This window comes from Petaurus breviceps, unplaced genomic scaffold (assembly GCF_028583685.1).
Source record: "Petaurus breviceps papuanus isolate PSGF00001 unplaced genomic scaffold, PetGlider_PUasm1.0 90625, whole genome shotgun sequence".
NCBI classification, from domain to species: domain Eukaryota; kingdom Metazoa; phylum Chordata; class Mammalia; order Diprotodontia; family Petauridae; genus Petaurus; species Petaurus breviceps.
In genome coordinates, this window is record NW_027187289.1 from 7,097,391 (window position 1) to 7,224,158 (window position 126,768).

General features: G+C 35.5%; 1 protein-coding gene across 5 annotated transcripts; it reads left to right on the forward strand.

The window, feature by feature from the left end:
• The first annotated feature begins 12,606 nt into the window (after positions 1 to 12,606).
• On the forward strand, positions 12,607 to 108,918 carry TPP2 (tripeptidyl peptidase 2). 5 transcript variants are annotated; one of them, XM_069064209.1, is made up of 30 exons: positions 12,621 to 12,905; positions 23,466 to 23,594; positions 25,449 to 25,544; positions 27,143 to 27,247; positions 28,747 to 28,871; positions 32,364 to 32,527; positions 42,583 to 42,737; positions 47,639 to 47,715; positions 49,341 to 49,468; positions 54,733 to 54,832; positions 55,869 to 56,017; positions 57,300 to 57,415; positions 58,652 to 58,820; positions 60,900 to 61,057; positions 62,344 to 62,420; positions 63,582 to 63,688; positions 70,351 to 70,505; positions 74,975 to 75,091; positions 75,815 to 75,915; positions 77,366 to 77,462; positions 80,295 to 80,432; positions 82,046 to 82,290; positions 82,500 to 82,578; positions 84,565 to 84,603; positions 93,699 to 93,850; positions 94,180 to 94,276; positions 95,458 to 95,588; positions 98,115 to 98,325; positions 103,639 to 103,758; positions 108,006 to 108,918. In XM_069064209.1, exons 1-30 carry the CDS (start codon positions 12,741 to 12,743, stop codon positions 108,093 to 108,095), a joined length of 3,792 nt encoding a protein of 1,263 aa, XP_068920310.1. In that variant the 5' UTR covers positions 12,621 to 12,740; the 3' UTR covers positions 108,096 to 108,918. The 5 variants fall into 5 exon arrangements, with proteins under 5 accessions (XP_068920313.1, XP_068920310.1, XP_068920311.1 ...); XM_069064213.1 differs by lacking the exon at positions 12,621 to 12,905 and adding an exon at positions 15,125 to 15,606; XM_069064211.1 differs by lacking the exon at positions 12,621 to 12,905 and adding an exon at positions 15,926 to 15,955.
• Positions 108,919 to 126,768: the final 17,850 nt, after the last annotated feature.

Sequence of the window (126,768 nt, forward strand, 5' to 3'; positions counted from 1 at the left end):
CAAGTCCAACGGGGCATGGAAGATCTTTAAATCCCATAACCCTTACACCTGGGGATCAAATCCGGGCTCCAATACTTAGCACCCACCCAGAAACACCTGGCTGTGTAACCTTGAGCAAGTTACTTAACCCCGATTGCTTTTAAAATAAAAGTTTTCTTTTTTTTTCTAGTTGCTAATTTCTTTCTAGTTGCTAATATTTTCTCCTTGATAGGGGAGCTTTGAAATTTAGTTATAATGTTCCTATGAGTTTTCATTTGAGGATCTCTTTTCAGGTGGTGATTGGTGGATTTTTTTTTTCAATTTTTATTTCACCCAGTAATTCCAGAACTTTAGAGCAATTTTCCTTAATAACTTCTTCAAGTATAGTGTCTAGATTATTTTATTGATCATAACTTTCAGTTAGTCCGATAATTCTTATCTCTCCTTGATCTGTTTTCCAGGTCAGTTGTTTTTCTAATAACATTTCGCATTCTCGTCTACTTTTTCATTCTTTTGCTTTTGCCTTACTAATTCTTGATGTCTCATGAAGTCATTATCTTTCCCTTGCCTGATTCTAATATTTAAAGTGTGTTGCTTAATATCTCAGGCTTCAGGTTTTGGACACTTTTTTTCGGAGCTGTACCTGGGGGTTTTTCACCTCTTGGTTCTCTCAGTGTTTCATAACCCAAGGCCAGGTGTAGCCACTGCTCCTCCAGCTCAGACCTCATCTATAAATGACCTCAGGTACTTCTTTCTACCCCTGAACTATGACCAGGGCCCCAGCACAGCTGCCACTGGAAACACACTTGTTCCCTGTGGAACCTCAGGCTGAAAGCTCAGCTCACCCCTCTTCCATCAAACTAGAAGCAAGGACTCAGCTCTTTTGTGAATGACCACAACCACCAGGGCCCCACCCCTCTGCCACTACATTCACCAACAGCTGTGTGCTCACTCCTACTCACCTACAGTCACAGCCTGAGAGTCCATCTGGTTGGGGAGCCTGGGCCCCCACATCCAGCACCAGTGGAGAGCCCCCACAATCTTCCCTTGATAAGTCATCCAACTGCCACACTGTGCGGCAAAAAGTCCTGAAGCTAAGGCTGCCCCGGATACAACTGCTCCCAGGGCTTGTTGTTGGTTGGCTCAGTGGTCTATGCCCAGAGCCATGTGCATTTCAGTCAGGTTTCTGACCACTACCCCAGGAGATCTTTTTAAAGTCCTCCCAAAATTGTCTTAGGCTGGACCACCACTTTATTCCAACTTTTAATTATTTTTACTGCTCTAAAATTTACTTTGAGACATAATTTTAAGTTATTTGTGGGGAGGGCAGGGCAATTGGGGTTAAGCGACTTACCCAAGGTCACAAGATTGCATTAAGGTTTTTTTTCGTTCATTTATTTTGACTGTTACATCATGTTGCTGACTCATACTGAGTTTGCAAAACACTCAGACCTCTAGATTTTCTTCAGAACAACTAATATCTAACCATACCTCCCCCATCTTGCACTTGGATAGCTGATTTCTTTTGTACCCAAATGTAAGACTTTAGATTTATCCCTATTGAATTTAATTTTACTAGTTTCAGCCCAATATTCTCACTAGCCTCTAAATCTAATTTTGGATCGCAGTGGTCATTCAAAGTGTTAGCTATCCCTCCCAACTTTGTGCCTTCTGCAACATATGATAAGCTTTTATCCAAGTCATTCAGAACTTCCTCTATGAAGACTTCCAAACCAGTACTACCATTTCCAATCATCACATTTACTATAACAGTCCCTTTAACATGTATATATGTGAATATATGTCTATATATCATCTATTGTTAGAAATCTAATTAGCATTTGAAAGTCTCCATGGCAAGAAGCTGTCTTTATTAACACCTTAATGCTAACTTACCACAATGTGCTATTATTCACTGTGTATTTAATAAGTATTTAACTAACAAAAGTCATTAGCAACACAAACATGGAGGTCTTTGGGATGAAGCTCCTTATTGCAACATGAGTTGTCTGAATCACCATCAGGTGAAGGGAAATTACCTCAAACAACTCATTACACTTCAAAGTAGCAAAGCTGAATAGTTGACTATATAGAAAGAATTTAAGTGGTGAGTGGGTCTTTCTGCTTTTTATTTTGTTCTTTTTTGAAAAATAAATTTTCAGGGACGGCTAGGTGGCACAGTGAATGGAGCACTGGCCCTGGAGTCAGGAGGACCTGAGTTCAAATTTGCCCTCAGACACTTAACACTTACTAGCCATGTGACCTTGGAAAAGATAAATGTGTGTGTGTGTGTGTATGTATGTATGTATATAGTTTTATGCTTCACCTCATGTTTTTGATCAGTTAATGAACAAAGTAATTTCTATTCTTATATATTTCAAAGAATCTTGAGCAGTTTTAATGTATGGATGGGAGAAACCTTGTTGGATGAAAGTCATGAAGACAGCATATGCTTTTTCAAAATCAGAAACAATATGGGGCAGCTAAGTGGCTCAGTGAATAGAGCACCGGCCCTGTAGGCAGGAGGATCTGAGTTCAAATTCAGCCTCAGACACTTAACACACACCAAAAAAACTAGCCATGTGACCTTGGGCAAGTCACTTAACCTCAATTGCCCTGCTTTCCCCCCTCCAAAAAGCAAAAAAAAAAATCAGAAATAATAAGCACAGTGGGATTTAATATTTTCTACATGGGTTGGATAGTTGGGAAATAGGACTGCTGACGACAGCAAATTCTTGTGGTATAAACAAGCCTTGGCCTGAACCTACAGAAATTTCCTCTTGTTGGACTAGGCTTAGACACAAGGAATTATTACAGAGTCTCTCTTTGATGTTTCTGAGAGCTGGGAAATTGAGGGCACGGCACATAGTTATTTGCTTGATCTTCTGTACAATGCAAAGGTAGGCATTTAATTAGTGCTGGTGATGAGTGTTTGTTAACACCATATTATGCTGATCAACAAGTACTTGGGATAGGATGGCATACAGTAATCATAAGGTGTCAGATATGTGTGTCATATTGGCAAAATGTACTTTGATAGCAATGAATCTATCAATAATGCCAAGAGTTTGACAGGATTTTTGAACCATTCTGGAGTTGTTCTTTTTCCATGCCTTCTAGCAAGTCCATAGGAGTCTTTCTTAGAGCTTTACTGTGGCTCATTTTCCTTCATATTTTATTTAAATAAGTTTTTAATTCTCTTCAAAGTTTTACTCATTTTTGTGTTTAAGGTTCATTCTGGTGTTTTATCTACTTTTTTCTCTTATCTTTGGTATCTTACTTTTTTTTCTTGAGTCCTGTCAAATCTCTAGTCTTTCCTGCACCTCTTTTATGGAGACCATCAATTTTGTATTGCAGGGCTGCTTCAGCTTCTTTGCCTTAACCTCTGGGGAATTGGACTAGCCCCAACTGATTTTCCAGTTCCCTTTTCCTCAGGCTTGATGTCTGGGCATGGGCATTTTGAATTTGCTGACTGATTCTTCCTTCTGCTCTCTATATTTCCTTCACTGTGCTGATGTGTAATTATCATTTACTACTTTCTTCTGGTGATAAGGCGGGGTATTGCTTAAGCACATCAACTGAGTTATCCCCTCCGAATTAAATGTTAAGATGCTCTAAAACCTAAAGGTGTTGAGGCTGTCTTAAGCAATCTTAACCATAAGCTTTAATTAGGTTCTAGATGAAGTGAAAAAAGGTTTTGGAGCTAAAGTGACATTACATAGGAATCAATTCAGATGGGCTAAGGAAACTTGGTCATATTCAAGGAAGGGTTCATCCATGAAATATCAAGCTAATTTAGAAATAGGATTATTACAGAGATTTGAGTATGGCATTTCAGTAAAACCATTGAAGTATTGTTTTGAGAGTGAAGGAGAGGCCTTGGCCTAAGTTTCTGTCGTCTCCCTTCTTTCCTTTGGCAGGAAGACCTTGCAAGCTTTAAAGGTTCATAGGATTTTGGACTTACTATCTTCCCACAGGTGTCCTAGCAGCATCTCCACATCAGCTGATAGCAGTGTCTTCATTGGGAGTCAAGCCTGGACATATTAGATTCATGACCCCCAAGGCACCCAGCAAAGAAACTATACTGTATCTAAGGGGAATTTATTGAGCACCCCCCCAAAGAGGAAAAAGGAGTTCTGGCAACTAGGAGCTTTGAATTACACCTTTGCCACATATGCTCAGCTTGTTCCCACATTCCCTGAACTCTGTACTTACTGGTAGGACAGTGTATAATAGACTTTTGGGGTAGGGAATCTTTTGTACCAACTATTTTTGCTATGCCACCTTAGTAAAGTTCTTTCTTCTGAAAAAGCCACTGAAATCTGGCTGACAAAATTGATTCTCAACTGATAATAGTAGGAGCTTTTGGGATATAGCACCAGGGCTGGAAAAATTCCTCAAGGATACCCTAGTCCACTTAGAGGATGTAGCCAAGCTCTAAGGACATGACTAATGAGAGGGAGAAGCTGGGCTAGTAGCCTCTGAGCATACACTAGCATACACCATACACCAGGATGCATTATGGGAAGTGTTCAGGAAGTCACTTAGCTACAAAAAAGCCTACCCTAGAGTCTGGCACTGGGCACAATGACTGTCATCAGCCTTTAGAAGTGGGGGCAGGGGAAGAGGGGAGAGGAATGCCAAGTGATTTCTACAGCTACACACACACACACACACACACACACACACACACTCTACTGGGGGAAAGAAGAAGTTCTATTTTCTTAAGGATTGAGTTTTAATTACTCTACTTTGGGTACTTAGTTTGGAACATGATTTTTGGCACTGAAGAGATATAGAGAAAGTGATTAATCTGCCATCTTGCTCGTCAAATGGCCCCTAACATTTTAAAGCTGTACTTTTTAAGAAACAATAAAGTATTTTCAGCTCTACAAACAAGTTGGGAGTAGGGTTTTTTTGTTGTTTTCTAGTTGGTTGTTGGGTTGGTTTTTTTTTTGTGGCATTCCTGTCTTTCTGTGCAGCTAAGAGGGTGACTGCTAACCTTTTATGCTATCATTTCTGTGAAAGCTGAAGAAAGAAGAAAGTATATGAGAGTGCCTGCACAATAAGTAATCCCAATTGATAGGGATTTTAGTCCAATAAATATTTATTGAAAACTAGCTATGTGTTAGAAGGGGTTTCCTTGAAAGGATATAAATAAGTACTGTATAAAACTTTTTAAGTGGTATTAAGTATATAAGACTGTATAAGTGGTTTCAAAATCAAATCGAAATGGCAGCCACTAAACCATATATAAGGATCCTTATGGGCTGCACATTAAATAGAAAGCCACATTGTCTCTATTTTATTTTGTTAAATATTTCCTACTTACATTTTAATCTGGCATGAGTACAGTGGATCACATGGCTGCATGCTCAATAGTCTATGGGGGGAGAAAAAAATTTACACACAAAAATGACTAGTTCAAGGCAGTGTAAATACCAAATGAGTAGTGCAATTAATGTCATGCTAGTTCAGACAAGAGAGAAATAGGATACTCAGGGAGCATTTAAAGAAGGCAGTAGAACTTGAAGGACAGATACAATCTGAATAGGCAAAGCAGCACTAGGAGGAAATAGGGTGAGGGAGTAATATATTAAAGGAATGTGCAAGGTATGTTATGATGCAAGATGATACGATAGTCAAAGCAGAAGAAATAGGATGAGATAATTTTAGATCCTGGAGGTGGGGGACAGATTACAGAGGTCCCTGAATATCAGTCTAAGGTGTCTGAACTTTATCATGCCAGAAAAGAGGAACCATTAAAAATTCTTATAATGGGAGAAACATAGGTATAACGGAAAGAACCCTGGACTTTTTGACTAGAATCCTGGTTTTGGCTCTGCCACCAATTAGCTGTATACCTTTGGACAAATAACTTCACTTTTCTAAAATAAGGGCAGGGGTTGGATTAGATTATCATTGGGTTACCTTCCATCTCTATCAAGACAACAGAAACTTGGACTGAAAACTGAAGAAATCAAGTCATTTAGGAAGCTACTGCACCAGTCTAGGCATGAAGTATAAAGATTTGACCTTAATTAATGGCAGTGGAAACACAATGGAGAATGATATCAAATTGGCAAAGAGAGTTACAAATGAAAGATATATTTGTGTATACACACATGCATGCATTCATTAATTTAATGCTCAGGAAAGCATACTATTTATACAAGGGGTAAAATTATAAAGTGAATTAATCTTTTTTTGTGAAGCAATCTGAAAATAAATGTTAGAAAACTGATGATGATCTTTGACCTAGTGATCCTAGTAATCAGATTATAGCTAAAGATGTTAACAAGAGTTAAAAAAGACCTTCCTATGCAAAAAAAAGTTTATAGAGGTTTTATATTCTAATGAAAAACTAGAACAACTCATATGCTCCAATGACTGGAAATGGATAAATAAATAGGGGAATACTGATAAGAAATCTTATGGTAGCATAAGAAATGTCAAATATGAAAAATATAAGGAAATATGGAACTACTTTTATTAAGTGGTACAGAAGCAGAAGTAGAGGCAATGCATAAAACTATGTAAAAAATGGGAAAATATATGAAAATAGTAACAAAATCTAATAAAAATATACATGCAAATAAGACATTAGCATTACAGATTTAGTGCTGGAAGAACCTGAGGTCAACTTAGTCTTAATTGTCTCATTTTATAGATGAAGAAATGGAGACCCAGAAAGAAGTAACTTTCCCAAGACCACACAGGTAAAAGAGAGTAGACTTTTGAAGACCTCTGACTTCAGATCCTGTACTCTAGAAATCATTACAAGTATGTAAGAAGATTTCTTATACTTTATAGAAGTCCTGAAGTTCAGGGGAAAAAAGGTACATACATAAGTAAGTTAGTATTACAGAGAGGCAAATATGACATTGTTATTTTTTTTTTGTTAAAGATATACTTTTTTTGTTAAACTGTAAGTTTGAAGTTTAAGGTTTCATGTATTGTTTTATTTGAATGTTTGGGTTTAGTGATATTTATTAAGCTTAAATATACTTATACATTTTTGAGGATGAGGCTTTTCTTGGTCTTTTTTTTTTTTGGAGGGGACAAGGCAGGGTAATTGGGGTTAAGTGACTTGTCCAAGGTCACACAGCCAGTGTTAAGTGTCTGAGTCCATATTTGAACTCGGGTCTTCCTGTTACCAGGGCTGGTACTCTATTTACTGCACCACCTAGCTGCCCCGGATGAGGCATTTTGAAAGAAGAATCCACATGATGTGGTGACTGGTAAATTGGAGGGATAGGGAAGAGGCAAAGAAGACTGGAGGTTTCAATACTGGGTGAATGGGAAAATAAAAGAACCACAACATTAAACAGAGATGTCAGAAAAAGGAATTGACTTGGAAGGGAAGAGGATGAATATCATTTTTTGATGTATTAGATTAGAAGTGATGGTACAAAATACAAATTGAAATATCAAGAAGGCATTTGGCAATGTGACACTACAAGGGACCTTAGGAATCTACTATATAGTCTAATGCTCTCCTTCTGTAGATGAGAAAACTGAAAGGAAAGGAGTTTAACTAGGTTCATATAAGCAGCAGCAAAGCTGGGACTCTCAAATCTAGGTTATACACAATGGTGAAAAGGGAGCAAGTGTTTATTAAGTGTCTACTGTATGCCTAGTACTGTGCTGAATGCTTTACAAATATGATCTCAGTGATGATCCTCACAACCCTGGTTGATACGTGCTATTATTTGTATGTTGATTGTATATATGTTTACTATCATCAGGCACATCATCATCTTTATCATCATCAAGATAATGAAAGTGTGACAAATGCTGTCAAATATTAGTATAGTTTTTACCCAACCTTAAAATGAGAGGACTGGATTAGATTGTAAGATCATTGTAGGATCAGATTAGAGGAACTCCTGTTTCTCCTCCTACCCAGGAAGGAACCTCAAGGGCCATCTAGTCCAAATCCCTCATTTTAAAGATGAAAGGCCCAGGACAGAGGTGTGGGGAACTTTTGGCCTCGAGGCCAAGTTTTACAGAACAAATCCTTTTATTAAGGGTATTTGTTCTGTGAAGTTTGGATTCAGTTCAAAGGGCTACACTTCAGGACCTAGAGGGCAGAAGGTTCCCTACTCCAGGTCCAGGAGGTTAAATAAAGAATGCAAAGTCACACATGTAGTTAGCATCAAAGGTAGAATTTGAACCCAGGTCCTCTGACTCCAGAAACTTCAGAGTCCTTTCTAACTCATATATCCTATGGTACTGTATAAGAACCCTTCATAACTGATTTTGAATCTAAGACTGATGTAAATATGTATGTAAATGTACAGGACAGAATATACCAACAAAGCATAGAATATGGATTTTGAAATATTAAAAACTAGTAAATTAGTTTTTCTCTGCAATAGTTTTAGGCTATTTTTCACCCTTCTTGTTAATCATGTGTTCAAACATATTTGTTCTGCTAATAATGACTTTAAAAAACAAAAGCAGAAAAATACTGAAAAAAAAATGATAATTTATTGTGCAAACTCAAGCCTAATAAACAAAAGATATCAAATCAAAGCCCACATGATGGATGTCAGTTTTAAACTGAGTCGCAGAACTGTTAAGATTTGGCCTTAAAATAGAAGCTAATTCATTATTCCTTTTTTTTTTCTAATCCTCTAATATCAGTAGTAGAATTTCAAAGGACCCTTAACCACTCCACAACAAACTTAAGTGTTTAGAAACAATCTATATATATATATAAATTATTCATAGCACACAAATTCATATTTACTGAAGAAATGTTTCATAAAATATTGGAGAAATATATGTAAAAGCTTTGAAAATTTGTCAACTGTATTGGTTTTTGAGGTGAGCTAGCAGCCTTGATAGAATTAGAAGTACTAGAAGACCAGGAAGTCTGACTCAGTGCTTCCTGCTCTGAACATCAGTGTGGTAACAACCTATATGTGGAGGTTCTTTCCCTCTATCACATCTCTGAACCTTACTCCCTTTAGAATGATAGCTATGGTAACTATCCCTACCCTCTTCTGTCCTTCCCTTCCTCTGGGTCTGCTGTAGTTTCTAAGTTTCCTGTGAATTTCTGCATTCCCTTTCTTGAGGTACTTCTTTGCTGCACTATAATGTCACACATCTTCTTCACCTTTCCTATAATCTTCAATTATTTGAGTTAGTTTTTTCTTTTTTTGAGGCAAGCCGCATTAAGTGACTTGCTAGTAGGTGTCTGAGGCCAGGTTTATACTCAGGTCTTGACTGTAGGGCCCTAGCTACTCCTCCTCCATTGCTTTTTAAAATTTTCAGTCATTATTAAACTTCTTTAATAGTAGGCCTATAACATAAAACAATATAGATTACCATTCAACATAAACTTGGCTAAATATTTATAGGTTCTCCTTAGGTTGTCCCAAATATATATATACATATATATGTGTGTGTGTGTGTGTGTGTGTGTGTGTGTGTGTGTGTGTGTAGTTTATATGTGTACACACACACAATACCACCACTTCCTTTCCTTTCACTCTTAACTCCGTCCAATCTAGCAGCTCTGTCCTCATCATGCAATCTAAGTGCTCTCTCCAAAACTATTAACAATTTCTTAACTGCTAATTCTAATACCCTTTTCTTAATCCATATCCTTCTTGACTCTGACACTGTAAACCACCCTTTTCAGCTACCTTGGGATTTGGGGGTGGGGAATATCTGGGTGCTCTTCTTTTCTCCCTCTACACTATTTCACTTGGTGATCATATCAGCTCCTATGGATTCAATTATTAACCCTATGCTAATAAGTCTCAAATCTACTTAGCCCTTAATCTCTCTGCCAGCATCCAGTCTCTAATCTCCATTGTCTAATAGGCATCTCAACTAGATGTGTTGTAGACATCTTAAACACATGTCTAAAAATGAATTTATCCTTTCACCTTAAACTCTCACCTCTTCCTAACTTATCTATTAATGTCAAAGGTAACACCATCCAGTCACACAAGCTCACAACCTAGGAGTAATCCTTGATTCCTTAATCTCTTAACTCTCCATCCTCATATTTTACCAAGACCTGTAGATTTTACCTTTGTAAAATCTCTCATATACATCCCCTTCTTTTTCTTTGACACTACCACCAACCAGGTCCTCATCATATCACACCTGATCTATTGCAAAACCTGTTGGTTGATCTGCCCATCACAATTTTCAATTCTAGTCCATCTTCCATTCAGTTGTCAGCACAAGCCTGACCATGCTGCCCCTCTGACTCCCTATCCCTATCTCCTCCAGGAGCAAATATAAAATCCTCTGGTTCGCATTCAAATCCCTCCATAACTTCTTTCCATCCCCATTATTCTTATACCTTAGCCCCACTATCACTGCCCAATTTACTCTGATACAGCAACACTGATCTCCTTCATAAGACATTCTATCTCCTAACTGGGCATTTTCACTGGCTGTTCTCCATGCTTTGTAATTCTCTTTCTTATTTCTAACTTCTGACTTCAAAACCTGGTTAAAATCTCACCTTCTACAGGAAGAATTTCCCCATCCCCCTTAATTCTAGTTCCTCTCTTCTGTTGATTATCTCCAATTTATCTTGTATTTATCTTGTTTTAGATGTTTACATGTCCCCTGCCCCTGAACCTGTGAGCTGCTTGAGAGCAGGGACTAGCATTCTTTGACTTTCTTTGAATCCCCAGTGCTTAGCACTATGCTTGGCACATGGCAGTCATTCAATGTACATTACTGACTTGACTGGACTTGTAGTTAGGAAGATCTATGTTAAAATTCTGCTAGATATGTGATCTTTGGAAAATCACTTAAAACTTTGGTGGTTCTTACCAACTCACAGTTGTGAGGACAAAATGAGATGATATATGTAAAGTACTTTGAAAACCTTAAAGTACTATATAGCTGCTAAGACCTCTAAAGTTTTTCCAGCTCTAAAGTTCAAGGATTCTCTCTATCTTACAGATGAGAAAACCAAGGATTCCAGAAGTTAAGTAGGTTTCCCCAAGGTCTCTCATTTAGTCATGACAGAGCCAAGACAAAGCCTTTTTTCCCCCATCATACCACACTACCTCTCTATTAACTTGTGTTCTCTTCATGCTTTAATGATTCGTAAAGTCTCTTGTCAATTGCTTTCCAACTCAATTCAAAAAATGAAGTGTCTATTAAAAACTAGATGTTAAGAGAATATAAACAAAATTAGAACACACACACAGTCTCTGACCAAAAGGAATTCACATTCTGATCATGTCACTCCCCCTCTACTCAATAAACTCCATTGGCTTCCTATTGCCTTCAGGAGCAGACAAAATGTTCTGTTTGGCATTCAAAGTATAATCTAGTCCCCTCCTCATACCTTACTTCCCAACACATACTTTTGGATCCAGAACTAAACCTTCTCTCTCTCAGCTCTGGAGAATTTTCTCTGGGTAGAATTTCTCCATACCTACAACACTCTCCCTTCTCCTCCTCACAGACAACTAACTTTCCTTTAAGTCTCAACTAAAAATCTACCTTTTACAAGACGCCTTCCCTAAACGCTCTTAATTCCAGTGCTTTCCTTTTAAAAAAAAATTATTTCCCATTTTTCCTGCATATAGTTTGCTTTGTATGTATGTGTTTGCATGCTGTCTCCACCATTAGTTTGCCAACTCCTTGAAGTCAGGGACTGTCTTTTGCCTCTTCTTGTATCCTCAGCGCTTGGCACAATGCCTGGCACAGGGCAGGTACTTAATAAGGTTGAGGGAATGAATGAATGACTTGCAGAAGCAAGCTTTGAACCCAAATCTTCTGATACTAGAGCCAGTGTTCTTACCATACACACACCTTACAAAAGAGGGCTTGCCTTGGTTCTCTGACACCAAAAGTTCGTGTTCTTCACACACACACACACACACACACACACACACACCTTCATTTTACAAATGACAAGGCGGTGCTATTTGCACACGTGCCTTCACACGTACACCACCTTAATTTTACAACGGCGATAACTGAGGCTCAGAGACTCTCTCCCTGCTTTAGGAACACGAGGTTTTAAGGCTAGTGGATTTGAAGACTGTCCTAGGAGTGCAGGGCCTCCTCGAGAGAAGCTCGGTTGTGGCATAATTGTGGGGTGGCAGGAAGACACGGACAGACAGGGACGCACAGACTCGCGCTCACGCGCACCTAGGCTGGGGGCCTGTTCTATTCTCTCCGGACTCCAGCGGCTGAGGACGGAGGTTTTGGCCCCGAAAGCCACCCTCACCGTCCCCGGGATGGTGAAACCCAATTCTAGCCTTTAGAGAGTGGACAGTACGCCCCACCGGAAATTAGCTCCCAGCCAATCCGTTAGCTCACGCCGAAGCCATCCGCCTCGGAACTTCAAAGGCTCTCCTTGGCCTGCACTTTCCCAGGTGACCAAGTCCCCAGACAGGCCCTTGAACTTCAATCTGGCCCCCGGGGTGGAAGGTTCGGAGACTCTTCTCCTCTTCCTACTCTGCCGTAGGCATGGAAACGCTCCAGCTGACGTCACACGCCAACTCGCGGCGCTCCTTGCTTGCGTTGCTGCCGATGATTGGCTGGCTCGGAGGCGCGGTCCCTCCTTTTGGCGGCGCGGCAGTCTCGCGCTCCGCCGCGCGCGCCCCTGCATGGAAGGGACTGGCTGGCCAGCTGGGGGCCTCGGACTCCCCGCCTCCTCTCTCCGCCTCCTCTCTCCGCCTCCATCCCCAGTCGCAGGGTGTCCTCGAGCTCCTCCGCGCGCTGCCTGGCAGTTTGCCTTGTCCTCGTCCTCGCGCCTCCTATCCATGGCCACCGCAGCGACCGAGGAACCGTTTCCCTTTCATGGGCTGCTCCCGAAAAAGGAGACTGGGGCCGCCTCGTTTCTCGCCCGCTACCCGGACTACGATGGGCGAGGGGTGCTCATCGCTGTGTTGGACACCGGGGTAGACCCGGGGGCACAGGGCATGCAGGTGAGGGAGTCCTGGAGGCCGCAGCTCCGGGGGTGGAGATCCGTTGCTCTGGAGGCCCGGCGCAACGAGGGAGGGGCTGTCGGGGAAGGGGAGACGGGGACTCGGCCTCTCGGGCGCCGCCGAGGCTGCTGGGGTCGCGGTCGCTGTATGCGGAAGGAGGGGAAGACTATCGCGCGCAGGGCCGTGCATGGGGACTGGTACTCGCGCGCCCACCGTGGTCTCGGGGGATGTCCGGGGCTCCCAGGTGGTGAGGACTGGAGGGTGCACTTGAAACAGACAATAGCGGCGTGGAGGGCCGTGCAGGTTGTCGGGAGGGAACTTGTGCCCAAGGGCCACCATCCCTCGTTGCCTGGTGAGCCTGCCTCGCCTGAAGCCCCTGGACACCACAAATAGTCGGGGTTTCCATTTTTTTCAGGGTCTTACTGGTGGGGGTGGGGAGGAGTGTGTTTAATAGGTAATCCAAATAAAGAAGTTTTTCTTTGAAGATACCGGTTTTTATTTGTGTGGCTTTGTTGGGGTGAGGGGGTGCGTTATTGGGGAAGGTTTTGCATTTAATGTGAAAATGAGGTTTTCTTTAGAGGAAGCTGTCAGCTTCCGGGAACCCTTCCAGTAGTTTTGTCCATTCTGGCTTTTTTGTTTGTTTCGTTTTGTTTTGTTTTAAATTATAAGCTAGTGCTTTCCTTTTTCTATGGTCTGTTTTGGGTCTGTGTTGCATAAGATAAAATGGCGAAATAAAATACATGTTAATATGTACGTGGAAAATAAAATATTTAACATGTACAGAGTAATTAATGTGGTGGGCTTTCAGGCTATTTATTAAAAATAAATTTTACTTATTATAGTTACATACATCCTGACTAAAAAAAGCATTTAAAGTTTACAGATAGCTATGGAATTTGCTGCTCAGTAACAATATTCAGAGAACTCAGGCTTTGGGATAGCTAGCTTTTTTCTTTCAGTACACTAGGAAAATAAGCCTCCCTAAAAGAAAACATCTCTGACAAAACCCACTGCATTTGATCATTCTGTTACTTGACATTCCCTCCAGACTTTGTGTTCTTCTTGCTACTTTCTATCGTTTACTTACTTTTCTTCCAGTTGTTATGTGTACTTCTTGTTTCCCCAACCAGTTCTTAAGGACTCAACACTAATACTTGTTTTGTATGGGCTGCTAAACACACTGTCAGGTTGGGTGATTTGCAGTAGAAGAGTCTCTTTAAAAGTTCAGTCCAGAATTTTTGTTTTTGTTTTTTAGAAGGGAGGGAAGTGACTTTGTAGCTAAATATTGTTCCTCCAGAAGTTTTCTAGCATTTTGACAATGGTATCCTTAGTGAGAGTAGAGTGAAGATTTAGGTAAGCAGCAGCATTGCTGTTAGTGAGCTTCCTCACTAGGATGCAATGAGATTCACTGGACTACATATCCCATCCAAAAAAAGAAACACCTGAGTTCAAATCCATCCTGAGACATTTACTAACAGTGTGACCTTGGGCAATTTACTTAACCTCAGTTTCCTCACCTGTAAAAATGAGGTTAATATTGCCTACCTCTCACAGTTGTGGTTAGGATAAATGAAGCAATATTTGTAAAATGCTTTGCAATCCTTAAAGCTCTGGATTTAGAAACAAAGAATTCTAAAACCTTGCTATCTGTGTGATTTCTCCTATTTCTAGGTTCTCAGGTGCCTCAATTATATAATGCAAGATTTTAAACTAGATTTTACCTCGGTTTCCTTTCAGATGTAAATCTTTACAATACGGTGATCCTTATGACTCTCATAGTATAATGATAGGAATAAACTGTTAATATCTATGAGTCCTCCAGATTATTTGCAGGGTCTGTTAAAGTATTTAACATTTCACAGTTGCCTTAACACTAATTTAAAAAAAAATATTTTTTTCAGAAATCACCTCTGTAGTATTCTCATTGAGAATGCCAGTCTTCCCATTAGCTTTTGTGAATTTTATTAAGGGCTAAGTAGTTCACCCCTTTCAGTTATAAGTGGATCAAAAAAGTTTAAGAAATGAAGACCTTTAGAAGCCATTGTATTTTTTTTTTCTAATCCCTTAGAATGTAAGATCCTTAAGGGCAAAGAATTGAATTTTTTTCCTTGCTTTTTGGAGGGAGAAAGGTAGGGCAGTTGGGGTTAAGTGACTTGCCCAAGGTCACACTGCTAGTATATATTAAGTTTCTGAGGCAGGATTTGAACTCAAGTCCTCCTGACTCCAGGGCCCATGCTCTATTCACTGTGCCACCTAGCCACCCCGGAATTGAATGTTTTTTTATCCCCAAACAATGCTTTGCACTTTGTCAGTGCTTAATAAATGTTTGTTGACTTGAATGAATACAGAAATGAATCTGTCCATCAAATTGTTTCCTTGTTCTTTTTCCCTTCCCATAAAGCAACAGCGTTTGCTTTGCTAGGTTTGCTTTGAAAATTAATTATAGGTGAAGATTAATTATCTATGAGCCTTTAAAGTGCTCATGAAAAGTAGTGTTACATAATCACTAATTTTAAAAGTAGTAGTATTTATTGGCAGGCACTTGCTGTGGGTCTTAAACATCCTCAGTGTTAGTCCTTATTGGATTATACCCTGGGTGTATTAATATAGTAGATAAATAAAATATGATAGATAAAATGATGAAATCAAATGAAAATCTAGACTTCATCTTCTAGGAACATTCATTCTGTGGTATTTAAAGGTACGTAAAAGGGACAATTCAGTCAGTTCAAAAGACATTTACTAAATGCCTATGTGCTCTACTCTGATAAAAAGACAAATATGAAACAGTTCTTGTTTTAAAGGTGATTTCTGTGGTTAATATGTACATGGAAAATAAAATATAAAACATGTACTGAGTAATTTCTGGGGTGGGCTTTCAGGCTAGGCATTCTATAGGAGATGAACATTGAAGGAAGGTAGGAATTCTTTTATGTGTTGGGGAGTGAATTCCAGTCATGGGTGGCAGCTTGTATAAAAGGACTGAGAAAGAATATCACCTGTGAGGAAAAAAAGTAGACTAATTTGGTTGGAACATGGAGTGTTTAAAGGTGAGTTAAATGTGATGAGCCCAAGAAAGTAGACTTAGAGCTGCAAGACTGTGAAGGACTTTAAAATTGAAACTGGAATTTACATTCTGTCTTTGAATCATGAGGAAATCACTGGAGCTTCTTGAGCAGCATGTGATATGGTCAGAATTGTGCAGTTTGGCAGCTCTGTGGTATGTGGATTGGAGAGGGCAATGGGGAAGCAAGAGTTCAAGGTGATGAGGTCCTGACTAGATCAGTAGCTTATGAGTAGAAAGAAGAAAGAGAGGTGAGAAAAGGTTGTGGAGTTTGAGATGCCTTAAGACATGCAGTTTGAAATGTCAAATAGGGAGTTCACAATATATTCTTGACCTAGATTTCAGGAGAGATTATGCAGATTATAGTTCAGTTCATGAAACCTGGTACAGTCATCATCAAAAGAAGTAATGTGCAACAAGTTAACTTCCAAATATGAAAGTTTTGCTTTTTAGACATTTTAAAAGCTTTTTCTTTGTTTGGCTTTTTTGGACACTAAATTAAAAGTATAAGGAAATGTATTGCAATTGGGAACAAGAAAATAGGCAAGGAAGTGGTATATTCAGGGAGGACCAAAAAGGACAAATTGGGGGACAAAGAATCTTTTAAAAAGCATAAGTAATACCATTTGATGGAAATGAAAACCTAGTGTTAACATTTTGTTGCTTCTCTGGGGCACAGTTTTCCTACTTTGGTGTCTCTTCTGACATTTTCAGGGGGAAAGGGAAGAGTAGAATGACTAAAGAGAGGAAAAAAAATATAGTTTTTTAAATATATCATCAAATATTTGAACATTCCCAGTTTCTATTATGTAGTCTTGTCAATAAACATTTATTAAACACATCCTATGTGCCAGCCTCTGTTAGATACTGTGTATATGAAGATAAAAGCAAAACACTTCTGTCTCAAGAAGCTTGCATTTTATATTTTATATTTGATACAGGATTAAATTGTTTGGTTTTTAAACTACTTCATAATCTGATTCCTTCCTGCCATTCCAGTCTTCTTGCACCTTAGTCCCCTCTTCTTTCAATCCAGTGATACAGGCCTTCTTGCTGTTCCTCATAAAGTACATTCCATCTCTTGACTGGGCATTTTCATAGATCTCTGTCTCTGATTTCCCTGACTTTTATTAGTCCCAACTAAAATTCTTCCTTCTACAAAAAGCCATTAGAAATCACCCCAAATGCTTTTCCTCTATGATTTTCTCTTTCACTAGCCTATGAGCAACTCCTTGACAGCTCCTTTGTTTTCCCGGTGCTCACTGTGTCTGGCATATAGTAGATGCTCAAAAAATGTTTGCTGACTAGATTTGATGATCCTTTGGAGGAGACATTTGCATAAATAGATAAATTCAAAACCACACACAAAACAGATTGTATCTACTGTAAATGTAGACTTTCAGAGTCTGTGAAGACTAATAAGTTATTAGAGACTTCCAGAAGGAAGTGTGACCTGAGTTAGGATTTGGATAGAGGAACAGAGATTATATTCCAGGATAGAGGAACATCACTGTTCTAAAGTAAGGAAGCAAAAGTGGTACGTAATTGGAACTGGGAGACCAGCCTGATTAAAGTGCAGGGTATATAGAGAAGTAGTGGTTAGATAGGTTAGGGTGGAGATCCACTGTGACAGGCATTTATTATTTCCTTTTAAATGTTTCTTTGGATTTGTAAACCTGGATATCAGTATTAGTTGACTAGTATTAAAATTGATCAGAAAAGTCTAGATGACAATCTTAGGGAAGAAAAAAAGTTCTGCTTTTTGGGTGGTCAAGAATCACTAATAACTGCTTGTCATTAATGGAGGTAATTTAATGATCATTGTGACAAATGTATTGTTTTCAAGATTTGCCAGAATTTCTGAGATTTGGTATTTAGTGTGATGCTATTTTTTTAAGTTGAAAGTAAAACTTACTAAGTACAGCATGTTATTAAACTTAAGAGAAATATTTCTTAAAGCACTTTAAAATATTTGCCAGTGGCGAAGTAGAAAGAGAACTGGCGTTGGAGTCAGAACACTCAGTTTTATATTTTACCTGTATCACTTGTTATATGTTTTTGCCTAAGTCACCTAGACAAAATGATTAACTTCTTTGGTCTTTCAATTCTAAATCTAGAAATTTTTGTGGAGCCTAGGTAGCAAGTGAATGTTTGATCTTTTTCTTTCACAGGTATTGAAAACTTGTGAAAGAATTCAGCAATGACTTAGGAGGAAAAAAAACAATATAGTATCACCTCACTTATGTGGGGTCACTAATCCAGTTTACCTTGACAAAAACTTGAAGGCAAGTTTATAAAAGGGCCTGAGAAATGAAAATAGATAACCTCAAAATATAGGTACTAAAGCTTAGGTGCTTGATTCAAAAGAGAATCTCTCAAGACTTATCAGTGAGAGCTAATTTATTTGTATTTTTTTAGACATAATTCTGAATAAAGTTGTTAGAATTATATTAGAATTCAGACAGTTCATTAAATCTTTAAATCTTTTTTTTTTTTTTTTTTTGCGTTATGGAGGGGGAAAGGCAGGGCAATTGGGGTTAAGTAACTTGCCCAAGGTTACATGGCTAGTAAGTATTAAGTGTCTGTGGCCAGTCTTGAACTCGGGTCCTCCTGGCTCCAGGGCCAGTGCTCTATTCACTGTGCCACCTAGCCGCCCCCTGTTCATTAAATTTTTCAACTGGCTTCTCAGGTAATGAATTCGAAAGTGCTAAAAAACTATTTTCAACTTCTCAAAATAAACATAAGTAAACTCAAAACTAAATTACCTAGGGAAATGAATCCATTTATAGGAAGTTAGATTACCCACAACTTTTCAGGAATTCCTTTATTTGCATCGTAATAGTTATATGATTTTTAAGATTTGCATAGCACTTAATTTTGTTTATCCTTAAAACAATATTGTAAAATAGATACTAACAGTATTATACCCATTTGACAGTTGAGGAAACAAGCTCAGAAAGATTGTGCCATGCCTGTGGTCAAAAAAATGTAGACTTGGGACCTAGGATTCTTCTGACTTCAAGTCTGATGCCCATTCCACATACTGGTGCTGCCTCTCATAATTAAGATATACCCATGAGGATTTACAGTGACATTATTTTATAAATAAAATGAATTGAAATAAGAGTATGTAGAAAAGCAATCACTAAATTAAAGTAAGCTTCATTCATATCACTGCTTATAAGCTTATCTTATTGGAAATATCTGCTTTGTCAGTGAAGCATTTTCTGATTTCTAGCTCAGCTAGGGCACTGGAAGGGACTTTGTGTGACTCATAAGCATTTTTTAATAGTTGTAATGCCTCCTTTTTCCATATTACATTTAAAACAAGCATATAGTTTTTACCATGTTTATTTAGTATGTGCTGTAATTGGACTTTGTGAATTTGCTGGAAACTGTCAAATATTGTTTTCATTTCCCATCTCTCCTTGCTGCCTTTCCCCACCCATTTCTAATCTCTTCAAAACATACAAATATAAGATATTCCATAATGGTAGCATGCTGTGTATGGATTGGATACTATTTCCTCTATGATTTATTAATTTTTTCCAGCTGGTTCTGGTTTTCACCATATTGGCTGATTGTTTTTATTTGTGGATTATTATTGTTTTGGTCCACTAAGGATAGTGTACAACCTCTGCACCATTAAATTATTGCTAGCAAAGGCAGTCTAAGAAACTAAAATATATCTTAAATATAAACAGATGTCAGGGCAGGATTGTCTTCCTACTGAAGCTCAGCATCACCTTCTAGACGCTTGATTGCCATAGCTCCTCTGCCACAGTAAGAAACTTGCCTATCAACAATGGCTGGGATTGAGGTCTGGATGATACCTTCCTTCCCGCCAGCTACTAAGGGAGGAGGAATTCTTGAGGAAGAAGAGAATTCCCTTCATCCAGTCATTGGTTGGGATTGTCCCCTAATATCTCAAGTTCCCAGATTGAAACTCAGATCAGGTTTTCTCCTAGAACCAATGGATAAATATATTTAGCTATCTTCTATTGCATTGTTTCTGTTGGGGAAAATACATTCTTAGCTTCAAACAGGAATTGAGGAGTAAACTTTTAGAAAACAATCTTTTTTGTAGGTCGAGGATCATATAATGGGGATTCTTCATTCATAGCCCTAGATAGTTAAAGATGTTTCTGGACTAATCCATTGTGTTCTTAATAAATTGCCTATTCTCTTTGATCCTGTCTTCCTTTTTTTGAAACTAATATTTTGTATTTTCTAATTACATGTAAAGACAATGTTTAACATTCATTTTTTTTATAAAATTTTGAGTTCCAAATTTTCTCCCTTTCTCTTCCCTCCTCTCTCCCTAAGACAGTAAGCAATTTAATATAAGTTATATACGTGCAATCATGTAAAACCTGTTTCTATGTTAGTCATGTAAAAGAAGAAACAGTTTGCAAAAAAATTACAGTGTCCTGTCTTTCACGTTGTACTAACCCAAAGTCTTAACACTGCTATGCAGTGAATCTATTCAGTAATGTTTTTATGATTGAATAGTCGTTGGGATTTGTCAATCTTTTTATTTATAGCATTTTTAAAAATTTTGATTACAAGAATCCTGGTTATTTGGGGTTTCTGTACAGCAATTTCTCAACTAAAAGTTTGAACTCGTAGAAGCAGGACTGCCCCTGGGCTCTGGCTTCCACCTTCCCCAATCCGTGTTAAAAGGGGACTCTAAACAAACTTTGGAGCTGCAGAACCCACAAAATGACACAGAGAAGCTAACCTACCACTGAGGACGGCCTGCCCGGCCGACAGGAATAGGCCATCCCAGTGCTCTGGGAGCAGAGTCCAGCCACTTTCTAGCCAAGGTTTTAGCCCCAGGGCGGGCCTCACCAGCCGCTGGCTGGAGGGACTCCAGATCACCAGCAACTGTGGCTGTTTTCAGATTTATCAACACATAGATGCAAAGGACAAAGTGAGAGGTCAGTTCAGTGTGGACTTTGGGACCAGTAGTGGGGATTGGATAGGCTTTTGCCCCCAGGGAGAGAAGCCGTTGAGACACCCGGCACAGCCAGCACCATGTGGCAACTTCAGCTCCTGGCATGCAGAGTGTAGGAGGACCAAGCGACCAGTCTGTAGGGTAATCGCTCTTGCTTTAACCTGCTTGGAACCAGATTGCGGTCTAGGGTGGAGATCCTGGGGTGCATGACCAGCTTGCAAGAGCGTGTGGAAGCCTCAGGGCACCCAACTAATACCTTGGGCAGTTGAGAAAACCCCAGCTTTTGGAAGGAAAGCTTCCCTGTCTGGTGGCAGAGTCCTACTGTGGCAAAAAGCCCAGGGGTTAAGTGACTGAGCAGCGACATGACCATACAAAGGAAGCAAAACAAACAGAAGACTCCAACGTTAGACTCCTATTTTGGGGACAAAAAGGAGCAAAGCGTGGAATAGGAGGAAGACAGTGAAGTCAGAATTCCTGCACCAAAAGCTTGGAAGGAAAATACGAGCTGACTACAGGCCATAGAAGACCTTAAGAAGCAGATAAGAGAAGTGGAGGAAAAATTGAGAAGAGAAATGAGAACGATGCAAGAAAATTACTAAATGAGAGTCAACAGTCTGAATGAGGAAAATCACACCTTAAAAAACAGATTGACTCAATTGGCAAAAGAGGTTCAAAAAGGCAATGAGGAGAAGAATGACTTGAAAAGCCAAATTTGCCAGATGGAAAAATAATCTCAAAAGCTCAATGAGGAGAATCGTTCTCTCGTATTTAGATTAGAGCAAAGGGAAGCTAGTGACTTTAAGAGAAATCAAGATGATGTTAAACAGATCCAAACAAATGAAAGAATAGAAGGCAATGTGAAATATCTCATGGGAAAAACCACTGACCTGGAAAATAGATCCAGGAGAGATAATTTAAAAATTATTGGACTACCTGAAAGCCATGATCAGGGAAAGAACCTAGAAATCATCCTCCAAGAAATTCTCAAGGAAAATTGCCCTGATGTTTTAGAACTAGAAGGCAAAATACAGATTGAAAGAATCCACCGATCACCTCCTGAAAAAAGATCCCAAAAAGAAAACTCCTAGGAATATTATAGCCAGGTTCCGGAATTCCCAGATCAAGGAGAGAATATTACAAGCAGCCAGGAAGAAACAATTTGAATATTTTGGAAACACAATCAGGAGAACACAGGATCTGGCAGCTTCTACACTGAGTGATCGAAGGGCCTGGAATAGGATATTCCAGAGGGCAGAGGAGCTGGGATTAAAACCAAGAATCACCTACCCAGCAAAACTGAGTCTCATCTTTCAGGGGAAAATATGGTCATTCAGTGAAATAGAGGACTTTCAAAAGCATTCTTAATGAAAAACCAGAGTTGAATAGAAAATTTGACATCCAGATACAGGAAGCAAGAGAAGCTTGAGAAGGTAAACAGGGAAAAGAAATCATAAGCCACTGATCAAAGTTGAACTATTAACATTCCTACATGGAAAAACGATAATTGTAACTGATAAAAGTTTTCTCAGTATAAAAATAGTTGAAGGGAAAATATATATATATATATATATATATATATATATATATATATATATATATATATATATATATATATCTGAGGGTATATGGGCATATGAATACATGTGTGATTATGTGTAAATTTGCTTACAGGTATACATAGATAGAGGGCACAGGACCAATTTAATAGGAAGGGATGATACTTAAAAGGTGAAATTAAGAGGTGAGAGAGGAATATAATGAGAGGAGATGGAGAGAGACAGAATGGGATAAACTATCTCATAAAGAAGAGGCAAGGGAAAATGCTTACAATGGAGGGGAAGAATAGGAAGGCAAAAGGGAATGGGTCAACCTTATTCTCACTGAATTTGTCTTGGGGAGGGAATGAAATACACACTAAATAGGGTATCACCCTACAGGAGAGTAGGGAGAAGGGGATAAGAAGGCGAGATGATGGAAGGGAGGGCAGGCTGTGGGGGAGGGATGTTGGAAGCACTCACTTTTGAAAAGGGATGGGATCAAAGTAGAGAATAGAACAAGTGGGTGGTGGGATAGGAGGGAGGGAAATAATAGTCAGTCTTTTACAATATATCTACTATGTTAATGTTTTGCATTAGCTACACATGTACAACCTATTCTGAACTGCTTATCTTCCCAGTAAGGGTGGGTGACAAGGGAGGAAGGGAATGAATCTGGAATTCAAAGTTTTAAAATCAAATGTTTAAAATTATATATACATGCATACTATTATTAATACTATCTTACATGTAATTGGGAAATAAGATATACAGGCACTGGGGCATAGAGATCCACCATGCCCTACTGAAAAGTCTAAGGGGGTATGGGAGAGAGCAGATTGGAGGAGGAGATATCCTGTGGAACTGCTATTCGGGGGTGGTGGGTAGGGGAAGAACAGGGAGAAAATTTGTAACTCAAAATCTGGCAGAAATTAATGATGTAAATCAGAAATTAATAAAGCATTTGAAAAATATAAATTAAAAAATCATTTCTTGTTTTTCAGTTTACTACTGATGGGAAACCTAAAATCGTTGATATCATAGATACAACAGGAAGTGGTGATGTGAATACTTCTACAATAGTAGAATCAAAAGATGGGGAAATTGTTGGACTTTCAGGAAGAACTCTTAAGGTAATAACTTATTTGTTGTTACTATTACTTTTCCATGTTATATTCTTAGTTCATTTATAATATCACTTCAGGCTATCTAATAATAGTTAGCATTTTTATAGCACTTTAAAGTTTGTAAAGTGCTTTGCAAATATCATCTCATTTTATCCTCACAACAACTCTGGAAAGATAGGTTCTATTATCATCTCTATTTTATAGATAAGGAAGCTAAAGCTGAGGTTAAGTAACTTGCCCAGTTTAGGATAGGCATCATGTAAAAAGATGGTGCTTGAGCTAGGTATTAAAGCAAGTTAGGGATTCTCTTAGATGACGTGGGAGGGAGTTAACATGGAGGTAGCCAGTGCAGAGGTAGAGAGAGTATATACATGTTGTGTTATATGTGAGGAATATAAGTCTAGTTTTGTTAAACCAGGGTAGGAAGGGAAGTAATAAAAAGTTAGGTTGGAAAGATAAGTTGGGGCCAAGTTGTGAAGGGCTTCGAAAGCACAACGGAGAGGTTTACATATTTTTTCCTTAGAGACAGTTGGGAACCACTGAAGTTTGAGTAGGGGAGAGAAATGGTTATTTTGGCGTCTATGTGGAGAATGACTTGGAGTAGGGAAGGCAGAGCATTGGCAGTAATCCAGGTGAGAGGTGAGGAGGGCCTGAACTGTGAAGTGGTAGCTGTGTGAATAAGGAGGAGGAGTTGGATATAACATAACATTTGTATGTAGAAAGAGCAAGATGGCATGAATAGTCAGAGCCATAGAGAAAGAATGAAGAGTCTAAGATATCACAAATTTAAGAGATGAATATACTAACGTAGAGACAGAATAATTTAAAAGAGAAAGAAAAATGTCAAGCAAAACTAGCACTAGAAAATTCTGACATTTTCTACAGTGTTTTGCATTTATAGACCCTCTATGAAGGCAGAAAATGATTTCTTTTTTCAAACAGTGCTCCACATTTCTAAATTTACTCCAGTCAGCCATATTATTCACTTAGGATTTTTATAACTTATGTTACTCATACGTTAATGTTCTTAATTGCTTGAGACTAGAGAGTAGTCTTTAAATGAGTTTTTTTTTAACAAAATTAGTTATTACTTGATATTTGATCATAGACTCTCCAAAGCCCCTTTTAACTCTAGCTATTTCTCTCTTAAATGATATGTTCATTGATTAGTTTTCTTGCATATAGTAGTTTAGAAGTAGCAAGCAGAGAGTAAGAAGGTTATAGCTAAGCTAAGACAGAAACTACAGGTAAACTAAAACTAAGGGGAAGAAGAGATATCAGGAAAAGACTAAACCATGTTCATTGTTTAAGAAGTAAGGAAAATTTAGGGCATGGCTTTTATAAAGTAATAAGATTGATTCTACAAATAACATTGATTTAACTTTATACCCAAAGAGTACTAGACATCTATCTACCTTATCACCATTCGTGGCCTAGTTTTGTTTGCTCAGGTTCTGAGAAATTGTACATAGGCATCTTGCTCTCTCTAGACTGGTTCCAGATAGCATGAAGGTCTTGGGATTTTTGGAACTTTAGATGAGATAGGAAAAAAGACCTGTAGCACCATAAAATGGTAAGCGAACCATACATACCTTTGAATGTACCCATTGTGAGTAGATCAGGTAAGATTGAAGAATCTTTTGGTGTCAGTATCTGAACTCGTATGTTAATCATTTACACCACTTGTCTTTATGTCTCCCCTTTTCCCTGTAAAGGAAGAGGCCTAATCTAACCAGCTTGTTGTCACATTAAGATCAGATTTGTCATTACAATAACGTTCTTCCTAATCTCAATTTCATAATAAGGTGTGTAACAGATAACATTTAATGAAAGGACAAATTATTTTTCCCCCCTTCATAGATTCCAACAAATTGGACAAATCCCTCAGGCAGATACCATATTGGTATAAAAAATGGTTATGACTTCTATCCTAAGGCTCTTAAAGAGAGGATGCAGGTAATGTATTATACTTGTCACATACATATTAAAAGTTAATGCTAATGAATAAGAATTAGTGCCAATGAATACCATATTTACTCTTCTTTCTTAACCTGATGAATCCTCACTTCCCTTGAAAATATTTTCCCTGTATAATTTCCTCCTCAGCATTAGTGTTTTTGCTTTCTTTAGAGTACTAATCACTGTTGCTGTTAGACTTCTCTAAGAGTTAAAGGTCTTTGCCAGAAGAGATGAAGGCTTAATCTTTTTAGGAACTGTTCTCTTTTTCTACTTGCATTTTGACTTACTCCCCCACATTGCCACTTCTTACCATGTTCTTCCTTGTTGACTTTTTTCACTAGTTCTAACCTTCATGAACTTTGTCTTATTAGTGTTGGAAAAACAAAAAAATGTTAATATAAGGAGTATGTTATTAGTAGAAGTAGTATACAGGTCAGGAAATGGAACTTAGTATTTGCATATATGAGTCTGAGTTGTTTAATTACCTTTTAATTGGGAGCTCATTTACTAGATACAAATTATATACTATATGCAAGCTACAGACAGTTTCCTCATTGTCTTTGTAACCTTTGTTTAAAAATTGCATTTAAAAAATTAATGAGGGGACGGCTAGGTGGCACAGTGAATAGAGAACCAGCCCTGGCGTCAGGAGGACCTGAGTTCAAATTTGGCCTCAGACTCTTAACAATTACTAGCTATGTGACCTTGGGCAAGTCACTTAACCTCAACTGCCCTACCTTCTCCCTTCCAAAAAGCAAAAAAAACAATATTAATGAACCCAGTTTTCCTTTCAGGGGCATATTGAATTGTACAATAATACTAAGATTTATCTTGATGTAGTGATTACAGAGACCTCAATTTAGTCAGATAGAGATAGATTATTGTTTGGAGTATGCTTTTCTTAACTAGTAAAATTTTGTTTACATTTGAAATTTTATTTGATATTTAAAAGTATAATTTATATATGTTTTTTAAAACTGCATAAATTCATGTGTTGCTAGATTTTTTCTTTTGTTTTGTTAAGATAAGACATGCCATTTATTATCAGAATTGGATCTTAGCTAATACTAACTAAATCTTAGTGAGGAAAAAATTGATGGTAATGGAGGTATTAAGGGTATTTCCATCTGCATTCAACTCTATTATTCTGTAAAGTCAAAGTATTTTTTTAAGTATGTAAAAATTTAAAGTTATTGAAAAGTTCAATGCTAAATGCTATTAATTGCTTATTACATTCTTTGTGGTTCATTAGTTGGCAGTCACTATATAAGGTCTTACTTTACATTTTAAGTTAAAACTGTAGTTTCCTATTTCAATTTGAAATAGCAGCATTTTGTTTTGGAAAGCAGCAGATTCTGATTTTGGAATAGTTGGAGTTGTGGTAATTGAATAAAAATGGAAGACTCATTTTCTTAAAATAAAATGCCATAAATCTTTTATCTTTTTATTACTTGATGCATAGCCTTGCTAACTTTACTAACATTATATTTGTCTATGTTAATTATATAAGCATCCAAATGTAATTAGCAATGGAGTTCACAAGTAAAATTGTCTAAACTACAGTATAATTTTTAGGAAATTTATTTGTTTTTCAGAAAGAACGTAAGGAGAAAATTTGGGACCCTGTTCATAGAGTCGCACTTGCAGAAGCTTGTAGGAAACAGGAAGAGTTTGATGCTGTTAACAGCTCTTCTTCTCAAGTTGGTGCTAATAGTTTAAATAAAAATATTGGTAAAGAATATGCTTCCTTAGGGAATGAAAATTCTGTTTTTGAAGTATTTCTTAAACAGTTTGCTTATTTTTGTGATTTGTAACACCATTCCTCCTCTTAAAGTTGTTATGGACTCTGTACCTTAAACTATTTTGTTAAATATGATCTTTGACTAAGTATTGTACAAAAGTTTAGTTTAAAAGTGGGGTCTTGGTTTCATTTCATTTGTATCCTAAAAACAAAAAATTCTTGTCCTGCCATTTCATTGGTAGTTTACTATTCATTGGCAGTTTAATAATTTTTAAATAATGGAAAATTAAACTTTATTAAAGGTCAAGACTAAAACAATTACTTTGACACATTTGAGAATCATCACTTCACTAATCATTAGGATAAATATTTTTTAAACACTTCAGACAATACTAAGTATATGTGACAACTCTATCTTTTTGGAAAAAATTAAGACCCACACCATATGAAAAGTAATTGTGTAGCAGGGTTTTTCCAGTGAACTCAGATTTCTTTATCATTTTATTTTCACAGTAATTCTTTGAATTAAATGTAGAAAAGCAAGTTCATGCTAATTTTTTTTTGTCTCCTATGGATATGGCTATAATATGTAGCAAGGTTGAAAGCTTTTTGCACATGTGCATTTTCACATTTTCTATCTCTGAAGAATCCTTAATCTTTTGCCAGCTCACTGGTCTCAATTTAACCTCTTACTTAGATTTTATTTTGAAATCTCATTTTCTGACTCTGTAATAGACTTGATTTATCATTGGATGTCTTGATAAATCATAGGAATATTATGTGTGCATTGCTGAATGCTTTAGATTTTAAAAAGTTTTTGTAATAAAGATGGTGACTTCCATTAACCATTTGTTAAATATCTGTTGTTTCAGATGTTTTTTAAAACATCCTGGATTTATGCATGAATTTCATAACTCTAAACTAGAGATCGACTTGATTCAATAAATATTGTTGTTGTTTTTTTCTTTAGCCTATTAAATTGAAAGGAATTGAAGACCAATGATTTCTTTAACTACTATGGATACCTAAGGAGTTGATTTTTTTTCCCCTAGATCTTTAATGACAAATGTAACATGAGCTGGTATATTGAATAACATGAGTTCGTTTATAACCAGTTCTTAAAATAGCTTGAAAACTGATTAGAGAACATTAGTAGCTATGTATTTTATTAACTGCTATAGGAATAAGGGAAGACAGATGTTCTTATCATAAGGATTGAGAACTTAATTTACAGCCATCTCATTAGATGGAGCCACAATTTAGGGTAAGAAAACAAAATGACCTTTTGTTTTTCTGGAATAAAGTTCATACAATAGAGTATAAAATCAAGAAAAAAACAATAGAGTGTAAAATCTTATATCTATGCAGATTGTATTGATAAGTGGAGTAGTGGTATATATTTATTCTTTAGAAGCAAAAATGTACCAATAATTTGCATGTTTGTGTTATCTTTTTTAGTTAAGCAAATTAATCAGGGAGGAGCTTCAAAGTCAAGTAGAACTGTTAAATTCCTTTGAGAAAAAATATAGTGACCCTGGCCCTGTCTATGACTGCTTAGTTTGGCATGATGGCGAAACCTGGAGGTAAACCAATTCTGTGTGTCTTTTCATATTTTAATTATTTTCAAAAGTGTTTAAATAGAACAAAATTAAATCTTATAAGGTATTCTGATGATTGTATTATATAACAGCAATTCTGCCGACCAAACTACATAAAAACCAAGTTAATACTTATTTTTGTGTGAAGCATTGGGGAAAATTGCACACTTTGGATGTACAAGTATTCCAAAAATCTTAGTTAAGTTTTAGGCTAGTAAACCTTAAAAGTGCACTAAGATATTTGTTTTAATCCTTTGAGAACTACATTTTTAAAGTATGCTTCACCTTTTGTCATGGGTATGTTAAGTTATGTTATAAGTGATGATTTTGTAAATTTAATTGTTTTAAATGTATTTGCTTTTTAAAGGATTTCTGTGAATATTTAACTGAAATTAGTTGATTCCACAAAACCATGTTTGGCAGTTGACATAGGATGCACTAACTGTTGCAAATAAGAGTGGCATTAGTGATTGGCAAAAATAAAATTTAACTATAAAACCTTAAGTTAGATCTTTATAGAGATTTGGGACTATGCAGTGATTTAATGGTGATATGTACTGTTTCTGCCATACCCTCCTTCCTTGGCCCCTAGGTATCTGAGGAGTCTTATATGGTGGGGAGGGGCATAAAGGATTCTATTGATGTGATACCATTCCCCTGTACAACAACCTCTTGCTTTTCTCTTTGTCTTGAGTCCGGTAAGGGGGACCTTAGTCCAGTAAAGGGGAGATACTAAGGTGATCCTATGGTGCCTACCAAAGATTTATTTTCTCATTAGTCTGAATATTGAAAATTATAAAGGAAGAAGGAATTTTTCTCTTGAGGCATTAGCCAGGGTAATAGTAAAGTTTTGCTATTTTGTGTTAAGGCTTGGTTAGAGTTTATACTTTAAGACAGTATTATGCTTGATGTGTTTGCTAGGAAATAATTAAGTCAAATCAATGATCCATCTATCCCAAGTGTTCTTAGTCTGGCTCTATGATTGTAAGAGATGTTTAATGGGAGAGCAAAGTTGTGGTCCCTTGTATGATTTAGATCTCACAAAGTTAATAGGCCTAACTTTAAAAAAGTATAGATATATTTAAGTGTTTATATTATGCAGTCCTTGAAACTGGTTTTTATTTTTTGCCTTTAACACTTCAGTTTACTATTTATTGTGCATTATAATGTGTCAAGATATTAGGAGACACCCTGTTTTCCAGAACTAAGGCTAACTTAATGCCAGTGAATACCAGCTCCTATCTGGTCGACAGCTTCAAACTTTTGCGTATTAGCTTATTTTATCCTATTATAGACTTTGACATTTTTTTTGGTCTCTCCAGGACTTACCTTTTAATAAATGTATAGCAAAGAATCCTTTTTGCAGTATGAATGATCATCCTCTGATTTTGTGTTTTATCAGTTCTATAATTTATGCATTCATCTTACTTGCCAGCTTCTAGATGAACCTTTTCAGAATTCCCTCAACTTCTAGTACCCTTCCCTGAATTACCTTGTATTTATTTTGAGTATACCTATTTATCTGTATGTTCTTTCCCTTGATAGAATAGAAGCTCCTTGAGGGAAGGGACTGTTTCATTTTTTGCATTTTTATGCATAGTGCCTAGCACATAATAGGAGTTTAATAAATGCTTGCTGATTGCAAGATATACAGATTAGGAGATTCAGAAGTGATTAGATTGTGATCCTAGTTATCAAGGAGCTTGCTGTTATAATATCCAGTTAAATATAACATCTTAGCCCATTAACATAGCCTTGTTGATGTAGCTACCATAATTTCTTTCAAGTGAAATATTCTAAGTAAATATCCCTGCCTGTTTAGTAATAAAAAAGTCATCCTTTGATGCAGTATTTATGGAGAATTCCTCTATTTCAGTACCTACCTAATTGTTTGCCAGTTAATTCAGACATTTATTAAGTACCTTCCACATGTAAGGAACTGTGCTAAGTTGCTAGGCATAACTGATAATCTTATAATCTTATGGGGAGAACAAGGATGTGAGTCACCTTTTAATCATATATACATATCTAATAAAAGGTAGATGTGGTAAGGACAAAGGAAAGATCTGTACAAGATGCTGAAAGAATATTTTAGTAAAAAGATCACTTCCATTGGGGGGTAAGCGAAGGCTTCAGAGAAGTGTTGGTATGTGAATTATATTGGAAAGAAAGAGCAGCTTTCCAATTGGTGAAAACGTGGAGGGAAGGTCTCTGGATACATGGATCAGGGGAATGAGATAGGAACCAACAATTAGTTGTGCACTTTCAGTGACACAGAATATATGATGGAAAGTAATGGAAAAAAGTTGAAAGGTAGGGTTGGAACCATCATTTGGAAGGCCTTTCATCCCAAGCAAAAGAGACCTTTTCCCCCCTTATAGGCAGGTAACCTTTGAAGCCTTTTGTAAGCAGGGGAATGACATGGTTAGACCTATACATTAGAAAAGATTATTTTAGCAGTTATGTGAAGGGTGGACTAATTATGTGAGCAGGAGACCAATTAGTAAGTAACATTCCAGGAACTTTTAATCAGGCTGTGGCAAGGAATGTAAAAAAGGATCTTTTGGGAGAGATGGTATAGGTAGAATCAATAGGACTTGAGAAATAATTAGATACAGGAAATGAGGAAGATAGAAGACTTAGATAACTTTAAGGACCTCTGTGTCTGGGAAGATGGTGGCAGTATCAACAGATACTGCTAAGATAGGAGGAGGGACAGGTTTTGAGGGAAAGAGAGTTTGGTTTTGTATGTATTGGTTTTGAGGTGCTAGGAGGACATGCAGGTAGATATTTGAACTGGAGTTCAGGGGACAGCCCAGAGCTAGATACAAAGTGGTCATCACTAACATTTAAATAGTTCTTTAAAGTTTGCAGAGTGCTTTGTATATATCATTTCATTTGAGGTTCACATTAATCTTGTTTGGTAGATACTATCCCACCTGTGCAAATGAGAAGGCTGAGATGGAGGCTAAATAATTTACCTGTGGTCATACAGCTAGCAAAGTATCAGAGACAGGACTTGAACCCAGTTTGGGCTGGATTTTTTCTCTACTGTGCCTTTTTGTGGGTGGTTCAGTTATAGATTTATAGACCTCTAGAGAGGGGGATCAGCTACCCCTTTCACTTTAAATAGCTCTAAAGCCTATTTCACATTGTCCCAGCCATGTTTAGTTGCAGTTCTTTGCATAGTGTGTAGTGATTTCTTTTGTGCAGGTTAGCTATTATTTAGTTATCTAAGTACTCTCTTTTTAAACTCCTTGAATGAAAAGGTCAAAACTTTGTCTTTGTTTGGTATGTGTTAGAGTAAGTATGGTAGATCCTTATCCTTAAGAAATAGTGATTATGAGATTTTTAGAAATATAAACAAATTACATGAAGGAATAGGGTGGAGGTGAGGAGAAATTATACAGTTGGTGACACATAGTTGTTAATAAAATAGAAATTTGGATATTAACTATTTCTATTTTCAATTCACAGAGCCTGCATTGATTCAAATGAAGATGGGGACTTAAGTAACAGCACTGTATTGAGGAACTACAAGGAAGCTCAGGAATATGGTTCTTTTGGCACAGCTGAGATGTTGAATTATTCTGTTAATATATATGATGATGGAAACCTACTTTCTATTGTGACCAGCGGAGGTATTTCTTTTCTAATCTATGTAGCTACTAAATGATGAAGTGTTTTAAAGCTAAGGATTAAAATAGCTGGATCTTAGCTCTGTAAAGGATTTAGAGGTCTCCTTGTTTCAGCTAGAGGGACTAAACTTCAGGTCTCTTGATTCCCAGCCCACCATAAAACAATGTCACTATTTTAGTATGTTTAGAAAGAAAAACATACTGAAAATTGTGAAGCTTTATGTGCTTTAGTAGTTTAATGAATACCAGATTTTAAATACATTTCTACTTTGGGGTATACTTTACTTTTTCTCAGCTTATTTCATTGGCACAAGGAGTCTGAGATATCTACATACTCATTATCAGGTACCTACAGTTAAGTTTGTTATGGTCCAGATTTGTGATTTCCCTGTTAGGAAAACTGCCAGTGCAAATTATCAAATGCTCTGCAATTTGGAGTCTAAAAAATTGCCTGGATCATTGAGAGGGTAAGTGTTTGAGCCTTGTTTAGATGGTCACATAGCCAGTATGTGCCAGAGGAAGATTTCAACTTAGATCTTCCTGACTCTAGGTTCACTTTCTGTACTATCATGCTCTTTCCCTGTGAGGTTGCTTAGGGTAGGAAAAATCATCACAACACCTAGTCACTAATGATAGCCGTTTGTAAAATTAGTTCTGATTCAAGCATTCCTTCCTGGACTAGTTTTTCTCTTCATCCCCTGCCCTGCCCATCACTTGAAATTTTTGTTGGTCAGGCACTTCAAAAGAATAGTTTTCATATCAAAGGGTTAGGAAAATTGATGAAGCTTTCCAAATGGGTCACATTATGTTCATGCTTTAAAAGTCAAAAGAAAAATGAAGTGTTGGGGAAGCTAGGTTGCGCAGTGAGTAGAGCACCAGTCCTGGAGTCAGGAGGACCTGAGTTCAAATTCAGACTCAGACACTTAACCCTTACTACTGTGTAACCTTGGGCAAGTCACTTAACCCTAATTGCCCTGCCTCCCCCCACCCCTCCAAAAAAAATGAAGGGCATTATGTCTGCCATCATATAATTTTGTTGGAAAAATTACACCAAAAACTTCTATACTGATTCATCTCTCGTTTTAAAAATTAGCACAAAGTTGCTCTTATAACCTAAATATTGTTTTAGATAAAAGAAATGTTCATAATTTCTCCTTTCATTTTCAGGATGAAGTTCCAATTATACTTCCTTTTTTACTATTTACTATGAAATATTGAGCCCCATTTTAAGTAGATTTACTTTAAGTGAACTTTTTCTGGTACCACTTTACCATTGAATAAGGAAGAACTCCTTTATTCAGATTAGGATTTTATATGTTTGCCATATATGTAGTAACTTTAGATTGATTTATCCCAGGGGCTTTGGAGCTGTTCACTGTGCAAAACACAATAAAATTTCTTCCATTGACAAATGGTTCTTTCACATTATATCAAAGAACCTTTTCTTTTCATAATCAGATTCCTCAAAGAAGGGATCTACACTTGCTATTTCCATTTCTCTACTTTCTGCTTTGTTATCTCCTAGTATTCTGGTTTCCATTGCCACTAACTTCACAGAAACTCTGTGTAACTGAATCCTTTTTCCTTGTCATTTTCCACCTGGCTCTGCTGAATTTGGCATTATTGATCACCCCCATCCTTCTTTTTACTAACTTCCCTGTTTTCATTACTGGCACAGATCTCCAATTTCTCTGGGGTCAACCTTGAAGTCATATGATTTTTCTCTCTTTAGTTCTTATATTCAAGTACTTTCATTTTCCTTTGAAATGTCTCTGATTTCTCCATTACACCATTACTAATGTAGATTAGTCTTTTGCTACAATAACTTGATTAACCCCCTGCTTTTTTGTTTCTCTCCCCATTCATTTCATGTCATCACTTTAGATTGATATTTCTGTAATACCACTTTTATCTTGTTACTTCTATGCTTACAGAACTATAATGCCTTATTATTATACATTGAAGCAAATCTAGAGTTCTCACTCTGACATTCATAACTCTTCCTCTATTTTCTTATTCAAACTTGTTATGAAATTACTAAAATATATCTGTATTTGAAAGTCTTTGCTCTAATGGTTTTATTCTGGTGAGTATACAATCTCTTTTATTAAGTGATTCAAAGGAGCTAATTGTGTCTGATCCTATCTGACCATTGCTAGCTTTAAGTAGTGCCTTTTAAATTTCAGCTAATTTATTTGTAAGAGGGACTTGGAATTAGCCATTTCCAAAAAGGAATAGACCTGAGGTTCCAAAATTTATTTGACCTACCACCCTCTTTTCAAAAAAAGAATGATTCAGCACCCCCTGAGAAATCCACTTTGTTTAACCCTTCAGAAAAATTGCATCATTTCAAAAAAGATTAAACATTTAAAAAAAAAAGATGCATCTTAAAATTAATAATTTATTGTAAATATGTGAATTTTTTTCCTACATTGATATTTTGTTGATACAGTATTGCATCATGTAACTGTATAGTGCGGTATTGTAAACAAGTCATTACTTGCACATATTCCTGCTAGTGCATACTGGACTTCCCGGGTACACTCAACTGTCAACACTAGCTTGTTAAGACCTGTTGGTAGACTTGATTACTGATCAGTGATAATTTGTATTTCGTATGTTTATTTGGAAATAATGTGGTCACTGCACCTTTAACTGTTACATAACAGATGAAACATGTATGAACAGTTTTTCAGAATTTTCTTATCTTCTTTTTCCTTATGCTTCTACCACCTCCAAAAATTGATTATTTTTATTTAATGCCCCACAGTTGTACCTGAGTCTACCACCTCCTACTCCCACATCCCCCAATTTTTCCAGTGGCCCCCCCCCCCCCCCAAGGGACCAATATCATCCACATTGGAAACCTCAAGAGTAAACAGACTGCCAACAGGGAAACCTTTTATTTAAAGACATTTACATGAGAGTTAGAAGCTTGGAGTGCTTATTCTTCTTACATGGCTCTTATTTCATTTCTCAGAGTATGTGAGTGGGATGATACAGAAGAGTCAGGAAGAATGTCACAGACTATACTCTGCCGGGCAGATGGAGGCCGTATTAAATCTACTCTGACAGCCCAAATGAATTCCATAGACTAGAACTATAAAGGAAGAAAACAGCGTTGTCTAAGATAGGTAGTCTGAAAGGGCTTTCATGCCAAAATGATCCCAAATCTTTGAGCCTTATACTAGCTCTTGGAGTATAGGATATGGCATAAATTAGAAGTATAGCAATATCCACAGGTACCATCCCCCACCAATGTTATTTGGCACTAACTTTATTGATGTATTATAACCAAACTTGATACTGTCAATAATACTGGTCTTAGGGAACCATTTAAAGCTGTAGAAAAAAAAAAGGGGTAGTGAAAGAGCCCTGGATTTCCTCCTCCCAGAGGAGTGGGTTTATGTTCAAGTTTTTTTTTTTTTCTTTTTAAAAATATAATTAATTTGTTTATTTTTAGTTTTCAACATTCATTTCTATAAAATTTTGAGTTTGAAATTTTCTTCCCCTCCCCAAGACAGCATGCAATCTGATATAGGCTCTACTTAGACATTCATATTGAACATACTTTCACATTAGTCATTATGTAAAGAAGAATTAGAACTAATGGGAGGAACCACGAGAAAGAAGAAACAGAACAACAGAAGAAAAGGAGAGCAAATAGTATGCTTCCATCTGCAGTCAGACTCCAAAGTTCTTTCTCTGGCTGGACAGCATTTTCCATTGTGAGTCTTTTAGAGCTGTCTTAGATCTTTGCATTGCTGAGAAGAGCTAAGTCTGTCAAAGTCAGTCATTGCATAGGGTGACTGTTACTGTGTACAGTGTTCTGATTCTGCTCATTGAGCTAAGCATCAGTTCATTTAAGTCTGTCCAGGTTTTTCTGAAGTATATCTGCTCCCAGTTGATGAATATACCCTCAACTTCCAAATCTTTGCCAGCACAAAAAGAACTGCTATAAATATTTTTGTACATGTGTGTCCTTTTCCCATTCTTATGATCTCTTTGGGATACAGACCTAGAAGTAGTATTGCTGGGTCAAAGGGTATGCACAGTTTTATAGTACTTTGGGCATCATTCCAAATTGCTCTCCAGAGCAGATGGACTTCACATTTACCTAGAGAGGCTTATATGAACTGATGCTGAGTGAGAAGAGCAGAACCAGGAGAAATTTGTACACAATTTGTATACAAAGTATGTGTGACGACCAACTTTGATAGACTGGACTCTTCTCAGAAATGCAGGACTCTAAGTCAACTCCAAAAGACTCATGGTGGAGAGAGATGTCTATAGTTAGAGAAAAAACTAGAAAGAACAAAGTCTGAATGCAGATTGAAGCATACTACCTGCTCTCTTTCTTTTCTTGTTTGATTTTGTTTCCTTTTTCCCATTGCTCATTCCATCTGATACAACCCTTCTTTATAACCTGACCAATGTCTAATGTGAAAGTATCTGCAGATCCTATACCTGATTGTATGCCGCCATGGGGGCAGGGGGGAGAAAGGGGGAGAAAATTTGAAATTCAAAAGAACTGTGGAACTGAATCTTTTAAACTAAAAGTAAATGAACAAATTAATAAAGACAAATTTTTTTTTTTAAAACAACAAATTGCTCTCCAGAATGGTTGGATCAGTTCACAACTCCACCAACAATAGTGTTCCAGTTTTTCCACATCTTCTCCAACATTATCATTTTCCTGTTTTGTCATGTTAGTCTGATAGGTGTGAAGGGGGAACTTCAGAGTCATTTTGATTTGCATTTCTCTAATCAATACATGTTCATATATTAATAGTGTATATATGCCTGTTCATATTCTTTGACCATTTATCAATTGGGGAATGACTTGCATTCTTGTAAATTCAACTCGGTTCTCTATATATTTTAGAAATTAGACCTTTATCCGAGACACTAACTGTAAAAATTGTTTCCCAGCTTTCTGCTTTCCTTCTAATCTTGGTTGCATTGGCTTTGTTTGTGCAAAACCTTTTTAATTTAATGTAATCAAAATCACCCATTTTACATTTAATAATGTTCTCTATCTCTTGTTTGGTCATAAATTCTCCTGTACTCCATAGATTTGACAGGTAAACTATTCCTTGCTCTCCTAGTTTGCTTGTAGTATCAGTCTTTATATCTAAATCATGTATCCATTTTGACTTTATCTTGGTATAGGGTGTAAGATGTTGGTCTATGCCTAATTTCTGCCATTCTATTTTCCAGTATTCCCAGCATTTTTCATTTCATATTGAGTTCTATCCTAGAAGCTAGAGTCTTGGGATTTATCAAATATCATCTTCTGCTGCTTCTTATCATCTCAATGACTGGCCAGGGAATGTTACCACTCTGAGTTTCATTTGCTTCATCTCTGAAATGAGAGGTGCTAAGTGCTCTTTAACCCTTAAATCTATGGTTCCTATGGTCCATAGTAATATTTCATCTAATAACCTTTAAGTTAAATCCACTTAGCAATATGAATTGAAGTATACCTGTAATCTAATGAAGATTTGAGGAAAGACCTTTAAGGATTAGTGAAAAAGATACACAGTTGTCTACCTTAGATTTCTCTTCTTTAAAAGTTTGCCTTATATATTCTTTTTCATTATGTTTAAGAATATTGTTTAAATCCATTTTTAAATTTTTAAAATATTTTATTGATTGTTTTTACTTTTTTTCACCTGTTTCCTAAAATGCTCCCTTTCCCCAAAATGATCCAGTTTCTTTTAACAAAGGAAAAAAGCTAAGCAAAAACATTCTATAGTAATCTTATCTGATAGTGTATGTAACATTCTGCTTTACTGTTCCCCCATTCACACAGTCTTTAGGGAAAAGGTCATATATTTCATTTTCTGTTTTCTTGGACTGTTACTGATTTTTCAGTTACTAAGAGTGATTTTTTCACTTATACTGCTGTGGTAATTTTGTGTATTATTCTGATTTTACACAATTCACTTTTTTTCTTAATAGTCAAAGCCTTTATTTTTATCATTGGATGGAACTCTAGATAATTCACCTAGATTGTCCAGGATAAACTTTATTTTTCTACATTTTTCAAATGATTTATTAACTTCTGATTTACATCATTCATTTCTGCCAGATTTTGAGTTACAGATTTTCTCCCCGTTTTTCCCCTACCTGCCACCCCAAAATAGCAGTCCCACAACAGGATATCCCCTCCTTCAATCTGTTCTCTCCCATATTTTCTCCCATACCCCTTTCAACTTTTCCAGCAGGGCATGGTGGATCTCTATGCCCCAGTGCCTGTATATCTTATTTCCCAATTACATGTAAAATAGTATTAATAATAGTGTATATATATATATTTAAACATTTGATTTTAAAACTTTGAATTAAAAATTCATTCCCTTCCTCCCTTGTCACCCACCCTTACTGGGAAGATAAGCAGTTCAGTATAGGTTGTACATGTGTAGCTAATGCAAAACAATAACATAGTAGATATATTGTAAAAGACTGACTATATTTCCCTCCCTCCTATCCCACCTCCCACTTGTTCTGTTCTGTATTTTGATCCCATCCCTTTTCAAAAGTGGATGCTTCTAACTTCCCTGCCCCCCAGCCTGCCCTCCCTTCCATCCTTCCCTCTCTGATCCCCTTCCCCCCTACTCTCCTGTAGGGTTAGATACCCTATTTAGTGTGTATTTCATTCCCTCCCCAAGCCAAATTCAATGAGAATAAGGTTGACCCATTTTCTTTTGCCTTCCTATTCTTCCCCTCCATTGTAACCATTTTCCCCTGCCTCCTCTTTATGAGATAGTTTACCCCATTCTGTGTCTTCCCATCTCTTCTCATTATATTCCTCTCTCACCTCTTAATTTCATCTTTTAAGTATCATCCCTTCCTGTTAAATTGGTCCTGTGCCCTCTATGTATACCTGCAAACATATATACACATGTTCACATATGTATTCATATGCCCATATACCCTCATATATAGACATATATATATGTTTCTATTCCCTTCAACTATTTTCATACTGACAAAAGTTTCATCAGTTACAATTATTGTTTCTCCATATAGGAATGTTATTAGTTCAACTGTGATAAGTTCCTTATGATTTCTTTTCCCTGTTTACCTTCTCATGCTTCTCTTGCTTCTTGTATCTGAATGTCAGATTTTCTATTCAACTTTGGTTTTTTCATCAAGAATGCTTGAAAGTCCTCTATTCCAAGGAATGACCATATTTTCCCCTGAAACATGATACTCAGTTTTGCCGGGTAGGTGATTCTTGATTTTAATCCCAGCTCCTTTGACCTCCAGAATATCATATTCCAAGCCCTTCGATCCCTCAGTGTAGAAACTGCCAGATCCTAGGTTATCCTGATTGTGTTTCTACAATATTCAAATTGTTCCTTCCTGGCTGCTTGTAATATTCTCTCCTTGATCTGGGAATTCCGGAACCTGGCTATAATATTCCTAGGAGTTTTCTTTTTGGGATCTTTTTCAGGAGGTAATGGGTGGATTCTTTCAACCTCTGTTTTGCCCTCTGGTTCTAAAACATCAGGGCAGTTTTCTTTGAGAACTTCCTGGAGGATGATTCCTAGGTTCTTACTTTGATCTTGGCTTTCAGGTAGTCCAGTAATTTTTAAATGATCTCTCCTGGATCTATTTTCCAGGTCAGTGGTTTTTCCCATGAGATATTTCACATTGCCTTCTATTCTTTCATTTGTTTGGATCTGTTTAACATCATCTTGATTTCTCAAAGTCATTAGCTTCCATTTTCTCCAATCTAATTCTGAAGCAATGATTCTCCTCATTGAGCTTTTGAGATTCTTTTTCCATTTGGCAAATTTGGCTTTTCAAGGCATTCTTCTTTGAGCCTCTTTTGCCAATTGAATTTTTAAGGTGTGATTTTCCCCAGTCAGGCTGTTGACTCTCATTCCGTAATTTTCTTGCATCGTTCTCATTTCTCTTCCCAATTTTTCCTCCGCTTCTCTTATCTGCTTCTTAAGGTCCTCTGTGGCCTGTAACCAGCTTGTATTTTCCTTTGAAGCTTTTGGTGCAGGAGTTCTGACTTCACTGTCTTCCTCCTGTTCCGTGCTTTGCTCCTTTTTGTCTCCAAAATAGGACTTTAATGTTGGAATCGTCTGTCTGCTTTGTTTCCTTTTCCTGGTCATGTCACCCCTCAGTCCCTTGACCCCTGGGCTTTTTGCCACAATAGGACTCTGCCACCAGACAGGGGAGCTTTCGTCCCAAATGCTGGGGTTTTCTCAGATGCCGGAGGTATTAGATTGGTGCCCTCTCTGAGGACTCCACAGGCTCTGGTAAGCTGGACACAGGCCCCGGGACCTCCACCCTAGACTGCAATCCAGATCCAAGCAGGTTAAAGCAAGAGCGATTACCCCTCAGACTGGTTGCTTGGTACCCCTACACTCTGCAGGCCAGGAGCTGAAGCTGCCATATGGTGCTGGCTGGCTGTGCTGGTGTCTCAGAGGCTTCTCGCCCCGGGGGCAAAAGCCACATACTCCCACTTACTGGGTCCCAAAGTCCAGACTGTACTGACCTCTCACTTTGTCCTTTGCATCTATGTGTTGATAATTCTGGAAATGGCCACAGCTGCTGCTGATCTGGAGTCCCTCTTGCCAGCTGCAGCGTGGTTGGTCGGGCCAGCCCTAGGGCTAAAAGGGCCTGGGCTTGACTCTCAGAGCTCTTCCCTGGCCTATTCCTGCCAGCCTGTAGGGCTGTCCTCAGCAGGAGGTTAGCTTCTCTGTGTCATTTTGTGGGTTCTGCAGCTCCAAAGTTTGTTCAGAGTCCCCTTTTTACATTGATTGGGGAAGGTGGAAGCCGGAGCCTGGTGGAGGTTGTGCTTGTGCTCTGCCATCTTGACTCCACCCCTCCCCCCCCCCAATTTACTTTTAATCAGTTCATAGGCATTTCCATTTTTCTCTGTATTCCTTATAATCATTTCTTTTTACACAATAATGTTCCATTACATTTATGCACCACAGTTTACTCAACTCTTCCCTAGACAGTCGTTCATCTGTTTTAGTCGAGTTTTTTTTTTTCCTTTCTAAGGAAAAGCATGCTTATGTTAATCTTAAAATCTTGCCTGCTTATGCTTGTTGTGCCATAAGCTTTATAATCTTATTCATGTGGTCATGACTGAAGCGGTGCCACCTGATGTCAGTGCTTCTAATTGCAACAAAAGTATTTAAAAGGAGGGGAAATTAGCCTATTGAATGTTGCACTTCCCAACCCATTGAGTTAAATAGAGTGAAATAGTGGAGAGAGTTTAGTTTGGACTCAGAGAATTTGCTATCTAATATGTGTGTGAGTTTGGGTAAAGCACTTAACTTTAGCTCTCTCGTTCCCAAATGCAAAATAAGGTACTTGAATTATATCTCTAATGTCCTAGATCTAAATCCTGTCATTCTGTAAATGACAATAAAATTTTATGCTTTACCACTGCTCATACAGATGACAGATCCTTGCCTTTGTAGGAAGTTTGAAGAAGTGCATTGATAAATATTTCTCCCTCTCTTTCTTTTCCAGTTCATACCATACATTTCTTCTAAAGCCAATCTTTTATGAAGCCTTTTCTGATTGATCTTTGCCTACAGTTATATCCATTATCTAAATTCATATAACATTTGATCTGTTGCAGAAGTTAACTTATTATTTAGATATTGCTGGGATTATTTTGAACCTGAAATTCGTATGCTACCAGCACAGTATTAAACATAAAGGCTTTTAATCTTAATTGCAAATCATTTGAGAATTCTGTAATACAGTGCAAGGAAGTGGTGCAATTATAGGCTCAAAGTAACTATATGATGAATTAAATTGTTGGTGAACTTAAAGTTTAATGCTCATGAATTAGTGACATGAATAGGGTCCTAGAATAGTTTTATTAATATAAATAACATTAGAAGGAAGTTACAACATTGTAAAAGTAATTTCTTTTTAAAGACATCTGAAGATTATCCTTATTCAGTACCTTAAAGCCAAGTAAAAAAATTTTTCCTATTAATAACTATAAATTAAGCTAGTAAAACCATCATTATAGAATTTTAAGTTTTCTCATATGCACATTTGTTTTTTAGGAGCTCATGGAACACATGTAGCTAGTATAGCTGCTGGATACTTTCCACAAGACCCTGAACGAAATGGTATAGCTCCGGGTGCTCAGATTCTTGCTATCAAGATTGGAGATACAAGATTAAGCACTATGGAAACTGGCACAGGTCTTATAAGAGCTGTGAGTATTCAATATATTAATTTAGACCTTGGAGATAGAAGATTCTTTTTGTGCTTAGCCTTCTACTTGCTTGCTTACCTGTTGGCTTGCTTACCTTTTGGCATGCTTACCTGTGTGTCTAATTACGGAATAGAAGATAAAATAAAATTCAAACCCCATAATTTGAGCTATCTGATTCTCAGTTTTACATTTTTCATATTACTACATTGAACTATTTAGATAATTTAAGGTTTTTTATAATAGAAACATCACTTTTATGTATTAGACTAATATTTAGAAATGTCTTTTAAAAATTATTAGGTTTGGGGGGTGGCTAGGTGGCGCAGTGAGTAAAGCGCTGGCCCCGGAGTTGGGAGGACCTGAGTTCGGTTCCAGCCTCAGACACTTAACACAAAAAAACTAGCCGTGTAACCTTGGGCAAGTTACTTAACCCCAATTGCCCTCCAAAAGGCGAAAAAAAAATTATTAGCTTTATTCTGAGTTCAGTACTCCTAAGTTATTTTTTAGTCACATAATCTTAGAGCTGTAACACTCCTTGTACCTATAGTGTAAATCTCCTCCAGTATCACCCTACAATACTCATCTAGCCTTTTCTTGTACAGTCTGAATAGCTATGAGCTCATTTGGTCTTAAAGTAATCTGTTCCATTCATTCTAACTAATCTGGAGGCCACAAAGACAATCATGAAGTATTATATATAGCTACAAGGACTTCAGAGTCAAGTTCATACAACTTCCTTGTCTCTCCTTTTCTAGCTTTTCAAGGATAGACCTTTTTCAAGATATGAATACTTCATTTGTTATTTTTTTGTTTGCAGATAAGTAGATATGTCTAGCACTTAAGAATATGCATATATAACATGGTTGATGATAGAAAGGTAAATGACCCAGAAGATGATTTGGTTTGAATGGGGAAGAAATTTTGTAGGCATACCATAATTTTATTATATGTCTTTTGTTAAATGATTCTTTTTTCTTTGCCAGTTTTCTGTATTCCTAAAGTGATTTTTAAAATGTTCTCTTTTCCATCTTAGAGCTTGTAGAACTATTGAGTCGTCATGAGAGTATTAAAATATCTAATTTATATATGGTTGTGCTAACCACTAAACAGACAAACCAAAAGAACTACATGTCTAGAAATTAACTTTTAGCCGCTTCAGTTGAGTAAGTGAAAAAGGCCTTGTCAAAAAAAATATAACAAGCTGATGCACTTGATTATTTAAGAGACATACATATACTAATAGCAATAGGAAATGAAACTATTATACAATAGTTTGCGCCCATTAATTTTAGTGATAAAGTGCCCCAAATTTTTCAGAAGTTTATAAGGGTTACATATATTATAGGGAAAAAATCATTCATGTTTTTATAATAATGATAATGCTGAGATGTCACAAAAAAGCTAAGTTGTATTCAGCATTCTCTGTTTAGGTGACAAGGAAGTAAATATTGCATTTTATAATTCCAAGTAAAATGGTTTAAAATGTTTTGGTTTTTAAAGGAGCAAGCTTAAGGCATTTTGACAGTTAACTGATATAGGATAATAATCCCCCAGCAGTGCTAGATACAAGAGATTTTTATTAAAATAAACTGGTTTTGAGCTCCTTTAATGGACTTTTGTCAGTTTCTTTAAAGGTTTGTTTGACTAGTATTAATTACTAATAGTTTCACCCTTTATAAAAATTCTTGGTAAGCCAAGGAAACATTTAAAAGTATTTAGTGTAATATTCCATGTTCACAGTTGAGATGTCTATGGTAATGCTATAACTCTGACAAGAGGAAATTAACAAAATTTTATTTTTTGTATTCTCTTTCCCTACTCATATCCCCAACCTAGGACTAGTGAAAAAATTTGAATGATATTTATTGAGGCTTTTATGTCTTTTTAATTTTTTTCTGAACTCATTAAAATACAAAATGGAAAAACACTGGTGTGTATTATAGAACTCGATTATTCAAACCTTTTTTTCTTCAGTATTTCAAAATGTCAGAGAAGTCATTGATGTGGGATGTTCCATTTATATTTTAGTTAACAGTCTTCATGGGTGGTTGTAGCCTGCTAAAATTTATATTTTACTGACCAGCTTCTTGTGTTACCCTTTACTTGTGTTTTCTTAGGCCATAAAAATGTATAGAATGTTGTTGGGCCCATATATGTTACCTTTCCAACTTGGATATAATCTACTACAGCTCCTATTTGTTGGTTTACCTTTCAATAACCAAGATGGTTCTCTTTTGTTCTTTAAAACTTTCTTAGTATTCAGGGACCTTTTCTAAGTACTCTTCCTCCTCGATTTTCCTGCAGCCTTTGAAATTGTCACTTCCTTTATTCTAGATCCTTTCTTCCCTTGGCTGTCATGACACTAGCATAATAGAATAGGATCATAAGGTGAGAGATTTAGCTCTGGAAGGATCCTCAGAGGTTAATCCCCCCCTCATTTTGCCCATTAGGAAAATGGAGACTTAGAGAGGTTTAAAAAGACTTACCCTAGGGCCCTGCTTATCGTAAGTAGCATAACTGGGATTTGAACCTGAGTCTGCTGGGCATCTGCTCCTCCTTTAATTTTTGAGTTCAGCTCAGTTTATCCCAAACTGAACTACTCATGTTTCCTCTCAAAACCTCTTCTTTAAACCTCCTTGTTTCTGTAGGAGATACCAACTTTCTTGACACAATTTTATAATTTCATCATCCTCAATCCTTCCCTGTCTCTTAACTGTCTAATCCAACCATTTCCTGAATCCTGTTCTACCTCCACAGTATCTCTTGCATTCCTCTATTTTTTTTTCCTACTCACCTGGCCACCAAATTTAGTTCCCCATCAGTTCTTGACTAGACTTTCTGTAAGACTATTATTAACCTTTTAACCGGTTACCTCTTTCCACAGTCCTTTCTCTACACAATTGCCAAAACAGTTTTCCTGAAGGATACAAAATAAAATGTCCTTCTGTCCCATACCTATGCCTTCCTATTTCCTTCTTATTGGATAAAAGGCAAACTCCTCAGCCTGACATTTAAGGCCTTCCATGTTTTGACTCCAAATTAGTTCAGCCATGATAGATTTCCTGAATTTTCAATTCCTACTACTTCCTCAGATTCCCCATAGCCATCCCTTGTGCTGTTGGATTGTGAGCTCCTTGAGGGCAGGGATATCTTTTACCTCTCTTTGCATTCCTACTTAGCGCTGTGTCTGGCACGGTAGGAGGTACTTAATAAACGTTTATTGACTGACTGCCTGAAATATATTTCTTTCTCATCTGTATCATTCTGAGTCCTTATTTTCTTTAAAGATTCTCTTCTGGTGCTACCTTTTCTTTGAAGATTTTCCCGATTTTCTTTCCTCCCCTTAGTAACCAGTGCCCTTCTTTCCTCAGATTGACTTCTGTTCTCTTAGCTATTTATGCTGTAAAATGTTTTCTGCCTGCCCAACTGCCTTGCCACTATGCCTACAGGTCTTTGGAGATAAAACTTTTTATGAGGCATGGGAGAAGGACTTTAGTGGAGGTTTTCATTTTGTAATTTGTTTTGCTGAATGATCTTTTTTTTTTTTTTTAACATACAGTAACCTTGACTCTAGATTCATTTTGTTAAATTGAGTTTTACCCTAAGCATTGCCTACAGTAGTATTTGCACCATTTGAGTAAATTTTTAGAGCTGCAAAATGGAATTTTACAGAGAATCATCTGTTTCTGTGCCTTTGTGTGAGAGAAGAGAACTCCTTGGCCTCAAGAGCTCCATGCAGTAGCTTGCCCAAGGGTTAATTAATGGTAGAACTGAGATTAGAACACATTTCTCCTGATTTCTAGGCCAGGACCCTTTCCACTGTATCTCATTCCCTTCATTAATATTTCTTTTTTTTTTTTTTAAAGTAATTGGGGTTAAGTAACTTGCTCAAGGTTACACGGCCAGTTATTTTGTGTGGGTGCTAAGTATTTAAAACTTTTTTTTTGGAGGGCAGTTGGGGTTAAGTAACTTGCCCAAGGTTACAGTACAGCTAGTTTTTTTGTGTTAAGTGTCTGAGGCGGGAACGGAACTCAGGTCCTCCAGACTCCAGGGCCGGCACTTTACTCACTGCGCCACCTAGCTGCCCCTATTAATATTTCAAATTATTTAAACATTTATCCTTATCTTGTAGATTCTATATAAATTAAATTTGAAATACTCCTGTAATTTTCATGCTTTCTCCTCTATCACATAGTATTTGTGTATGTCTAGTATTTAATCAGTAAAAATAAAAACTTTTTCTGAGACAGTTGGAAAAATACAAATTGTACTTGTTAATATAAATGATTAAGTAGTTAGAGAAATTTTTATTGAAAAGTAAGATTTTTTTTAATGTAATGATTTTTTTCTTCATAGGTTTTTAATAGCATGTATGAAATGCTCCTAGAAGTAAAATTCTTGAAGTTTCTTGATTTAAAAGATTTTTTTCATGTAGTTTTTGAATGCAGTATAATATGCTTTTTAGAGAATTGTTTCTAAAACCAATAATTGAAGTTTCCTGAAATACTGGTGGGTGAATTCTGAAGAGATCATTGAAACTTGAGCTATAGAAATGTGTGGTGATGGTAGACAAACTGGCAGATCTATAGCACAGAGAGTAGGAATAGGGTGAACTGAAATTTTCTAGTTTTTATACTTTTCTTGCTGAAATTCCTTCTGCTTCTTTAAACTCTATCACAAGAGAAATACTGGGGTTACAAAGCTCAAATACTTGTTTGGGGACAATAGCAGCTAAAAAGTTACTATAGTTTGTAAACAGATTGTGATTCTTTATTATGAGCTATTTAGGCTTGCATGTTTTATCTGAAGCCTTGAATTTTTAAAAATAGTATGAGCTTGGTCTACAAAAAGTGCTCTATTCCTAAAATGTAATGTAACTCTGAAACTTTTTTTTTAAACAGATGATAGAAGCCATAAATCATAAATGTGATCTTGTCAATTATAGCTATGGAGAAGCAACCCACTGGCCGAATTCTGGGTGAGTATAAATAAAACTTGACTAATGATTTGTGATCACATCTATAAAAACTTCCACGTAATCTGTTGAATCCCTAACCCTATTTTCTTCTTTAGCTTGCTGGTTTTTATTACTTGATTTTGGGGCAAGGAAAGTTAGATGGTAGAGTTGGTAGAGTGCTGGGCCTGAAGTCAGGAAGTTTCATCTCCCTGCATTCAAATCTGGTCTCAGACACTAGCTGTGTGACCCTGGGCAATTTACTTAACCCTCTTTGCCTCAGTGCCTCATCTATAAAATGAGCTGGAGAAGAAAATGGCAAACCATTCCAGTATCTTTGCCACCCAAATGTGGTCACTAAGAATCAGACATGACTGAAACACAACTAAACAACAGCAAAATATTATAGTATTTTCATATGCAAAATCAAGCAATAAAAAACATCAGGCTTATAAGAAGTATGGGGTTAGGGCACAGCACTCAAAAACTTAATCAGTGACAAATTAAAAAAAAATAGGAACTAATAAATATATGTCAAATAGTTTGGAAACACATAAGTATTATAATAGTGAATACATCCACAGCTTTAGGCTGTTGATTGACTTTATTGAGACAAATTCACATTTTTCAAACACATATTATAGCAGAACTTCTTGAACTTGTTAATAATATTGAATGTCATCATCAATAGTATGATGAGCAATAAACAAAAGAAAAGTATTAGATATAGCTAGATTGTGACTTAACTATATTTTCTAAAACCATGAAGATAAGCTATTAATCTCATCTTTCTTTAGTTTAAATAAAATACAATAGGTAAGGCATCAACCAAACTTAAATATAACCCTTGCTGAGAAATCAACTTGCCCTGATGTTGTTCAACTCTCATAACATTTTGTATCATTTCATTTTCTATCTGATCTTACTCCTGCTGCTGACACCTGTTATCTGACTAATTCAGCCTTGTGCGCTTTATTTTCAAGATAAATTTATTTACTCGTGTTGTGCCAGCATTCTTTGAAAGCTCATTTACATCAACTCCTTCTTCTTCTTCATCTCCTTAATTTTTAAAATTCATCAATTTCCCCTTTGTTTTGCTCTTGCTTAGCCCTTTAGAAGGCTTAGTAAATACTAAGTAACATGCTCAACCTCTTCCTCTGGCTTATTAACCCTTTTCATGATGAATTCAGTTCCTTGCTTCCCATCATAGCTTTAGCTGCTAGAAGGCAGGGTCCTCGTCTCATTTTATCTTTGTATCCCAGCCTTCCGCATGCTATGCTCCACATAGTCAGTACTTAATAGATATTGAATTGAGTTTGCTCTTTCTTCTCTCTAATCTGCGTTCTTCCATCTTTTCTACCAGCATATTTCTCTCAGTTTCCCTCCAGCCCAGCCAAGTTCTGCTGTAATTAAAACTTTCTAGAGATGATATGTATGTCCTTTTTCCCACTTTTTTTTCTTTACCATTTTAGGTCATCCCTATAATTCTTTTAGTTGTATGATGGGCCGTTCCTGATATGACTGACTAATCTGTTTTTTTTTTCACATTCAAGTAATTTGTACTTTCTACAAAACAGCTTAGTATTTGAGTTCCATAGAAAATGTTGGAAAATGTTTTGTGCATTCAAGGGCTTCTGTCTCTCTTTCAGGAGGATTTGTGAAGTTATTAATGAAGCTGTGTGGAAGCATAATATAATCTATGTTTCAAGTGCTGGGAATAATGGTCCTTGTCTCTCCACAGTAGGTTGTCCAGGTGGAACTACTTCAAGTGTAATAGGTTAGTTCTTTACTTAAAAAGCCATTTGTGCATATTTTGTTCTAAAAATTTTTTATTGGTACCTATGATAAGATTCAGTTTGGTGTGTTGGAACAGTAGAGCCAGAGTACCTTAAAAGGAAAAAAAAAGATATATTGTAAAATACCCTCTGCCTAGTTCACTCTCTCCCCACCCTCAAGAAGAATTGAGTTCTCTAGGGGCAGAGGCTATTTTTTTTTTATTTTTGTAGTTCCTGCCCCCACCATATTACCCAGAATAATAGACCTACACACACACACACATTTTTTTTTTTAAGTGAGAAGAAATTCTTATTTCTATTGTAAAAGACAGGTGGAAATCTTTAGTTGACATACAGTTTTTCTGAATGGTAAAAGAGATCTGTATTATAGTAGAACTCCAGTTTTTTCTTATCACTTGGCATTTGTAAAACAAGAGTGACTGGAAGATTTGAATGTTACCTCAGCCTTTAATATTATTTTAAATTTGTTCTATGTGCATGATAATAATAAATAAAAATAAACAAAAAAGAGTATTGCATTAGGTGCAGTGTACTCCAAGACCCCATTTACTTCTACCAAAAGGCTTTAGAACTCTGAACTCTGATTCCTCCTGATACCTCACTACCACCTCTCTATAAGCTAAAGTCCCCTATCATTCAAACATTTCCTTTTCCTTTTGCTCTACTCTTTAACAACCACACATAACTTTTTCTTTAAATATGTTTGGGGTTTTTATTACTAAGTACTATAGGAAAGCTTAGTTGGGAAGTCATAAAATAAAACCATTGGAAAAGCTTATAGAATTATAAAAATGTTATTAACAGTTAATTCTGCTCCTACATGTATTAGGTCTTAGTTTATTTTTTTTTTAGTTCTTCCTCTTGTTCCTAACACATCTCTTATTCCCATTTTTGTCTTCAAGCATAATCTACCCACTTTCATTTGGGCTCAGTATTAGATAAATCAGACTGTATATTTCTGAGTGATATAGATTCAGTTTGGAAAGCTTATTTAGTATCAAGACATCTGGAATCTTCCCATCTAGGTCTTAGCATTTGATACAGGAGCTCAGGCTTATGGCAAGACCCCTTTTATGTACTGTATCTACCCCTTTGGAACAGTTATGTGACATAGAGGATAGAGTGGCAGGCATGGAGTCAGGAAGACTCATCTTGCTTGTGTGGCCTCAGGCAAGTCACTTAACCCTGTTATTTTTCTGAGTTCCTTATCTTTAAAATGATCTGGAGAAGGAAATGGCTAACTACTCCAGTATCTTTGCCAGGAAAATACCAAATGGGGTCACCAAAAGTCAGACATGACTGAAAAACAACTGAATAACAAAAATCTACCCCTGCCTCCTTTGTATCCCACCAACCTCAGATGAGTAGTTTATGTTGGTATTCATTTCAGGGATATATCCAATTGGCCTTCTTCACACTAGTCATTGACCTATAGATTATCTTTTCCTTCAATTAGATCTCCAGGTAAGAAGGAATTTTTCTTTTTTTAGTCCCCAAATAATTTCATCCACAGGGTTTTGCCAGCTGTTGGAAGCTATCTTGCTTTCACCCACCCATTCTCAAGTAGCCTAAAACAAATTCACTAGCTGAATTTGTAGTGGCTGTTATCTTCTTTTTAGCAAATTAAATTCCTGCTGTCTCTAAGGGCATGTCATAATATCACATTATTTGCCATCATAATCCAAATATTCCGGAATATTTTTAAAAATCATGTTCTTCCACTGTTGGTTTCATTTTCCCAGGAAAAGATTTTTAGCAGAATGACCTTGAACCATAGGCCATTTTTTTTTAATATTTTTGTTTATGGCTTTTTGCCACCATTTTATTTCCTGGTGTACCCTCTCACTTCCTTTTTAACAAAGAAATAAAATAAAACAAACCAATAAAACAATGAGCATTTAACAGCATGTGTAACATCTTTTCATAGTTCATCTTCCTCTCTACTGAATAGAGGAAATATCTAGATTGTTAATCCATTCTATAGAAACGTAATTTTATTTAGCTGCTACAAAATTAGAGAAGTTTTAATTCTACCATGTAATAGAAAGAAGAAAAGACAATTTTTGGTTGAAAAAGCTATTTTTACACACCTGAAGGCCCACTTAGGGTAATAGAAACAAATTTTGTTTTAAGCCTGGCATCATGATCCCATCACTTTTAATATAGATTTCAAGGAATTCATAGATTTTTTTAGCAACTACAATTTTCTCCTTCAATTTAGGTCACCACCAAGAGGTGGCAGCAGAGAATGATGATTTTAACATACCTTTCCCTAGTTCAAGATGACATCTCTTCCTTTCGCTTTCTGTCCAGGGCTTTGAACACAATTTTCCAGGATAGCTATAACTTTTTTTTTAGTTAACAAAGCACTTATTTTCTCTATTCTCTTCAGTTAAAAAGAAATGCCAAATCCTGATAACAAAATAAGCACAGTCAAATGAAATAAATTCTTACATTGTCCATGTATAGAAATGTATTCTCATTTTGTCTTCCAGCTCAAATTCTATAAGAATATATAACTTTTGAAATATCTAAACTTAATGCTAATATGGTAGGGTATAGTGGAAAAGTTAGAAGTGCTGAGTTCTAATCCCAGCTTTGCTTTTTATGCAGTAGATGTTGGATGGTTGATCTTGGTATTTAATGTTCTTTTTGGATCTAATTTCTTTATTTGTAAAATGAGAAGTTTGGTCTAGATAAGCTCTAAGAGTGCTTAAATTTTATGATTCCTATGAAACAATCTTTAGTTAAACAGCAAACATCTAGCTTCTAACGATTAGCTGCTTTCTTTTCCTTTATTTGAAGGACTCTAAGTAAAAAAAAAATCCTCTTTTCATCCTCCACTTATCTTTTGTATCAAAACCCTTTTGTTTAGGTTATTAGCTCTGACAGGATTCTGCTAATTTTCTAATTATCTCATGCTGGTAGATGGTTCTATTTTTGGAAGTTCTTTCTTATTTGGAGGGTTTCTTAACTTTAAAGTTTTCTCTGCACAGTTTCCCTAATGAAAGAGTCATCAAGAAAGGAAGGTATGAAGAGGTGTTTCATTTTGTAATTTATCAAAAGCCTTTCACCATATAAGGTTTGCATCTCTTTTTTTCATTCTTTTTTAATAATTCCCTATCAGGCATTCTCATTTTAATCAAACTGTCCTGCTGACTAACTTCTGCATAGAATTTCTCTTCCTGTCCTGGTAATGCCTTTATACTTGTGCTCCCTTATGTCTAAAATATCCTTCCTTTTCATCTCTATTTCATAAGAGTTCTAAATTCCTTTAAAGCTCAGCTCAGATCCCAATTTCAACAAGAGTTTTCCTAATCTTCCCAGTTATTCACACTCTCTTCATATTGAAATTGCTTTGCATATACTTGGGATATCTTGTATATATCTGCCCAGTAGAAATAAGTACTCCTCAATTGTAGGAATGCCTTCATTTTTTATCTTTGCCCCCTTGGTACCTACACAGTGCCTTATGCATTGTTTATACTAAATATTGGTTCAACTGAATTGAATAAGTGGTTTGTGATCCATTTCAATAGGTATCTTTTTTCTTTCTACCTGAATTAAAATGACAAAATCATAGAACTATTAGAGACTTCAGACATCATCTAATCCAAACTTTAGATTTTTATGCTGCATATGCCTTTATGTCTGTTCTTAATGCTATAATTTATTGATTATTTAAACTAAAATTATGCATGATACTTAAAAAAGATACTACTTACAAAAATTGAATACCACTTTTGATGTATTTTTTTTTTAAACAAAAAGATAAAGGAACTCCAAAGAAGTGGGAGGAGGTGATACTACTTTATTTTTAATACAAAAAGTCAGAATGTATTGAAAATATTTTCATGTTCATTAGATAATTTAACTTAGTTTTTAAATTTTCCACAAGTAATTCAGTTCTGTAACTTTGCATGCTCAATTATAATAAATTGAATTCATTACCTATTTTATCAGTTCTGTGAACTGTATATATTTGTGGATGCTTCTAAGTTTTAGTCTCATTTATCCAATTCAGTACAGATAATGTACAGTGCTAGGACAAGGCAGACACAGAATTTAAGTGAGACATAGACCCTACTCTTTAGGAGTTTGCTGCAAAGTCTTGGGATGGCATGCACAGATTAGCAGATCAGACTCTTGTGTCTACGCTTGACTTAGAGTCTTATTTCATTATTTTTATTTATAGTGTTTACTTACTATGACTTCTTACTTACAACTAGCAGAAATTTTAAAAATGCAGATCATCACATTTGTTGAAATGGAAAAGGCTTTGGCCTCTGAATTAGGACTATAAACAGCAGAAGAGGCCCTTCCTATGTCTACCTACCTTAATCTGAGGCCAGAATTGTGTGTATAGTTTAGGTTTCCATATTTAACAAACTGTTCTATAGGTTTACAATAGTTAGGAATAACAAATCAGAAGTAGAAAGGGTGGGTTGGAGCTTCTAGAACCTAATGTTGAGATGTGATAGCTAAATGAGGGAAAGAAAGCAACAGAACCATCAAATAAAAAACCGTTGGATGCCACTTAATACAGTTGCAATATTACGTGATATGGAATATTGTGTTTCCTAACCATGATGGAAAAAAACCAATGCAATCTTATCAGGCAACCAATTTTGTAACAATTATTGGTCTAGGGAAAGGAGTAGTTCATTTAAAGTAAATATTACTAATGAATCTTGAAAAACACACATAGAAACTATTTGTAATTACATCTTGAATTCTCTGCCTCCTACACCCAGGTTGCATGATGGTATTGTATAGTAGAAAGGACATTCTGCTGCTATGTGACTGTAGGAAAATCACTTAATTTATTTATTCTCAGTGTCCTCGTTTGTAAAATGAGTGCATTGGACTAGATTATTCCTAAAGCTTCTAGCTCTGAATTCTAAGTATTCATGTTCTTTCTGAATGCCTTGAATTTATTATATTTTTCTGTTCTGTCAAAATTTGTCATACCTTAGCTTGTCATTTATTTTTATTTGTATTAAGTTTCTTCATCAAATTGTGAACTCTGTTAACAAATGTAGTCTGTTCTTTGCAACTTTCTCTGAAATCTTAATACAATATATTTAATAAATGTTGTAGGTATATCAGTTAAGTAAAAATGATTTTCTTTTTATGCAATAAAAATAATTACAATTAATGGAACAATTATTATTTCCATATTACATAACATTGAAAAGTGTTTATGTTTTTGTTCTAATTGTTAATTCTGAAATCTGTTTTGTAGGAGTTGGTGCTTATGTTTCTCCTGATATGATGGTGGCTGAGTATTCACTGAGAGAGAAATTACCTGCAAATCAATATACTTGGTCTTCTAGAGGCCCTAGGTAGGTCAAAATTAATATCTTGAAGGTATCGAAGGTATAATGGGAAAAGAACATAGAAGACTTGAATTAAAACCGAAGTTCTTATATTTAACAACTGTATGATCTTAGATTAGACCAACCATTTTTCCCTATGAGAGCTTCAATTGCCTCGTCTCCAAAATAGTTGACTTTGGATTTAGTATTTGAAGGGACACTGGAGTTAATTTATGACTCATATGTCAACTATTGTTTCCCCACAAGTAGACTCTGTAGATAGAAGTTTAATTTCGTTCTTTCTCCTTATTAGTTATTTTGGCCATTTCTGATTTTGCTGATATTCTTTGTGCAAAGTAAAATGGTGAATAAAAGAATGAAACTCAGTTCAGTCAATTTAATGTATTTCTGAATGTAGTCTGGGGAAAAATAATAATTTGAAAGTGTTTATAGAATAACTTCTTTTTCAGGTTTTAGTGTAACCTGAATAACTGTAACAATGTGACATTCTTGATATCTTTAGGATAATTTTATAAATATTTTATCTTATATTGCTAAAGCTTAGAATTATGATAAAGTCAAATGTTCCTTCAAGCATTTGCAGAGTTTCACCATAATTACAAACTTGGAACACTCCTTTTAGGGCCCATTCCATTTTTAGCTTTTGAAGTAATAATTTGGATCAGGAAAAATTCAGGCTGAGGACTAAATGCAACTGAATAGTTTTAAATGGGTAGATTTATTCCCTTTTTTAGGTCATGTAGCCCCGTGCAAACTAAAAATATCCCAAAGATAGAACACTTTCTCAAGTGTTATTTTCATTTTTTTTCACTCTTAGGGTAATGGTGATTCTGTTCAGTGAGATCACTTGGTAAATTAGTGGTGATACACTAAGGGCAGTGTTTATGGATTTTCTGCTATAAAAACTGCCTTTGGTGTTTAACTGGTATTCCAGTACAGATGAGAAAGGAAAGTAACTTTAGCCCTATAACGAATCATTATTCCTTGAACTTTTATTGCCTGTATTGCTTATTTAAGGTTAATTTTTTTTTTTAATTCTTAGTACTGATGGAGCACTTGGAGTGAGTATTAGTGCACCAGGTGGAGCTATTGCTTCTGTTCCTAACTGGACGTTACGGGGAACCCAGCTTATGAATGGGACATCTATGTCCTCTCCTAATGCTTGTGGAGGCATTGCTTTGATACTCTCAGGTAAACAAATCATATGAGTATGTCCATCCTTTAATGCATCTGTGGAAGCATCCATATAGGTATTCTTTCCAGTGATAAAAATTGCAACCTATTCATGCCTTCTCATACTATGCAAATTTCTCCCTTGTTCTTCTATAAATCCTCATAGAAAATATGTCCAGTTAATCAATACATTATTTAAAACATCTCTTCTGTGTTCAGCACTCCTAGGCCCAAGGGATGCAACACCAATATTGAAACAGTTTCTTCTCTCAAAGATTGTTCATCCTGTTGGAGGAGTCAGCATGTACAATCTATACAAAATAAATACAAAGTAAGAAAGAAGGAGGGAGAGACCTAAGAGCTTTAGGTATTAGGACAGGCTTCATTTAGAAGATAGGGTATGAATGAAGTCTTGAACAAAACAAGAGGATTCTGAGGTGGAGGTGAGGAGGTAGTGACATTCCAAGTATGGAAAATAGATAATACAAAGGTATAGAGTCATGTGTGAAGAACAGTAGAAAGGTCAGTTTTGTCAGACTGCAAAATATAAGAAGGAAATGTGTGATTGTCCTAGAAAGGTAGATTGGGGCTAGATGGGAAGGACTTTAAATGCCAAATCAAGAAGTTTATATTTTGTCCTAAAAGCAATAGTGAGCCACTTAGAGAAGTGACATCGTCAGGCCTATAACTGTCCAAATTGTGGGGTTCATCCTGTAGTTCTTTTTGTGGGTAGCAGGCAGAATAGTTTTTGTTTTTGTTTTCAACATGGAAGTAAGTCATTGGTAACTAGTTTTGTTACCCTGCCATTCATTGTTCCTTTGATCTTTGGCCACATACAGTTACCACTGTCTTTCACTTCCTCATGGCCCTTTGGCCACCCAAAATTTTTATTTTGCCAGTGTGATGTGATGGCTGGAGTGCTGGCCAGGACGTAATGGGGATAATGAGGGGCAATCTGAAAGACCTGGAGTCAAATGTTGTCAAACATTTTACCAGTTTGGCAGTCTTGTCAAGTCGCCTAAATATGGTGATCTTTAGTTTCCTCATATGTAAAATGTGATAATGGCATCTACCTCACAGGGTTTTTACTTAATGAAATCATGAATGTAAAAAATACTTTAAAAGCTTTAAAAGACCATTATGAATTTTAACTATTATGTCAGTGAAATTGTTTTTTTATTTCCAAATGAGAAGCAATATGCTCTAAAACAAAAAAGACTACATGTAAGCACAAGTTGAAAGAAAATGTTTCCTGAAGCCAGGATATCTACAAATGGGACTTTCTTTTCCTATATTTTAGGACTGAAAGCTAATGACATTCATTATACAGTTCATTCAGTCAGAAGAGCACTGGAAAATACTGCAGTGAAGGCTGAGAATATAGAAGTATTTGCTCAAGGACATGGTATTATTCAGGTATTGTTTTCGCATACTAGAAAATGAATTATAAATTATTAAAATGACAGCCTAGCACAAGCTCATTTTAGGATAATCCCTTTGAAATTTTTGTTTTATTTATCTAAATCTTCGGTTGAAATATTCCATTCTTTTAGTTAATGTAGTTTCTTGTTCTAACAAATGAGAGAATATTTTTCTTATTCATTCTCAGTGTTTTGTGTTTTAAGCAAAGTATTGGAATGCAAATAAAGATAGAACATGGCTAAGAGAATGGATAGAACCTTTTATGATAGATTGGGTGACTTCTAAACTGAGATTACTTAGGAACAGGAGCATAAGCAAAGTTAAGAAGGAGTGGAGGTGAGACTGGTCGTATTTATAGACTACTACTAAATGAATTTTTGTAGACTAAGCTACTTTGCCTTTACTAAAACCATTGTTAAAATTTGAAGAAGAGATTCTCATGACATAGTTACTATGTAGATTTAGAACTGATCATTAAGAAAATATTTTTCTTCTAATTTGAAAATAGAAATTGAGGCAGAACTACTTAGCTTTTACTAAAGCCAGAGGTCAATACTCATTTATTAAGTAAAAGGCATATTCTTATTGTAGAGTATAATATAGTCAGTATTCTGTTAGTAATTTGTTAGAAGCTTCCTCTCCTCTCTACACTAGTAGGGTTTTGAAGCTGCCAGTGGTGAGTGAGTGGTGAGTGACCCCAAGACCAAAACCAGGATGAGATCGGAAAAGGAAACTAATGAAGCAGTTTAATTACACTACAGCATCAAATATAAAAACCGTTTTTGAATGAACAGCATTACTGCCCTTTATCATTACATAGAATTGGATTTGACAGGATTTGAAGAATAGAGATATGTTTTCACACAGAAATCATTTTAACCACTGATTATTTTTAAATTATTCACACTTTAAAGAGTGGAATCAGAGAATCACCTCTTAATTATTTGTAGGCTAATGAACAACTTGTTAATCTAAAGTTAAATTTCAAAGGACCACACATAAAATCACCATCATTTGAAGCCTAAAGTTCCACCCTAGGTAATTCAATGTATTAGTTAGGGCTATTCCTGTAATACTCTTAAGAGTGTAAGCCTGTATTTTTTATGGTTGGTTTAAAATTTTAACCTTTTTGCACCAAATTTCTTCTGTAGTTTTTGGTGATTTGCAACCAAGCTAGTTTCTAGGCTTAAACTTATATGTTCCTTATTGTCGATCTGTTGTTCTACTTAGGTTGATAAAGCATATGACTACCTCGTTCAAAATACATCATTCACCAATAAAATAGGTTTTACTATTACTGTTGGAAGTAACCGTGGCATCTACCTCCGAGATCCTGTCCAGGTAGCGGCACCTTCAGATCATGGGGTTGGCATAGAACCTGTATTTCCTGAGAATACTGGTAAGTAGTTAATATGTAAGGTAATTTTGTAGAAATTTTTATAGTCAAACATGATGAATGTGTAGATACTATGCATTAGGTTCTATACAGGTATAAAATAGCGAAGTGCTAATTATATCAATTTCCAAAATTATAAATTAATAGTTTAGAAATAGTTTTAGTTGTAAATTTTGTTTAAATACATCATCATGGCATAGAGTAGATTAAGAAATAGTTTTAGTTGTAAATTTTGTTTAAATACATCATCATGGCATAGAGTAGATTAAGAAAATATTAGTAACTATGTGATTCATGAGTTAGGGTGGCAGCATGGTTCAGTAGAAAATGATTTGGATTGGAGATGACCTGAACTGAGATCCCAGCTTGGCTATATACCTTGGGCAAATCACCCTCACTGGACCAGTTTCCACATTTGTAAAGTGAATAGGCAGAACTGTATGGCATCTAAACTTCTAGCTTTCAATCTGCAATCCAGTAATTTAAAAATCTCCTAACTGGGGGCAGCCAGGTAGCACAGCGAGTAAGAGCACCGGCTCCAATGTTGGGATGACCTGGAGATCGAATCCCAGGTTCAGACACTCAGCACCACACCCAGAAATAACTGGCCGTGTAACCTTGAGCAAGTTACTTAACCCCGATTGCTTAAAAAAAAAAAAAATCTCCTAACTGTATGAAGTCTTTGATGAAAATTTAAGATAGTAATAAGTGTTCTTTTATAGATGATTCTATGCAGCACACCACATCTTTAGTGATAGTTGATTTTGAGCTATTATGTTTTACTGATTTTTTTAAAAGATAACCTTAAATAGGCATATGTTAAAATCATATATGTTAGAGATTTCCTCTTCATATATAAGCAAAGAGGTGATTTTGTTCAACAATTCTCTGATTATCAGTATCAAGCAAGGCATAAAACAGGAGCATATATGCTCACCAAAGGACTTCCTGTGCAGTGTTCAAATTAAAGAAGGATTCCATGCTGATTATGAGGTTTTCCAGGAGCTGTTGTTTACTGGTGACATTGTCCTGATTTCAAGGCACATTCTAACATTCTTTAATCATCTCAGAGAGGTCCATGGCCTAGCAATTCCTACAGGAAGAACCAAGTGTACAGATTATGAAGTGCAGTTGATTGGTAGTCATTTAGAAAGAGGTAAGAATATATAGACAGCATAAATGTGGTACTGATGTGCCTGAAATAATAAGAGTTAGAGGAGAGCCTAAGTAGAACACTGATTAGATCTCTTATGTAGGGTTTTTGAAAGGACATGGGTAAGAGTAACTCAGCACAAGGAGGTATGTATTGGTTGCACTATACATTGGTAGAGAGAGTACACTTGTCAGTGAGATAAGTCATAGATCCAAGGAAATTTCATTTTTGTCTTTATCAGCTTTAAGAAAAAATTTAAGTCTTTTGCTAGGCATTTTAGTTCACGTTTGTGATCCCTGCTACTGAAGGAGGCTAAGGCTAAGTGGCTACCTTAAGCTATAGTAGGGCAAGAGCCAATCAGGTGTCTCCATTAAGTCTGGTATCAGTATGAGCCTAAAAGGTCTACAAGGTTTCTCAGAACAGGTCAAACCTCCTAGGATAATGAATATTGGGATCATGTTCATGAATGGTTGTGCCTTCAGCCTAGGTACTATAAGAAATTCAGTTTCTCTTCTTCTCCACCTCCCTTCTCCACCCAAAAAAAGTCAATCTTGATCCACATAATGCAAATTGTTAGCTCCTGAAACTTTCTTCTAAGGGTGCTATTGAATTTGTGTCATTTTTTAGAAATTGTACTTTTTTGATATTTTATGAAATTCCTAATCTCTGTCACTTTGCATCTATGGGAGGAAACTACTTTTGATGAGTGAGAAATAAAACCAGCTTGGGGCTTGACAAGTTTTTCTTCACATATGCTAGGATAAAATTGTATGTACTGTCTTAGTTATGGATGAGTTAATTTTTCACACAGCACATAACCAGTATGAGGTTATTTGAAATTGTATATTGACACGGATTAGATCTTTTGTTTAAAATAAATACGTTAAATGAGAAAAAATATTGATATGTATCTTTTTTTTTAATGGCAGATAATTCTGAAAGAATATCTCTTCAGCTTCACTTAGCTTTAACCTCAAACTCATCATGGGTTCAATGCCCTACTCATCTAGAGCTTATGAATCAGTGTAGACATGTAAATATACGTGTGGATCCTCGGGGCCTGAGAGAAGGACTACATTTTACAGAGGTATTTTTTTAAATTCCTTATAAATATTCCTTCTTTTTTCTACCTTTCTACATTTAAGTGAAAAACTCCAAAGTAATTATTGCTTTCTAGGAAATAGAGTCTCATAACTTACCTGGTTTAGTTGCTAATTATACCATGTTGATATTAAGTTAAGAAAATAAAGAAATGTGTAGGGTACAGTGCTATTTCTTTTTCATTCCAATCAGGCGTCTTTTAGACTTCCCTCTAATTTGAAATTTTTCTTGCTTAAATTAAACATGGGTAAAATAAAAGCTTTAGGTGATGTAGTGGAAGAGCACCAGGCCTAGAGTCAGGAAGATCTGAGTATAAACCCAGCCTCAGACATCTACTAACTGGGTGACCCTGGGCAATCACTAAACTTCTGTTTGCCTCAGTTCCTCATCTGTAAAAATGGGGACACACTGGAGAAGGAAATGGAAAACCACTCTAGTATCTTTGCCAGGAAAACTCCATGAACAGAATTCCATGGGGTCATGTGGATTCGAACACAACAGAACTACTCGGCAACAGCAACAAATAGGAAGCTTGCTTTTGTACTATAATAAATACTTTAAAATTGTTGAATGGACAGTGGCACCATTTTTAGCATTTAACATAGAAACTGTTACTACTGAAAATCTTGTACATGGCACCAACATGCTAGTACTTAATATAGAATAATTAAGCCTAATTCCTTTTTAAATGAGACACTATGTCATAGTAGACAGAAAACTTTCTTTGGAACCTGGGATACTGAGTATGTTTCGCCTCTGACACATACTGGCTCAGTGACTCTGGACACATCACTTAGTCTCTCGGTGCACTGAGTAACTCTAAGACTATAAATTGCAGAGAAGGTGCAGTGGATGGAGTTTGCTTCTCTAGACATCCCTCATGCCAGTGAAATCACAGATCCATTCCTTATCCCCACTCTTCTTTTAAATACAGAATTCATGTGAATTAGTGAGATCTTAATTATATTTAAATGGTTCAAAATGTAGCCAAATTGTTTATCAGTATTCTAAATAGATCACAAAGGTTCTATGTCTTTTTAAAAATAACCTCCAAACTTGAGAATTATAAAGCTATTTAATTTGTTCAAAATTTATCTAATTATCTATAGGTAAGACAAATATGCCTTTGTTTCTGTCATACATGTTAGGTATTTTTTAAGTCCCTGAAATGTAAATATGGAGCAATTTATTCTACATCTGCATTTAATAATTGGTTTTATTTTTCAGTATAATTGTAGTAACTTTAACAATTTCTTATTCTTTTTTTAAAAGGTATGTGGTTATGATACATCATCACCTAAAGCTGGCCCTCTATTCAGAATTCCAGTAACTGTCATCATATCAGCAAAGTGAGTCTATATAGCATATTGTTGTTGAACTCATGTGGAATGTTTATTGGTTATTGAAGTAATATGGTATCATAGAAAAAGTGGTGGGTCTAGGAAAACTTGAGTTCTGATCTAAAGTTTACCACTGCCTTAGATTTGAGCACTGTACTAAAACCAGAAGTCTCGGGTTCTCTTTTCTAACTCTGCTAACTATAATGTGACCTTAGACATCTGCAAAATAAAGATCACTTCATCTTATGGATCTGTTTGAGATCTTGGGTAGTGGATCTAAACAGCATAGTTTTGTGACCTTTCTCTAGCAATACTCAACAGCTCGGAAACAAGATTAACAAAAACATATTACACAGAAGAGACAAGGTGACTTAGACTAGAATGACTAGATGACTAAAATGACTTGTTTGGAACCAAAGATCTAATAGACCATTACAGCTGGAAGGAACCTTAACCAAGTATTTTAATTAGATATTTGGATGGGACTCTTATGCATATAGTTTAAGTGCTAAATGAATGTGCATTAAATGGTTTGATTAAGTACTAAATGTTATGGCACTCAATAGAAGTATAAATATGATTTTAGATCACTCAGTCTTATCATAAGTTTAAATTTACACAATGTCTAATTAGACCTGTGACTCGGATGTTTCCTGTCCTTCATTGATTGCAAGGAAGACATAAAAATATTTTATTTTTCTCTTACTATTTCTTAAATGGATGGGACAGTACAAAAAGCACAACTACTGCACTAACCCCACATGATGGCCAAGAGGAAAGAGCTAAAAAATAGATTAAACCAGTCATGTTGTTAATTCAATGTTACTTCATCTGGAGTAGTATGTGGTAATGACTGATTCCAAAGGGAACTTAAATTACCGTCATAATTTTTAAGACAAATCAGGAGTAAGTTTTTCTTTGCTAAATATTATATTCCTTTGGAAAGATCTGTCATTCAATATTGTGCATAGTGGTTCCAGACACAAGTAGAAATGAAAGTTATTTTCTATGTGAAAACTATTTAAGTTTGAAACAAAAATGGGGTTTAAGATTTTCAAGGATCAAAGTATTCATATTCAGTTCATCCCACAAATGCTTACAGAATATGTGTTTGCCATGTGTTCTTTTTTAACTGCCTTTATATGTATTAATTTTATTTTATTTTTTCAGAGTAAATGAATCATCACATTATGACCTAGCCTTTACAGATGTACATTTTAAACCTGGCCAAATACGAAGGCATTTTATTGAAGTTCCAGAGGGTGCAACTTGGGCTGGTAAGTGAAAAGAAAATGTTGGTTTTTACTAACATTTTACATGTATTGTGTCCCTGTTTTACTAATTACACTATGAAAGAAGAAAAAAGCACTGTTGTACTCTGTTTTGAAATGAAGACTACATGCATGTTTTTGTTTTAATTAAGCAAACAATAGAAGAGTAGTACACATATTCAAAAAACATTGTAAACTTATTACTTTGGAATGTGTTTTTTAATGAATCAATTTTATAAGTACATAAACCATGTATATTATTCTTAGGAAGAAATTAATTTCTTTTGTATTAAGATAAGGTAGTTTATCATATATTAAAATTCATTACATTAACTATCAAAAAATTGTTAAACATTTGTGATTTCAACTTTTGCTTCAGATAGGGTCTCTTACCATTGCACAAAATTATATAATGTTAGAACAATGCTTACAGGTCAAAGCAACCAAAATCTTCCATTTTTGAACATATGGAGAGAGAGAGAGACCTTTAATCTGTTCTAATTTCTTATTTGATATTATAAGGTACTAAGAAAAATAGCTAGCATTTATAGATCACTTTAAAGTTTGCAGAGCATTTTACAAATATTTCATCCCCACAACAAGCCTGGGAGGTAGGTACTTTAATTTACTAGCCCCAGGGTCACATAACTAGAAATGTTTCAGGCAAGAGTTGAATTCAGATCTTCCTGACTCCAGGTCCAGCACTCCATCCACTATATCTCCTAGCTGTCTCTTATGTTAAAAAAAAATACTTAATAGTTTTGACTTACTAATTCAGTGTTACAGAATTAAATACTTTAGTCCTTTTGAGATGTCTATATGTTTCATACATTACTTGCATCAAAATAAAGTATACTCTTATTTATTGATTATCTATTAATGGAAAGAACCAGGGTTGTTATGGATCTAAAATAACTTTGTTTTGCTTTGGAGTATGTATACATTTAAATAAAACTATGCTTGATGTTCTTATTCACTTGAATAAAATAACTGATTCTTAGAAAATCTGACCCAGAAAGAACTGTGTCCAGTTTCCTATCAGTCTCTTCTACCCTGACCTGCAACCCAGAAATTGCTGGAAATGAAGAGCTCCACCCTAAGCAAAATTCAGTTTCCAAGGAATTTAGCAGTTTTGATGTTAGGAGCATTTAAAGTAAAAGTAAATAGTTATTCTTAATACCTAAACCAGATAGGGATAAAACATAGAACTATAGACTAGTATCATTAATTACTATCCATTCAAAATTTTAAAAATAAGTCCTGTTAAACACGTTACAGTAATTTATCCAAGAAATCATTCATTTTGATCAAGTTGGATTTATACTAGGGAAACAAGGATGATTTTGCATTCTAGGAAAACAGTTGTCAAAATGAATGATATTTGAATCCAAAACATTCAAAATTCACAAGATTTTCTTAAGCACTTTAAAAAAGCTTTTGACAAAGAACAACATTCATTCCAAAAATCCTACAAAATATAGGCATAGCCCTAGGAATTTTTTTAATACCATAGAAAATATTTATCTAAAACCAAAGCAAGCATCTTATACAATGAGGATATATTAGAAACTTTCCCAACAAGTACAAGAGCAGATCGAAGATGTCCGTTTCCCCACGGTCACCACCATTATTATTTGATACAATTCTAGAAATGCCAACAATAGTAATAAGACAAGAAAGAAATGCTTAAAGAGTAAATAGGGAAAACAGCCGAAGTACAACAGAATGCTATAATTTAAGGGAAGCTTTGTTTATAATCTTGGAAATGAGATTTTTAGCATAAGTAACTAATGAGGATAATCCTTACATGGAACATGGAAAGTCGACTATACTTGAATATGTGAGAAAGATACTTATCTATCTAAGATACTTACCATCTAAGAATGAAATTATCTTTTTCATTCTTAAAGAAATAGAAGCAGCACTGTTCTAGACCATGAGAACATAAGCTGCTTGAAAGCAGGGATTATTTCACTTCTGTCTTTGTATCCCTGGTGCCTATCATATTATTTGACTCTTTAATAGAATAGTTGCTTAATAAATGCTAATTAATTATTTGTTTGGCCTTCCTCTGACAAAAAAAGAACAGAGAATCAAAGTAGAAATGATAGGAACAGTAGGAGTAAATGTATTGGCTATAAAATTTATGATAGAGGAAGGAGTAACACCAGCTATAATCTGAGAGATATTCTGTTCAGAAAGAAACTAGGTAGCTAAGTGCCATGATAGGTAAGAGTGCTGGATTTAGAATCAAGAAGACTTGAGTTCAAATCTAGCCACAGACACAATAGCTGTGTGACCTTGGGCAAGTCACTTATCAGCCTCAGTTCCTCTATGAAATGGGAGTAATAAATGCATCTATTCTTCAAGATTGTTGTGAGGATAAAATGAAATATTTTTAAAGCACTTTGCAAAACCTAAGGATCTATATAAATGCTAGCTATTATTTTTCCGTGACCTAAGATTCTAAAAGGGAAGTCATATTAAGAGACACTAAAGACTCTCAAAAGGGAAATAATGATGAAACCAACAAAGATTGCTGTGAGGAAGAAAATGGGGAGCTAGCTGTCTTCAGAGAAATGTGGTTGAACAGGGAACTTACCATAAGTGATTTTCAGTGCTGGGAACAACAAGGCCTGGAACAAATTGGTTTATAGCAAATGCTATAAACATAAATAACTTTAAAAGAGTTATTCTGAAGGCAGCTAGATGATCAAGGAAAGAATAGGTTCAGTGCATTAAATGGATAGCACTATACCCTAGAGGTGGTATAGTTAAAAACAGAAACAAAATCAGCATAGTAGCCTCATACTTTCTTCAGTGGGAATGATCTTCAGACTCCACACAAATGGTTAGTAGGTATATTGGAAGGACCACTGGCATCGGACCCTGGGTTCAGATTTACTCCTGATAACTTCCTGTGTTACCTTGGGCAATTCCCTTACCTCCCTGAGACTGTGTGCTATAATAGAGTCAGAGAAATCCTGGTTCTGCATCTCCCTGGCCAGACACTTGACTTCTTTGGGTGTCAGTTCCTGACCTTAAAAGACTTATTTGTAAGGAAGATATCCTTACATTTAGAGCATGCAGAAAAGGAATTGTATGCCTAGAGGTAGAGTGTTCTTCACCTTTGGAGGACTGTATTCTAGCATGACTAGACTGACTTTTCCTCATACTTAACGTTTTCTCACCTGTGTCTCTGCATTCTTACAAAACCTTTGACAGACTTGGAGCATGTCTTCTATCTTCTATGTTCTTCTATCTATCTAGCCTTGAAGAAAATGATTCTGTCAGGTGGAGTTAGAGCATGTCTTCTATCTTTAACTCCACCTGACAGAATCTTTTTCTTCAAGGCTTAACTCATGTGACACCACCTACCTCCTCTGAACCCTTTCCCGAACTCTCCCATTTGCTAGCACTCTCTCTCTCTCCTCAAATTACCTGGTAGTATACTCATCGACATAGGTGTCATAGCCTATCCCCAGTCCTCACCACCTCTGGGGTACAAGTTCTTTGAAGGTAGAACCTTTGTTTCATCTTTGTATCTTTATATTCTAGCACAATACTTCACAAGTAAGTGGCATTTTGTCATGATTATATGTATTGAAGTGAAGATGAATGGTCATTTGTTGTGAATGTTGTAAGGCAGATTTTTGCATTAGGTATGGGTTAAATGAAATGACCTCTGAAGTTCCTTCCATCTCTCGCCTTTCATGCTTCCTTAAATTATAACAAACCATAATTCAAAGGGAAAAATGAAAGAATATGTAGACGTTATATTTCCTGATATAACTGGATTATCTGCTTTAATATAGGGAAACAATAGTATGGATAATCCAAATCTGAGTCATTTTAAATTAGTTTGCAAATTTGTTGCTATTCCTCCTTCTGATTCACCATCTTCTTTATGATTTGGCTAGGCTAATACTTAAATTAGTTTGTCTTCTCCAGGCACCCATGAAAATGTAAAGGAGAGGTGCCTCAAGGAATGTCCTTAAGTAATGATAGAACAGATTAGTATTAAGATGTCCTACACATAGTTTCTTCTACACCTGTTCATGTGCTGCTGCCCTGTGCTGGTGGAAGTCTCACTCCTGGATCACTACAAATTTATGTTATCTCATTCCAAATAGGCTATCACTGCTTTAAAGGAATCCTCTTATTCTTTGCTAATTTATTCTTCAGCCCAAACTTTTTCTTCTCTCCTCTAGTCTCCTACACAGCCTACTTCCCCTCTCCCTCAGTAGAGAACCTCACCTCATACTTTACTGAGAAAACAGTCCATTTACCATAAGCTCCCTTTTCTCCCTTTTTCTTCATCTTAAAAATCCCTTGGCATCATCCCTTTTTCTCTTCCCTTTTCCTCCAGGCTATATTGAAGGTATGGCTCTTCTTACCAAGGTCAAACTGTCCACTTGTACCATTGATCCCACCCCTTATTTTATATTGCATTTGCCTTCATCCTGTCTCCCACTCACCTTGGTCACCTATATACTGGCTCCTTCCCAGCTTTATATAAATTATGCCTTCAGAATTCTTCACTTATTCTGCTGTTCCTATCCAGCAGTTAACCTATACCTTCTCCCTTTCACAGCCAAACTCATATGGAAGCAGTTTTTTACACACATTGCTGCCTTCTCTCATGTCTGAACTCTTTTAATTCGTGGCTTCACATTTAGTTACTTAACTGACACTGCTGTGATCTCCTAATGCAAAGCCAGTGGTCTTTTCTCAGTCTTCTTCTTTCTTGATCTCTTTGCAGCATGTGTGCCTCTTGACTCCTTTCCTCCTGAGTATCCTGTCCTCAGAATTTTTGTGACACTACTTTCTTGGTTTTCATCTTACCTGTGTTCCACTCCTTTACCTTGAATGTTCAAGATGCATTCTTTAAACTCTTTTCAGTGATCTCTTCAGCTCCCATGGGTTCAACGGTTATTGGGTGGGGGAGGGGAGGGGCGTGTTTTGTATATGTATGTACAGAGAGAGTGTGAGAGAATTCCCAGATCTGTATACCCAATCCTGCTCTCTTCTGAGCATTATCTGCTCAGTAAACATTAGTACTTTCTGTGTGTTAGGCACTATGATAAGCACTAGGGGTACAAGGAAAGGCAAAAAACTGGTCCTTGTTTGAAAGGTCTCACATTCTAATGGGAAAGCAGATACAAGTTAATGAGTATCATTGAGAGGTAATCTCAGAAGGACCTGGGAGAGGAGGCAGAAAGACCTCTGGCAAAAGGTGGCATTTGAGCTGAATCTTGGGGGGGAAAAGCCAGGAGGGGAGAGCATTCCTGGCATGAGAGATAGCCAGTAGAAAAGCATGGAATCAGAGATAGAATGTTGGGTGTGAGAAACAGCAAAAATGCCAGTGTTACTGGATTTTAGAATATGTGGAGGGCTATAATGTAGGAAATCTGTAAAGAGATGAAGGGGCCAGAGCTTTAAAAGCCAAACACATAGGATTTTATGTTGGATCCTAGAGGTAGTAACAAGGAGCCTTCTTGAGGGAGGGCGGTATTAATTTGACAGCTAAATGGAAGAAGATCTACAGATGGTGAAAGACTTAAGGCAGAGATGCTGGCCAGAAGGATATTCCAGTAATCTGGGCATGTGGTTATGAAGGCATCCACAAGGATGCATTAGGGATGGAGAGCAGGGGACATATACAAGAGATGTTATGAAAGTTGAAGCAGTAGGACATGGCAACAGATTGTATATATGTGGGTTGAATGCAAGTAAGGAATCAACAGTGCTGCTGAAGTTGAGAGCCTGGGTGACTGAAGAGATAGTACTGTTCTTGTACTATACTATCTAATATCTGAGTTGAAAAGAGGGGAAGATTTGGTAGAGAAAGATAATGAGTTCTATTTTAGACACACTGTGTTCAGGATGTGACACTGGAGGTCTTGAGAGACATTACATAGATATGACAAATACCTACATTGATAAGTGCCTTATAGGAGCTGGTAAGATCACCAAGTGAATTGGAATAAAGGAAAAGAGAAGTGGGACTAGGATGGGGCCTTGAGTGATAGCCATAGTTAGTGGGAGTAATCTAGATGAAGAGAAAAGAGAAATTATGTCAAAGGCTTCAAAGAAAGAGCTCAAGAAGGCTGAACATCAGGAGGAGATTATTACACGTGGCAATTGAGAAATCGAGTGGCAAACTTGAGGATGATGACAGAATTAAGGGTGTGAGGTAGCATGGAAGAGTAAGTGAAGGGTAAGTAATTTAACTATGTCGTTGAGTAACATTGATAGCCCAAAATAGGTTGGGCTGAATTTTTCTCTCCTCAGTCTCCTTTTCTGGATCTTCATCTAAATTACTCCCAGTAACTATTTAGGTAGGTTCACAGCATAAAAGTGTGAAGAAAAAAGTATGTACGGCTGTATTATAATCTTATGGCCATCGTACCAAGCTTGATACTACCAAAACTTACTGTTAATTACCCAAATGTGAGCCCCCTTTATTTTGGCATTTAGATTTCTCTGCAAACCATGGCTAACTTTATCTTATGGAAAGATTGGAAATTTTTTCTAGATGGGCAATTTCATAATCCTGTAGCCAAAAAAACCATTAATCTTAGTGCCATTTTTACAGATCTATTTCAAGTTTATATCAATGTTTAATATTGTCATATTTAAAAGATCAATCTTTTCTCTTACTTTAGAAGTTACAGTATGTTCATGTTCATCTGATGTGTCAGCCAAGTTTGTTCTTCATGCTGTACAGCTTGTGAAGCAAAGAGCATATCGAAGTCATGAATTCTACAAGTTTTCTTCCCTTCCAGAGAAAGGAACCGTGACGGAAGCATTTCCTGTTTTAGTAAGTTAATACAATATTTTGAGCTACTATAAAGCTTTTCTGTTGTGTGGACTTAGAATAGTAAAAAAAAATCATGTAATGACTTAAAATTTACCAGATACTTTCCCAGAAAAACCTTTTAAGTTAGACTGTGCCCATTATTGTTACCATAAATGAAGGAACTGAACTCTCAGAAATTTTAAGTGAGTTGTTTATATCCTCACATGGATATAGCAAGTGTCCTTTTTGTTCTATTTCATTGATGCCTTTTGTTTTTATATCACAAATATTTATTGACATCACTTCATGCACTTTCAGTAGAATCCTCCTACTGTCATAAAGAATAGTCAAGGAAAACTATCCAGCATAATGACTTTGTCTGATTCCATTTGGCCCTAGGTTTAAGGGATTAGATAAGAACTGGGATTTCATTAGTATAGAGAAGTTCCAGATAATTATTACCTTTTCTGCAAGATAAAATCTTAAAGAGTTTCACAGCCTGTTTTATGTCAGAAGGACTTGAACTCCGATCTTCTGACTTCAAGGTCAGCTGTTCATCTACTGCTTCTCAGTCTGATTTTTTTCTTTTTGCTAACTTCACATCGTTTTGTTACCTATTTATTGGAAGATGACTAGGTTTCATTTATTTGTTCTCAAATTGCTATTTATCTACTATTTTAGACCTTTTGATTTGTGATACTTGATGCAAAGATTTTTTTTCTCATTTGACATTTCTTACACCATTTGCATTGATTTTACTCATGTTAAAACTACAGTTTGCAAATGGTCTAGTTTGTCTTTGATGAAATTTTTATCCCTTGTTTTGTGAATTTTCCACCTAATCTTTGGTCTCTAAAGGAACTTCTGTTCATTCTTTCTTCCATTCCCCGTCCCCCCATTTTTTTGAGATAATGTTTTATATTTATTTTGCTTGGACATTTGAAGCTTATTTCAATATGTAGTGTAAGACCATTTTCCATTCATTTACTTTACAGTTTTCTCAGAAGTTCTTGTCAAAGAGGAAGTCTGGGGTTTGTGTTTTCAGGTTATTGAAATTTGTGTTTATTTTTAAGAGATGACTAAGACTTTTTAAAATATGAATATGTATATATGTGTACACATATGCATATATTTAGTCAACAAGCATTTGTTAAGCATTTACCGTGTGCCATTTACTGACATAAAGAAAAACAAAACAGCGCCTGCCCTCAGCTCACATTCCGATGGAGAGGGGAGGATCCTGGCAGCTGGGGATTAATAGGGAAACCCTTCTGCAGAAGGCGAGATCTGAACAGTCTTAAAGGAAGCTATGGAAAGTCAAAAGAGGAGGAAGAATATAGTAGACATGGGTTGATCAGCAGTACAAAGGCCTGGAGATGGTAGATGGGGTGGACGAGAAAGAACAAGAAATGTGAAATTTAATAATGCCAGTCTTTTGTTTTTCTTGCATTTTTTATAATCATTATTTCCCTTTAAATTCTCAACCATTAAGATTTCCATGCTGCTTGCACTCTAGTTATCTTCTTCCTTCCTCTGCCCCAAACCTGAACTCTGACTCTGGTAATCTGATCTTTGATAGGCGAGTTTTCACTTTATCTTCCCATGTGTCTATATCACTTCCAAATCATGCTACTGTCTCCCTTTACTTCCTACCTCCTTTTTATGTATTTTACTCTCTCATTAGAACATACCATCTTGCAAGCATTTAATAAAGACTTTTTCTTCTTTAATTTACATGATACCAATTTTTCTTTTTTTTTTCTCTTTTTTTTTTCCTTTTGGAGGGCAGTTGGGATGAAGTAACTTGCCCAAGGTTACATGGCTAGTTTTTTTGTGTTAAGTGTCTGAGGCTGGAACCGAACTCAGGTCCTCCCAACTCCGGGGCCAATGCTTTACTCACTGTGCCACCTAGCCGCCATGAATTTTTCTATTTTTAAAAATTTTATTTTTATTTCCAGTTATAAAATATAACCTTTCCTTACATCCCCTTCCCTACCCATTAAGAAGGCAAGAAATAAGATACCCATTATACATATGAAGTTATGCAAAACATTTTCATATTAACCATGTTTCCCTTGAGAGTGGAATAAAGAAAAGGGAGGAAAAAATATGCTTCAGTCTGCACTCTGGAAAACATGAGTTCTCTGTTTGGAGGTAGAGAGCATTTTACATCAAAAGTCCTTTGGAGAAGTGATATATCATTATATTGATCAGATTAGCTAAATCTTTCACAGTTATTTGTCTTTATAATATTATGATTTTTGTATAGATTGTTATTCTTGTTCTGTTCACTCTGCATCAGTTCATATAAACCTTTCAAGGTTTTTATGAAACTATTTCTTAAATCATTTTTTATAGCACAATAGTAGTATTCCATCACAATCATGTGCCTTAACTTGTTCAGCTGTTACCCAAGTGATAATTCTTTGCTGTTTTAAATAAAGATAAAGAGGGGCAGCCGGGTAGCAAAGCAAGTAAGAGCACCGGCCCCAGTGTTGGCATGACCTGAGGATCGAATCCGGGCTCAGACACTTAGCACCCACCCAGAAACACCTGGCCCTGTAACCTTGAGCAAGTTACTTAACCCCAATTGCTTTAAATAAATAAATAAATATAAAGAGCTGTTATAAATTTTATTTTTTTTTAACATACGGAACTTTTTCATTTTCTGTTTAGTTTTGTTTTAAATCTCCTTCTGGTATAGACGTAGTAACAATATTGGTGGGACAAAGGGTATGCAGTTTTTTTAGCCATTTGGGCATACTTCCAAATTGTTCTATAGAATGGTTTAACTAGTTCACAGCTCCACCATCACTGTGTTAGTGTACCTATTTTCCCACATCCCCTCCAGTATTTGTCATTTTTTGTCACGTTAACCAATCTTTTGGGCATGAGTTGTTTTCATTTGTATGCTTTTAGTTATTAGCTATTTATAGCATTTTTTCATATGACTATTGATAGCTTTGACTTCTTCCTCTGAAAACTACCTGGCTCATATCCTTTGACCATTTATCAATTGGAGAATGGCTTCTATTTTTATAAATTTGGGTCAGTTCTCTGTATTTGAGAACTGAGGCCTTTATCAGAGAAGCTTTCTACAAAGGTCTTTTTGTTTTTTTCACCCCTAGTTTCTGATTTTGGCTGCATTGCTTTTTTAAATTTTATATAATCAAAATTAACCATTTTGTCTCCCATGAACCTCTCTGTCTCTTTTTTGGTCATGGAGGATCCCCTTATCCATATATCTGACAGATAATTTTTTTTTTAATTCTCCTTGATGTCAATTTTTCTGTTAAGTATCTGAGATTGATACTTTGTATGTAGCTTTTATTTGAATTTTAGACTTTGTATTTTAGGAATATGGGGGATTTTTGTAGTTTGAGATTTTGAATAATCTTGATGCACGAAAGTATATTCACATAACTAGTCAGATGTCATCAATACTGCACACATTATGAGTTTCTCTAATTTCTTTCTTCTCACTATGCATCTCAATCATCTTTCAGTTTTTTCTGGTTTACATCAGAAATAAAATTTAGTAAAATACTTTACTGGCTTTGAAACTGCCATATAATTTTTTTGGGTACTTATTTAATTACTCATGGAAGGAATATTAAACAGGTCTAATACTTTCTAAATATTTCTCTTTTATAAATAGTTATAGCCCATTCTACTTTAAAATTAAAATATATCAGTCTCACCTTAAAATTTCATGAAATTGTTTTAAATAGCAAAGCAAAAAAAGCATCAGTGATAAACTTGCTTTATACCAAACACTAACTAGGGAGTAGCATTGTAGAAAAGCAGTTTTGTAAACATGTAGTAACTATTGAGGTCTTATTTAATCTTGGTTGAGGGGATATTAAAGTAAAAATTTAATTGTGGTTACTTTTCTATATTTGTGGGGAAATTTCCATCCTTGCTTTGTGTTTATAACATTTTCTCAGCTATCTATAATTTAGTCACTTCCAGTCTATTGTATTTTCTTCTTTGAAATATTTCATATATCTTCTGGTTATATAGCTCCTTTGCCCTGAACAGTATGAAGTCCACTACCATCAAAAACTTTGAAAATTATCCCAGTTTAACCAAAGAAATTATACTAATTGTTAAAAATAGACATTTTTCAATTGATCTTATTCTTAGATTTTAAGTTTTCGTTTCCTCTCTATGGGCTATACAGTTTTTTCAAATTTAGTTAGTAGCTTTGTTCTGTACATCGTGTGTTGTATATACTTCATAGCATAAACTTTTCTAGTGGATTATCTTCCCCTTATCAGCTCTAATTTTTGCATAAGACACACACAGGGCCAAGAATAGGATGAATTGATCATGTGTTATCTGAGAACACCTATCTTAAATTTGAGTTATTTTAGTTCCTAATTTAGATGTATGCCTATCCTGAAACAATGAATATTGATATTCTGAAACTTACAGTGATATAAGAGGAAAGGCAATTAAATATTTGTGATTCACTTTTTCATTCACAGGGTGGAAAGGCAATTGAATTTTGTATTGCTCGATGGTGGGCAAGTCTTAGTGATGTCAATATTGATTATACAGTTTCCTTCCATGGGATAGTTTGTACTGCTTCTCAGCTAAACATTGTAAGTATAATCACATTACATTTTTAAAGATATGAATTCTTTTTCTTATTGTGAAATCATATCCCGTCATGGCAATCATATGTAAATTGCCCATCTGCGGTGATTCTCCTTTCTGTATATAATTAGTTTGATCTTAGAGAACAAATATATTGGTCAGTAGAAGCCTACTCAGGCTCTCCCAGCCTGGCAGAATTTTCTTTTTTTTTTTTATAATTTTTTTTTTGCTTTTTGGAGGGCAATTGGGGTTAAGTGACTTGCCCAAGGTCACACGGCTATTTTTTGTGTTAAGTGTCTGAGGCCCCATCTGAACCCAGGTCGTCCTAACTCCAGGGCCGGTGCTCTATTCACTGTACCACCTAGCCGCCCCCTGGTAGAATTTTCAAGGGAAGAGTAGCAAAGCACAAACATGTTGGACCTATAATCCCAAGTATTGATGAAATGAATCCACCCTATATGTTACAGATTTAAGTTAATTCAGTTTAATGGAGAAGTGACTATGGTTCTGTTAATTGCAGATTTTTTTCAGGTTTTTAGTTGTTTAAATGTTTTTTAGTTAGCTTATACAATTATTCTGATCTATTTCTTTAAAATTTTAATTTAATTTGAAACATGATTATGTAATGCTTTAATTGTAGGCCCATTCAGTTATCTTGAAGCCAGTGGTGTTAATATTTTAAAGCTAAAATAGCAACTAATTTTTTAAAAAAATTGTTTTTTCTCTAGCATGCCTCAGAAGGAATAAACCGTTTTGATGTTCAGTCTTCCTTGAAATATGAAGATCTTGCCCCTTGCATAACTTTGAAGAGCTGGGTCCAAACTCTACGGTATTAATTGTATTTTTCTGTGAGCTATAAATATTAACAGCTTTTTGTGGGGAGGTGTTACTCTTATCCAAAACTTTTATAGTCTTTGAATACCCTTATACTGCAATACTAGAACTACCCACAGACCAAATCAAGATATCCATGGCTATTTTTTCCATTTGTACCCTATTTGAAATACTTTGTGTTTGATGAGTTGGGTATCCTTCCTATTTAGGAAGTTATCCTTTTTATTAAAATAGCTGTTTCTATAAAATCACTAAGTTAATGGAAGCTAACTACTTATTTCACACTTAAACTATGAGGATAAATTAGAGATCGAGTGGAAGCTCTTTGAAAAAAACAGCAATAGTAAATACAAGAAAGTATTATTTATTTTTATTGTTCAGATGAATCTGATCTTAATTCATGTCAGCATGGGCGCTATTGGCAAAGTACATTACAAGTAATCTAATTCTGGGAAGAGATCTCCTGGTGATGTACAAAATACCTAGAAGTATGACCTAGAATTGACAGCAAAGCATGATAAAGTCGAAGTTGTGTAAGATATTCAGCCATCCAGAGTGCTACATGTCAGCATTTTAAGGCTGAATACCAAAAATTGAACTGCATCTCAGGGAAGTAGATGATCCTCATAATTAATTTTACTTTAACAATTTATATAAGGTACTGAGAACTCTTTTTATTTATTCTCTTTCTACACTATTAGTGTCTTGACTATTATTCTCATGTAATAAGAATTACTTTGTATGTTAACTATTGTCTTATTTTTAAAATTCTTTGTAGTGTGGCTTCAATTAGATTTCTTACTCTTCTCTTACTCATCTTATCCAATTTGATTACACTTACCATCAGACTAACCTGGAACTAAAATCTTAATCTTTTCACTGACTTTGTTTTGCTAAACATGATATTCTGAAACCTGGATAATTAATTTGGAAAGTCTAATTTTGAAAGTTTGGGATTGAATTTTTGCCTACAGTAGTCTAAATATCTAAAAAAAAAATCGGAATATTTTTAGATTTTCCCTTTCTTTGATGCCTTCTTTAAATTTCAGAATGTCACAACAAAATTAAAGGATCACTCTTTTGTATTATAGTTGATATTTGCTCTAATCATTTTCACAGAAAAAAAAAACCCTAATCTCTATTTCCAAATTTATCTTAAGTATTTGATGTGGAAAGATACAGCTCCAATCCTTTTAGGCAAACTCCCTGTGTTGTGCAGGTCTTTGGTTGTATTTACTGTTGAAACAAATTAGTTATTTTTTGAGCATTTAAAAATATTTATTATTCAGAGATTCATTTGAATGTTAAATATGTTTAAAAGAAATTTTATTAACTTTTCTGTTAGTATTAAGATGTTACATTCCAGTTTTAGAAACATAGTACTATTTAATTACATCAATATTATTTTATGTTTAATTTAAAAGACTATAATTCCCTAATTGCAGACCAGTAAGTGCAAAAACAAAACCTTTAGGATCCAGAGATGTTTTACCAAATAATCGTCAACTTTATGAGATGGTCTTGACGTATAACTTTCATCAAGTAAGTATTTGCATAAAGAAAAATGTTTTATTTATTTATGATCAAAATATATATTATTTAAGTATGCATTCTTTCTGTGAATCATCATAACTGAAAATTAAGGAGAGAATGTAAGAGCTGAAGCAAATAAGCAACAGTATTTATCCTAAAACATTCTGGAAACAGCACATATATTTGTACCGCCATAATTCCTGTTCAGTAACTAGCATTTAAGTATCTGCTTTGTGTCAAGCTCTGTGCTAAGTACTGGAGATACAGATAAAGGTTAAAAAAATAAAATAATCCAATGGAAGAGAAAACGTGCAAAGAGCTAGGTACAAATATGGTGGATATGTTCTGATAATTGAGAGTGATTTCAGAGGTAGGGCACTAAGTTTAAAGAGTATTGTGAAAGGCTTCTTGAAAAAGGTTAGATTTTAGCTGAGACGTGAAGGAGCCCAGGAGGAAGGGATTAAGAGACAGGATTCCAGGCAGTGGAATAGCCAGAGTCTAAAGATTCTAAATAAGGCACTATCTAAATAAGGCACTATCACTGGGTCACCAAGTACCGGGGAGTAAGGTGTATGAAGGCTATGGATAAGAAGGGGAACAGTTTATGAAGGACTTTAAAAGCCAAATAGAGGATTTTGTATTTGATCCTGAATATAAAAGGAAGCCATTGGATTTTATTGAATAATGATTGGGGGTAGTGCAGGAAGAAAAATTTGACACCTGAGTGGAGGGTGGACTAGAGTACACAGAGTCACAAGGCAGAGAGACCAATCAAAAGACTATGAAGTTCAGGTGTGAAGTGGAATGGGGGCCTTCACCATGGTGGTTTATAGTGTTAGAGGAGAAAAAGGGTGTCGTATTCAAGAGATGTCATAAAGGTAGAAATGACAGGATTTGACCACTAATTGGATATGAGAGGTGAGAGTGAAGATTTGAGGATGACCCTTCTGTTGCAAGCTTAGTGATACAAGGATGATGTTATCCTTGACAACACTAGAGAAGTGAGGAAGAAGAGAGGGTTGGAGGAAAAGATGAATAGAGCCCTTCAGTTTTAGATAAATTGAATTTAAGCTGTCTAGAAGATTTCTAGTTCTAGATGTCTAAAGGGAAATTAAAGATGCAAGACTGGAGGTCGCAGAGAGGTTAAAGTTGGACAAATAGATTTAAAAGTCATCAGCATAGAGATGATAATTGAATTCATGGCAATTGATGACATCACTGAGTGATATAGTGGAGAAAAAAAGAGGACCCAGCACAGAGACCTGAGGGACAGTCACAATTAGCAGATGTGACCTAGATGAAGATCCATCAAAGGAGACATATCCATCAAAACATCATATAGGTAGGAAAGGCAAGAGAGATTAGTATTATGAAGACCTGGAAAGAAGAAAGTATTAAGTATGAGATGTTTATTGAGAGTACCAAAAGATACAGATATGTTAAGAAAGATAAGGATTGAGAAAAGGCCAATGTATTTGATAATTAAGACATCACTAGTAACTGGAAAGAGCATTTTCAGTTGAATGATGAAGTTGGGAAGATGCTCTTCTCAAGGAAGTCAGCCACAAAAAGAAGATAGAGAACAATAGCTAGCAGAGATAGACTGTCACCTCAGGGGTTTTTTTCAGCAGACATTTACTAAGTATATTGTGTGTGTGTGTGTGTGTGTGTGTGTGGTAACTGTGTATAAGGATGGAGATAAACAGCAGTCATTGAATGTATACAAATAAGTATAAGTTGTAAAATGCTTAAGTGTCTAGGAGGTTTCAAGCAGAATGGCTTGAGGCAATCAAGTATTAAAGCAGTTGATTCTCTCTGGGAAGGAATCAGAGAAGACTTTATAAGGAAAAAAAGGTGAGAAAGTTGTTATAGTTATGGAGAGTGTGTAAAAAGAGGTCAGAACAATATTAGAAAGTGGTGTAGTCCAGTAATTTAAGTACCAGAGTTGTTTAGTACTAAACATATCAAACTAAAATTTACCATTTGAGGGTACCTGAATATTTTTGGAAATTTTATTGTAAAACTATTATTAGGTCTACCAGGTATCGATAATGAAGGAAAAGAATAGCATCTTTAACATATCCCGATATATCCCTTCATAGCTATTTAATTTCTAATAGGTAAGCCCTCATTAATTTTCTATAGACCAGCATAAGGTATATGGTAAGTAACATGCCTCAGATTTTAAGGTTCTGTAGAAAATCACACTCAGAATTTTCTTCAGCTTTCCTTTTATCTGTCTTTTAGGAAAGCATTGAGATATTGTCATATCAAGTACAGTACACAATTAAATGTTTATTAATATTTTTATTATGGTGATAATTAATCCAAGTATCTTTCTGTATAGAGGATGCTTTATTTTTTTATAAACAAGAGATAAAAGTTAAATGTTTTTGTAAGAGTCATTTGTGGCTATAACTGATGGAACAGTTTTCAGTTGAAGTTTTTGTTTTCAGTCTTATCAATTCAGGAAAGTTTTTTAAAGATGTGATTGTGTGCTCTCCTCACTTTCTATATCTTTATGAAATTAAACACTTTTCAATTAAATTAAATTAAACAATTTCTTTGTTCTTGTTGTATTTGAAATAAATATTTTATTTTAATCACAGTATTTTTACTTTCTTGGAATTTTTATAATGAAGACATCCCTAATCTTTTGTAAAGTATTATCCTAATGAGCATATTACTTTGTGAAGTTCCCTTTTCTTGTATTTCATTTTATCTTACAATTTTTTTAATTTTTAAAATTTATTCTAAATTTAATTTCTAAAATTCTTTTACAAGGGTTTTTAAATGGTTAATTTTCTTTTTGAAGAAATCATATTTGTATATTTTTTGTAGCCAAAGAGTGGGGAAATAACTCCGAGCTGTCCTCTGCTTTGTGAATTATTATATGAATCAGAATTTGACAGCCAACTTTGGATTATTTTTGACCAGAACAAGAGACAGATGGGATCAGGTGATGCCTATCCTCACCAGGTATCTTTAGAATAATTTCCTGACTTTAATCATGAAGTGAATATAGTCACTTTACTTAATCTGTATTTTTGACATGTCATATTTACTAAAAAAAAAAGAAAAAAATTGTGCTTCTAATACATGTGAATTTCTTTTGGTTACCATTAGATTGTTAGATCACAGGTATCCCATCAATCAGGGTTCTTAATCTGAAGTCCACAGGTCTGAGTTCAGCAAGTGTATGAATTTTTAAAATTTTGGTAACTTAATTGCCCACATCATACTTTTTTTTGGTAATTCCATGTATTTTTTATTAACTTAAACACATACTGAAGAAAGGTCCATAAACCTCACCAGATTATCCAAAGGGTTTATCTCACACATACACACACACACACACACACACACACACACAAGATTAAGAACTCCCAGTATAGATAAATATAAATCAATGTTAATGGGATAATTTTTACAGATTATCTTGTAATGCCTTTATGGACCAGATGGACATATATTAGATGAATTCAGAACTCGTTGTATAATCAGAACCAAAGAATGGTTATGAAGGAATGTCTCTAAGGGAATGCCCAGCAGTCTGTCCTTAGCTCTTTTGTATTTACCATTTTTGTCAGTGACTTGGATCAAAACAAAAATAATAATCTTATCTAACTTGCAGATGATATAAGACATAGAGAGATAGTTAACATATTGGAGAACACTCAGGATCCCCAAATAGTTTTGATGGCCTAGAAGAGTAGATTGAATCTACATTTATTTTTGTCCAATTCTATCAGTAATTGAGTCATGTTCAGAAAGTTAACTTTACAAGAAGAAAATGACAGAGAAATGACCAAAAGATGACTTGTGTGAAAAAGATCTGAGAGTTTAAGTGGACTCTAATTATACTTAGTGTGAATTCAAAATTGGGCTGTATTAATAGGCATATAGGCCTAATGTACAGATTGCAGGTGGTGATAACTGCCCTGTGTAGACTCCATTTAGAGAACTGTATTCACTTCTGGGTACCACTTTTTAGGGAGAATGTTGATAGGCTGGATGATTTCCAGAATGTGACCACGTTTTTGAGAAAATTAGAGACCATATCATTTAAGTTTCCATGAAAGGAATTTTAGGTATTTAACCTAGATAAGAGAAGACTTAGAGGGTCAAGTAGTTGACTCTCTGTGTTGGAAGATTTAGATTTGTTCTACTCAGTTCCTGAAGGAAGAACTAGGAAACTAGGTGGAGATTACAGATAAACCACTTAAGGCTTAATATAAAGAAAAGCCTCCTCACAGTTAGCATTTTCCTATGAAGTGCTTTGCTTCATGTTCCCTCCTAAAGTAGCCTGTTCTCCTTTTCATGGTTTCCCTATGGTTAGCTTTAAAGAGAGCTAGATGAGTAGTTGTCATAGATGTTGTGGGAGGGATTCGTGAACTTTTTATACTAGACTGGATGACATCTGAAGTTCCTTCCCTGTAATTCTGTGCTTCCGAAGCTGAAGAATTATATTATTATTCCTATTAAGTTTCTAAAACAATTCACATTTTAGCTAAGACAAGAATTTGTTTTCTTAGTATAACATATTTGCTTGAATAATCTTTATTTCTTATAAACCCTTTTGCTTTTTTCAGTACTCTGTCAAATTGGAGAAGGGTGATTATACAGTTCGACTACAAATACGTCATGAACAAATCAGTGATTTAGATCGTCTTAAAGATCTTCCATTTGTTATTTCTCATAGACTATCTAATACTTTAAGCTTAGATATTCATGAGAATCATAGTCTTGCTCTCCTTGGAAAGAAGAAGTCAAATAGTTTAACATTACCACCAAAGCATAGCCAGCCATTCTTTGTTACATCATTATCTGATGACAAGTAAGTAATACTGAATTAATAAAATAAACCAAATAATTATTACATTGTTCATTTCTTGTATTTCATAAGCTATATTTGTAATATGGAAAGGTTTCTTTCTCTTTTCTGCCATATGCACTTTTTGGAATTCCAAGAGACGTTGGAATTGTTTAATTTTAGTTCTGATTTTTATGTTTTAAAACCTTTTCCTTTCTTGATTTATTTTTCAGGATACCGAAAGGGGCTGGTCCAGGATGTTATCTTGCAGGATCCTTAACATTGTCAAAGACTGATCTGGGAAAGAAAGCTGTGAGTATCTATTTTACCTAATGAGTATGCTATTTTAAAAAAAAATCATATTTCTCCCAAAATGTTAATTAACCAAGACTTGCAGATAAGTCAAACAAGCAAACAAAATTAGATGTGAAAAATTTTACCACCTCCTTCAGGAATTATCAGTACTGTTGCTACTTTCTGTTCATATGAGTTTTAGAATTATTTGTTTGGGTTTTTTAGGCCATTAGCCTCTACTAATTTTTGAATGGCTAAACTAAGCTTGAATCTCCTGTTATATGACTATCTGTGCTTTTTTTAAAGTAAAAATTCAAACTAAAGTGGCTTTTAAAAGCAAATGGAGTGTTTAAAATCAAAATCATTTTATTTTAGATGTTTTGTTAGACTAACTTAAAATTGTGGACATTGACCAAATTGTTACATTTTATCATGTGCTTCTAAAAATTTATTCTTAAACACTGTAATGAACAGCAGGGTTTTCCCACAGTTCTACAAAACATATTTAGAATGGAGAATTGAATAATTGAGTAGAGAAATGTAATTTAAAATATAGGTATGCTATTTCTGGTTACATTTTGTTCTTGCATGTTTTGTAAAAACGAAATTTATTTGGTTTGCATTTCTAGCTAATGCAGTTTACAGAAGTCTTTTAACAGACAAATGCTGTTGCAGGCTTTCTTTTTATAGATTTTTTTTTTATTAGCTTTTCTCATCCACTGTAGTGTTACAAGATTTCTCTTCTGGAAATGACATTTCTCTATAGTCACTTCTCTTGAACATTACCCGTCAATTGCCATAATTCCATTCAATTTTAGCTTACCCTTACCAGCAAAAACTAATCCAGCCTTTCATCATTTTGCAGCTTGACAGTATCTGCAAAAATTAAATCAGTCTTTCAATTTCTTTATGTTGGAGTTTATGAAAGTTGTTATTGGAATGGATAGATTTCATAGGGGTATTTTTAAACAGTCCCATTTTTCCATTGACCTTGAACAGTATTCTTAGGGTTTGTTTGCACATTTAAAAAAAAAATCTTTGCCCTGGAGTCACTTGCCTCAATTTATGTCTTATGTGTTCTGTAGAAATAAAAGGATCAGAATCTACTGGTACAGTGCTTTTTAGAAACACTGGTTTCATGTACAGACTTTATAGACATGGCTCTCAGTCTGAAATGTAGGGTTTATTTTTTGTTTATAGATCACTTATTTGTTTTTAACTGCTTTGTGAGACCTAAATAGTAAAAAATCATCTTAATTAAGAAGGTTTTTTTGCCCCATTAATAAAAAATTCAGCAAATGAAAAATAGTTACTAGCTTTTGATTAGCTTCTGAGGCAATTGAGGAATCAAAGAAACTTGGAAAACTTGTGAGATTTGCTAGTAGCTATTGTCAGATTAATAAAATCCTGTTTTCTTTGAAGTAGAAGAGGAAAAAGCCCTCATTCAATTTAATTTTATTTTCCACCTCATTCTCATAATCATTCCTCATTAGACTTCTAGCTTTTATGGAGTTTCTTGTTTGAAAAAAGATTACTTTTCATAATTTTTCTTATTGTGACCACCATAAGTGGTGCATTACTTTGCATGGTCCTTTTTGGGAAATAACATATAAAGAGAAATTGTGCTATTGTTTTCATTTAAAGTGGCATTAGAAAAATAACTTTGTATAGTATCTTGTGAACAAATAGTTAAATGTGATTTTCTAAGATTTGTTTTGATAATCATGAACTTTGGTCTGCTTGATCTTTGAGAGAAGTGTTTACAGCGTTTGCCTTGGAATAATTACCATATAAAAGACAATTATGCTTAAGCATATTGGCATGAAAAAATTGAAAAGTCAGTAGTGCTTTAAAAGCATGTCAGTCTTCATCATAGACTTGACACTTGAAGTAGTGTAATCCATACCAGTGGAAAGTAAATAAGACCATATTCAGACAGAGGTGGTATCTCCATCCTGTGTAGTATGTGCATGTTTTCTTACAGAATGTTGTTCTAACTCCCAGGGGCAGTCTGCAGCAAAACGACAAGGAAAATTTAAAAAGGTACTGAATGTCAGTTCTTGAAAAAAAGATGTGTTAAAGCCTTTTTTGCATATGACTTAACGTTTTTCTGTCCGTATATCTTTTAAAACCTTCCCCTCAATTTCCTTTCCTTTTAAGTTCTACAGTTCATTGCTACTAGCCACACCTTCTATAAACACTGACATGCTGCTTTCCTAAATCTCTTTGAGCAGCATGAATTGCTATAAGACCCCAGTTCTTTATATCTTGTCTTTATGTTACTCTTCTAATCATAGCCTCTTAAATATTCATGATGTTGAGTTAGTTGTATTCTAGGATAAAGTACTCTGCTACTCTATGTCCTTGTATAAAGCATTTCCATTGTATTTTATATTCCTAACTACATTATTCAGTATTTTGACATTTTATGTATCTAGAAAACTATAGGGGGAAAATTGTCTTTTTAAATCTCTGGTCTTGATATGTATAGGTAAGGGTACAGGTTTGGTTTGGTTTTTATTATCAATCATCTAAGGGAGAAATTCTGTTTTGAAAGATTTAGTTTAATGAAATATTCTCACCCTTGAAATGAAATTTGCTACTTGTTCTTAAGACATTTAGTTCAGGGATGTCAGAGAGAGGAATGGAAGTGAACCTAGCAGAAAGTAGTAACTGACATTAAGTCAAGAAAAGAGTTGAAAATATTGGGTGTTTGGTGTAGAGGTGAAAAGAATCCTGGGAAATTTTTGCTAACATTGATCCGGCTATTTTTAGCTTCATCATAGTAAGTAGATTTTCATTTTTTTTTTTCACTGATTACCCCCTTTACCTCCATAAAAGAGGAAACAGATAATTGAGATTCCTGAGGATCAAACAGCAATTGACAACAAGGAAAATTAGAATTTACATGGAGTTGGTATTTTTAGAAGTGCAATTCTTTTTTTAAAACTTTGGAACATAAAAATTGGAGGTCATGATTTTGTAAGAGCAGTAAAAATTTTATTAAAAACTTCTTATATAATATGTAGTTGATTAAAATTTTTTTTTTTCCTAGGATTTAGAGAAGAAATAGTTAAGGACCAAGCTCCGTAAGGCAATTAACAAATGAAAATAGTCCATAGGAGACAGGTATCATTCTAGCTATCCCCAACTTTTTTCTCTTGTATGTTGGACATCTTTTTGGAAGTTAATTGCTTATTTAGATTTTAGATTTAAATAGAATTAGTCCCTCAAAGATTCATTGAAATGGGCAATTCTAAAATAGTCCTATAGTTCCCCGTTTATTGGAGTCACAGTGAAACCAGTATGGAAAATTTGCTTTGATGTCTTATTTTTAAAAGGAAGTCAAGAAAAGAGTTGAAAATATTGGGTGTTTGGTGTAGAGGTGAAAAGAATCCTGGGAAATTTTTGGTTGCTTGAAGGTAAAAGGTATTAAAAGGTTACTGCTATTTAATGTGGTAGCATGAAAGATGCATAAGTAGTTCAATTACTAGAATTCATCTTAGTGAACTCTGTATTGAATGTAAGACCCTTGAGAGAGGAATTTTCCCGTGTGTGTGTGTGTGTGTGTGTGTGTGTGTGTGTGTGTGTTCTAAGTACCTAGCATAGTGCTTAGAACATGGTAGGCACTTCCTAATCAATGCTTGTTGATTATTTATAGTACACAACCAAGTTCATTGATTATGAAGAATGCTTTTTATATCAAATAGGATTAGAAAAAGTACTGGCAGTAGTGAGAACTGGGGGGTGGGGGCGGGGACCAGAATAACAAAGCCTTATTTCTATAAGATTTCCTCTTAGATATTGAAGATCTGTATTATGAAGCTGTTTCTTTGGACTGGGACTCATGGAAATGACTCTTTATCATAAAATAGTTTGGTGGCATGGTGGGTAGATCAGTGGACTTGGAGTCAGGAAGACCTGAGTTTGAATTCTACTTCAGATATGAGCTGTGTGACTGAGCAAATCACTTATTCTCTCTCAGCCTCAATTTCCTCGTCTGTAAAATGGGGGTAATAATAGCAGCTTCCTCACAGGATTGTTGTGTGGATTGAATGAGATGACATGTAAAGCACTTTGAAAACTTTAAATAGCTATTTATATAAAAGTGTGAGCTATTACATAGTAAAGGTTAGTACCTTTACTATGTTATCTGAAAGGCTACTTCTGTTAGCTCATTTAGAGTAAATTTTGTAATGTTTTAAGAATTTGCAGAGTTGCAAATAATGTTTCATTGATGTTTAAAGGTCAGTGAGTGATGACCTGAACCCAAAAGCATGTAATTTGACTAATATAAAATCTTAAAACCTACTAAATCCATCTCTATTTTTAGCAGTTTATTTCAATTTTCTTGTCTCCTATATGTTGCTTTTTTTTGTTTTTGTCTCCTTCGTTCCCTCCCTGTATTTGATTTTTCCCATTTCTCTTTCTATTTACTTTTGCCCCATCCCCCTTTTACTTGCTTTCCTGCCTTTAATGTGTTTGGCTTTCCTTGAGGTTTTATAATATTCCAAAGCTTAATACAACTAGTACTGTAAAAAGAAAAAAAATATCAATACTGTGCTCCTCATTCTTTTTTTTTTTTTAAAGCAATTGGGGTTAAGTAACTTGCTCAAGGTTACACGGCCAGTTATTTCTGGGTGTGGTGCTAAGTATCTAACCCGACACTGGAGCCGGTGCTCTTACTTGCTGTGCTACCTGGCCACCCTGCTCCTCCTTCTTTAGACTCAAGTCTGACAGAAGCAATTTTATATTATATCTAAGTATTTATACCTTGGAGAGATATCCAAACTATGGCTTCATCCCCTATGCCCTCTAGCTTGAGACAGTTTTAGGTAACTTTTATAGAAATTTTGAAAAAGAAAATTATAACATGTTTTTTTAAAAATACAGTTTGGGTAACATTCCGGAAAAGTTTAGTAACCAAGTCAAAATTTCATTTCTTCTTGAATTACTTTTCTCATAGAATCAATGGGGGCCCCTCTCAGTTTCATATTGAGAATGTTAAGAGTCCAAGAGGGTGCCTCTCTTTCAGTGTAATAGAGCACTCTCTTCAGGTTAGTGAATTTATGTAGATGAAAGGAAAGTTTGGTAATTACTCTTAATTATTTTCCCTAAAAAAAGTCATTTTCCATTACACTGGAAAATAACTTAGATGAGCTTATGTTTCTTTGTTTTATGCTGATATGAAGTGGCTCAAGAGAACAAAGTTAGCTCTATGGGGTTACATCTTTCCTAGAATTTTTTTTTGTTTTACTATATGAATGGGAAACCTTGTTCAAGAGAAAGAATCCTTTTACTAACTTTTGTTTTATGAAGTCAAATGCTACTTTGAAGGCCATAAACATTAGCCACTATAGGATCTTACACTCCTTAAACCTTTCATTCAAATGTGTGACTATGAAGATAAAGGTCTACTTTAGAAAACCAAGCCTGCCTGGTTGTTTCCTTCTTCGTTTTTTAAAAATCAGTAGTATCCTTGATGGGTACACATAGGCTAGTTAGTTCCTTATGTCATCTCAGTTCCCTTTTCTTTTTCTTTTTCTTTCTTTGGTAAAAGCTCTGTCTGTGAACTTATTCTTTTGAAATCTTCCTTCCCCTCTTTGAGCTAGCTTAAAAATAAATTCCCAATTGTTTTTCATATTCTGTTACCACAAGCATGGATTTCTTCTATATGTATTTGATTTGGGTCCAGCCACTCTCTGCCTGACTTCATCATCTTATATGCTATTGTCATTTCCACACGTAATAAATAGGTCAGCTGATAGTAATGTAATAGCATGTTTATGGCACTTTAAAGTCTACAAAGCACTTTATGCAACAACCTTGAGAGGTGGTATTATTCCTCTCCCCAATTAACAGTAGGGAAAACAGGCAGAAAGAAGTTTAAGTAGCTTGCCTAATGTCATACACCTAGCAAGTGTCTGAGGAAGGATTTGATTTCAGATCTTCCTCACTCTAAGTCCAGTGTTCTCTCCATTGTACTATCCAAAGTCTAAATGTAGGGACTCCACTCTTTAATAGATCATCATAGAAATACTGAAAGATCTGTTTCATTTCATATGTATTTGTTGTTTTTCAATTTTATCTACAAATGCTTTTGGATAACCTAGCTTCATTGGGACTACTGCCAAACTAGAACCTTGTTTTCTTGTCAACCACTTTTTGTCATTTTGTGAAGTTAGAGTGCTAATCATCTTTTATTATCTTTTCTATATTTAGTAAATGAATGTGTAGACTGATCCCATATTGCTCTTAAATGGTTGCTGTCACAGATGGGTTTGGGCTCATTTAGCCTTCTCTTTATGGCAGTTACCTTGTATTTCTTCAACTTTTTTAAAGATATGGTTATATTCAGTGTCTTCAGTTATGTCCATTTCTCATTTTTCGTAGTGCACAGGTCATTTAAACAGATTGGATTGGAAGTGTTATAATTGGAAGCAGTATTTTCTATAATAGGAAGCAGTATTTTTTCTTCTAATTTGCTATTTTGACCTTTGCACTAACCATTCGATCTAACTACAGCTCTATTCTTGGAGAAAGTATTTATGATAAATAAAGCTTCTGAATAATCTTTAAACTTTTGGCCTCTTAAATTTCTCAATTTTCAACCATAATTTCTGACATTTTTCACCATCCTCCTTTATGTCCACCTTCACAGTAAAGTAACTGACATCATAATATGTGTGACGACATGACTATTGTCTTAGTTTGGAGGATCTTGTCTGGGTCTTCATAGATTTTCCTCTGTATCTATCCTCTGCAGCAGATTTTGGTGCATAAAACTCTAGTTTGTTTTTTTTTCACCAGATACTGTTTGCCATATTTTGTTGTGAGTAATATCAGGCAGGATAACATTGTGTCCCATGAAATGATATTTCTTAGTGCCTCTGGGTACACAGTGAATCCGACTCTACTAAGCCTCTTGTTCATCTCTCTGAAAAGAACCTGTGAATTTTCCATTTAACTAATTAAGCCAGTTTTCTCTTCTGGTTTCATTTCTGTTGATGTTAATATATGTGTGGTCCATATAGGCAGCCTAATAAATTAGAATTTCTTTATAGCATCCTTTTTTTTTTTCCTTTTTAACTAGTTACTGCAGAAGCAGAAGATTACCACATAGGACCATTTTATGATTTTTGTCTATTCCATGGTCACTGTGGTCAAAAATAACTCACTCTTTGACCAACCTTTTGATGAGCTTTTCTAACATAAATGGGATGAATCCTGGGGCAATAAACACAATTTGATACTTGGGCCATATTTATTACTCTCTGCTAACAGCATTTGTGAAACCCAGTTTACTACTTTCCCATAATGAAGCACCAGAGTAGGTAGGGCTTTTATAGAGAAGCGACGTGATTTTTACAAATAGCAAACAAGGGTCTGTTTGTTGTATTGTGCTTAAAAGGTACTTTGGAGTTGACAGCTATAGGTAAACCTGTTTTAAGTAATACTTCTTCAGAGGTCAGCCAAAACAATTTGACCTAATAGAAGATGTCAAGTACTTTTTAAAGTGCCTTCACACTCTGTAGCTATGTTTTTTGATTGGCCTATTTGTAGAGTAATTTCTCAAAATTTAGTGAGAAATAGCTATTTTTGCTGACTTGTTTTGAATAAATATTGTTAGGATGCAAACAGGAATGAATAAAAGAATGAAAAATAAATTTGATAAAGCAAATGTAAAATGACCTAGTTTCTCTTCTGATTAGAAATTTAAGCTAATATATCCATATTTGTGTTAACATGCTGTATTTTAAATAATCATTTTAATTTTCTTTATATTTATGTTTATTGAATCATCTTTTTGTTATCACTGGTTTAATTTTATTTTTCTGTGTGAAATATAGATTATCAGGCTTTAAATAAAATGGCTTCTTCCTCAGCCCCCAGAATCTTTTATAGATTATTTTGGCATTAATTTCTGTATTTATGAGAAAAGAAGTTTGAAATTGCTATAATTTACTTTGTTTTTTGTTTGTTTATTCTTCAGTTTAAAAGTTAAGCCATTAGTGGCACACATTTAGGATACCTGCCTACAATTTTGTTTTCTCTGCTTCCTACCATCCTACAAAAATCATTCTTATCTGTACCTAAATTTGGAATTCCAGAGAACTGCCACTCTTCTAACATAGAGCCCTGGGCCTCAATCCACATCTGGGCTAGAAATTTCTAGAAAGAAAACATTATTATTTCAACTTAAATTATTGTATTATTTTTTTTTTAACTAAAACAGTTATAACGCTATATATTTCCTTATGTGGAAAAGCTGATACTTAATGTGTATAGACAGTTCCTGATCATAAGAATACCTGGACACTGTAAGAATTTCAGTGTCTTCTTTTCAAGGCAATTGTAATTAATATTTTAAAAGGCTATATTGATTATAAAGTACCTAATTAGCCCAAGAAGGAAAATAAAAAGCATAGATAGTATGATCTCTATCCTTGCATAGAGATCATTTACAAGTCATCTGTTAATTATCCTAAATTTCTTCACTTGCCTTTTTTCTCTATATATGACTGAGAGCAGTCAGTTTATACATTTAGATACACATACATGCATACATATATGTGTATGTATTAGTAAAATTTTAGCTACATACATTTTGGGATCACCATGTAGCTTTCCCATAGTTAGGTGCTTTTTAGTAAATACATTAACTATAAAGTTTTTTGAAAATGAAATGATATTTTCATAAAATGGAACAATTAGTTCATGAGGGTACTATAAACGAAGGTAGTAAATAAGTATTGAAAGTCAGAATGTTTGGTCAACTAAAGTGAAATATAGAAAACATTATTTGAATGCGATGAATTTTTACTCAGAAGCACTGTATCCTATTTACCTTATTATACTAGTGTTAAAGATGTGAAAAGAACTACTCATAAAAATGTCATGTTGAAAGTATAAGTTCTCTAGTTTTAAGTTACAGTTTATTTTATGGTCTAGGTGGACATGTTCTTATCTTATAATAGCTCCTTTTCCAAAGCATTTTAATTTGTAGAGTGGTTTACATTATTTCTTTTCTTTCAACAGTTCTATATAGTAGGTGCAACAGATGTTATCCACTGTTTTACAGGAGAGAAAATTTAGGGTTATAGAGAATAATTAATTTGTCAAAAGTTATGCATCTACTAAGTAGCCAAACTATAATTAAAAACCAGGTCTTTTAACTCTGAGTCCAGTGGTCTTTCTACTGCATTTTTCTGTGAAATTTTTCCCATCCTGTTCATATGCTAAAATCAATTCAGTCAGTAAACTTAACAGTATGTAGTTTCTATACAACTCTGTTTTCTCTGCTTCCCACTATGTTACAAAATACTCATGTAAACAATATTGGTTTTTGAATAGTAGAAAGAACCATGTAAACAAGGGTCCAAGTTGACATTCATTGTTGTGGGTATTAAAGGGCACAGTGTGGGAAATAGAGAAAATTAGGAAAGAAACTCAGAATGGAGAGGAAAAAGTAGAACAGTCTCATTGTAGAGTTAAAGGTTAACTTAGTGTCACCATTTTCTCAGGCTTTATTTTTTGCTAAGACAATGAAACAATCATTATATTTTGTTGGTTGTGATAATTTCCCTATTCTGATTTTCTAATATGTAGTAATTTCTTCTGCCTCTAATTTGATTCATTTTTGCAAAATCTGTTTTCAAGTATTTTTAATATTAAAATGTTAACAGAAATTATGTAAATCAAGAGAATTCAACATATTCTAATTGATTTTTTTATTCCCATTGTCTTTAAGTACATACAGTACATCAGAAATCTCAGCTATGTTATCAGCCTTGGAAAGAATTTTGATCAGACGTTTTTAGTACTTGTTTTAGTTCACCTTGATTATCTTCTTTTATTTACATTTCCATAATAGAATTTTCTATATGTATCATTTAACCCCCTAATTTAACATCACAGGTACAGTACATCTAGTAAGATAGTCAAGCTTAATAAACAAATGAAGAATTATATATTTTCTTTATGTTAAGGTTCTTTTATATATTTTTAAGTTGTATGGTATTTAGGAATATTATTAATTAGCATGAAAAGAATGCTTTTGTTTCTGTTATTGTATTAGACTGGGGACAAGGGCAAGTGATACAGTGCTTTGCAGCAGCTAGGCCATAAAATATTAGTTAATAGTGAAAAGTATTACAATGGATATGCTACTATGGACTTTATGTCTAGATGACCTTTTTCTCCCCTTCACTTATAATCCTTTCTTAAATACTTTGCATGTAAGTCACATTTTTTTTTTTTAGCAAACTTTACTTACATCAGTATACTATTGCTTACCCTTCCATTGCTTCTCTTAGAATAGCAAAACATATTTTAGTTACATACTGAGCTCAAGGTTTTTGAATATGGGGAATTTAGAGTCAGCATAAAATAAAAAACTTGTAATACAGTAAATGCTGTCTGTTGTATATAAACTGAGAAATATATTTAACTATTTCTGTTTGTATTTGGACCATCTGATATTATAGTCAAAAAATGCACCTTAGCAGTCATTTCATAATGGTAGTATGCAATTTTATTTTCCGGTGAATTTATAATATTGACTTTTAAAGAATTAAGTGATGTGTTGTTATAGTAACTAAAATAATGGAATATTTGTGTTGAAGGAACATTTGAGGTCATTCAGTTGATAATGGAGGGAAGGGGGAACTATAATTCTTACTACAGATAGAATTAAATCATACAAGAGTTTTTTTTTAAATATGCCCCAATTCTACATATAGCTACAATTCCAGCTTAATTTAGGCTGACAAAAATTGGGGGCTATTTGTTATTGTTTTTAACATCTTTTCCATACTACTAGGTAGAAAATGTAGAATTACAACCCCCTCACCTTCATCCTCTCACCCTTTAACTTTTTACTCTATGGATTCTCCTGACTGAATCTGTCTCTGACCCCATTAGCAAAGTACGACTATTTTATTTAGAATTCAGAGAAAAAAGTATGAAGTCAATGTACACTGGAATTTGTAATGAAATGGCTTCATTTTTGGTTTCGGGAACACTTGCATAGCCCATTTCAACAACACACTAATATATGAAAAAATTTCCTATGTCAAATCATTCATTACCAGGACATTGACCTAAGAAACTGATATGTCTTTCCCCCACATACACAGGACATAATCCCTGTTCATTACTACTTGATACCTGCACCAACCAAGACAAAGAATGGCAGTAAAGACAAAGACAAGGACTCGGAAAAAGAAAAAGATGTCAAGGAAGAGTTTGCTGAAGCCTTGAGAGACCTTAAAATACAGTGGATGACCAAGTACGTCCGTTTCTGTCTTCAGGGGGGCTCCGGAAACGTTACGTGAAACGGAATTCCCTAGGAAATCAGCGATGAAGCCGTCCCATCTTTTACCAGCTTATTCTTCTAGAATTTATCTTCTTACATTTGTCATATCCAGCAGAGGCATTTTTTAATATATTTCCAGCCTCTTCCTTTGCCCAGGCACATTGTGAATATTTGTTTAGGAACTGCATTTCTAAATGACCCATTATTTTCTCACCATACTCACCTTCTAAATCAGAAAAGCTGTGATGTTAAACATTTCCAGTTTCACAGGAAATGAAATAATGACTCTCTCCTCTTTGCAGGTTGGATACTAATGATATTTATAATGAATTGAGAGAAACCTTCCCTAATCATCTTCCTTTGTATGTTGCAAGACTTCATCAACTGGATTCTGAAAAGGTTATGAATTATTTATACTATAGATGAGTCTTGTGTTTAAAATTAACATTCATCCTTATTTTTTGAACTGAGTAACATTAGCCTGGGAAGAGCAATGAATGAGTGAAGAAGGTACTTGTCCAGTGGTAGCATTTAGGAACAGATGAGACGCTACTTTTTGTTATCTATATTAATGGACTTTTTGAGTGTAATCACAAGTTGAAATTGTGATCTTAAAATGCTTGAATTTTTAAAATGTTTGAATTTAGTTCTGAAAATGCTTAAATTGGACCATATCTCATAGGTGCTTATAAGCAGATAGGAATCTACTTAGTATCTAAGACTAATAAATTTGTTATAACCAACTAAAATTCTGGAAGTTTGTAGTAGATATAAGAGGTGATTTTATGAAGTTTAGAAAAGAAAAGAACAGATGTCTGAGATTAAAACAGCAATCACAGACAGAGATACTAATAACCACTGCTTTATTTCTCTTTTTTAAGAAGAAGTTGGTAAGAAAATTAATCTCACTTTATTAAATAGTTATTCTAAATAACTTGTGTGAATAGGATAGAATAGAATGAAATCATTTAAAATTTTCATCTTCAGTTCCTGAGGTATAAAATTAGGGGATGGACTAGATGACCGGCAAGATTTCTCTGTATCCAATGTAACCTCTATATCCAATCTCTTTATCCAGTGATTACATTTTATGAGCATGGTTATTCTTATTAAAACTCCCATAATTCCTTTCACTGCCTCCTCAAAAAGAAATTATTTCTGTGTTTAGTTTATAAGATAAAGATACTTTCTTCAGTATATGAATAATGTTTTAACTTGTTTCCCCTAACCAATTTTATTATTCACTCTTTCCTTAGTCCTCCTGCCAGGTACTGGATGTAAACCAGGTAAAAGGAAGAATTAACTTTAGTGATAAAGGCATGTGAAAGTGCTTAAAATTTGAGCCAGATTTTTTAAAGGCAGAAGATTATGGAAATACTTTGGGTGACATTAGAGGACAGCCTCCAGGGTTTCATATGTGAACACACATGGTTTGAGTTGTAGATTTGTGTGTTGTACCTCTTAGGTGGTTGAGACATCAGAAATGAGACATCTAAACATCAATAAACATGTTTCAGTGTACAGACAGACGCATGAAATTTTACCTTTAAATTCCTTTCTTTTTCTTTTACCCAACTTAGGAACGAATGAAAAGACTTAATGAAATTGTTGAAGCTGCAAATGCTGTTCTTGCTCACATAGATCAGACAGCTCTAGCAGTTTATATTGCAATGAAGACTGATCCCAGGCCTGATGCTGCTACTATAAAAAAGTACCTGACCAGTAAATACTCTTTCTTGCATCTCATTTTTAATCACTTAAAATAGGATTTAATGCTTTTTAAGAATATATAAAATGAAAACAATAATATTAGATTTTGCTGCTTCTAGTATCTGTGCATTCTTAGTTTTTGAGGGTCTAGTGCCATAAGCTATTTGTGATATAAGAAAAATGATAATATAGTAATGGATTACTCATCTTTATTGTTCAATTTATCAGTTGATATTGGGGGAAGGGGAAGTATATTGGAATATAAATATACTTTCAAGTATACTAGCATGAAGAAAGAGCTATGGGATAACATTCAAACACTAATAACCCATTTGGGATTACAGTAACTGCTTGTCTGGAATTTAAATTTATTCCATGCCTTGATGGTTCCATTACCTAAACTGAATTGGCAAATCATATCTAGCTTGAAGAATTCAGTCTCAATTTACATCGTGGTTTTAGCAGAATCTTAGATTTGGAAGAAAGGATTCCCTTCCACAAATTTCCAGAGTAGTATTCACACAGGCTCTGCTATAAGTTTTCCATTGTTGGGAAACCACCTCCCTTCTGAGGTAGTTCATTCTAATTTGAGAACATGGTTAATGTTTTTCCTTTGTTTTAGGCCCAAATCTGCTTCCTTTCAACATCCCTACCTATTGCTTCTCTAGGACCAAGTAGAACAATCTTAATTCTGTTTTCATTCAGCAGTTTTTCACATATTTGAATAAAGTTCTCCTGTCTGAGATAAAGTTTTTTCTTCCCTAAGCTGGGTATTGACAGTTCCTTTAATTGATTGCTATAAAGGCTAGCACTACCATCTGTCTCCCCCCCTTTCATTATCTTAGCTGCCATCTTGGATGTGCTCTATTTAGTCAGTATTCTTCTTGAAATGTGGCACCTAAAATTCAACAAATTAAAGATTTAGCATGGCTGATAAATAAAAAGGAATACTGAATATTTGGATTTAAATAATAGATAATTATGTTCTCAGTGAAAGGAATACTGGCTACTACCTAACTATGTGACATGGAGCAAGTTACTGATTCTCTCTGGACCTTAATTTTCCTCATTTGTAATATGAGCTTGATTGGACTAAGTGACGTGAGTGAGGTCCTTTCCAGCTCTGATTCTGTGATGATTTTGTTGCACTTTGGCTTTAATATAATTTGGGGAAGAAGGAGGGGAGGAGAGGGATATTGGTTATGTTTTTCAGCACCTTTTTCAATTAAATGAATTTTCTGTGTGCTTAGAAATTATATTTTAATAATCAACCATGTGCCAAAACTCATACGTGGTGCCATAATTAAAATTATTGAAAAATACCAGCTTTTCTTCTTGTGATAATATTATAAATTACTAGGTAAATACAATGAAATGAAGTTTGAATTTGGGGCTTTAGATTATATTTAGGTTTATTTCATTAGTCAGTTAACTTTTTTATGGTTTTACCGTGTGATCATGAAAACAAATCATTTAATTTAAATGAATTGTCTTAAAGGATTACATAGAATACATAGCATCATTACGACATTTAATGTTCTTCTCCCCTGCCCTTGTCTTTTTCATGTATTCATGATAAAAAAAAATTGTGTAGATAAGAAAAGCCTAGAACTATGTTTTTACTAGATAGTTAATTTTAGCTGTCTCTTTCCAGAGTCTGCTTTTTGAGTTTTCTCTTACTCACCCAAATGTAAGGATAGCTTAACTCAAATAATATGTAGTAGTCAGCCAGTAAGCATTTATTAAGTGCCAACTGTGCCAGGCATTATGCTACGTGCTAGAGATACAAATATGGAAAAGAAAGATTATCCCTCAAGCTTGCAATCTAATGAAGTAAGAAAAGGTGGACAGGGAGAGAGAAACTAAACTAAAACTAAGAGCTTCCTGACGTTGGGGCATGATAGAAAAGTCAGAAGAGTCTCAACGTAGTGCAGCCAGGTGAGAAATAAGGATGTGTCACGGCTTCTACCCTCTAATCAAAGGAGCAGAGGCTAGTGATGAGGTGGGACTACCAAAGTTTCCCAGTAAGTTCCTAGGGAATGGTGGATTAGTCCCTATGTAATAGTTCACTTTTACTTAATAAAGCAAAAGTCTTATATTTTGTGCTTAATAATTATGACTTGCAGGGGCGGCCAGGTAGCACAGAAAGTAAGAGCACCAGCTCCAGTGTTGGAATCACCTGGGGATTGAATCCCGGGCTCAGACACTTAGCACCCACCCAGAAACACCTGGCCATGTAACCTTGAGCAAGTTACTTAACCCCAATTGCTTAGGGGCAGCCAGGTGGCTCAGCGAGTAAGAGCACCGGCTCTAGTGTCGGGACGACCTGGGGATCAAATCCGGGCTCAGATACTTAGCACCACACCCAGAAATAACTGGCCGTGTAACCTTGAGCAACTTACTTAACCCTGATTGCTTTAAAAAAATAATAATTATGACTTGCAGAAAATACGTTAGCTTCATTTTAGATTTAGGCAACATTTTGGAAATTTCACTGTCAGATTTTTTTTTCCCCTCTGATTTGCAGTGACATGGACAAACAAAAATCTACATTAGTAGATGCTATTTGTCGAAAAGGATGTGCATTGGCTGATCAACTTCTTCAGTTGCAAGCTCAAGATGGGGCTGTTTCATCAAGTGACACAGAAGGAAAGGAGGAAGATCGAGAGAGCTGTTTAGATTCCCTTACAGAAACTTTCTGGGAAACCACAAAATGGACTGACCTTTTTGACACTAAGGTAGTTTTTCAGTATTTTACATTTTGTTTTTATTTATTGTTGAGTACTTCATTACCTCTGCCTGAGTTCCAAAGCCTGTTTTCCTAATCGACTGCTGTCTATCTTGTCTGTTCAGTTATTCTTTCATTGCTGTACTTCATGGCTGAACTAGCACCAGATACTAAAGTGGGCTATGTGCTAAAATCCTAAAAAGTAGGCTTTAACCCCTTCTCTTGAGAAGATTCTGCTTTCTCTTTAGAAAAGTTTTCTGGCACTCTTTCAGTTGTGGGGATAGAAATTCTTGAATTAACCTTAAAAAACACTTTGAGATTATTTATAGTTTTTAAAACATAAGCAAATATCAGTATGGTCAGAAACTAGAGAAAGTTCTGGGAATTATTGTAATGAGCTTTACCCTTTTATAAAATTTAAATTATTAAATGTAAGAATTTTCATCCTTAAAAATGGCTACATTTCTATCAAAATGATGATTCAAGTTCCCATTTGTTTTTAATTGTGTAACTTCTAAACATCACCAACATATATCATCTTTTTTTTCTTTTTCCAGTTGTTTAAAACATTTTTATTTAAAGTTTTGAGTTCCAAATTTTATCCCTTTTTTCCTCCCTCTCCTATTTCCTCCCTGAGATGGTAAGCAAACACAAAAGATTATATGTATGCAATTACGTAAAACATTTCCATATTAGTCATTTTGTACAAGAAGATGGGAATAAAAGAATGAAAAATAGCATGCTTCAGCCTGTATTGAGTCAATATCAGTTCTTTCTCAGGAGCCAGATAGTATGCTTCATAATTAGTCCTTTGGGATTGTCTTAAGTCATTGTATTGCCGAGAATAGCTGAGTCATTCACAGTTCTTCATCAAACAATATTGCTCTTACTGTGTGCAGTGTATTCCTGGGTCTGTCCGTTTCACTATGCGTCAGTTCATGTAAGTCTGTCCAAGTTTTTCTGCAGTCATCCTGATTGTCCTTTCTTATAGCAGAATAATATTCCATTACAGTCATATACCACAGCTGTTTAGACATTCCCCAGTTGATGGGCCCACATTCCTTTGATTTCCAGTTTTTAGCCACCATGAAAAGAACTGCTATAAATATTTTTGTACAAATAGGTTCTTTTTCCCTTTTTTGGATGTCTTGGGATTATAGACCTAGCAGTGGTATTCCTAGATCAAAGTTGTATGCATATACATAGTTTTATAATCCTTTTGGGCATAATTCAAATTCCTGTGCAGAATGGTTGGACCAGTTCACAGCTCCACCAAATAGTGCATTAGTATCCCAATTTTCCGGCATCCCATGTTTTCCTTTTTTTGTCATATTAGCCACTCTGATAGGTATGAGATGGTACCTCAGAGTTGCTGTAATTTGCATTACTCTGATCAGTAGTCATTTAGAGCATTTTTTTCATACAGCATAAGTCATCTTAGGAGATAGTAGAATGAATTTTGAGATACGTGATAGACCTTAGAATCTATTTACACTTCCTAATCTGTAACTTCCAATTTACTTCCCATAGTATTTCAGTGTTTGTTTTAAAGGCATGCTAGAATTGAATTTCTTAATTCAGATCAACCAACACTGACAAAAATCATTTTGTTACTAAAATTGTCTAAAAAGCAATCAAAATTTTTAGTAGAACTTTTTTTAGCGGTCTCATTTAACAAATGGAGCATTGGAGGAGAATTTTGCATATTTGGTTGAAAAATTTTTTTTGGAGTTTTGGATTCACAAAAGCTCTGGTTACCATTTAGAAAGTTTTAACACCTTGTGACTTTTTTCTCCCATCCTTTTCTCTTTTGTACTATAACAATTTAAATCTATTAGGGTTAGGGAAGGACTTTATTGTAGAACAGTGAAATAATTGTTTTTTCTCCAATATATTATGCTTGATGAAAGCACCATGAAAGGTTTTTATTTTGTTTGTATTTTGATGGTCATACTTAAGGATCTGGATTATTTGACTACTTAAACTAAAGAAATATTCATTTTAAAAATCTAAAAAAGGCAATTATAGTTTTCACATCAAGACATTACTAGAAAACATAACATGCAGACATATTTTCTAATTTCTTGCAGATAAAACCATTTGTTCCTTGTTGCCTGTGTGTTCTCTGTGTCTCTGTTACCAGTAACCTAGTGCCAGCCTCTGTCAATGAATAAATATAAAAAAATGGGAACAGAATTTAATTCTTAGTGCAGAATTTTATTTTCTTCTGACCTAATTAATATTTTCTTGAGCATATTATTTTCGTTAACTTTTATAGTTTTAAGAATGTTGACTTGTTTAGCATTATGGATCTCAGAAGTTGCAATTCATTCATCCCCCCCCCCCCTTTATTATTGTTAAATAGCTCAGTAGTAATCAGAGAATTAAGGAAGGAATGGTTTTTTGGACATCCGTATGAATATTTTTGATTGCTGAGTTTTGTCTCTGTAGTATTGCTAAAACCTATTTATAAGAACCCATTTTTGCTTCAGATCTGTTAGGTTTATAAAGTATTTTCTCCACAAAAACCTTGTGAAATAAGTAATATAGATATTCTTTATAGGGCAGTGCTGAGGTTTAGAAAAGGTTGAGTGGCTTAGCCATGGTCACTCAGATTGTCTAAGGCCTATTTTCTCCTAGAGGCGGTTGGGAGCCCCTGGTGCTTCTTGGGCAGCGGAGTGATGGAGCTAGATTTGAGGAGGGAAAAGACACACTCCTTTCTCCCGAGCTTCCTCATATTTGACTATATTGGATTATTCCATATGTGCTGCCTTTACACAATTTCTTTTCTATGTAATTGTTACCTCCCTAGTAACATATAAATTCGTTGACAGCAGGTACTGTTTTATACTTTTGTCTTTGTGTCCCTAGCACTTAACAGTATTTCATAAGTGCTTGTTGACTGATTAGGGGGAAGGCATTAACAGGTATATATGCTAAGTTGAGATTTGTGAGTATCTCTCCTGTAGTCATAGGATTTTAGTGCTAGAAAAGACTATAATGCCTTAATTTTATAAATTGGGAAACAGAGAGGTTAGATGGTGTTTTTTCCAAAGACAGTGCACTGATTTAGTAGCATAAGCAAGATTAGGTCCTATGTTGCATTCCTCTCAGTGAAATAGTACTACATATACACTGTTAATCAGTTTCTCTCAAAAACCCTTTTTGTTTAGCTTTAATAGGAATTTGGCAAGTAAGACACATCTTTCTAGTAAGGGGAGACAGTATGTGCATACAAAATTGATACTAGCTATTTTTGGCAAGAAAGCTCTAAGCAGCTAGTGAGAAGCAGGGAATTCCTAAAGTAGAGAGTGGTGTTTGAATTGAGTCTTGAAGAAGTATAGAGGTACTAAGAGGTAGAGGTAAGAAGGGAGTACATTCCAAAGTAGAGGGTCACGTGTTACTTTTATTAAGTAAGACATGACTTGTAAGAAGGCCAGTTTGTTTGGATCATAGTCTACTCACACAAAAATATAATGTGTAATACTTATAATACATAAAATAGGTACATATATGTATATTAATATAATACGTATATAAAATATGATTTATAATAAAGGCAGGCTTATTTAGGAAGGCCTTTATATGCCAAAAAAGAATTTATATATTTGATCTTAAAAGTAATAGGGAGTTTTTGGACTTTATTGAAGAATAGAGTGATATAGTCATATCTGAGTTTTTGGAATATCACTTTGGCATGTGTTTAAAGTATATTGCAAAGAGGACAAAATTTTTGAACTCAGGAAATTAAAGCAGTCATCTAGAAAACAGTTGATAAAGGACTGAATTAAACAGTAGTTGACATGTGAGTGAAGAAAAGGAGGCAGATATAATAAGAGATATTGTGGAATTAGAATCATCAAAATGTGTTATTTAAGGGAAATACTAGGACAAAAAGATTTCTAGCGAAGAAGGGTTGACATACAGGAGACCACCACCACCTGTGAGAGAGGAATATCCTAATCAAATGACCCCTCAAGACACAAGGAGCTACATAGAGAACTGTTTCAGCAGTATCTCAAAGTAGTCCTCTCTCCATGTGTTTGGAGTGTGATTTTACCCAGCTTCACCAGAAATTTATTCCCTTTTTTCTCATTGGCAGAGGATTCTAAAATGAAGAAAATTATTTTCCATTGACTTATGCAGTGTTATGGATGGTTTTATTGAATATATTGTGGTTTAATTAAATGTTTTATTTCTGGGGATTTACCTGGTCTTTGAATAAAGTATATATCTGATTGAGTGTTAAGATATTATTACCCTTTCCCTCAACCCATGTGTACTGTAGGGAACTGTAAGGTAGCATGAGAGAACCTCATTACACTTAAATATAGTCTATAAATGCATTGATATTTCATTCAAATTCATGACAGTTTAGTTCCCTGCCCACTCTGTAGCTGATCATTCATAAATGGATCTTAGAGTCTTAATACTTTTACATCAAACGTTCTATCTATAACTTGATATTAATTTTCACACTACTGTTCCCACTATATGTATCTACATATATTTATATTATGTAATATGTATCCATATATATGTGGCCCTTCAGCAATTTAATTATCTTGTTTTTTATAGTTATTTATAGATGCCACCTAATGAGTTATGATTTGCTATTTCTGTCCTTTTAAACTATGAGGTCAATTTGAAATATTTAAATATTGAAAATTAGATGTGAGGTGCTTTTATTGTAAATACTAATTTTTTTTTAGATCATTAATTCATAGGCTTGTAGTAAAGGTTGCTCTCAAGAAGAATCTTTTCAGTGAATATGGTGGTATATTCCTGTAATCTTTGCTACCACCAACTCTGAGGCAGGTAGATTGCTAGAGCTGGAGAGGGCTAGGGCAGTTGAATATCTTCACCATATCTGGAACCATTATGGTGTTCCATCAGGAGTAGAGGGGCCACCAATTTGCCTCAGGAAGGGTGAACCAACCCAGGTTGGAAATGGAGATCAAGATTCCCATGCTAATCAGTAATGGCCTGTGAATATCTTTTGCATTTCTAGCAGGGAAAAGATACAGAGACAGAATCTCAAAAAATATAGGTAGATAGGTAGGTAGATGATATGTACTTTCCTTTTAATAAAATATTCTAATGTGTAATTTAATATGCATGTTATGATTTTTCCTTTTGAAGTTAGGAATTCTAAAAAAAATTAAATGCACCAGCTATATCATACAGTAATTTCTAATATTATATTTGTTATATTTATATTAATATGTAATGTATTGTATATTATTATAATGCAGTTATTAAAATAAACCTTTAAACAAATGTTTAAACTTTAATTTAAATTGTGTCTGCTTACATATTGTAGGTTTTGACCTTTGCATATAAACATGCATTGGTAAATAAAATGTATGGGAGAGGCCTCAAATTTGCAACCAGACTTGTGGAAGAAAAGCCAACTAAAGAAAATTGGAAAAATTGTATCCAAGTAAGTAATCACAAAAAATAGTCTGTCATTAGTATGTGATCATTAGAAAAGATAGCTAAAATCTTTGTTGAAATAATGATTATTTTCTATGAATTAAAACTGTTTCACTATATTTACGCAACTTGTCATAAAATGGTTATATTACAAGTAAAATGTGGTGGTATATAAAAATGAAGTTCTAAGGGGCAGCTAGGTGGCACAGTGAGTAAAGCACTGGCCCCGGAGTCAGGAGGACCCGAGTTCAGTTCTGACCTCAGACACTTAACACCCACACAAAAAAACTAGCCGTGTAACCTTGGGCAAGATACTTAACCACAACTACCCTCCAAAAAGGCAAAAAAAAAAAAATGAAGTTCATTGTAAATCATAAGATAATTTTTTTCAAATTTAAAAAGGCCTTTTAAAAATCACTTTCCAAGGAAATCTGTTTAGTCTCACTTTGTTATAGGAAAGGTATTGACTTTATTTGTAATTTTTAGCATAGGGACTAATGTTCTGTTTATTTATTAGAAATAAAATACCTGAGGGCTGCTGCATGGCATAGTGAATAGAGCACCGGCCCTGGAGTCAGGAGGACCTGACTTCAAATGTGGCCTCAGATACTTAACACTTACTAGCCATGTAATCTTGGGCAAGTCACTTAACCCCAATTGGTCTGTCCTCCCACTTCCAAAAAAAAAAAAGAAAAAAAAATTTTTTTCAGTCAAAATGTGGTAAATTTTTTTTAATTGGTATTAACTGAAAAAATGTTTAAACTTTAAGGATTCATATGTGGTTCTTTAATAGAAAACACTGGCATGATGGTGAGGTTTTTTTACACAGATAAGTAAAATAGTTTTCTGAGCATATTGGTAATTGAATATGGGAGTATGGTAAATATATTGATACAGAGAGGATTTAAGTTTCATTTTAATTCTTTGGGTATATGTGTAAGAATCCATGTTCACAAATAATGTGAATGGTCAGTGCAGGGAAATTTCAATCAAGCATAATATGATGAAGGGACAGTCTGGAGTTTTTAAAGTTCTATGTTACATATATATATATATAGGCAGATGTATCTTGAAAAGTTAGATAAAATAAAATTTCCACTAACTATATAATTAGAGGTAGATCCTATGGAAGGCCTGAAAAAAAAAAAAAGAAAATGAGAGATTACATCTCTTTATAAAGCGATTACTCTCCCCTCACTTTAAGAACTATATAGTAATCCTTGATACAAAAGATTTTATGTTAACATGCATTTCAGTGTGCTGAAGAATTCACTAAAGATATTGTCTAAATATGATTAGTAATCATATCTTTACATAAAAATCATGCCTTTTTATATGTTAAGGTATAATGACAGAAATTTAGACGACTGATTTTAAGTGCAGAATAAATTTAGGCAATATCTGCCCCTTTGGAAGTAGGTGTCTTCTTATCAATAAGAACATAAAGGAAATGCCTTTAATATTCCATACTTAGTTAAACTAATGATCCATACTATTCCCTAATCTAACAAAGGATTCTTGGGGCAAGTTATGGTGAAGGATAGTTGCTATATGTTCATCATCTTGTCCTTATAAGTTATATTAGGTACTTATTTTTTTAATAGTTTTTTAAATTGATGTGTTCTGTTTTTACATCATCATAGTTATTCCTATTATTGTTCCCCTCCCAGAGCAACATTCTGTGTAACAAGTAATATTTTTTTAAAAGAAAAAAAAAAAGGGAAAATTGGGGAAAAAATTAGCACATTGAAAATCGAAAAGTTTTGGAGCAGCTAGCTGGTGCAGTGAAGAGAGTACCGAACCCTGTAGTGAGGAGGACCTGAGTTCAAATCCTGCCTCAGACACTTAGCACAAAACTAGCCATAGACCTTTGGCAAGTCACTTAACCCCAATTGCCCTATCTAATCCCCCTCCAAAAAGCAAAAATAAATAAAAAGAAAATTTAAAAAGATTTTGAATGTTTGAACCTGTCTTCTCCACAAAAGGGTGGGTTAGAGATGTGTTTTCCTGTCTCTTCATTTGAGATCTTTATTATTTTGTTAATTTCACCTTTGATTTTGATTGTGTCCATTCTTTCGATTTATTTTCATGTAGGTCTTTGTGTGCTTCTCTGTATTCATCACATGTATTTGTTACAGTACAGCAATATTTTATTGCATTCACATACCACAATTTGTTTAGCTCTTCCCCAATAGATGTGCCTCTCTTTTATTTCCAATTCTTTGCTGCCACAAAAAGTGCTCCTATAAAATTTTTTATTGTATATGGAATTTTCTTCTTATCATTTGCTTTCTTGAGAGTATAAGCCCAGTAGTAGAACCTTTGGTTCAGAGGTATGAACATTTTAGTCACTTTATTTCATAATTCCAAATTGCCTTCCAGAATGGATGTCCCTTTTGTCACACATGTCACAGCTCGACCAGCAATGCATCACTCTCCAGCATTGATGATTGACATTTTTTATCATCCTTGTCAGTTTGTAGGATGTGAGGTGAAGCCTCCAATTCATTTTGATTTGCATTTCTCTTATTAGTAAGAGAATGGAGCATTCTTTTTGTGTTTGCAAATACTCTGGAATTCTTTTGAGAATTGTTGGTTCATATTCTTTAACCACTTATGTTCAGAAATGTCTATTAGAGATTCAGTACTTCTTCATTAATTGCTAATAAGTACTCAATTGTTTGAAATTTTTATCTTTTTGTTGATCTCTGACTTTTTTCCTGTAAATAGAAAAGGAGCTAAGGAAAAAATAGGAAAGCAGAATAGAAATTGGACACCGAACCAGTTTGTTGAGAGCATAGAAAAGTGATGTCATATAGAAGAGATAGCTATATAAACCAGAATAAGAGTATAAAGGGATAACTATGTCAACCAGAGAGAAAATAAGAGATAAACCAGTAAAGTACTACATATTCTGGAGATTACCAGCTCTAGATACGCATGTATTAGATGAATTCCCTATTTTTATAGGTTTAGTATAGCAAAACTTCACATTTTAGCTTGCTATTATTAGAGAATGGCCAGAATAATAGGAGAGGGAAAGAAAGAGAGAGAAAGGAAGAAAGAAATGAACTCATCTTCATGATTAGATAACACATTACCACAGCTTCCATCACTCTCCTTCGGTTCTAGAATTAGCCTAGTCCAACTGCTGTATCATGCTTAACCTCATTGATTAATCTTTACCAAAGTTTTGAAAAATTCTTTTATAGTTCATCTGAGACAAGGCTAAAAAATTTCCCAAAAGAAACTTTTACTTTGAAACAAGGAAAAAAATAATCCATGCTTGCTGCCTCTTCCAAAGAGGGAAGTCAGGGGAGAGGATACAGAAAAGAATAGAAATGATTGAGTCTCTTTTTCTTGCTTTAACTTACTAAAGTTTAACCACAGTTAGGATTGGCCAGTCTTGTTCTGGATATCTGTAGCAGCAAGCACCCCAAACGTCCTCAGGGTGTCTGCCAACACAGGTTCTTGGATCTGCTTTGATAAAGGAAAGCAACTCAAAATGGGTTAACAAGCTTACTTTAATCAGTCAAATATGTATCATTTACCTAGTTCAGGGGAAAGAGCTCAGCACCCTGAACTTCAAAGTATACAGACAGAATTATCAAGACAGAGAAACAGATCAAGTAGACAGTTTTCCAAACTGTCCAACCATTACATCCATACCAAACAACATCTGGGATTTTCAAAGCCAAGGCGGGCTCTCAACAAAGGCTTCCCATAATCCAGATCAAATCACAGAACACTTCTCAAAGTGAGCTCCCAAAACAAAGCCTCACATCAGGGCTTATATAGCCTTCTGGCTCAGAGAATGTAACAACCTTTTGGACCCACTGGCCAATCAAAAAGTATCTACTGAAAAACTAGCCTCCTACTTAAGGCTCCTGGTGCACTATAGCCTATTGGCAGGAAAGATCTTTAAATTTACATTCCCATTACAATATCTTAGTTCAAATTCCTTTACTTTATCTCAGCCCTGCTTTGATATTATGTTGCCACCTAAGAAGCAGATTCAGCCTACCTGAAATGATGGACTGTGACTTTAGTCAGGAACCTAAAAGATCAAAAGTGTTTTAAACTATAATTAAAAAATTATTTTGTCTTACTTTAGTCTGCTAATATAAATACCATTTTCTGTATTGTGGATTCTTTCTCACTGTAAAATATTTAATGCAGAATTTATTGAGAATGAGGTGGCTCAAACTCATCTCTTTTTCTATGTTAACAATATATTCATATGTTTCATTTTAGTTGATGAAATTACTTGGATGGACCCATTGTGCGTCTTTTACTGAAAACTGGCTCCCCATCATGTATCCTCCTGATTATTGTGTATTCTGAAATATCAACTAAGACTTAAAATTTTAAAAAATGTTTTATAGTGAGCTACACAACAAATTTGTGACATTTTTATCCTGATGCATGTTCATCCACTATTAAAATGATGTGTATTTATCAGAGAATTCACTGGTGTGTGGCTTAATACATGTAAACTCAGACCCCTGACATCAAGAAGTTTTCTTAGTGCATCACATTGCTGGCAATGGGATGTGTCTTTACTGCCAGCACCAAGGATTTTCAGTTGGGTTGCAGCTTATTGCATGCATATTAGGTTTTTAACTGTTATTTTGATCTGCAAACCTGGAAAATTTCTATTTTTATTTTATAAATGGACAGGGTTTTGAAATGCTTGACTTTAATTTTTTTCAATTGTATGAAGGCCTTAAAAATAAGCTACATTAGGTGTAGCTAAAATTATTTATTAGACTAAAGTAATGGAACCTCATTTCATTTTTTTGTTGTTGGCAAACGTTTACATTTTAATTAAGGATTCAAATGAAAAACTGTCACAACTAGTATGTGTCATTTGTTGGATCATAGCTCCTCCTATAAATCTTCATCTTGGTCTTATTTCAGGAAAATCATTTTTTAAAATATCTACGTGAAAATCAGAGTATCAGGATGAACTGATACAAGTATAAGTGCCAGATAGCTAATTCTTTATCAGGTATTGTAAAGCTATACATATGGTATGTTTATTAAAGTTGAAATAATGTAAAACACTTGAGAATAAATGTGCAAAATTGAAGATCAAAGTACACCATATGCACTCTGATACCTTAAGGAAATTTTTTATAATTAATAAAAGTGAATATTGAAGCTACTTCAAGTTGGTCTTCATTTTTCATAAATAAAATTTTGAAAAGCTGGTAGCACTTAACAAGAAATATACATTAAATCCTATGGAAAAATTTCATTAGTGCAGTGTTTTATGTTTGAAATGTTCTTTGTATGTTTAAAATTATCGAAATCCTGTCTGTGCCACTTATCAACTGTGCTCCCATGGATAAATTGCATAATCTTTCTGAGTGTCCTGTTTTCTTATACGTAAAATGAGAGGGTCTGAATAAATCACATTCCAAGTTCCTTTCTAACTCTAAATCTGTAATATTATATTCATATTTTCATATATTTTACATTCTAGTTGTACTATTCAGTTAATTAAACGTGTTATTTTCTTTCTCTGTGCCATCAAAACACAAGTTAATGGTAAAGTACATTCAGTATTCACCCACACAATCCTTTTATTACAAGCATGACTTTTTAATAAGTAGACAGGTCATTGATTTAGTATTCTGAATACCTGAGCTCTCGAAACAAAGAACCTTGGAGATAGACTAGGAATACCCTCTACCCCCAACATTATAGTTCTTAGTGTCTTTCCTTGGATCCCATTATTTCAAGCAGGACCCCATGAGAAGCACTCATGTTTTGAATTGTTACCATTAGTCTTGGTACAAGGTCTGCTTCTCATTCCCACCTTTGAACCCAGTGTGAAAAGTAAAAATAGTGCCATTGGCTCCGTAACACCCCCAATAGAGGTAGCCCAGGAACCAAAACTTGTTACCTGTCCACTAAGCATAATTTCCCAATTCATGGGCCCAGTGACTCCTGGCACTTTTCCTAATCATTTTTTCTGTTTTCATGATTAGATTTTATATACTTTTTTGACATGAGATTGATGTCAAAATGTTTACATTGTAAACATTAAGTAGGCTATTATTGGTACCAACCCTAATTGTGTCATCATGATTGCCATGGAACCTTAAAGTGGAGATACCATGTGTTCTATCTGCCTCGAATATAAATACAAAAGTGAGAGACCCTGCCTTCAAAGACCTTGTATTGTACCAGGCCAGATAAAATAAGTAATAGAAGAATTTTAAAACAAACATGAGGTGTTATGGAGGGAAGTAACAGTGAAGGGACTCTAAAAGGCCTTTGAAGGAGGCAGTCCTTGAGGTGAACCTTAAAGGGAGAGGAGAGGGGTTTCAGCAAGTAGAAGTGAGGGAGGGTAGGCAATTCCAGGCTACATTGCAGGTAGAGAGACGCAAGTGATAGGAGAAAGAATGTAACAGGAGGAACAATAAATAGGATGGTTTGGCTGTGACATGATATGCACAACAGAGTAAGGCCAAATCACTCTGTAAAGATACATTGGAGCTATATTTTGAAAGCTATAAATGCCAAACAAAGGATTTTGTTTTAGAGCCTAGAAACAATGCCATGGGAAATTAATTGCAAGACATGATTCAGGTCAGCCAGTTTAGCTTGTCTAGAGTGGGAGGAGGGAGTAATGTGTAATCACATTAGAAGGATAGTCTGCAATACACTGTGTGAAGAGCTTTAAGTACCAAAAGGAGTTAGTATTTTAACCTAAAGACAATGGCAAAACAGTGAAGTTTCTAGCACAAGGGAATGGGTCAGGTATACACTTTCATATCAGATTCAGTGAAGAAAATAGCAAATATCTAGGCAAGAAGCGATGGTGAATTTTCCACTTGTATGCAATGGCTTCTGTGTGGGAGATATGAAGTGAGACGGGGAAATGAGAATTGATGTGTGGCAAGTGCAAGGAGACCTGGCTGGGCATATATTCTAATGAAGATAGAGACCCCCTGGTACTTTTTCACAGTTTCTTGGCAGCAGAGGTAAGGGCAAGTTATCTCTTCTTCAGCTGGCACACCAAAAGGAACTTGTGGAGTTGCAAAGTGAGGAGCCATAAAAAACCTTAACTGTCATAGCACAGGGTAGATGTGTTGTTTATGTACTTGCACAGACTTGAGGTACTCATTGAAAAACATGAGAGCCACCTCTCTTGGGTCTCTGGTTACTTTGCTCACAATCCCTTCCAATAACTCCTTTCCCTTCAATAACAGGGTTTTAAGAATATTACAAAATCATTTTATTTGGGAGTGGGGAAAATACACAATTTTTTTTGAACTGCCAAAATTACCATAAAAGCACAATTTTGAGTAAATGCAATATTGCCATTATAATCAAACATAGAGTGGAAGAGTGCTGTGTGCACATTAATGTAGGATAGTGCCACACTAGGAACTACATTAGACTGTAGGCTGTGCCATAGAAGGAAAGGGTACTACTTTTCCTGTTACCACATGATTTAAATAAACTCTATGATGTCTGGGATCAGAGGTGTTCCTCTTTGCCTCCCCAGAAACAAACAATGCCTTGCATACAGTAGGTGCCTAATATTTGAATGATTTAGGTAATCTGGAATATTTTATTTGAGATTGAACTAAATACTTAAGAGTGAATTAGCCAATACAATATATTTTGTGGAATAATTATCTTCCTCAAAAGTGGACTGCAGGGTAAGCTTTTACAAAATCCACTGGTTTTGCCAGTGGCATATATTATAAAAATCTTAGATGTTAGTCCTAAAGTATAACAGTCAAGAATGCAATAGCTTCGAGCTGCCGGCTGGAGGGACTCCAGATCAGAAGCAGCTCTGGCCATTTCCAGATTTATCAACACATAGATGTGAAGGACAAAATGAGAGGTCATTGCAGTGTGGACTTTGGGACCAGTACTTGGGAGAGTGTCGGCGTTTGCCCCCAGGACAAGGAGCCGCTGAGATGCCTTGGTTCAGTCAGCACCACTTTGCTGCATCAGCTCCTGGCCTGCAGACTGTAGGGGGAACCAAGCGACCAGTCTGAGGGGTAATTGTTCTTGCTTTAACCTGCTTGGATCTGGATTGCAGTCTAGGGTGGAGGTCCTGGGGTGTATGACGAGTTTGCCAGAGCTAGCGGAGGCTTCAGAGAGGGCACCCAACTAATACCTCTGGTAGCTGAGAAAACCCCAGCGTTTGGGATGGTAGCTCCCCTGTCTGGTGGCAGAGTCTTACTGTGCCAAAAAGCCCAGGGGTCAAGTGACTGAGGGACAACATGACCAGGCAAAGGAAGCAAAGCAAACAGAAGAATCCACCATTAGACTCCTAATTTGGGGACAAAAAGGAGCAAAGCATGGCACGGGATGAAGACAGTGAAGTCAGAACTCCTACACCAAAAGCTTCAAATGAAAATACAAGCTGGTTACAGGCCATAGAGGACTTTAAGAAACACATAAGAGAAGTGGAGGAAAAATTGGGAAGAGAAATGAGAATGATACAGGAAAATTATGAAATGAGAGTCAACAGCCTGACTGAGGAAAATCACACCTTAAAAAAACAGACTAAATCAAATGGCAAAAGAGGCTCAAAAAGGCAATGAGGAGAGGAATGCCTTAAAAAGCCGAATTTGCCAGATGGAAAAAAATCTCAAAAGCTCAATGAGGAGAATCATTCCCTCAGATTTAGAATGGAGCAAAGGGAAGCTAGAGACTTTATGAGAAATGAAGATGATGTTAAACAGATCCAAACAAATGAAAGAATAGAAGGCAATGTGAAATATCTCATGGGAAAAATCACTGACTTGGAAAATAGATCCAAGAGAGATCATTTAAAAATTATTGGACTACCTGAAAAGCCATAATCAAAGAAAGAACCTAGAAATCATCCTCCAGAAATTCTCAAGGAAAATTGCCCTGATGTTTTAGAACCAGAAGGCAAAATCGAGGTTGAAAGAATCCACCGAACACCTCCTGAAAAAGATCCCCAAAAGAAAAGTCCTAGGAATATTATAGCCAGGTTCCGGAATTCCCAGATCAAGGAGAGAATATTACAAGCAGCCAGGAAGAAACAATTTGAATATTGTGGAAAAACAATCAGGATAACCCAGGATCTGGCAGCTTCTACCCTGAGGGATCGAAGGGCCTGGAATATGATATTCTGGAGGACAAAGGAGCTGGGGTTAAAACCAAGAATCACCTACCCAGCAAAACTGAGTATCATGTTTCAGGAGAAAACATGGTAATTCAGTGGAATAGAGGACTTTCAAGCATTCTTGATGAAAAAAACTGGAGTTGAATAGAAAATTTGACATTCAGATACAAGAAGCAAAAGAAGCTTAACAAAGTTGAACTATTAACATTCCTACATGGAAAAACAATAATTGTAACTGAAGAAACTTTTCTCAGTATGAAAATAGCTGAAGGGAATACACACACACACACACACATATATATATATGTATATATGTGTCTACATTGGAGGGTATATGGGCGTATGAATATATATGAGAATGTGTGTGTATATGTTTACAGGTACGCATAGAGGGCACAGGACCAATTTAATAGGAAGGGATGGTATTTAAGAGGTGAAAGAGGAATACAATGAGAGGACATGTAGAGAGAATAGGGTAAACTATCATATAGAAGAGGCAAGGGAAAATGGTTACAATGGAGGAGAATAGGAAGGCAAAAGGGAATGGGTCAACCTTATTCTCATTGAATTTGGCACGGGGTGGGAATGAAATACACACTAAATAGGGTATCTCATCCTACAGGAGAGTAGGGGGGAAGGGGATGAGAGGGGGGATGATGGAAGGGAGGGCAGGCTGAGGGGTAGGGAAATTGGTAGCACTCACTTTTGGAAAGGCACGGGATCAAAGTAGAGAATAGAACATGTGGGAGGTGAGATAGGAGGGAGGGAAATATAGTCAGTCTCTTACAATATATCTACTGTGTTAATGTTTTGCATTAGCTATACATGTACAACCTATACTGAACTGCTTATCTTCCAAGTAAGGGTGGGTGACAAAGGAGGGAGGGAATGAATCTTTAATTCAAAGTTTTAAAATCAAATGTTTAAAATTATGTATATAAATACTATTATTAATACTATTCTACATGTAATTGGGAAATAAGATATACAGGCACTGGGGCATAGATATCCACCATACCCTACTGGAAAAGTCGAAGGGGGTATGGGAGAAGATATGGGAGAGAGCAGATTGGAGGAGGGGACATCCTGTGGGATTGCTAATTTTGGGATGGTGGCTAGGGAAAAAAATGGGGAGAAAATTTGTAACTCCGAATCTGGTGGAAATTAATCATGTAAATCAGAAGTTAATAAAGCATTTGAAAATTTTTTTAAATAGATAAAAAAAGAATGCAATAGCTTCAAATCCTACCTAAAAAAAATTCTGATGGTAATGCAGTAAGCAATCTCAAACCTGCAAGGTTTGGGTTTTAAGCTGCTTGCAACCTCGTGCTATAATATAAGTGATGTTATACAGCTTGTTTCTTTTATTTGTTGAACATGTAACTGTTGTTTTGTGTGTGTGTGTGTGTGTGTGTGTAAGAGAAATGGCTTCAAAATGATAATTACTATTAGCTAGAGAAGATTATTGATGCATCATTTAACAAATATGTGTGTCTCCTTTATATAAAACATTTAGTGTAAAATTGCACATTTTAAAGCATTTTGAGGTTTCAGAAAAGGAGATGACCATATTCTGGACAAATTTGCAAAGAATTCAGCAGTTTTATTTTAACCTCAAGTTTGTAATGTCTTTGCCCTATATTATTTTATCAGCAGTTTCAAAAACATAAGCTAGGTGTGATTCAGATAATTTGGGAGCATTTCTATTATGAGGGTAAATTCAATAAGGTGAGTTTGTACTTGTAATATGAATTATAAAGTACACATTACTATTTCAAAATATATAACACATGATTTCTTTAGTATAAAATTTGTATGTTTATATATATTTATACATAGACATAGATTAAAATTTTAGTATAATATTAGTTTCTGAAGTTAAGTATGTCTACAAAGCATTTTGCAGACATACATTTTTAAATTCTTCTTACTTAATTTCTTATGTATATCTGTTTTGCCTCAAATGTAATGCATCTGCATTTGCTTCAAAAGGTATAATAACATGATGTCTTTTTTCCCTATTTTATTTTAGTCCCATTTTAGTGTTGCTTTCAAAAGCTTTACTGTTGACTCTGGAAATTCAGCAAGTAGTGTTATGTTGAAAATTTGCTTGAATTTTTCAAAAAATTCATAATCAGTGCTGAATCTGAACTTGTTTGCCCAGAGCAACACAGTTCTTGGCTGACACAAATGTACCATTGTGGTCAGTAGTTTATCCAGAAAGTAATGGTGGTATACCACATCAGTAGCTAAAATGAAATCGTAATATTAAGCTGACTTAGGGAAATTCAGTTCAAGATCTTGCCCCCTCACCAGTTCTCTCACTTCAGGTTGATGCACTGTACAATTGTGTGTATTTTCGAAAATGTTGTATTGAAGGTTTCCTAGCACATCAGGAAGATTGGTTGCTGTCACATGTACTCCTAAGAAAGAAAAAAGAAGTTGGCATTTACCAGGTAATATTTTGGTGTCTGTTGGGCAATTATATTAGAAACTCTGGAAATATACAAAGGAAATAAAAGACATGGTTTCACACTCTCACCAAGTTTTAAACTGTTATGGGGAGGTTATATATATCTGGGAGGTTATATAACCAAGAATAGCCATGTTGTCACATACTTAAGGATCATCATACTCATTGACTTTGGTCAATATTTTATAAACACTTTGTATAAATAGATGTCTCTATAACTTTACCTTTTCCTTTATCTTAGTAATTCACATCACATTTTTCATCCAAACAAATTCTGTGTTGCAGGACTGGCACAAATGTTTTAAAAAGTCTTAGCGATTTCTGAAGTTAATTAAAATAGGGATTCTAAAACCATGAATAATTCCTATATTTTTGCAATGATCATAAGTTTAGAAGAGCTATAAAGTAGTATACTGACCTAATAGACTAACCACAATTGACACAAGGCCTGATCCAGCCCCGATTTCAATTACTGTAGCACCTTGAAGCTTTAGTTCTGTACTATGTTGCTCCAAGTACTGACACAAAGCTATAACCTAAGAAAGAGTAAAATATTGCAGTTAGATTGGAGATCAAAGTTATAGAATTCATTAGTTTGGGGAGAAAGCCATTTCAACTCACAAGGCTTTAGTTTCTTCATCATAATGGGGTTGAACTTCTCCCAAGGTCCTTACCAAATTTAAAACCTATGAACCTATGAAATTGTTTGGGCTTCAATCTTTTCATGTGTTTAAATAAAAAAAAAAAAGATTTGGAATACATGGATCTCAAATGCCCTTTTTCCAGTTAAAATTGCCTTTAATATGGAATCCTAAAGTTCTATGAGTGAAGAATTTGACAGTGACTGACAAGTAGGATCACAAGGTTTTTATAAAACTTAGAGCTTGAGGTAGTCTTGATTTAGCTACTAGTCCTTCCTCCACTCCCATTTTACAGATTAAAAAATGGGCACCGATAATGACTTGCAAAAAATCATGGAAGTGGTAATTGACAAAAGAATTCATGCTCTGGCCCTGTGAATCCAAGTCATGCATGCTTTCAAAGTTCTAAAAGATATCTTTGTAGTATAGAATCTTAGAAATGAGAATGGCAAAGAAATCTGTCCTATAACATCCTGTGCGATAATACTGTTATTTAAAGCAATCCCCAAGGATTTAAAGGATCATCTGTGGTCTCAGACTAGCAAATTCCCTTGGTTCCTACAAAGTAAATAAGTTATGATGCTAAATCAGAGTAATTCATTTTGACTGGTCCTAGCTGTTCCCAAATAGGTCTAAACATCTTCCTGTAAAATTTTTGAATAACTTTCCTGTTATACTATATTCAAATTGGAGTGGATTTTTTCTTGGATTTTTAAAAAATGGTAATTTAATAACCATATATAAATTAGTCCATACAGAACTTTTCCACCTTTTTTCCCCTCAACAACAACAACAGCAACAACCATTTTTTAATTTGTATTGATGCAGAGTAGAGAGTATGGTGTGGAAGGAAATATATTCTGACTTTGTGTCAGAAAACCTGAATTCAAATCCCAGTTTGAAAACTTAACAATTGAATAAAATTGAATAAGCCATTTTAAGTATTTGAGCCTTAACTTTCTTTTTCTTTTTCTTTTTTTAATGCTTTATTAACTTCTGATTTACATTATTCGATTCCGCCAGATTTTGAGTTACAAATTTTCTCCCCATTTTTTCCCCTACCCACCGCCCCAAAATAGCAGTCCCACAGGATATCCCCTCCTCCAATCTGCTCTCTCCCATATTTTCTCCCATATCCCTTTTGACTTTTCCAGTAGATCTCTATGCTTCAGGGCCTGTATATGTTATTTCCCAATGACATGTAAGATGGTATTAAAAATAATATATATGCATATATACACACACACATATATATATATGCACATATATATTTGAATATTTGATTTTAAAACTTTCAGTTCCAGATTCATTCCTTTCCTTCCTTGTCACCCACCCTTACTGGGAAGATAAGCAGTTCAGTATAGCTTGTACGTGTGTGGCTAATGTAAAACAATAACATAGTATATATATGTATATATATATTGTAAAATACTGACTATATTTTCCTCCCTCCTATCCCACCTCCCACTTGTTCTGTTCTCTACTTTGTTCTCGTCCCTTTTCAAAAGTGGGTGCTTCCAACTTCCCTCCACCCCAGCCTGCCCTCCCTTCCATCATCCCCCCTCTCATCCCCTTCCCCACCCCATTCTCCTAGAGGATGAGATACTCTATTTAGTGTGTATTTCACTCTCTCCTCAGGCCAGATTCAATGGGAATAAGGTTGGCCCATTCCCTTTTGCCTTCCTATTCTTCCTCTCCATTGTAACCATTTTCCTTGCCTCTTCTGTATGAGATAGTTTACCCCAATCTGTCTCTCCCCATCTCCTCTCATTATATTCCTCTCACCTGCTAATTTCACCTTTTAAATATCATCTCCCTATTAAATTGGTCCTGTGCCCTCTATGTATACCTGTAAACATATATACACACATTCACATATGTATTCATATGCCCATATACCCTCATATATATATATATTTTTTCTAATCCCTTCAACTACTGAGAAAAGTTTCATAAGTTACAGTTAGTGTTTTTCCATGTAGGAATGTTAATAGTTCAACTTTGATAAGTTCCTTATGATTTCTTTTCCCTGTTTACCTTCTCGTGCTTCTCTTGCTTCTTGTATCTGAATGTCAGATTTTCCATTCAACTCTGGTTTTTTCAGAAAGAATGCTTGAAAGTCCTCTATTCCACTGAATGACCATATTTTCCCCTGAAACATGATACTCAGTCTTGCTGGGTAGGTGACTGTTGGTTTTAATCCCAGCTCCTTTGACCTCTGGAATATTATATTCCAGGCCCTTCGATCCCTCAGTGTAGAAGCTGCCAGATCCTGGGTTATCCTGATTGTGTTTCCACAATATTCAAATTGTTTCTTCCTGGCTGCTTGTAATATTCTCTCCTTGATCTGGGAATTCCGGAACCTGGCTATAATATTCCTAGGAGTTTTCTTTTGGGGATCTTTTTCAGGAGGTGTTCAGTGGATTCTTTCAACCTCGATTTTGCCTTCTGGTTCTAAAACGTCAGGGCAGTTTTCTTTGAGAACTTCCTGGACGATGATTTCTAGGTTCTTACTTTGGTCATGGCTTTCAGGTAGTACAATAATTTTTAAATGATCTCTCCTGGATCTATTTTCCAGGTCAGTGGTTTTTCCCATGAGATATTTCACATTGCCTTCTGTTCTTTCATTTGTTTGGATCTGTTTAACAGCATCTTGATTTCTCATAAAGTCATTAGCTTCTATTTGCTCCAATATAAATCTGAAGCAATGATTCTCCCCATTGAGCTTTTTAAATTCTTTTTCCATCTGGCAAATTTGGCTTTTTAAGGCATTCTTCTCCTCATTGCCTTTTTGAGCCTCCTTTGCCATTTGAGTCAGTCTATTTTTTAAGGTATTATTTTCCTCAGTCAGGCTGTTGACTCTCATTTCATAATTTTCCTGTATCATTCTCATTTCTCTTCCCAATTTTTCCTCCACTTCTCTTATCTGCTTCTCAAGGTCCTCTATGGCCTGTAACCAGCTTGTATTTTCCTTTGAAGCTTTTGGTGCAGGAGTTCTGACTTCACTGTTTTCCTCCTGTTCCAATGCTTTGCTCCTTTTTATCCCCAAAATAGGAGTCTAATGTTGGAATCTTCTGTCTGCTTTGTTTCCTTTGCCTGCTCATTTTGCCACTCAATTACTTGAATTTTGGGCTTTTTGCCACAGTAGGACTCTGCCACCAGGCAGGGGAGCTTTCGTCCCAAACGCTGGGGTTTTCTCAGCTGCTGGAGGTATTAGATGGGTGCCCTCTCTGAGGTCTCCACACTCTCTGGCAAGCTGGACACACACCCCAGGACCTCCACCCTAAACTGCAATCCAGATCCAAGCAGGTTAAAGCAAGAACGATTACCTCTCAGACTGGTGCTTGGTCTCCCTACACTCTGCAGGCCAGGAGCTAAAGCTGCCACGTGACATTGGCTGGCTGTGCCAGTGTCTCAGCGGCTTCTCGCCCTGGGGGTAAAAGCCATACGCTCTCACTTACTGGTCCCAAAGTACAGACTGCACTGTCCTCTCACTTTGTCCTTTGCATCTATGTGTTGATAAGTCTGGAAACGGCCACCGCTGCTGCTGATCTGGAGTACCTCTGGCTTGTGGCTGGTCAGGCCCACCCTGGAGCTAATGCCTCGGCTCCCAGAGTGCTGTGCTGGATTCCTGCCGGCCTGCAGGGCTTTCCTCAGAGGGAGGTTAGCTTTTCTGTGTCACTTTGTGGGTTCTGCAGCTCCAAAGTTTGTTTAGAGCTCTCTAAATGTAGATGAATGCTACTTAAGGTCAGTCTGAAATACCAGATTTACTTATGTAGCCCATTGTAGCTGTATTAGAGAAATATATATGTATATGAATATTCATATATGCAAAAATCCAAGTTTTTCAGAAAAATCTCTTGGATGTCTGTCCATCGCTCCTTTCCAACATTTACATGATTTCAAGCTACTGAGTACTCTGTGCTAATCACTGGAGACACGTGAATGAGTTTGCACAGCGAATGGGTCCAAGTAAAAATAGTCTGAATAGAAGAAGGGAACAGGTCAATAACATATTCACTCATTACTATTGGTTAGGCTTAATCTAAAGATAGTAACTAACAATTGATATTAACTTAGAACTTTATAGTTTGAAAAACACTTTACATATATTGTAGCAATTGATTTCTATGTTGCTTGTTAGCTGGAGAATGAATACATTTTTTGATTCTACCCAATTAGAAGTTGCTACCAAAAAATCATCCAATCTAGATCCCAATCAAGATGATCCTATTAGATAACGCTCTATTAAACTATTTTACCTTTAAATATTGCTTCGTGGGCATTAGAAACAAAAACTACTATTAATCATAGTATTCAAATTAAATTTAAAACATGGATGCAAGTCTTTTATTGCTCACTATGTGCCAAGTACTATGCTACATGCTGAAGATGCAAATTTTTAAAAATGAGACTGTCCTTGATCTCAAGGAGTTCATAGTTCAGTTAGCAAAGACAGCACTTTAGAGATCTAGCTACAAGGCAGACACAAAAGTCTGAATGTCTTAAGGGTTCTGTAACAAGGCCAATGGCAAGTTCTAAGGCTGTATCAGATGATGTCAGTAGGTCAGATGACTCTCTCTTCCTATCTCCCATGCATTGTTCTTTTGTCCCCCACAAATTCCATTAGAGCAAAATTACAAAAAAAATTAGAACCCTCTATAGCAATTAAAATAATAGTATTACCATCAAAGTCCTGAAAAAAGTTACAATGTATCTTCCATGCAAATTAGACAAGCATTCCCATCATAATATATTTGTCTAAGAGGATATATTACCTTTTTTAGTGTCAGGGCATTCTCCTGTAACTTGGGAATGAATTCATTTTCTTGGAATTTGACTTCAGAATTGCCCTTATTGACCTCTGTTTTTGTTTCTTCAAGCAACACAGGATGCCTACCTGAACTTGAACATACATTCATGATCTTACCAGACTAAAGGGTAGTTTAGTTTAAAAAAAAAATTAAAAAATAAACTTTTTACCTACCCAAAAAACTGAAACAAGCACAAATCAAACACATGCTTTGAAATTTGAGATTTGGTCTTTTTCGATGGCCTCCAAGTTACAGATATATAAAGCTTAGACAGCAGTGACATTTTCTGTTCCAAGCTCACATTTTTGCTGGTTTCCTGAGTCTAGTTGCTCTTACAAGAATTTGTCTATAGCTGTACCATTCCTTAAAATGCTGTCAAGGTGGATGAATTCTTGGTCATTGTTTTGTATGCTTGTATCTTTGCCCATTTTCAACTCCCTGAAACAAGATGCCTTTCCCAGGAAAAGTTCATCACTTCTAATCTCATGACCATGTAGCTAACTCAAACCTTGGATACCACTTTGCTTAGCCTCTTCTCCCCTCTGATTGGAGGGCTGGAGGGTAGAGTTGAAGTTCCTCCCAAAGTCTTCCTGTAGAGAGGGCAGATAACTTTTAAGCTCACCCCGCTTTGCATCTGCAGCTCTGCCTGGTTTCAGCTCCAAGAAGCAATTTCCCCCAGTGCTGAGTAGCTCCTTAATTCCCCAACCTTCCCAACTCCTCAAACCTCCACACCCTCTGTGTTGTCTTCCCTATAAGATCATAAGCTCCTCAGTAATAATGTCTGAAGCTTACTAAATATGTACGGAATTAAATTATCATTTGAAAATATATGGTACCCTTGGTCATGTTGATTTCTTTCTGACCACTGTTTTGTTACATCTTTTCCAAATCAGTTCTGATGACAATGTCATCAATATTAATGACATGTTTGACTTTTCATATAACTAATTGGAAAGCTGGTAGCATCTGACACCACTAAACTAATAGTGATGTCCTTACTTATGTAGGTGGGAGACTTATCTCTCTCCCATTGGTTTCCAGCAATTTTATCAGTCTTCCATAGAATCACACTTCACATCAAACATAATGATAGCAGACAATCAAGTCAGGAAACAGTCCTCTAGAATTAAAGGGGACTTTTCCTATCTAGTCCTGTCTGAGCTGGAAATGTTTAACTGCTGGGCCAATAGCGGGTTCCTTGAGCAGTTGTAGACTAAAGAACTTAAGACACCATACACAGAGAGAAGGACATAAGGAATCTGCCAAAAAAAATGCCAGGGGGTAGGGGAAGGGTCAGCATAGCCCATTCCAAAATGCTAAGCAACAGCATTGTTTGAGAAGTGCAGAAATTAGCCATGTGGTTTATATCCTGAGGGCAGTAAGGAAACATACCCAGCTCATCTAAATGGTCTGTGGGCTACCTGAGGTAGTATCTTGTGGTTTTTTAGATCTCATTTGTGATCTGGCTCATATAGAGAACTCCCTCTACCAATTGCTCTGCTATTTATAATCTTAGGTAGTTGTCTGAAAGAACAAGTGATTTGTCCAGAGACACACAAGTAGTATGTGAGCATCAGGGCTTCATCCCAGGTCTTCCAGATAATATACTGCCTCATCTTATGTTTAAGGGCTTGAAAAACATTTGCTGAGTTGAACAGAATATTTGAATCCCCTGCTAGATGATTTTTTTTTAACAAAAAAGCTGCTACAATCACTAACCAGGAGACAGCTTATATGTATGTGTTTTCATTTTCAAAGATGCAAATAGCTCTTGGGGCCTTTCAGGTGCAGAAGAAAAAGTACCTTCACACATAAAGGCTAGCAATATATTCATAAACACCCAGGATCCCTCAGTTGTACAACTCGGAATAAGTTTAGCCTCACTTGTGACATGGTTAGACTATTGTGAACCTGCAGAGATAGTTCTTCATAGAGTTTACATAGAAGTGGGAGAGTCCATCTTTTCCTATTAGAGAATCCCCTGTCAAGGACATAGGTGGGTCATATATACCATGTGTCCCATTGTACATGCACTGTGAGAGAGACAGCTGGTGGTACAGTGAATAGAGCACTAGACCTGGAATCAGGAAGGTCTGAGTTCAAAAACCGAACTCAATCCAGACTTAGATACTAGCTATGTGACTCTGGGTAAGTCATTTAATCCCTCTGACCCTCAGTTTGTTCATCAGTAAAGCAAAATAATAGCAGCACCTACTTCCCAGAGTGTGTGGTTAGAATCAAATGAGGCAATATTTCTAAAGTGCTGTAATGGGAATGTAAATTTTAAAGATCTTCCCTGCCCCTAGGCTAAAGTGCACCAGAAGCCTGGGGAGGGAGGCTTGTTTTTCAGTAGATACTTTTTGATTGGCCAGTGGGTCAAAAAGGTTGTTACATTCTCTGAGCCAGGAGAAGGCTATATAAGCACTGATGTGTAGCTTTGTTTTGGGACTCACTTTGAGAAGTGTTCCGTGATTTGATCTGAATTCTGGGAAGCCATTGTTGAGAGTCCCCCGGCTTTGAAGAACCCAGAATGTGGAAACCCAGATGTTGACTGGGTATGGATGTAATGGTTGGACAGTTTGGAAATCTGTATACTTGATGTTTCTGTCTTGATAATTATGCCTGTATACTTTGAGGTTCAGGGTGCTGACCTTTTCTCCTGAACAAGGTAAACGATATATGTCTGACTGATTAAAGTAAGCTTGTTAACCCATTTTGAGTTGCTTTCCTTTAACAAAGCAGATCCAAGAACCTGTGGTAGCTGCAAACCCTGAGGACGCTTGGGGTGCTTGCTGCTACAAGTGCTCAGCACAGGGCCTGGCACATGTAGTAAACACTATATAAATGGTATCTAGTAGTGGTAGCAGTAATAGTAGCAATAGTGGTGGTAGTAGTAATAGTAGTAGTAGCAGCAGGAGTAGCAGTATTAATGGTACTAGTAGTAGTAGTAGCAGTAGTAGTAGCAGCAGTAGTAGCAATAGTAGTAGTAGTAGTAGCAGCAGTATTAATAGTAGTAACAATAGTAGTAGTAGTAGCAGCAGCAGCAGAATGTGTCTACCAGGGTTTTTTTAAAGATCAAATGAGACAATAATTGTAAAGCACTTAGCACAGTTCCTGGCACATAGGAGCTCTACAAATGCTTTTTTCCTTCTTCCTTCCCCTCCCCTAGACCTCCGTTTCCTTATCTGTAAAATGAGAGTGTTAGACAAGATGGTTGCTGAGGTCCCTTCTAGCAGGAAGTCTTTCCTCTATGATATACTTCAATCTAAGACACCTAATACAAGAGGTTTTCAGTGATGTGGCTTAGTGATCCTGACCAAGAGTCCTGTATTAAGAATCAGAGGACCTGAAGTTCAAATGCATTCTCTGTTACTTATTATTATCATGATGTTGGGACATCCAATTACTCTCTCAAGATTTCACCCTTCATCCATAATATGAAGTTGGAAGAAAGTAAGGAAGCAAGCATGTATTAAGTTCCTACTGTGTGCCAGACAAGTATCTCTCAATCTTCACAGAAGCTTGTCCAAGGTCAGAGCCTAGATTTGAACTTAGATCTTCCTGATGCCAGGTCCAGTACCCTACCCAATGTACCACCTAGTAGGTCTAGGTTAGAAAAGATGATCTCTCAGAGGCTGAATTTGGAGTAAAAGGGCTTATCTTCTACTGCAAATTAACCATACGACAATGAGCAAGTCACTTAACTTCTCTGGCTCAATTTCATTTTTCTCGTCTTAATGAAGGCATTAATCAAGATGATCTCTGATGTTTCTTCCTGATGTTAAATCTATGATATTATCATTTAATAAAATTTATATTTTGGACAGTCTTAAGATAAACTAGACAGTAATTTATATCATTGATACTATCTTTGATAAATCATCTGTCAAACAAGTCTCTCAGACCATGCTGTTAAAAATAGTTGTCCAAGGGGCGGCCAGGTGGCTCAGCGAGTAAGAGCACTGTCTCCAGTGTCAGGATGACCTGGGGATCAAATCCGGGCTCAGATACTTAGTACCACACCCAGAAATAACTGGCTGTGTACCTTGATCAAGTTACTTAACCCAATTGCTTTTAAAAAAAAATCTAAATTTTGGGGCAGTCACGTAGCACAGCAAGTAAGAGCACCGGCTGCAGTGTTGGAATGACATGGAGATCAAATCCTGGGCTCAGACACTTAGCACCCACCCAGAAACTCCTGGCCCTGTAACCTTGAGCAAGTTACTTAACCCCAATTGCTTACAGTGTCAGGATGACCTGGATCAAATACAGGCTCAGATACTCAGCACCACACCCAGAAATAACTGGCTGTGTAACCTTGAGCAAGTTACTTAACCCCAATTGCTTTAAAATAAATAAATAAACAAACAAACAAACAAACATAAATAAATAAATGAATGAATGAATGAATGAATGAATAAATAAATAAATAAATAAAAATAGTTGTCCAGATATGGACCATCATTGCTACATTGTACAAAGGCAGGCTTACTGCCAAAGGGAAACTTAATAAGTCTGGCACTTGAATATTTACTCCTAGAGTTCAGCTTCTGAATGACATTTGACTTTGGTAGACCCTCTTCTGATTTCTATACGAATAAGAGGGAGAAGATACAAATGGATGTTAACTTCAGATTGATTTCTGGCAGCTTTCAAAGTATTCTCAAATTCTCAAAAATCAGCTAATTTTGGGAGCATACACAATGCTTTATTCCTCCCTGAGCATTGTTGAGCAATGCCAACTATTTTGTGCAATTAGTAAAGAAAAAGAAACTGATACCATTCACCCACTCATATGGGTGAATTCTGCCTCACTTTTACTTCCTTACTTTTATTCACTGGAATTGGCAGATTGAGACAGTGAAATATTGTAGATGTTTTACATAAAATTAATGTTTATTTTATCTGTTTAACATCATGGGTGCATTCTTGATGGTGGTAATGCTACATACTGTTTTTAATGCTATAAAGTTTAATGCTATGTACTTTACTTTCCCTAGGTCATTAAGCAGATGCCAATGCTAGTCATATTGTTATTGCAATGATCTTATAGCTGATCTTTCTGCTTCTAGTCTTTCACCATTAAAATCCATCCTTCACATTAATGCCAAAGTATACTTCCTAAAGCACTGATCTGACCAAGTCACTCAACTGCTCAATAAAATCCAATGACTGTTACCTCTAAGATCAAATACAAACTCTGACACTGAACATTTAAAGATCTTCACAATTTGACTCCAGCCTTATATCATTTTCCTTCCCACACCCTATTGTCAAGTCAAAATTATCTTCTCTCTGTTCCTCACCCACTGCACTCCATCTCTCATTTTTTGTTATTGCCCTAGCTATCTTCCATCATTAGAATGCATTCCCTCCTCACCTCTGTCTCTCAGACCTACTTCCCTTTAAAACTCTGCTCAAACCTATATAAGGCTTTTCTTGATTTCTACCAGCAGCTAGTGCCCATTCAAAGTAATCTTGTATGTATTTTGTATATATGTGTATATTTTCTCCCCCAGTATGATTTTAAGCTTCTTGAGGACAGGAACTTTTACACTTTTGTCTGTGTCTCCCTAGCACTTTGCCCAGTGTCTAGCCCCTGGCACATAGTGGATGCTTTACAAATGCTTGCTAACAGATAACTCTCAACCTCCATACAAGGTGGAATGTAGAATATAGAAGCACAAAATCTCAGAGTTGGAAGGGACCTGAGAAGTCATCTAATCCAATTTACAGCTAAGCAGCAATCCCCTCTAAACATCTCTTACTGGGTGACCTTAAGTAGTGAGGAACTAATTAGCTGTTGAGGCAGCCACTTCATTTTTGGAAAGCTCTAAATGTTAGGAAGTTGCTCCTTATATCAAGTCACAGTTTCACTCTTTGGCATACTCTTTCCAATCATAGCTGCTCTGGATGTGGGGAACCTGCAGCCTCGAGGCCAATGTGGCCTTGTTGGTCCTCA

What these genes read in the sequence shown, in the direction of transcription:
- TPP2 (XM_069064209.1), top strand. Translation starts at nt 12,741, where the DNA reads ATGGCCACCGCAGCGACCGAGGAACCGTTTCCCTTTCATGGGCTGCTC. An exon ending in ACCCACTGGCCGAATTCTGG is followed by an intron (nt 47,716 to 49,340) that starts GTGAGTATAAAT and finishes TCTCTCTTTCAG; the next exon opens with GAGGATTTGTGAAGTTATTA. An exon ending in ATTGGAAAAATTGTATCCAA is followed by an intron (nt 103,759 to 108,005) that starts GTAAGTAATCAC and finishes GTTTCATTTTAG; the next exon opens with TTGATGAAATTACTTGGATG.